General features: G+C 33.9%; 4 protein-coding genes across 5 annotated transcripts; 2 read left to right on the top strand and 2 right to left on the bottom strand.

Annotated features, from left to right (window-relative positions):
* Positions 1–6,774: 6,774 nt before the first annotated feature.
* Positions 6,775–80,460, bottom strand: LOC129003928 (uncharacterized). Its single transcript, XM_054432274.1, has 19 exons — positions 80,424–80,460; positions 79,747–79,908; positions 79,022–79,126; positions 76,492–76,662; positions 76,134–76,176; positions 73,242–73,282; positions 71,015–71,095; positions 60,586–60,679; positions 56,047–56,427; positions 53,423–53,534; positions 41,845–42,100; positions 41,333–41,439; positions 40,736–40,908; positions 39,848–39,961; positions 39,452–39,513; positions 38,904–38,963; positions 32,451–32,696; positions 31,600–31,668; positions 6,775–7,758 (listed from the first exon to the last, which is right to left on the bottom strand). The coding sequence occupies exons 1-19, from the start codon at positions 80,443–80,445 to the stop codon at positions 7,745–7,747; spliced, it is 2,313 nt and encodes a 770-aa protein (XP_054288249.1). The 5' UTR covers positions 80,446–80,460; the 3' UTR covers positions 6,775–7,744.
* LOC129003927 (DNA topoisomerase 2-like) lies at positions 45,976–50,389 on the bottom strand. Its single transcript, XM_054432273.1, has one exon. It carries the CDS (start codon positions 50,353–50,355, stop codon positions 46,813–46,815), a length of 3,543 nt encoding a protein of 1,180 aa, XP_054288248.1. The 5' UTR covers positions 50,356–50,389; the 3' UTR covers positions 45,976–46,812.
* LOC129002214 (dnaJ homolog subfamily A member 1-like) lies at positions 65,227–66,422 on the top strand. The gene has a single exon (XM_054429861.1). It carries the CDS (start codon positions 65,241–65,243, stop codon positions 66,420–66,422), a length of 1,182 nt encoding a protein of 393 aa, XP_054285836.1. The 5' UTR covers positions 65,227–65,240.
* Positions 80,461–99,866: 19,406 nt separating the features above from the next.
* LOC129003005 (renalase-like) lies at positions 99,867–107,731 on the top strand. Of its 2 annotated transcripts, none has more exons than XM_054431190.1 (2): positions 99,867–101,328; positions 107,677–107,731. In XM_054431190.1, the coding sequence occupies exons 1-2, from the start codon at positions 100,307–100,309 to the stop codon at positions 107,693–107,695; spliced, it is 1,041 nt and encodes a 346-aa protein (XP_054287165.1). In that variant the 5' UTR covers positions 99,867–100,306; the 3' UTR covers positions 107,696–107,731. The 2 variants fall into 2 exon arrangements, with proteins under 2 accessions (XP_054287165.1, XP_054287164.1); XM_054431189.1 differs by lacking the exon at positions 107,677–107,731 and adding an exon at positions 106,682–107,305.
* Positions 107,732–113,579: the final 5,848 nt, after the last annotated feature.

Here is a 113,579-nt window from a genome sequence, read left to right as displayed (position 1 = left end):
TAACAACAATGTGTCACAGTTCAGATGATGCACTGGGATCACCCCAAGGTTAATTCGTTGCTAAATATCCTTGGATGTAACGGAGATTGAGTGTTTATTGTGTGAATGCAATTGTAAGAAATTGATAATAGTGTTTTCTCCTTCCACACACTAGACACCCATTCCACGTGTGTAAGTGAGCAATTTGAATATCAATTATTTTTCTAACGATATATTTTACATATTCTGTTCCTCACAATTAGTCTCATCTTCTATTATCTGAGACGTTCACGTGTAATCAATTTTTACTTAGCTCATGTCCAGTAACTTAAACATAAGCTATTTTCCCTACATAATTTTCTTTGGAGTCACTTTTAGGTCCAAAAGATTTGCAAGACAAAATTAATCTCTATGTATACTTATCATCACACAATAGTTTATAAAATGTTATTTTGGAACTATTTTGACAGAATTCTAGCAAATTAATCAGTGTAGAACACAGTATTTTTTTCAAAATAAAAAAGGTTTGGTAAAGACATCCTCATAGTATATTTCAGTACTAGGGCCTAAAGTCACTTTTTGCCCGTGTGGTGAACTATATTTTTCGTCATATTGCATCATTAATTAACAAACAAAGCTATAACAAGAAATAATTGCTATGTAAAGATAACCTCTCAAAACGACTTCAAGTTTGTTTCTGCCAATGCAAATAAGCAGCTGTTTAGTAAGTGATTCAACCATTTCGTCTATTACGATTGTGTCTAATAATCGATTATACCATCGATAGGTCGAGCAATCGACAACAATAGGCTTAAACCTTATCTAATAAATCAATCTATAAATAATTTTGATCATACGTTTGTTAAAATCTAAATTTACAACTGTTTACAACAGCTAATCTTTACTCCCTAGAGACTAAAAATGTTACTTTAGATCCGCAACGCATGCATTAAAAACGTCTGTTTTTGCTGCAGTATGACAAAATAGTATATTTCATGACTAGGACCGAAAGTGGCATTTTCCGGCGCGCGCTCAAGTTTTTAAAGTCTCACACAGGGAACCCCAATTTCACGTGCGAGGCGAAGCCGAGGACGGGAATAGTGGACCAAGTGCCGGAAAATAACTTTTGGTACGAGTTATGAAGGATACTTTTCATCACAACGCAAAAATACACAAACACAGAATAACAGACCTATTTTATTTCTCAATTAATTTGTTTGAACATGAAAATAAAATAAAATCTTCTAAAAGGAAGCCTTAAAATAATTTTGATTAATTTTTAAAACATTAAAATAAAATAAAATATTCTAAAGGAAACCTACGCATATTTATCAATATTTTTTTTACATCAAAATAAAATAATAAAACAACTTTAACAATACATACATCTGATTCAAAACATTAAATTAAACTGTAACAAAACATTAGCGCGCGTAGTGAGTAAATAAATAACTAATCGAGAGCGAGGGAAAGTAAATTTAGAGTGAGGGAAAATCAGCTGATCGATTTTCCCTCACTAAATTAGAGCTTGGGAACTACACTGGTTTCATTGATGTCAGCTGTTATCGAAAATAGTTACTTTCATCACGGAGTGATGAAATAGTTATTTGTGTAACTAGTGGTGAAAGTGGCACTTTGCTGCACACGAGAGCAATGTTTACGCACGAGTGCAGCAAAGGCCTTTTTCACTCGTGTTACACATTATATTTTTCCTACAGTCACTATAAAGCATATAAATAATTAGTCTTTCAAACACTATGCAACACGTTTTTAGGTTCAGCTGGCAACACAAATGGTGCCCTAGAGAAAGTAGTACCCGCGGTCCATATCACTCCGCTATTTTTCCTCGGCAAGAAATGTGCTCCGCGTTTTGAGAATATAGTTCCATATGTTTTTGTAATTTGAAGTGGTTTCCGCGCCTAAAAAAAATGCTTAAAAGGTATTTTCTTGTTTATTAAGATCGTAGGAAGGTTTTAAAAACGTTTAAAAGAAAAGTCCAGAAAGTTCAGAAATACCGAAACTATAAACACGAAATGACAGGTTAAATCGTAGTTATAATAGTCAATCAGCTGCTCATAGTATAATTATCTTTAAGTGTTGCCAACCTATTTCCAAGCGTACACGGATTACGTGCATAATGGAATCAAGCTGTTTTGTGTTGTTTCGTTGGAATCCTGTTGTGCGGCAAAGTATAAACCGTACGGCAAAATATAAACCGTACGGCAAAGTATAAATATGCAGCAATTAGCAGCTTTCTGTACTATAAACAGTACAAGGAAGCCAACTTTGTCGGGTGACTGTAGGAAAAATTCATTTACCCACTTCTATGTATTATTACTGTCCCCCAAATTCTTTTAACAGGTCTTTTTCAGAATTTTTGTTATAATACAGTAATTGAATAAGAGTGGAAAATTTAAATAAATGTTAAGCAACACTGAATTTCCTGATTTCATGTTATGTGAACTGATAAATAGTATAATAACTAATTTATACAAAAGGCATTATTTTTTTATTCAAGCTCAACTAATTTCACTAAAAAACGCACTTCATTACCCGTAACTTCCTTGTAGCAGCAAACCTAAGTCATGTTATTTAAATAGGAAATAAGAAAATCTATCATTATAAGTGTATCTGAAATATCTTAGTGAAAATCCAATCGGGCAAATAGAAATTTGTTTATGCTGCAGGGGGTATTTTCTCTTTGCATCACATTTCATTTTAAACTGAGCCACAACCATATGCACCTTAATATGAGGATGCTTGATAAACTTAACTCATTATTTCTGTGTAGTCCTATATAGTGTAAAAAGAAGATGCTGCACCCCATGGTGAAAAATATTGAAGAATAGCATAGAATTTCTGCAATAACAAAGGCAACAAAAAAGGAACATAAAAATAAAATAGTTTTCATCACTCTTCGAAAATTGTCAATTTCCATACACCAAAAAACAAATAGTGATCAGCTGACTTTTCCTGACATAAACATTACTTTCGCTGTACAAACAATACTTTGCCTGACATTAACAAAGTTACAACTGAAGATTTAATTTTTTTAAGTTTGATGAAGTAGTTTGTTTCATTGTAATGAAAAGTATTGTTCAATACTCGTCACGAAAGTCCCATTTCGGGGCTCGTCTTCGACTCGCATGTAAAACGCTATCTCACTCCAAAATGCTTTTGTGACTAGTGGTGAATTATACTATTTCTTGTTCTTGCCCCTAGAAAAATAAATATACATAAAAAAAAAACTAGTTTCCTTACTTACGTTATAAGGCATATTGTAAAATGCCAATAATTACTCGTACAATTTTGTGGTATATTTCCTTGATGAACTGAGAGTAAGAGATGAAGCAGACTTACCAGGATTATTGCTGTTTTCCTCATTTGTTTCATGTAAGCACAATGCTCAATAAGAGCTCATATATTAAACGAACAGGAAACATGCTATTTCTTCCTAGCTATTTTCAGCAGCTCTATTAGTACGGTGCAACTAGCTAAAAAGACGTAAATCATCCAAAGTCATAGCTAAATTTTGACTCCAAACCGTTCAATGACTTTACTACCATGTAATGTATGGTAAAAAGTTACACCATTTTAAGCCAGGTTTGGTGGCGAGGGGGGGTGGGTTTGAAATTTAAAAGATGTTGGTTTTTTTTTTTTTTTGGGGGGGGGGGGTTCTGCGACATGAGCTTTGGGGGGGATGGACACCCCTGGCAAAAAGTACTTTTTAGCGAATTTCCCATATGGGGAATAAGCTATTACCCTCATGGTAACTCATGGTAAGACCTGGACCGGAGACAGATTTACTTTTTTTGTTTTGAGGTCCCTAGAGGCCAAAAACACCATACGTTCAAATTCATATATGTATGTGTGTCCGTTAGCACGATAACTTGAGCAAAAATGATCCGATTATGATGAAATTTGGTACAAACGAGTAAACCTACGTTTATTTGAACCAGCAGTTTGCGAACCAGCATGATCGGATAATGGGAACGGGGGTTTTAGGGGGGTTTTATAGGGTAAAAATATGTTTTTCTCATTTTTGACGCTAAAAAAAATTAAATTTTTCAATTTATTTCCAAACTATTTTGTAGAGCTTAAAAAAAACAAATAATTTAGTATATTTATCATGCGCCTAATGGTTACGGAGAAAATTTCAATTAAAAATTCCCACGTTATTCTTATGGAGAATAAGTTAACGTTTGTAATTTGCTTGTTTATGAACATATTTTGATAGAGTTTGGAAAATGTATTTATTTCACACTGAACTATTTACATTTCACCCACAAAAAAAACTTGTTTACCCTCCTTGTTGCAGCAAACCTAATTACTTGTTAAACCAATGCTATTTAAATAGGGAACAAATAAATGTGATATTTTTAAGGAGGTACTTTAGAGTAAATCCAATCAGGCAAATGGAAATTCGCTTAGTCTGCAGGTTTGCTGCGGCGGGGTATTTAAGAAATTAAGATATAGTTGAGATTGTTGTTAAAAGCGAGAAATGCAAATTATCTTAACAGTTAACTATGCTTAATGAGATTCAGTTGATGTATTTTTGTCCAATAACATCATTAGAGCTTGGCCAAGAATTCACAGCTGACCCCTCACAAATAGACCATCACACCAGCAGTTCCTTCTCTAATAGTTTGTTTACTAAACTAACGTTTCTCCTTCTTACACCTTCATTTTTTCTCCGAGCGCGGGATTTCAGTCTACTTAGAGAAATATTATTCTTAAGACTGAGATGTTTGTATTTCTTTTAATTTATTTTTCTTGAATAATGCGTAGACTATTTGAATTTAAGATTTTTGTGAAATTGAAGTGTTTCTTAACATATTCCTACCCTAATTCTTATCTCATTTTAAGTTTCCCAAATTATGATTTTACTAAAAAACATAGCTTTTGGCAAACCTATTTCTTTACTAAACTCAATAAAAGTGAAAATAAAAACTCTATTATTACAAAAATTAATTGATAGTACAAACAGTTTTTGACCTCCTACAAATCTTTGGGAGCTAAACTCTCTAAGTCCTTATATTATCAACTCTTATTCAACCCTGGCTCTTCCACTAAGTAGTAATTATTGGTAATGAGAACTAAATTTTAATAATCACACAAAAGCTGAACCATATTTTGATAATGAATGTGAAGAGTTTTCTTGTTTTGCCTTCATCCTTCTATTCCGCAACATGGAACGCTCTGAGAAAAAGCTAAATAACAAAATTAACTAAGCTATGATAAGTTTTAGAATTTCAATAAATAAGATTCTTATTGTCGCTCCTAAAATTTTCAAAATCTATGAGAGAGCCATTCACAAAACGCTATTGGAATATTTAGAAGCAAAGGGTTTGTTAGACGAATCTCAGCGTGGTTTCCGCAAAGGGAGATCAACTGAGACTGCAACAGCAGAATTTGTTGAAACCATTTAAAATTCAATAGATGAAGGTGAAATATGCATCGGCAAATTATGGACCTTGAATGGTTATTTGTGTAACTAGTGGGCGAAGTCGCACTCGTGTTACACATTGTATTTATTTTCCCTACAGTTACTATAAATCATATAAATAATTAGTAGTGATAAAAAACATTTGATAGTGTTTGCCACAGTAAGTTGTTGGAAATTCTAAAGAATGTGAGAATTAACAATTTTGCTTACTATTTGGTTTCAATCATATAAAAAAACAGAGCTCAATATGTAGAAATATCACTCTTATGAAAACATAACATAAAAAAATCAAAAATGGTCTAGCTAAAGGGTCAATTTTGGGTCGCCTAAGCCACGTTTACACGAGACCAGTTGGCGGGCAGGTTACTTGCCTCAGGTGACTTAAAAACATTAGAGGCAAGTAACCTGCCCCGTTACCTGCCTGCTCTACTGCCTCATATAATCACGACTTTGCTGTTCATAATCTACTTGGTTTGAACCTAACTCTAGTAAATCAAAAGGAGAGCAAAATAATTCTTTATGCAGATGATTAAAACTTAACAAACAGATACGAAACAAAAGTATCATTATCATTGACTGTGGAACAATTTTGCAAATTTCAATGATATTTGTAGTCTTGCTGGATTCACCACCATTCTTGGATATATTGCTAACTTTAATGATGTTCGCGACATCATTATTTGATTCTAGTAATTTGTGATAGCATCGCTAGCTTTGACGACCGCGGCAACAAAGTTGTACTAATATTGAAGAAATTAAATAATTCCTTTATTTAATTTTAAATAGACACATTTTTTAAATAGAGGGACCATACTTTACATGAAGCGAAGAAGAAGATTGAAGAACTTACAAAATGAAAATAATCATGATTCAATTTGCAATACTTACGACTAAAATAGTTTTTTTTTTCTATAATACTCTTTTTGTGGAGAACAGATATTTTTGTACGTATGTTATTTATTATAAGAGATTTGTTACAATTCCTAGTACAATTTTTTATTTCAAAAGCTTAACAATTATTCTAGAGACAAGTGACCCTACACTGTCAAATTTTCTGGAAGAAAATCATGGCAGTTAGACAGACCACAAATTACTTTAGAAGCATTTCATATTAACATTTTTTGTGGGGAAGAGCCTTTTCGCCCACCCTTGCTTGCCCCCTTTAAAACAAATTTCCTGCAGTTAACCTTTAACTGATTAGCCTTCAAAGAAGCCTTTAATTCATAGGCTAAAATGTTTAAACTTAATTAATAAAACAGCAATTGTGTTACAAAACTATTTATTTTAACTACTAAACTGTAACTGAAAGACATAATATGTAAAACTAAAAATATATTTACAGACCTACACAGAATATCACCATGCTCCCAGATTGAAGTATTTGAAGAGTACAAAATGTTTTGTGAGAGTTAAATGTTGATTTTTATACAAAAACTATAAAAATTGTCATAAATGAATAAATAATAAATGAAAGAAAATTCTTAAAAAAACAACAAATACAAATGGAAAGATGATAGACAGACAGGCATACAACAATGAACAGAATCTTATAAGGTAACAAGCAGAAAACAGGCTAGAAAGAACAATAACTTGAATGTTTTTTATATAGCCTATGCCTAAAATAAGTATGTGTTTAGACTGACTGGTTGCTTATGTAGTCTACATTCTTAGGCATTCATTGACATTTATTTACTCAACTAACACATGAGCCTCGTTAACTAAATTCTAAACAATTTATAATTATAAATTTACCAAATAAATTGCAACAAATTAAGTAAAAAATAAGAAAAAGACATTAAATGATAGACATTATAACAAAAATAAATATTTGAGAAAATGTTGAATTTTAACATGTTAAGGTTAAGTAGTAAGAATAAAAACTAATTATTGGTTTTTTTTAATACGTCAGAGTACAGTTTGAAATGTAATTCTGTATAATTTCTACTTCTGATGTTCATTGGCATGTCCAATCTTGATCTTCAAAAACAAAAAGTAATGTTAACTTTTACAAAATAGATCTTTATATACTCATCTTTAGGAAATTAACAGTTTCTATAGAGCAAGTAATAGTCAGGATGAAAACATTTTATTAACACAAAGAAGTACTACAGATGAATCTTTGTAAAATTGTTTACAAACCTATATTGTTTAGTATTTAAAAGGTTGGCAAAACGTGAATTACCTCTAAGGTAGAGTGTTTTTTTCCATTGAAAATTGCAATGATTTCCATTTTGGATTTGATTTACACAGTAACTTCAAGGCCTTCTCAGACTCAATATTGGATCATAGCATTGGGTTAGGAGTTTTCTCTTCTGGGTTTCATCTGTCGTGTCCTGAAAAAGGAAATATTACTTTAATGAAGAGAATTTGGACTTAAAATAACAAACATATACACCAACCATTGTGATGACTTAATGGTGAAATATTTTTTTGTCAAATACTCAGTAGTCATATTCTGGTTCTAAAAAAGGAAATATTACTTTAATGAAGAGAATTTGGACTTAAAATAACAAACATATACACCAACCATTGTGATGACTTAATGGTGAAATATTTTTTTGTCAAATACACAGTAGTCATATTCTGGTTCTAAATATCTAACAACCACTAAACAGCACTGTAGACTGTATATAATACCGATTAAAACAGGTCTTCACTAATCTTAAATACCCCCGCCGCAGCAAACCTGCAGACTAAGCGAATTTCCATTTGACTGATTTGATTTACACTGAAATGTCTACTTAAAAATATAACATTTATTCCCAATTTAAATAGAATTAGTTTAACAAGTACTTATGTTTGCTGCATCAGGGAGGGTAAAACTGTTTTTTTGTAAAATGTTAATAGTTAGTAAGAAATAAAAACGTTTTCCAAATTTGATCAAAATATGTTCATAAATAAGCAAACTTCAACAGTTTACTTATTCTCCATAAGAATAACATGGGAATTTTAAATTTACAATTTTTTTGAATTTTCTCCGTAATCATTAGGCGCATAATAACGCTTCAATATACTAAATGATTTGTTTTTTTAACAAATGGTTTGGAAAGAAATTGTTAAATTTTATGTTTTTTTGGTCAAAAATGGGAAAAACCTATTTTTACCCCATAAAACCCCCCGTAAACCCCCGTTCCCATGGTCCGATCATGCTGGATCGCGAACTCGTTCGAATAAACGTAGGTTTACACGTTTGTACCAAATTTCATCAAAATCGGATCATTTTTGCTCGAGTTATCGTGCTAACGGACACACATATATATATATATATATCCTACTAATATTATAAATGAGAAAGTTTGGATGTATGGATGTATGGATGTATGTTTGTGACAAGTGAACGCGAAAAATACTGGTCGGATTGGGCTGAAATTTGGCATGATGATAGCTCACATTCCCGATTAACATATAGGCATATTCTTATTTCAAAAATCCTTTCGGGCTCCACCCCAGTGGCTCTGGAGTTTCCCATGTTAACCTTATGAGAAATGAAATTATTGAATCTTAACAGCTGTTTCAATTAAACAAGTTGGTTCTGTTCTGTGATGTTCAATAGCATTAAAGTTACAAAAATTACCAACAGGGTGCAGCACTATTATTTCTTTTACATTTATGACAACGCTAATTTGCAACCAAAAGGTGAGTGAGCGTAGCGAACGAACTTCAACCTGGAGGCGAGTTAGCGTAGCGAACGAGCTAACCTGAAGGCAAGTGAGCGCAGCGAACGAGCTCCAACCTAAAGGTGAGTGAGCGTAGCGAACGAGCTCCAACCTAAAGGTGAGTGAGCGTAGCGAACGAGCTCCAACCTAAAGGTGAGTGAGCGTAGCGAACAAACTTCAACCAGGACGTGATTGAGCCATGCGAACGAGATAATCTTGAAAATTAAGAAGTTAAACGGGGCAAAGCCCGCGGGTTACAGCTAGTATAAATATATATATAAATATATATATATATATGAATTTGAACAGATGGTGTTTTTGGCCTCTAGGGACCTCAAAACGAAAAAAAAATCGGTCCCGCGTCCAGGTCTTACCATGAGTACTACGGTAATAGCTTATTCCCTATATGGGAAATTCGCTAAAACAAACTTGTCCACTGTAATTAAAAACATATATAATTTTTCAAAAATATTGAGGAAAACAGCGAATTTTCATACAAAATACAAATAAAAAGTTACAGGCCTGCATGTTGATTTATCTATCTATCTAATATATAAAATTCTCGTGTCACAGTGTTTGTCTGCAAACTCCTCCGGAACGACTTCACCGATCGTTATGAAATTTGGTGTGTAAATTCTGTAGGTATGCGAATCGGACGTAAACTATTTCCCGTTTCGAAATTCTTAAAAGGGCTCCGCCCCAGTGGCTCTGGAGTTTCCCATGTTAACCTTATGAGAAATGGAATTAATGAATCTTACCAGCTTGTGACCATTTTATATTTTATAAAACTATTTCAAAAAAAATTTCACATTTCAGCTCTTCAATATTTCAGTTTAAAAGGAAGTGAATTTCCGAGCATCTATTGTCTACAGTTGGACTGTGTACTCAACCATCCTTATCTCTACATTCCATTCCTGAATTCCTAAAATTTCCTGTCTGCCAACTTGAACTAACCATTACAGAGCGTCACTTGGGAATTGACTACTGCTGAAGCAGGATTTAATGTGTTCTATGTGGAGTTAAATAATTTTTGTAGCCTTTTGTTGGGATATTAAAACTCAAGAATACATACCTATTTCTCAAGTGAAAATGAAATGTTAACTACCTGTAAATATGTGCAAATAAGGAAATTTTGTCTATTTATGATTAATGTATTTAAGGAATTTTTATCTGTGAAAAACTTATCTTCAAAAGCCCATAGGGTGAGTACATTTGTCTATGCTTAATTTAATTTCATTTCAAACTGTATTACTATGAAGGAAACCTGATGAAAAAAATCCATTCTCTTGTAAATATTGGGAAAAATGTATTGTGTTTTAAATAATCAATTTTTATCCAGAAAGTAATACCATTCAACTCAGGATTTCACATGTGTTATCTCAAAACTTTTCCTGCAAGTCTTATGTAACTAAATATTGAATCTTATGGTAATTTTTTGAATATTTTATCCTCTCATTACAGGTAATAGTTGTTTGTATAAATTAATTGTTTCACCTTCTTTAATTTGTAAAGGTATTGACATGTTAGCTTTGTAGTAAAGAAATAATTTCTTAATTGCAATCGTTTACCGTTGCAGTAATGGTAATGCCAATGATTTATGGAAATTAAAGTTACATGATAAATTTGTTCAGTTTTGTGATTAATCAGTTATTATTATGTGAATCTCACTGTATAACCTTGCAAATAGAATTTTTATTTCATATACAAAGATTATTATTAATGTTGATTTATGAGTACAATAATTGAGATATTTTACTACAGTAGTATATGATTGCTGAAGGAAAGGTACTTATTGAATTTGTCATATTAACTCTTTTAATTTGTTCTACTTACAAATAATTAATATTATTAATGATGTTGCAATTTAATGTTTGATGAATTACCAAGGTAAATTTATATTGTTTCTGTTCCATACACATTGTATATGTAAATGAATATTTCAGGATTCACAGAACTATACTTTTATGACACTGTTTAATGCTAGGTATACTACATTTTCAGGCTTTTTTGAGTATACCCTGTTGAGATTATCACTTATTGAGGAAACTTCTAGAAGGTTGTAATTTGAGACCAACAATAATCTACCTGGACCTTAGGATATATTATTGATAACTTATGTGGTGACTACGCTTCAACACTTAAGGTCAGACACTTATGTTTTTCCAATTTTCTTGTGCTGTGATTCTCTGGGACAGTTTTTCCAGCTGAGTAACCGATCATCGAACCTACGAACTGTGTCGTGCTACTGCACAGTTATTTAATGGCTTTAAGCCTAAGTAATTCTTAACTTTTATTCTTAACTTGTTCTATATTGGTGTATTGTGTATATATAATAATTATTTGTTCTCTTATCTACTTAAAACAAAAAAAAGGGTTTCTTGTTTTCACCTTAACCTTTAAAAAAAACAAGTGGCGCTTTTTCCTGACCTAGTCTTAGAAATTCAACTCCTAACCTAACCCACTCACCCACTGAGTATAGCTGAGGTATAAATATAATTTTGGAAGGTAACAATAAAATGGCGCGGCCAACGTGGTAGGCCTAGGTTGGATTTCTACTCAAGGTTTTATGGACTTTATTTTTTTAAGAATTTGAAGAATTTTTATCGATACAGTCAACTTATACAAAACTCTTGATTGAACTTGGAGATTTTAGGGCACACATTATCGAAGTTTTGTTACAATTTGTTGTGTCTACACTTAGAAGAACATCAAACTTATATGAACCCTGATTATTATTGAACTTATTTGAATATTTTGGTCCAGTTTTTGTAGCTTGAAGAAATATTGTACAGTTCTTTGTAGAGGTTATTTGTTGTTTATCACCTCTAAAATTGTTGATTATTGATTGTTTCGTACATTGTACCTTGAATAATTTGTTGCTTTGAATTTATTCTGAATCTTTGGGTTTATCTTTGAATATTAGCCTTGAAACTTTGAATTTAGTTTGCGGGAAAATGATGTACAAGTCGTCACACATTAACCATCTGGACAGGAATGAACTTGAACATGAGTTAGATGTTCGGAGCTTTAAGGACTATTCCTCGATTAGGATGGAAGATTTAAGGAAGAAGTTGAGAAAGTTTTTGAGGCAAGAACAGTCTGGGTCAATACCAATACCTATTGCGTACGATGACGAAAATGAGGTTGACATCTGCAAAGATAAAATAAGTAAACTCTTGGAAATGTTTAATCTCGTCGTTTTACCTTTGGAAACCACTGACGTACCAAAATTGAAGCGGAGAGTGGAAGCATTGATCTTTCATACTTATCAGAGAATTGGAAGATTAGGTGGCCGTTATGAAGCTGATAGACAAAAACTTGGTCAAGAAATAAAAGATATCGTGAGACGCTATGAGAAACTGATTGGTCAATCACTCCGTGATATGAATGGTGACTCTGATAAGATGGATTCTCCCAGCGACAGTGAAGATAAGGAACTTAGGGACCAAAATAAATTAGATGAATCTACAAAAACAGTTAATGCTCGACCTTCTACTTCGTCTAGTGAAGAACATGGGGCAGGTCTCCCTAAGCAACTAGCATCAAAAGTAATAAGGCCAAATGAGAGAAGAAATAAAGACTTTCTGGATGACTTGAAGATGAGAAGAAAGAAGATGGACCAGCTGATTTTGTCAGATTCTGAGACCTGCGCTGAAGAGGATGTAGATGGGAAGCTGCGGAAGAAAAAAAATAAGAAGAGTAAGAAGAAGAAGAAGAAGACTCGTCATTTTAAAGAAGAATTGTCTATGTCATCATCTTCTACTCTATCTTCAGATGAAAACGATGGACGTAACTCCAGAAGGATTATGCTGAAGAGGACCCCGGTGAGATTATGGAACTTGAAATTTTCTGGAGATGACAACACAAGTGTTGGGGCATTCCTAGCCGACGTTGAAGATAGACGTGTCGCAAATCATATGACCTTCCGAGAGTTATTCCATGCTGCTGGTGAACTCTTTACTGGCTCCGCCTTAGTAGTTTACAGGTCCTGCCGTGGAAGAATAAAGGACTGGCAAGGACTCGAGACAAAATTGCTCTATGCTTTTCAAGATCCCGACTACGATCGAAGACTTATGAGAGAAATTGAGAACCGAAAACAAGGTGCTGAAGAAACCGTCACAGTGTATATTGCAAAAATGAGGAGTTTATTTAGTCGCTTGACTAGGCCAAAATCTGAAGAAGATATGCTCGATATCATTGAGGAAAATGTACTTCCGGAATACCAGTCAGCACTCTGCCTCCAAGATTTCAGGAATGTTGATGAGCTTGAAGTAATCTTACGTAGCCTAGAAAAAGGTCGTCTCAGAGCTCAACGTTATGACACAAAACCCCAAAGAAGCCTTCTCGAGCCTGATCTTGCTTATAAACCTCGTATTAAGAAGGACAACATTAAAATATCAACTGTAGAGTCTTCTAACCCATCGCTTAACAGAAGTAATCATCAAAGATCCAAAAATTCATTTACCTGTTGGAATTGTCACAAACCCGGTCATGTTTTCTCAGATTGTTTTAAGCCTAAGACAATGTTCTGCTATGGGTGTGGCAAGGAAAACACAACCAAGTTAAAATGTCCCTCGTGCAATTCCAAGACTACTAATAATTTGGGAAACTCTCCGGCGGAACGCCAGACATCCGGCTCCCGTTCCGCTCCAGTCAAAACCAAAATGGATTAAGTCCGGATAGCTTTGTTGTAAATAATTCTGTAAATATTACCTCTTTGTTAACCTTCAAGGAAGGAGATGTAAGGCCATATCTCAATGTAAATATTGGTGGCTCTGAAATTACAGGTTTATTGGATTCTGGAGCAAACAGAACAATAATAGGAGACAAGACTCGAAGAATGCTAGAACTTTTAGGACATCGAATCAGGTCTTCAAACATAACCCAAGCTACTACTGCAGATGGATCAAAATGTTCTATTGGAGGGGCGGTGGACGTTCCAATTGAAGTATCTGGGAGAACTATTGTAATGGAAGTTTTGTATTTACCTCACACTACAGTGTCATTGATTCTTGGTGCCGACTTTCAAAGACTTTTCGGCATTATGCTTGATTTATCTAGGGGTAGGTGGTATTTTTCTGACCAACTCCACTTCAAGGAACCAATTGATTGTACTATAGCTAGCTGTGCTACGGGTGGATTTCAAAGTAATTCCCGAGCAATATGTGCTAGAGAACACTTAACTACAGAGCAGAAGGAGCAATTAACTGAGCTAACTAACAAATATTACCCGCAAATGACAACAAAATATGGTTGTACTTCTCTTGTAGAGCATCGGATTGACACAGGTGATGCTGCACCAGTCAAGCAACGCTACTATCCTGTCTCGCCAAATGTTCAACGACACATAGACAAGGAATTGGATGAAATGCTACAGCATGACATAATAGAAACTAGTACCAGTGCGTGGTCGTCACCCGTGGTTTTAGTCAGAAAACCTGATAATACTTATCGCTTCTGCGTTGACTACCGGCGCTTGAACGCATTAACCAAAAAGGATGCATATCCCATCCCATATGTCAACCAAATATTAAATCAGCTGCGTGATGCAAGATATTTGAGCAGTATTGATATTAAATCAGCATACTGGCAAATTAAGATAGCTGAAGAATCAAGAGAGAAGACTGCATTCACCATACCAGGCCGTGGACTTTTTCAATTTAAACGGATGCCATTTGGTCTCACCAATGCTCCGGCTACCTGGCAAAGGTTAATCGATCAGATCTTAGGACCAAAATTAGAGCCTTCAGTTTTCGTCTTTCTGGATGATATCATCATTGTCACTTCAACTTTTCCTGAACATGTCAAAGTTCTTTCTGAAGTTTTTGAACGTCTCATCTCAGCTGGCTTAACCATAAACAAAGAGAAAACCCAACTATGTCGATCAGAATTAAAATATTTAGGATACAAGGTCAACTTCAGAGGTCTTCATGTTGACCCGGATAAAGTTTCAGCCTTAGAGAACATTCCGTCACCTACTTCAAAAAAGGCTGTTAGGAGTTTTATCGGAGCAACATCTTGGTATAGGAGATTTATACCTGATTATGCTACAAAGATAGCCCCATTGACTAAACTTTTACACAAGAATACTGTGTTCAAATGGAGTGAAGAAGCTGAACAATCGTTTCAGAAAATCAAGCAACTTCTTATTGATGCCCCAATTTTATCTTGTCCCAAATTTGACTTACCCTTTGAACTACACTGTGATGCCTCTGACGAAGGAATTGGTTGCGTACTTACACAGAACTATGAAGATGGCGAACATGTTATTTCTTATGCAAGTCGCACACTCAACCGAGCTGAAAAACATTACAGCACAACTGAAAAGGAATGCTTGGCTGTAATTTGGGGAATTGAGCATTACAGATCCTATCTTGAGGGAGCCAAATTCACCGTCTATACCGACCACCATAGCCTTATATGGTTAGCAAACCTTAAAGATCCTAGAGGACGTTTAGCAAGGTGGGCAGTTCGTCTCCAAGCCTTTAATTTCGAATTGAAGCACCGCAAAGGGAAGGATAATGCGGTAGCGGACCTACTTTCAAGAACAGCAACAAAAGAAGCACAGCAAGAAGAAATTGATTTGGCTTTGATTGAAGTGAAACAAGGTGTCAAAGATGGTTGGTTTCAGGCAGTGTATGATAATGTTCTAAACCATCCAGAGAATTATCCTTCGTGGCAGATTAAAGGAAATACTCTGTACAAATATATTACGCCAAGACAACCAGAAATTGACCACCGCTTTGAATGGAAACTTGTAGTTCCTAAAGATTATAGAGAGCAAGTTTATCGTGAATGTCATGATGATCCTAAGTCAGGCCATTTAGGATTTTACAAGACCTACCATAGAATTCTTCAACTGTATTATTGGCCCAAAATGAAATTTGATATCGCTAACTATGTTCGAAGATGTACCATTTGTCAAGCGGCAAAGCCAGAACAGAAGCGTCCCGCAGGAATGATGGGTGAAAATCGCTCTGTATCGCAACCTTTTGAAATAATAGCAGCTGATGTGATTGGTCCACTTCCTAGGACTCCTAGGGGATTCAAGTATATTCTGGTCGTCACTGACTTGTTTTCTAAATACACTTTGCTTTTTCCTCTTCGGTCTCTATCATCAAAGCTCATTGCTCAACACTTGGAAGAGAGAGTTTTCCTTATATACGGTTCACCACGTGCTCTTATTTCCGATAATGGACCAGAATTCATAGGAAAGGAAACAAGAAATCTGTGTGCCTCTTATGGAATCAAAATGTTTTTCAACGCTCGCAGACATGCGCAAGCTAATCCAACCGAGAGGTATAATCGTACAATAATAACTATGATTAGGTCTTATGTTGGTGATTATCATCATAAGTGGGATGAATGCCTTCCTAAACTTGGTTTTGCCTTGCGGACTGCAAAGAGTGAGGTGACTGGATACACCCCTGCAAGTCTAGTGTTTGGAAGAGAGATAACCCGGATGGAGAATATTGACGGAAACTGCAATTCAGGAATTGGTCAAGATGTCTCTCCTTACCGCTCTCACAATTCCAAGCTTAAGAAGATCTATGAAGATGTTGAAAAGCGTCTGGCTCTTGCTCACATCAGAAGCGCACGGCAATACAACCTCAGGAGAAGAAACATGGAATTCTATGAAGGAGATCATGTATGGAAGAGGAACTTCGTCCAGTCTAGCAAGGAGAAGAATGTGATCTCAAAATTTGCACCTGCTTTTGTTGGACCTTACACAATTTCAAGAAAGGTGTCACCCCTCATTTACGAACTTGAAGACAATGTTGGTCGAATGGTTGGAAGATGGCACATTGAGGACTTGAAACCATACACATCGTCAAACGCGGAACTGATTCCAGACTAAGAAGATTTCTGAAGATCACAAGCACTTCAAGTGAATGGATTTTTTTCTTTTGAAGAAAGGGTGGAGTGTGACCATTTTATATTTTATAAAACTATTTCAAAAAAAATTTCACATTTCAGCTCTTCAATATTTCAGTTTAAAAGGAAGTGAATTTCCGAGCATCTATTGTCTACAGTTGGACTGTGTACTCAACCATCCTTATCTCTACATTCCATTCCTGAATTCCTAAAATTTCCTGTCTGCCAACTTGAACTAACCATTACAGAGCGTCACTTGGGAATTGACTACTGCTGAAGCAGGATTTAATGTGTTCTATGTGGAGTTAAATAATTTTTGTAGCCTTTTGTTGGGATATTAAAACTCAAGAATACATACCTATTTCTCAAGTGAAAATGAAATGTTAACTACCTGTAAATATGTGCAAATAAGGAAATTTTGTCTATTTATGATTAATGTATTTAAGGAATTTTTATCTGTGAAAAACTTATCTTCAAAAGCCCATAGGGTGAGTACATTTGTCTATGCTTAATTTAATTTCATTTCAAACTGTATTACTATGAAGGAAACCTGATGAAAAAAATCCATTCTCTTGTAAATATTGGGAAAAATGTATTGTGTTTTAAATAATCAATTTTTATCCAGAAAGTAATACCATTCAACTCAGGATTTCACATGTGTTATCTCAAAACTTTTCCTGCAAGTCTTATGTAACTAAATATTGAATCTTATGGTAATTTTTTGAATATTTTATCCTCTCATTACAGGTAATAGTTGTTTGTATAAATTAATTGTTTCACCTTCTTTAATTTGTAAAGGTATTGACATGTTAGCTTTGTAGTAAAGAAATAATTTCTTAATTGCAATCGTTTACCGTTGCAGTAATGGTAATGCCAATGATTTATGGAAATTAAAGTTACATGATAAATTTGTTCAGTTTTGTGATTAATCAGTTATTATTATGTGAATCTCACTGTATAACCTTGCAAATAGAATTTTTATTTCATATACAAAGATTATTATTAATGTTGATTTATGAGTACAATAATTGAGATATTTTACTACAGTAGTATATGATTGCTGAAGGAAAGGTACTTATTGAATTTGTCATATTAACTCTTTTAATTTGTTCTACTTACAAATAATTAATATTATTAATGATGTTGCAATTTAATGTTTGATGAATTACCAAGGTAAATTTATATTGTTTCTGTTCCATACACATTGTATATGTAAATGAATATTTCAGGATTCACAGAACTATACTTTTATGACACTGTTTAATGCTAGGTATACTACATTTTCAGGCTTTTTTGAGTATACCCTGTTGAGATTATCACTTATTGAGGAAACTTCTAGAAGGTTGTAATTTGAGACCAACAATAATCTACCTGGACCTTAGGATATATTATTGATAACTTATGTGGTGACTACGCTTCAACACTTAAGGTCAGACACTTATGTTTTTCCAATTTTCTTGTGCTGTGATTCTCTGGGACAGTTTTTCCAGCTGAGTAACCGATCATCGAACCTACGAACTGTGTCGTGCTACTGCACAGTTATTTAATGGCTTTAAGCCTAAGTAATTCTTAACTTTTATTCTTAACTTGTTCTATATTGGTGTATTGTGTATATATAATAATTATTTGTTCTCTTATCTACTTAAAACAAAAAAAAGGGTTTCTTGTTTTCACCTTAACCTTTAAAAAAAACAAGTGGCGCTTTTTCCTGACCTAGTCTTAGAAATTCAACTCCTAACCTAACCCACTCACCCACTGAGTATAGCTGAGGTATAAATATAATTTTGGAAGGTAACAAGCTGTTTCAATTAAACAAGTTGGTTCTGTTCTATGATGTTCAATAGCATTAAAGTTACAAGGATTACCAACAGGGTGCAGCACTATTATTTCTTTTACATTTATGACAACAGCTAATTTGCAACCAAAAGGTGAGTGAGCGTAGCGAACGAACTTCAACCTGGAGGCGAGTTAGCGTAGCGAACGAGCTAACCTGAAGGCAAGTGAGCGCAGCGAACGAGCTCCAACCTGAACGAACTTCAACCCAAAGGTGAGTGAGCGTAGCAAACGAACTTCAACCAGGACGTGATTGAGCGATGCGAACGAGATCATCTTGAAAATTAAACGTAACGGTACTTTCTTTCCATCGGTCTGTCTTAGGGGAAACCTATGATAACTTAGGCGATACGAAGTTCGCCGGGTCAGCTAGTACTATTATAAAAAAGAGGTGGTTGCTGTATGTGTGTATGGGAAAAGTAAACTCGAAAAATACTGGTCGGATTGGGCTGAAATTTGGCATGATGATAGCTCACATTCCCGATTAACATATAGGCATATTCTTATTTCAAAAATCCTTTCGAGCTCCGCCCCAGTGGCTCTGGAGTTTCCCATGTTAAACTTATGAGAAATGGAATTATTGAATCTTAACAGCTGTTTCAATTAAACAAGTTGGTTCTGTTCTATGATGTTCAATAGCATTAAAGTTACAAGGATTACCAACAGGGTGCAGCACTATTATTTATTTTACATTTATGACAACAGCTAATTTGCAATCAAAAGGTGAGTGAGCGTAGCGAACGAACTTCAACCTGGAGGCGAGTTAGCGTAGCGAACGAGCTAACCTGAAGGCAAGTGAGCGCAGCGAACGAGCTCCAACCTAAAGGTGAGTGAGCGTAGCGAACCAGCTCCAACCTAAAGGTGAGTGAGCGTAGCGAACAAAGGGGACGCGGAAAGGTCGCCCCCGGAAACATCACCCCCCTACGTCATAATGACGTTAGAGACCGGGGGGTGATGTTTCCGGCCGCGGACACTCAATTTCAGTTGCAGCATGCACTCGTCGATATGACGAGTTATTTTTGAGTTTGCGTATTAATTAGATAATTATATTCACTTATCATATAAAATTACCAGATTTTCTAATTAGAATTGGTGTCAACCGGATACGTTAACCCCGATCGTTTTCAAAATGCACACCCCGGAAAGGTCCCCCCCTGCCATGATCTCCCCCGGTATACCTGCTGTAGGGCTTGGGCTCGTGACTCGAGCCAGCTATTGTTCACAAGGGTAGAGACTGTCCCATATTACCACCGCTCGACTGAACTCGCAAGAATGGGAAGGATTTGGTATTATTACGCAAATGTTGTGGATATTAAGATAAATACAAATTAACACTTTGATATTGTGCTTTCTCTAGACATTTCCCCTTAATTTTATACATCAAATGATGTATAAATTACATATAGTTTTTTCCGTCAACGTATAAAATGTATTTGAAACACGTGGAAATGAAATAAAATGTTTATAGTAATAGTGACAATTAAGTAAGGAATCAACTCGTATTAATATGAGCATGCTTCAACCACTCAACATCATAATACAGTACACACTTGACAAACATATTTTCACATTTACTAATTCTTAAATTGTAAACATTGAGCAATAAATGCTGTATATAATTTTTATACATTTAAATAATTGTCTGGATTTTATGGTAAAATAAATGCATTGAGAATATTCCTGATTTGATATTGGTGAAGGACTCTTTCCCGTAAAAAGAATTTAGAAAGTAAATATTGGTTAGTTTTTTCGGCAATAAACAGGAAAAAGCTCACACTGTTTACGTTTGCGTTGACAGAGAAGCAAGCAAAAGTGTCACATTCACTTTATTTCATGATTTCACTTCACACTGCTGATATTAAATAACTAAATTGACATTGAAGTAGTACAGTTATTCCATGAACGGTCGCCCATTGTTTTGAAAGTTACACATTTATATCTACCTGTAGTTCGCAGAATATTAATACGTATAACTTAAAAGTTTGCAAGAGAACATAATCCTAAGTATGGTATCCACTATTCTCAGAGTATTGATTTATGGAATTCGTCTGTAATTTGCAGACTATTAATTCGTAGAGTACAACTGTATTTATAGCGGGAAGTATTTTTTGTAAAATAGCTTAGACTTCCCCACTTCAGGTATCCCTCCCAAGAATACCTGAGCCAAATACGTTTGTTTAACATAGTCAAGGAAAAGTTTAGTTAGTTATTTACTAAAGTCAGTTTCATCTTTTTACCATAATTCGTACATTAACATAATTCATAATTATCAGTGTTATCTAGCCTATGTACTTAATTAATTTGGAAGGGGTTAATTTGTGAACAGAACGCCTCATTGAGTTTTAAACAGATTTTGAAAATGTTAATGTAATTTGTAAAAAGTATACTCTGAAGTTGCACTAACAATAAAATCAGCTCAAAATATGGTAGGGGATTTTCCCCAGTGTTTTCTAGAGACCTGCTACACCGGTTCACATTTTTATAACCCTCGAAATTTTGGTATATCGATATAGACTACACACATTCTACAAACATGACATAACTTTCATGGCATAAACTTATAGGCCTACTTACACAGATTTGATTTCAGACAAATCTTGATTTTACCCAAGGGTAGAAGTAATAGAGATGTATAGTTCAAATCTACAGATTTCCTGAATACGAAGATCCGTTACGGTAGGAAAAAACAACATTTAAAATTGAAACAGTATGCGGGCAAACACCGACGATCAATATTTAAGTAAACTACTTGTAACATAAAAACGTCAATGACAGTTTGAAACCAGCTGTTAGTTAAAACAGCACTGAAACGACTTTAAATTATTAGCGTCGGCTGCTAGACTAAAAAAATAAACCTAAAAAAATGAAATCATGGCATTGACATTCCCTTCCTTAGAAAATTATATTTATTTCAACACAAAAATCACGAAATCGCGAAAATGGTTGATTCAGAATCCTGAAATGAAAAAAAAAACTCTGTCACGTTTAAAAATATAATATATCACAATTAATTGCACACTCTAGTGGAAATCGATGAAACCCACCCATATGAATTCTTGCTTATCCGTTTACTTTTCCACTCTTTGCGTTTTTGTACATGCCAAGTCAAGTCTTAAAACATTACATTTAAAACAATTGTATTAAATCTTCCATAAATTACAAGAAACAGTGACTCATCCATTTTCCCCAATTCCGAATATTTGTGCGCAATCTTGGCGACTTATGTTCAGTCTCCAGCATTTTTGAAGGTGTTCGCAATTCAGACACACCCGTTCCTATAGTCCGATTATGCTGGTTCACGAACTTGTTCTAATAAACTTAGGTTTACACGTTTGTAACAAATCTCATCAAACTCGCAGCGTTGTAGCCCGAGTTACCGCGCTCACGGTCACATATACAGGGTGTATTTATAAAGTCCCGCATGGGCCTAATATTTTCAAAACGGCAATAGATAAATCAATAAGATTTGGTACATAAACACCACACCTAAAAACAACGTTTTAAAGACTGTCAGTTTTCTGTCATATAATGGGGACATCCCGCAAGGAGTCAGAAGGAAATCTTAAATAAGAGCATAGGTTGATATTTACAGATAACCGTAGGCATATTCTACAACTTAGTAAAACGTTATTTTTTGTATTAAAGCCATTTTTAATTTGGGACACAAATGATTTTTCTTTTTGCTTTCTTTATTTGTTGTGCTCTTGGTCTTTAATGTTTACCAGGTTTTTAATGATTTATTTGTTGCCAAAAACAATTTAAGAAAATATATTTAATTATTTACTTACATTATTTTTTACGTAGTTAAAATGACTAAGTATTTGATTTGATAATTTGAAATATTATCGACATATTTTTCAACCTTTTCCCATATAAGAAGGTGTCCAAACACTACCAAATGGGTAAAGGTACTACAGTAGCAAAATGTGTATTTATAAAAAGAAATAAAAATAAGAATAAGAAACGAAACACACAAATTTAAAGTGCGTAACACAAAAAATTTATCTTTATGCTTTTTTCTTCTTTTTGTGCTCTTGATTTTGATTTTGATATATTTTATTGTTTTAAATTATATTGTAAATTAAGTTTACTGTATAAATTCCTTGACACTTTGTAGAATATTAAATTGTTATTCAGTTATATTTTTGTATTTTCTTTCCATAATTAAAATGTATAGGACTAATAGACGATTTAGTACTCATTGTGTGTATTTATTTCTCAATTTAAGTACCTGTCTTCCAAACTTTGTTACAAAATCCTAAATTTGTGTTAGCGAATTTCCCCTATAGGGAATAAGCTATTACCGTAGTACTCATGGTAAGACCTGGACCCGGGACCGATTTACTTTTTCGTTTTGAGGTCCCTAGATGCCAAAAACACCATCCGTTCAAATTCATAAATTTGATGAAATTTGGTACAAGCGTGTAAACCTACGTTTATTCGAACGAGTTCGCGAACCAGCATGATCGAACCAAGGGAACGGGGGTTTATGGGGGGTTTTATGGGGTAAAAATTGGGTTTTCCCATTTTTGACACTAAAAACTTAAAATTTAGCAATTTCTTTATAAACCATTTTGTAGAGCTTAAAAAACAAATAATTTAGTATATTGAAGCGTTAATTATGCGCCTAATGGTTAGGGAGAAAATTCCAAAAATCTGTAAATTTAAAATTTCCATGTTATACTTAGAATAAGTAAACTGTTGTAGTTTGCTTGTTTATATACATATTTTAATCAAATTTGGAAAATGCATTCATTTCATACTAAACTATTATCATTTTACAAAAAAAAACACCTTTTTACCCTCCTTGTTGCAGCAAACCTAAGTACTCGTTAAACTTTGATGGTTCAAAACTGGACCCAGCTGTTCCTGATCATTGGGCTTTAAATAAATGGTCATGGCTAATGAAACAGCTGATCTTAGTCAGTAACAAAGCTACACAGATCATCTCACACCATTATACACTCATATTTGGGTTGAAATACGCACCTAGGTGGCGTCCCCATATCAATTGATATTGATATATATTGAACTAATGTTATTTAAATAGGGAATAAATGTGATATTTTTACAGAGACATTTTAGCGTAAATCCAATCAGGCAAGTGGAAATTCGCCTAGTCTGCAGGTTTGCTGTGTCGGGGGTATTTTTAATTATAATGGCACTTTGTGATACGTTATTGGAGTATATACGAATGATACTATCGTTTAAGCGATGTAATACAAGTTTACAGCTCAACATTTCAAATTTTGATTACATATTAAAAATTTGAACTCACGTATATTTTCCCCTTAGTAATTATGAAACATAATTTAGCAAACTTCAGTAGCAAAAAGGTTTTCTAAACATATACATCTTATAACAAAACTAATTTATTGGTATATCAACACTGATTGCAAGTCCTCTTCTCGATTTAAAGTGATTCTGATATTTTGATTATACTTTCATTATATTTTGACTCTATTCCAGTGATATGAAACTAGCCTAGGCTGTTTCTGAATTAAGGTACTTTTTGGCATAACCTTTAGAATAGTATCATTTACATATTTGTAATTACTAACAATTAATTATTTCGATAAGTTTAAGGGATTAATCCCCTAAAACATATTATTATGTTTATTCTTATTTAATAATCTGTTTCTAATTTTCAAATTATTAATTAAATCGGGGCCAAACCTAAAGCAATGCGATTCATTTTTAATACATTTAGAAATTATTCTATTTTTAACAAATGTATTGCTTAACAATTACCATAGGGTGTAAGGTAAGTTTACTGATGTTGATAAGTATAACTACCATTTAATGCAACAGAAAAAATGTATACTTTACGCATTATCGTTGGTTATGAATTAAGTATGAAAGAATCATTTTTTAAAGTCAATCTTTGCTCGCATTATTTAGTTGTCTCAGAAGTTCATACACATCTAAATCTACTGATTGATATTCCACCACAGCGTCTGCAATTTTCTTCTGTGGAAAAGCTGTTGTCCAAGCGACAACAATAATGAACGAGCGGTCGACCCTCAGAACAATGGACAGAGGAGGACGGGCAGCAGGTAGGCTGCCGAGCAGCCCAGCCCTACTAGGGGTAGCGTTTCAGGGGGGGACGATTCCGGGGTGTACATAGGGGATGCCTTGCCGGGGAAGACCTTTCCGTTTCTACTTGTTTGAATTAAAATTAATAACATAATTAGTTCATATCAACTAGATTTTGATAAATTACTTGTCAAGCCCTTGGGGGGGGGGGAACGATTCCGGTCGCGGACATAGATTTTATACCAGCTGGTTGTCTGGTTTCGTGACGTCACGTTTAGCCTGGGGGTGATGTTTCCGGGGGCGACCATTCCGGCGACCCCGAACAAACTTCAACCAGGACGTGATTGAGCCATGCAAACGAGATAATCTTGAAAATTAAGAAATTAAACGGGGAAAAGCCCGCGGGTTACAGCTAGTTTTTAATGTAAACAATATCTGTGTCAGAAACCAATCGGTATTGGGGAGTGAATATCATCCTCCCTATCACAGCAAACCTGGAGATTATATAATTATTTTTGCTGCTAGATTGTATTTTGATTAAAATATATGTATTTATAATTTAAAGATTTACGAGTTAAATAATGATGCAAATTACGAATGAAGATAGCATCAATTGCTCAGGTTTTCTAAAACACGGAACACTCAGAAGTGAAATGTTTAGATAACTAAAAGTATAGATGATATTTTGGTGCTTATGTATTTCTTAAATAAATTACAAATAAAAATGTTTGTCTATTGTCAAGATAATATAACGAATCTGAAAAATAAATGTCAAGTACTTTAGACTGAACTAGTTATTGACTACCATAAATGTTTTGTACATTTTATATGTTTTACAGATATGATTTATTGTTAAACTATATAAATCCTGTTATTTAGTTTTAAACTTGACATTATCTTTATTAAACTTTTCAGTTAGGCTATATATCTCTAATAATATATGTTTTTTTGTTATTATTAGTAAATACTTATAAGACTGTTATAAAAATATGATCTTTAAGAGTTCTCAGAAATTTGTAGAATAGCTTAGTTCAAATTTGTTCTGATTTACGAAGACATTAGCTTGCAATGTAAAGGCTAAGCAAATAGAAACCTAATTGCAACTAGAACCACCTATTTAAACCCCAAGGTATTCAGCAGAATTATTTTTAAACCCAAAAAAGCACCCAAAAGGGTAGATTTTGGGGGGTTGGGGTGGTTTTTGGGAAATTTTCAAATGTCTAAAGGGGGTCGAGGTATACCTAATTTTAGAGGTCTTTGAGTACTGAGTATTTTAGTGGTTTAAAATTATTTTAATCCCTATTTACGTACAAGTACGTTCAAAAACGTAAAAAATAGACCTTTGAACAACTTTTTACTGCGTAGAGGTGAAATTTCGTGGAGGTTGAAATTGTCATAACACTTAAATAGCTAAATGAGCTTTCAAAAACACTCTCGATTTCAACCAGTTTCCTAACCTTTTACTTATGTTACGCATTTTCAAACTTTTTGAAGTTTCAAAAGCTGTTATCTTAAAAAGTTTAAATGGCAACATAGGTTTCACCACATACCATATTGTAGCCCTTAAAATTAGCTACAATTTTTGCACTTAATGTTTTTTGATATCTTTATTGGTTAAAGAGCTATAGCGAAATCATACTAGGGGCCACGAGAGCCTGCAGTTGGCGGCAGCCAATAGCAAGACTGAACTAGCGCGACTTTGTAACTTCACCCGTTCTCTACTTTTCCACACTAATTAAAATAATCTAAACAGTATTTTCAAACCAACTGGTATTATTAGATTTGGCAACACCGCACTGTCCTCATTGGCTCCTTCAAAGTCACGTGGTAAATAGGCTCCTCCCTTGATTGTAAACTCTCGTGGACCGTACTGTAGTGTATTTTAACGGTCTATTAAATGGTATTCAAAGGGTTTGCGGTTGTAAATGTACACGTCTAGGTTTGATTAACACTATATGTCTAATAAAATAAAATAATACCCAGATTGTAAAACTTGGAAGATTTAATAAAGGAAAGAACACAACTGCAAATATTCTTAGTTATTTTACAATTTCTTAGCTCTAATAGTGCTTTAAATGAATAATTTGTTTAAATGCTCCTTCTAAATAAAATAATTTTCATCATGAAATCAATGAGCGTGTGCGTGAAACTAGTCACGTTCGATTAGATAAAACAAATTATACGGAACTTACTGGACGTGTACGAGAGAAGAATGCACCTGCGGTGTAAAATATCAAAAGCATATTTAAGTGGAGAAGAAGTATTTTATTCATTTACGAACAGAGTTGAGTTTTGCATGGAACAAAATGGAAGGCACTTTGAGAAGAGCCTAGCAGTATGTAGGCTATTAATACTGAGTCAAACAAATTATTCATTCAAAGCACTATTAGAGCTATGGCATTGTAAAATACTAAGAATATTTGCATTTTTTCCCCCTTTATTAAATCGTCCAAGTTTTACAATCTGGTTATTATTTTATTTTCTTAGACATAATTAGTTTTAATCAAACCTAGACATTTACAAATTTTATTTATAACAGCAAACACTTTGAGTACCATTTAACCATTAAAATACACTAATTTCACTATACAGTAGAACCTCTTTAATCCGAACCACCCTAATCCGAACGTCCACTAATCCGAACCCCTCATTGCTGTACTCTACACACAGTACAGTAGTTCTTTATTGTATACTGTATTTAATTTACAGTACTGTTTATTCACCATGTTTACTACTGTATTAAATAAACACTGTATTTTACTTTATAAAACATTTTTTTTCACTTTTCCCAAAATAATGTTGATCAATTTTAGCCATGTTTTAGCTATTGTTATGTAAAAACAACAATATGTTCTGTAATCCGAACTATTCAATAGTCCGAACTACCCCTGGTCCCAATTAGTTCGGATTAAAGAGGTTCTACTGTAGCTATGTAACCAATAAAGATACAAAAAAAAACAACATTAAATGCAAAAAGTGTAGCTAATTTTAAGGGCTACAACGTGGTATGTGATGAAATCCATATGACAATAGCTTTTGAAACTCCAAAAAGTTTGAAAATGCGTAAAACATAAGTAAAAAGTTGGTAAAATGGCTGAAACCAGAGTTTTTGAAAGCTCATTTAGCAATTAAAGTGTTTTGAAATTTCACTTCTACGCAGTGAATAGTTGTTCAAAGGTATATTTTTTTACGTTTTTGAACACCCTGTAAATAGGGATAGAAATAATTTTAAACTTTTCTCACCAAAATACTCAGGACTCAAAGACCTTTAAAATCAGGTATAACTGGACCCTGCTTTACATTTGAAAATTTCCCAAAAACCACCCCCACCCCCTAAAATCTACCCTATTTGGTGCTTTTTCGGGTTAAAAAATAATTTTTCACCACACTATGATGTTTTTATCAGTTTTACATACCGTACGTTAATTGGTGGCTGAAAGTTACAATTTGCTGGCCATGCCAGCTGTCATTGTTATTTGGGGACCGAGCAGGTTTTTACATCCCTAGGGCCACAAAATCAGCTGCCCGCTTACTTACTTATAGCATGAATGCATATTAAATACACAATCAGTATCCATAGCATTGCAATAGAATTGTTTTATTGTCCCCGTTGCCTAGCAACTATTTATTTATTTTTTGCTGATTCCTCAAATTATTTCTTCACATAGGTAACCTTAAAGTAGTAGTTGCGTTGACTATCAGTGTGCATTATCATAGTGGTGAATAGGGTATAGTGTTGTGAAAATAGCGTTCGTACCATGGACTGAAATGGTTTTGCAGCTCTCGATCGATCTAAGTTCTCGACGAATTTGAGCCGACAAAACCTCATTTTCGGCCCTAGGTACGAAATATACCATTACTGAATTCCTTGGGGTCGAAATAGGGGGTTCCAATTGCAATAAGGTTTCTATTTGCGTTCATATTGGAGCTATAGAAGCCGGTTGGGTGGTCTGGGACATCCTGTAAATTCATGTACTTTTATTTTATATAGTTGGTATTCGGGTTTTATGTGTTTGAAAAATAATGTACATGTTTGAATAACAACATGTTTTTCTAGAAAAATAAAAAGATTTATAAAAGTCATCAATACTTATTGTAATGATCATTTTCCATACACAACTCTTACTTCATGTGATCTCCAATGTTGTCTTTATAAAAATGTGTACTTTTACTACGTTTCTTGAGAACACATTTTTATTTGCTCTTTGTTTTTAAGTCATAACTTTCTACAACAAAATAGTAATTGAAATATTTTTACATTTTCATTTAGGGATATAAATTCTTATCATTTTGTATATCTTGAATTTCACATAAAGAATTTTTGGTTCACGCAGCAAAGTTTTATTTTCAAAACCCAATTTTTTTTACCTTATGTCAATACATACTGTAGTTTGTTATAAATATTTATTTTGTTTTTGAATTCTTCATTTCATTACAAAGAATTCAAGTATACAGTTCAATAGGTTTGCCCTGTTGGTTTGGTGTGTATAAATTTTCAAAAATATGACTGCCAAATCGCCAAAAATGCCTTGCCACTGGAGACTTTGCCCATTGCCAGTTGGAGGGTTAACAAATTAAGTGGTTTGTTAATTTGAAATTCTTGGTAATGCTATACTCTAATACGAGCAAAGTCTGTTTGTCTCTGTCTGTAACATGTATCTCAAAATCCAGCCAAAGGATTTTGACAAAATCTGGAATTGGGAACTTATTGCCTTAAAAACGTGATTGACGACAGCCACTACCTCGGGAAAATTTGTATTTCGCTACACAACTCATTTGATGAATTCAAAAATTTAACATTGGCCTTATGGGCTGTCAAGCACCTGTGTTGGTTGAACAAAATAACAAGTAAAAAGTAAACAAAATACTTGTACATGTGTTTATAACAAGCCATCCACAGTATACTAGCAAATTAAAAATACAGTACAAACAAAGTGACAAACATCAGTTGTAACTATTGAGAAAAGATTGCACTGAAGATTATTCGATACAGGGGAAAATAGAGCATGTCAGTGTTGATGAGTGATAAGTGTGTTGGTGCCGTTTGAGTGCAATGGCGTAAACTCAATGTTTCACTTATTTAAGGGTAGATTTTACAACTATGTTTATGCACTTTTAATTATTTTACATAATTTGGACAGCTGTATTCATAACGGATTTATAAAAACTTACTTGATTTATTTTTAACATTTGTTTTATGTTTTTATAACAAAAGAAATGTGTACGATTAAAATAAATTAATGTGTTGGGTTAACGGGTGAAAATGTCTATCATAATATTGAAATTCCACTGGAACTTAAATAGCCTAAAAAAGCCAAAATTAGTGGTAATAAACGTGATTTTCCTTTATATTGATTTTACAATCAAAATAAACTGTACCGAGCCATGGCTTGGTCCCCCGGTACTATGTTCTTATGTAGTTAGTACCTTTGACTATTGATACAACTAGACATTTCGTCCCCATTTTAAAGTTGTTGCCAGTTTTGAAATTAAAATTGTTGTAGTTGATGTGAGCCACTGACTGATTGTGGTGATCTAAATTACTAATTTCTGTCGAATACACAAACCTTTTTACCAATTCCAACTAATGGAATGACTTATTGCTGGCTTGCAACTGTTATGTTATGTATGACCCATCATCTTGGTCAGCAAAAAAAGTAAAAAATATAATTTCAGTCTTAATTTAATGCAGTGTCTCTAATAACTAAACAAAATATAAAATGGTTTTCAAGGGTTACTAGACACAAAGTTATTTTTCACATTTGTCAAAATTTTATTTACATCATTTTTTAAATAATTCAATACATCAGGATTCCAACTATCCAAATTAAATTAAGATAGTTAAATAAAATCTTGTTCATTGGATGTAAAATATATTTAATTAGAGGTAAAACAAATGGAAAAAGGTAACTTTACAAATCACCAAAGAAATATGAAATTTTACCCTCAAACAAGGAAATACAAATGATCACATTAAAATAAACGATCAAAATAACTGAATAATTACTTTTTCTGTACTAAACAACTGGTTTTTACAACAAAGACTTAAACTATTAATAAAATTCAGGAATTTGGATCATTGGAATTCTTTTGTATTTCGTATGGTACGTCTCAAATGTACAAAAACAAAACAAATTCAGTTAATTAACAATACAGTTGGCAGTTGATTTGACCAACAAGTTTATTGTTTTAGAGCATATCCATGATATCAGTAAAAATATGTAAATGCAAAGAAATAAATGCAATTTTAGTTAACTTTTAACAACGATAATTTCAAAATATAAATAATTGAAACTTAAATTTAGGAATCTTTAAAACATTCGCTACCAATTGTCTCAATATTAGATCACAGTAAAAAAGAACTATTATTGTGCGCCAAATCATTTGGCGCACAATAATAGTTCACAGATTCAAGATTTTATTTAAATGTTTACCTGTTTTGGAATCAACCGATAGTTTTGTCTCTTGAACCAAGTTACCAGGCCTAAATGCAAGTCTTTTAGTGTCACAGACCTAAAAAAGTCTCAAAAAAGTATATCAAATATGCTTGGTAAGCTATAGTTAAAAAATGTGAAGTTAGTCTAATAAACTCAGAAAATCAATCCACCCTCAACATCACAACACGTTACGTAAATGGTAGCAAATGTCTTTAACAGTTTATGGTTTTGAAAAATGTACATTAATTTACTTCACTGCCAACTGACTAAAGGAACAATAATTGTGTTTCCCTCCCATTATGGAGTTGGTTAACTTTTCAATAATCTCTAAATCTACCTCCAAAATTTCTCCTCCAAGGTTGTTTGTGTGACTGAGGGTATCTGTTGAAGGAACGGTTGTTAAAACCTGAAAAGAAAATTATTGGTTATAGCATGAAACAACTATAAAATAATGATGACCGCTTATTAGAAGAAAATTACAATACAATTTAAAAGTACAAATATGATTTCAAGACATCACATTTAAACAACAAGATGTTGAGACAAACATTTAGATACATTTATAAGTTATGCACTAGTTAGTAGGTTATTAACTCTGTGGATGCGATACTCTCTGGTGTGGATTAACGTCCGCACTAGTGAGTACTACGACTATCCGCAGTACTATCCTGATAATTAGACCAATTCGTAAACACCAAGGCAAAAATGTGGTTCAGATTCCACTATAAACTCTAGGTCCCTTAGTTGCCATTAGCTGTATGGGCTATTAATTAACAGCTGTGTATAAGGAATATGTCGGCCTTAGTCACTAACAAGACTACAAGATCGCGCCACTCATCCTACACTCATCTCCATTCATACTTGGCTTAAAATACCTACTTTGTATGGTCGCCATTTCATTGAAAAGTATTTGTATGAGACGAATGTGATAAATAATAGGGTTTCTACAATAAACAAAACATTATAATTATAAGCTAAAGAAGAAAATCTAATTTTGACAGCAGCACACTCCATATAGACATAGACATAGACATAGACATGTTTTATTCATGAATTGGGTACAGATTATCTAAGTGCAAATTATCAAATTACCGTAAGTGGCTTGTTCAACTTTAATCTATTTTAATTTAAAATTACAAAAATTTGGTCGGTATAAATCAAATGACTAAAGTCAATAATTCCACCTACCTCTCCACTTGTTGCCAGTTGCGTAGTTAGCTGTGACGGCCATCTCTGACAGTTGAGGGTCTACGTGTTGTTTGGCCTCCTGCAGTACGTCTATGAGGCCCTTTGCTTGCCGCTGGTTCAGAGAAGTGAAGAAAGCGTAAGAGTTGCCCAGCTGGTCGGATCTGCCTGTGCGGCCGATACGATGAACGTAGTCCTCTGAGTTCTGAGGGTAGTCATAGTTGATCACATTCCTCACGTCTTGCACATCTGTAAGAGGAATATGTTTAGTTTGGAGTGGTATCAGATTAAACATACAGTGCTACCATCCTTACGGATCAGCTGAAGGCAATTTTAAGGTTAGTTCTGTCCAGTTTATGAGGAGGCGTATGTTGTGTACTAAGTTTCTTGTTATTTATCCCATTTCAAAACTATTTTAACTTTTTAATCATATAAACCAGCCATTCTCAACCAGTGCTCCCCTTAGGATGGATTTTCTTTTCATTATGTGGAAGGATTTCAGTGGGCCCTCATCCTGTGTGAAAGGATTTCCGAGGAGCGTAAGCGTTTCTAGAAAGATGATTATTACAAAAATTAATTTTGGATTGTAGCCATATGAAAACTTTAAATTTAATAAAATTACCTTTTCGCAAATAGAGCATAGGGTAATTAGTTACAGAAGGATTTGAATGCTGCAATGCAATATCCTACTAATATTATAAATGAGAAAGTTTGGATGTATGTATGGATGTATGTTTGTGACAAGTGAACACGAAAAATACTGGTCGGATTGGGCTGAAATTTGGCATGATGATAGCTCACATTCCCGATTAACATATAGGCATATTCATATTTCAAAAATCCTTTCGGGCTCCGCCCCAGTGGCTCTGGAGTTTCCCATGTTAACCTTATGAGAAATGGAATTATTGAATCTTAACAGCTGTTTCAATTAAACAAGTTGGTTCTGTTCTATGATGTTCAATAGCATTAAAGTTACAAGGATTACCAACAGGGTGCAACACTATTATTTCTTTTACATTTATGACAACAGCTAATTTGCAACCAAAAGGTGAGTGAGCGTAGCGAACGAACTTCAACCTGGAGGCGAGTTAGCGTAGCGAACGAGCTAACCTGAAGGCAAGTGAGTGCAGCGAACGAGCTCCAACCTAAAGGTGAGTGAGCGTAGCGAACAAACTTCAACCAGGACGTGATTGAGCCATGCGAACGAGATAATCTTGAAAATTAAGAAGTTAAACGGGGCAAAGCCCGCGGGTTACAGCTAGTTACCTATATATGAGTATTAATAGTGGTTTATTTACCTTGTATTTTCGTCACAGCTCAAAAATGTTGTATAAAAGCTACAACCATGGTTTCGACGCCGTTTGCGTCATGGTCACGTAGGACATGTCGAGAATCAACAAAGCATAGTTGTTGTTGTCATAGTCGGTCGCTTGGACGTCGTCAAAAACACATTAACACAAACACGAACACATACGGACATATTAACACTTAAAAATGTTCTCGGGGACGGAATACAGGCCTGTGTTTATTTAACTGTACCGTCGCGGGAGCCGGCTGGAGAACACAGAGCGCGACGGCGACGATGATAAGACGACCCTTGTACCTTAGGACATGGACTCGTCCTTCTGTAGGGGGTGTGTGTTGAACTCGTCTGACGAACTAGAGAAGTCTTGATGATTTTATTAAAAATTAAGTGGGAACTGTAATTAAGTTTCTCATTTAATACATGGTCGCTTTCCTGTCTTAGGGCCTTATAAATATGAAATTCCTCAAGGGTGTCAAGAGTAAAACCTTTGTTGCATACTTCCATTATTTCAATATTATTTTCAAAATTTCCTGTGCTATATTCTTCATCTATAATGTGTTGAGCGTAGCTTGATTTTTGAGGATTTATTCGGGGATTGGGTTTGTGTTCCTTAGCTCTTTTTTGAGGTTTGAGCCAAGGAACACAAACAGCCAAGGCCCTAAAACAGGAAAGCGACCATGTATTAAATGAGAAACTTAATTACAGTTCCCACTTAATTTTTAATAAAATCATCAAGACTTCTCTAGTTCGTCAGACCAGGGGTGCCCATCCCCCCCAAAGCTCACGTCGCAGAATCCCCCCCAAATTCGTTGTTTAACCCATGCCGGAAGGTCTGGGGGCTAACCCATAGTTATGTTTATAATGCGGGGAGGGAAGGGGTGCCCCCGACACTTCTTTAAATTTATGGGAATTTAAGCATTTGAATAAAACTTTTAACCCAATTTAAATGGACAATTTTGCTTTAAAACTCTAGTAGCAAACTATTTTTTTGTTTAGTTTTCATTTAAATGAGTTGGATTTTTTACTTGCACTCAATTTGAATCAAAATTGGCCATGTAGTTTTTTTTAATCCGATTTTCCATGAATTAATAGGTTTTAAAAGGGAAAATCACAAAAGTTGCAATAACTTTTGAACCATAATTTTTACGGCATAGAGGGTTTATACAATTTTTGTCATAGTCAAAAAGTATAACATGTTAATTTTTAATCAAAATCGTTCGGGCCAATTCTGAGAAAATTTTATTCATCCTTCATTTTATAGGGTTTTATGGAATATCACTTTTAAAAATCCAAAATGAAAAAAAAAACATCTGGAGAGACCATGGATTGGTAGGTACCTAAAATACCAAATTTCATCAAAATCGGACTCGGACCATAGGCGTGGTCTGTAGCTCTGTACCATACATACACACATACACACATACACACATACAGACAGACAAACACAACACTTCGAAAACCACTTTTTTGGGATCAGGGTTTTTACATAAACAATTCTTTTACCATATTAAATTGTAGGGGAGAAAGTACTTAAAGTTATGTCAAAAAGTTTGAGATATTTTCTAAATTGCCCTTTAATCCACTTTTGAGTTTGGTCCTTTTTAAATAAGTGTAAAATTTTCAGTCTCAAAAATATTACTAGGCCTAAAATTAATAGTATATTTTGTGCCTAGGGCCAAAAATGAGGTTTTGCTGGTTCGAGATAGTTTTTAAGTTCGATACGAAGTCGAGGACTTAAAACGATCGGAAACTGCAAAACCATTTCAGTCCGTGGTACGAACGCTATTCACCACACTATACCCTATTACCACTAATTCACCTCAATGATAATGCACTGCACACTGATATAGTCAACACAACTACAACTTTAAGGTCATGTGGATAAATGATTTGAGGAATCAGCAAAAATAATAATAAATAGTTGCTAGGCAGCGGTGACAATAAAACAACTCTATTGCAATGCTATGGATACTGATTGTGTATTTAATATGCATTCATGTTTTAAGAAAGTAAGCGGGCAGCTGATTTTGCGGCCCTAGGGATGTAAAAACCTGCTCGATCCCCGAATAACGACGACAGCTGGCATGGACTGCAAAACGTAACTTTCAGCTACCAATTAATGTATCTATATGTAAAACAGTTAAAAACATCATAGTGTGGTAAAATAGTATATTACGTTACTAGTCCTGAATCCCGTGCGAGACGAAGTCGAGTAGTGGTTTTTTTTATACGAGTCCGGCCAACACATTTTGGACGAGTGACGTACGATAGTAACCACTCATTGCCACCCAAATACAGTATAATCAGCTGATTGGTGTCCGGCAAAACTCATTACAGTACAGTAGTACTGTATGAAACCCCATTTGATTAAGCTGCTGGCGACAAACAGCTGTTTTCTGGACTAAATCCTTGCATGGGAAGTTCGTCAAAATAGAGTAGTGTGGCGTAAAAAATAATTATATATCTATTCTAAGACTAGTAAAATTTGTTTGAAGCTCTTTCTAGATTCAAGAAAAGACAATAACAAATACAATTTAATTAATCCAGAATCATGTGTTTCGATTCTTGAAGTTAACGTAAACACATAGCCTATCAAAAGCCTTAATTAAATTGTCACAGTGCTGTATGTCAATTTCTTCCAATGAATAAATGACCCAGGCATAATTATTTGGGAGAGCGAAAATATTATCACAAGCTTTCATGTTGTTGTTCATGTTGTAAAAAAAGCAAAATGATTATCATTATCATAATACTGGTTTTTTATGAATCAAGTTATATATTATAATAAACAAACCTAAAAAACCATCAATAGGTCCTCAAGGCAATGAGACTATTTGAGAATGAGTTCATAATGAAAGCTAAAAACAAACTCAAATTGCATATACAATTTAATAAGCCAACCATAATCCTTTGACAGCAGTTGGCATGGAGTTGTTCTCACTGTCAAACATGATACGAGCCAGAAAGTGGAAATCCACATAAAAGTATCTATATATTTTATAGCAATTATAAAATGATTTATTAATCAAGATAAAATGTCAAACGGGATTTTGATTGCATAATCACCCCAGTAATAAATTGAGGTCGTAAAAATTATCTGATTAATCTTTTATGTGCTTTTAACCAACCACTGGCTTGAATCCCCCCCAAAATCATAAAATCCCCCCCAAATAAATTTCTGATGTCGCATTTTGCGACATCAAACCCCCCTGTGGGCACCCCTGCGTCAGACGAGTTCAACACACACCCCCTACAGAAGGAAGAGTCCATGTCCTAAGGTACAAGGGTCGTCTTATCATCGTCGCCGTCGCGCTCAGTGTTCTCCAGCCGGCTCCCCCGACGGTACAGTTAAATAAACACAGGCCTGTATTCCGTCCCCGAGAACATTTTTAAGTGTTAATATGTCCGTATGTGTTCGTGTTTGTGTTAATGTGTTTTTGACGACGTCCAAGCGACCGACTATGACAACAACAACTATGCTTTGTTGATTCTCGACATGTCCTACGTGACCATGACGCAAACGGCATCGAAACCATGGTTGTAGCTTTTATACAACATTTTTGAGCTGTGACGAAAATACAAGGTAAATAAACCACTATTAATACTCATATATAGGTAACTAGCTGTAACCCGCGGGCTTTGCCCCGTTTAACTTCTTAATTTTCAAGATTATCTCGTTCGCATGGCTCAATCACGTCCTGGTTGAAGTTTGTTCGCTACGCTCACTCACCTTTAGGTTGGAGCTCGTTCGCTGCGCTCACTTGCCTTCAGGTTAGCTCGTTCGCTACGCTAACTCGCCTCCAGGTTGAAGTTCGTTCGCTACGCTCACTCACCTTTTGGTTGCAAATTAGCTGTTGTCATAAATGTAAAAGAAATAATAGTGTTGCACCCTGTTGGTAATCCTTGTAACTTTAATGCTATTGAACATCATAGAACAGAACCAACTTGTTTAATTGAAACAGCTGTTAAGATTCAATAATTCCATTTCTCATAAGGTTAACATGGGAAACTCCAGAGCCACTGGGGCGGAGCCCGAAAGGATTTTTGAAATATGAATATGCCTATATGTTAATCGGGAATGTGAGCTATCATCATGCCAAATTTCAGCCCAATCCGACCAGTATTTTTCGCGTTCACTTGTCACAAACATACATCCATACATACATCCAAACTTTCTCATTTATAATATTAGTAGGACGTCAGACGAGTTCAACACACACCCCCTACAGAAGGACGAGTCCATGTCCTAAGGTACAAGGGTCGTCTTATCATCGTCGCCGTCGCGCTCTGTGTTCTCCAGCCGGCTCCCGCGACGGTACAGTTAAATAAACACAGGCCTGTATTCCGTCCCCGAGAACATTTTTAAGTGTTAATATGTCCGTATGTGTTCGTGTTTGTGTTAATGTGTTTTTGACGACGTCCAAGCGACCGACTATGACAACAACAACTATGCTTTGATTCTCGACATGTCCTACGTGACCATGACGCAAACGGCGTCGAAACCATGGTTGTAGCTTTTATACAACATTTTTGAGCTGTGACGAAAATACAAGGTAAATAAACCACTATTAATATTTGTCTTACCAGCTCAGGGGCAAACCACAACAATGAGTATACTATATATGAGCTTAATATGGTGTGTAGGGGGATGGGGGTCGGGACTTAAACAAATTCAGCATTAAAAAAAGGGAATAAAAGGATTTAAATAGATTTAAAAACCACTGTTTGTCTTTTAGCGTTATTACCAGAGTAAAGCACAAATAATATAATCCTCCATATTTTTTTCTGGCCAACCTTGCAGAGTAAATATTTGTTGGTAACAATTCTCCCTGAATCTAATTTGCTCTTCATTTATGACTGGAGCATACTCCGTAGCATATTATGACCAAAATATATAAAGGTCTCGATCACTGTTAGGCAATTCTAAGACATCATATTTGATTAGTGATTCACGCTTATAATGACAGTTGGGTGAAAAGAATATTACCAAAATCTTTCTCATCATACATTTTACAACTACAATAATCTGTTTATCTATCAGAGAATTTCAACATCTTTTTGGGGATAAATTCAATGAGATCTATAATAAAGTTGATGACTTAAAGTAAATGTTTGAATAAAGGTAAAACTAAGAAACACAAGGAACATACCCAAGCCCCTTGCTGCAACATCAGTTGCCACTAAAATAGAACTTCTTGAATGGCGGAACTCTGAAACATGATACGCAAAATTAGTTAAAACTGCAAAATATGAAATATTTTGTGTAGTTACTTTGCAAAGTTAAAATAACCCCACTGATCCTTTTGGTACTAGTAGCTAATAGATTGCTAATAAATTATATTTAATGAATTTTTTGCATGATTGACCTAAATATAAAAAGAAACTGTTGTGTCTAATACTTGTCTGCTGATTGGTTAAGATTTAAGAAGTAGCTCAAAGCCTCATGAAATGCTCAATTCACAAAAGAACCCAGCCTCCAATGTCATTTCAAGAGGACAAATCTGCCTGCTCTGAGACAGGTGAGCCCTTCATGAGTTGCATCAAATCTTGCGTTTGGACCTGACTTGTGGCTAGGTCAGGTAGGCGGAAAGGTTGGATAACAGAGAATAATAAAACAGTTGTGAAGATGTAAAATATATTTTTAAATTTAGAACAATTTATAGATTATGAGGTCATATGTTTGAGAGAGTCAACTCACCTCTTAATACGTAATTTCTCTCAGTTTGAGACTTGTCCCCATGAATCGCCATGGCTTTGTACCTACAACACAAAAGAAGTTGATCTTGAAACACGTTTTTAAACGTATATGTAATGAAATGTACGATAAGAGACCTCTCAAAACAGAAAATCAGTATTCAGAACAAAGGTGTTTAATACTTGGTGTAAATAATAAAAAAAGTTTAAGTGCAAACATTTTGTTTACATAACTATTTTTTTACCGGTTTTTTATACTTGTCTCTACTTTGAATGATTTTAAAAACCTACTTGACTTTTGAGTGGTACTATGTTGAGTACACCTAGAATTTGACAACACATTTTAAAAAAATATTTTTGTAAGTATAAACGTAAAACATGATTAACTTATATTACTCACCCCTGTCTTGAAATAAACCTCGCAACCTCATCAACCTTTTGTTTGGTTGCACAAAAAACAATTGTTTTTCCAACATCTTCTTCAGAAAATAGCTTTTTCAACAGGTTTCTGAGCCTGTAAAATATATACATTGGTAAGGATACGAATAAAAAATTCTTTACTGCTTAGGATCTCGTCTTGTAAAAATATCTTCACTACCTTGATTATTGGGATTTTAATCAACGGTCCAAGCTAAAAAAAGCTAATCTTAAATAAGTTAGTCAATTTATCTTGAGTAGAAGTAAGTCAGTAAATTTACATTCCATTTCACCTATCACACCTTCCAATTATACTGAGATTAAAACACAACCACCCATCTCCGACAGTGAGCTGTCTCTTCAGAGGACCAAACTGACATCACGGTTGAGACCAAAAACAAAAATGCATAATAGTTTTACATTTTGTTTAAATAACTTCTTTCAGCAATGTGTTATTAAATTTAAGGAAAGTAAATAAAAAAAATGTCTAATAACATTATTGAAACACAAATCTACACCTATAATGCAAACAAACAATACGGTAAAATATAAAATATGGCAAGTGGTAATTTCGATTGGACACTCCAATCATAATCATACCCAATAGGCAAATGACATTTTGTTTAAACATTTACATTACATTTTGAAATTAGGTTATCAAACATACATTCAACTTATGTGTTTGATACTTACTGTACTAACCAATTAATACTTCAAACAAACGTTGATGATATTTATTATTTTTAATGTATTTGTAAATACAGTTTGTACTCTTCTCAATCATTATTTCTTTGATACCTATCAAATACAGTCCACTGTTATATAAGGATTAAACATTATATAACATAACAGACACACTGTTTTGACCTACTTATTTTCTTTCTCGTGTTCCTCACAGACTTCCACATGTTGAGTGATGTTGTGATTGGCTGAAAGTTCCGTAGAGCCGATGTTGATCTGTACATAATCCTTGAGGAAGTCTTTGGCCAGCTGCCTCACCTCTTCAGGCCATGTCGCAGACCACATCAGCACCTGTCTATCTGGCTGTAACAGCAAAACACCCTATGTTTGATTGCATATCTTTTTGCTAGGAAAAAAATTATGAGAGCAGAAATTTCATCATTCATTACATTTTTGTGATCTGTCATGTATATAATGTACACGCCGAAGATATTGAAAAACAACTAAAGTATAACAAACAGTTGACTCTCAATAATCTGAAATTTCATAGTCTGACACACACGGCAGTAATCCTAAACAACACAATGTATAACTATCACAACTCATAATCCTCATGATCTTAGTGCATGAGGATCTTTTTTTGTTACGCTTAAAATTATAACAATGGATTTTTCATGTGATAAATCATAACCCTTTATTGCAAAGCACTGGTCCAAATCTTGTATTGTCTAACGCCACAATTCAATGGTTTAACCCGTTCATATTCCTAAAAATAAACAAAACTTACCCTGATCTGCTCCATGATAGCTCTGATCTGGGGTTCAAAACCCATGTCAAGCATTCTGTCAGCCTCGTCCATGACCACATACGTACAGCGCTTCAGATTGGTCACACCTACAAGCAAAAATACTGATAAATCGGGAGAAACATGATATTAGAAGAAAACGTAACACAAAGCAATACTCGTCCACTCTGCCAAAGGTCTCCAAGACACGAGAGGTAGCTAAGAGGTAAGCAGGTTTAAGAGTTGACAAACTGTGTGGTATTCAGCTTGCTAAATACAATCAACCAATTCAGACAAGTTAAGTTGCCTTTAACCTGCCCTATCTTCCAAGTACAAACTGGAGTGACAAAAGTAGTTGTACCATGGTACCTGCAGTGTTTGTGTGGTACCATCATACCACACAAAAATATCATGTGACTTGGTATTCAATGGTTCACAGAAAGTGTCAGATAACACTTTCTAAGGTCAGATAATCGAGACTCTAATGTAATTATGTACTACCACAGTCAACTAACCTCGCTCCAAGAAGTCCAGAAGGCGGCCAGGCGTGGCTATCACCAACTCCACACCACGTTCCAACATCTGCGCTTGAGGTCCGCGGCCCGCACCGCCGTACACACAACAAGACTTCAGTCCAGACGAGAAGTCACGTGCCACTTGTTGTATCTGCTGCGCCAGTTCTCTAGTCGGCGCCAACACTAGTCCGATGGGTCCGTCTCCGGGACGCAACGGTTCTTGATTGTTGATGTGCACTGTAGCTGGTAGGATGTACTGTGTGAACAACACATCAGTGAGGTTGCGTAAAATATAACTTTTAATAGGATCTAAAATACCAAGGCTTTCCATTTAAAAAAAAGTGTTAACTTTATTTAAACTGAGGGAAGTCGCATGAAAAAGAGAGTCGTTTGAGTATCATTAAGCTGTAATTCATCCTAACCGACCATTTTATATTGGAATTTAGGTCGTCAATAAATTTGGATGGTCAAATCAACATATAACTCTTGCTAGTATAGCGTTTATTGTTTTCTTACAAGAAACGTTAAAAAGCTGTGCAAACGTGACAAAATTTGAGCAATTACCAAGTGTGGAGACACAAACAATTTAATTCCTGGAAAACTTTCAGTTATAGTTGTTATCCTTTTTCACCTGAGTTCTTTAGTAAAATTGCTTACTAATCAAAGTTAATAATAACAAAATAAAAAATAAAATAAAAACAACACTAAACATTAGCACAAATAACTTAACCCTAGGAGTGCCCCATGCTTTAATAAAAGGGTATTTTGTATATTTTAACAGATGTTAATTCTGGTAGACACATAACACACTACAAAAAATAAATTTGCAAGCTACTTGATGATTTTTATGTTTGATGATAAATTAACTCATGATGTAAAATTGATTGTAGGCCTAGTTGAAAGCTTACATAAAACCTGCAGAATACAAAATGTATTTTTTGTTGAAGTAGTCCTTTATAACAGGTGTCTCCCACCTTTTTCCTTGACGCCTGCATTGTAAATTTTTGAAGGGAAGGTGTCATATTTTAATATTATTTTTTTAAAGTCATAATTCAGTGCAGAAAGTTAATCCCCTCCTTATAAACCTATAAAATTGTTAATTAATTAAGAGGTTATTGGTGTTTTTTGAGATTTTATTTTTTTCTGTTTTTCCTATATTACCTTACACATATAGGCTTTATATAGCTTGTCGGTTAGCTAAAATTCCAGGAAAAAATGGAAAGTGAGAGACATACTCTACTCATATTTAAACATGGTAGCCAGCTAACATGGAGACTCGGAATTGTACCAGAATTTTGTTTAATGGGAAAAAGACAGTGAATTGCACTTGAATCTTGTAAGGTCGGGAGTACCGTCAATTTCTATGACCAATCATCCACTCATTGATGGCGTAATATTCTCTTTTAACGTCACATGGAAATCACAATCACCGTTGACGAGTGTTGCCACAATCATGGTATTAATTGCCGAGACAAAGTGGTATGGTCACGAGTTTTGCCTTGATCTTAGGAGACGATCACGTTTTTGCAAGAGACAGCAAGAAAGAGCAATAAGTGTTATCGCATTCACGGGAAACGGTCATGGTATTGACAATACTACCAGAACACAGGTGGTCGTGGAAGAAAAAAAAGTGGCGGGTATTTTCCATCAAAAGGAATTTTTATCATAAGGCTGTGCTGGCTGTCTGCGGGCCAGAAGAAATGTGCTTGTGGGCCAGATGTGGCCTGCAGGCCGTAGGTTGGAGACCCCTGCTTTATAATATAAAATCATTGTTCTATGACAAAAACACAAAAAGTTAAGTATAACATTGTAAAAAAAAACACACACAATAGTAGTAAGAAATAAATTTGAGCAAAAAGAATTATTTTAGCCACCAGTGTCGACAATTTGAAAACCATTAATTGAATGCACATCCAATAACAATAAACCATTAATAATTGAACATTACTCAAAAAGTAACATTAAAGATAATTTCAAGTATAAAAACACAAGTTTAAAAAGGCTAACACTCTATAAAACAATGAATTGCCTAATTTTTTTACAAAAGTTAAGGGACATTTTTAGAGGCACTCCTAAAAGCAAGTTATAAGTGGTTTATTTTCTACAGTAAAAAAATCTTCAACACATTAAACAAAAACATATTTTTAGATTTATTAAAAATAAGGTAAAGACATAATGAGAGATACTAAGAAGTTATGTATTTAAGAACAGTTTTGTACACAATAGTATTGTTAAGAAGCAGAATACCTACAACACTACAATCAATAGAGAAAATAAAAAAATCTAATTACTCTGATGGTTAATAAGATAACAAAAGTTGTCTGAAAAGAGACATTGAAAAAAAAAACATGATTCAGAAAAAAATTTAAAATTTAAATTATAAAATTAGATACCATGAAAATATATTTGTTTCAATAAATTAGCTCCTTTTAAGGTACCTCCTGTTTCTTACCTAAAACCTTCTACAGTAGACCCCCTCTTAACCGACCCTAACGGGACCAGAGCTAGGTCAGATAGCTCAAAAGGTCGGTTAAAACGGGTAATCCCTAAAAACTTGAAAAAAATTAAGTGCTATGCATTTGGAATTATATAATCACTTTTCTGAAGTCATGAGTGTATTATTTACAAAATAAACTACACTTATCTCCCTTTTTCTTAAATTATTGACAATAGAAAACTAACCCAAAACACTGGAAAGCCAAATACTTTCAGTGGAATAAATTATAGTCATAGGCCTGAGTCAATAAAAACCCTGTTTTTAATACCTTACTGATGTTTTCCAAATCCATCGTAATACAATACAGAGCGTATTGACGAAATTAAAGATAAAAGCAACCATTTTGTTATGAGACAGGATGTTTATTTATATCCTGTAGAGTTTAGTGTATTGTTTTCATTGCTAGCGTGGGAGCGGAAATGCCGACATTTCAAGAGGCAGTTAAACCTAACTGCTCTCAAAACAAGATCAGTTAAAACAAACTGTAATATTTTACGACTGGGGGCGGATAATCCAATAATCAGTTGATGCGAGGTCGGTTAAGACGGAGTCTACTGTATACAAATTTCCAATTTATTAAGGCCTCCATGTAAAAATGAGAAAATACCAAACTCTAAAGATTTATCTTTGTTAACTTATGGTTTGGCTGTTACAAGCTATTACATCAAGATTTGTATTTTAAAAGCATTTGTTTCCTCCGATTGTTTGATACAATTATTGATAGAGTAATATCTATACCAAAATGAGTTTTTCAAACAAGTCAGCATGATCATTTTATTTTAATATGTTAGTAAGAAAACCAATTTGAATACACCAAAATCTGAAATATTTGTAGGCATCAAAACAAATTTTAGATTGTTTTGTAACAAAGAAAAAAGATACTCAAGGGTTACTGATTTTTAAATGTTATGCATTTAATTTTTTTTAATATCTCTTAAAACCTATATTTTCCTAATATTCTATTTTCATAACAAAATTAATCGAGTTTATCAATTATTCAAAAAAGCGTTTGCATAAGATTGTCATTGTTTAGTCTTTTTTGTTTGAAACTTTGTGTATTTTTAAGTAAACAAACAATAAATTTAAGTAAATGAATGGTTTACCTTAGGAGAAAGCCTTGAAAGAGATCCGCTCATCCCACTCCTTGCCTTTGACAGCGTCTTTCAACTTACCACTTCATTTTCCCGACTTCAATGTTCACATCAACTTCCAAATCAATTTGAGATGAAAGGACCTTTGAATTTAATCTTCATTGCTGGCATTTTTTTTTTACTTTGGTTCGTTATATATTGGTAGCATGTATTTAAAAAAAAAAAAAAAAAAAAAAAAAAAAACAGAGCTTTCAGCTGCATTACAATAAAAAAAAAATTTTACTAAGAAAAATGTGAAAACTTCTATTTTATGGAGAGAAAAAGCTCAATGTGTAAACAAAATTTTGTTAAAAGAAACGATTTATAGGTTTAAAACACTAGAATAACTTGATTTTACAATATTTACTTTTTTCTGTAAAATCTTAAAATCAATCTTAAAAGTTCATTATAGAAATTTAATTAATCTTAGGCTACAGAAAGCAATAATATTTATTTACATCAATTACAATAGCATTTGAGTATTTACATACTTATGAGAGGGACACTGTGTTCAAAATTATAGACCAGTTAAACAATAATATTTGGACTGAAATACTGTGTAAATAATTTTATTTAGACCAAGTAGTTCAAGGATGATTTTTAACTTCATTATATTCATTCCTATGGAGACCAGTAAACATAGTTTGATTGAATTGACAAGCCTCTTGAATAATATTTCAAATGGAAGGCTATATACTAATGGGGATTTTCTTGTAATGTGGGGGGATTTAAAACACTAACTATTTATTCGTACACTACAAAAGTACAAATTTTACTACTTTTACAAAACGTATGTACAATTTGACATGGAAATGTTCCATGAATACTGGTAACTTTGATTTGGTACAAATCTCAATGATAATTTCTCATATGTAACTGATTTTAATTTAAACGTTATTGACACTGTATTTTAAATGCTTAGTTTCACAAAAACATTTAATAAAGGCCTTAATAATAATTTACAGTAATAAGTACTTTTTCAATAAGCCTAGAGAGCATTTTAAGTACCATTATTTTATGGACCGAAGCTTCAGAATTGGCGATTTAAATCCATACAATAAATTAATTATGAACGAAAAAATACTAACGTGAAGGATCAAGTTTTAAACAGCTGATAAAAAACTATAATACTCATTTCAATCATTAGTTTGGCGTTGAGACGGCAAGCTATACTGACTTATTCAAATTTATTTATCGTTGTATCCATATTTAGGATTAGTGAGGAGCGTTTAAGTATCCTTCACCTCAATTAAGATTCATCTTAAACAGATAGGACCAAAAGTACTGATACCTAGTTTGCTTGTGTCTGGGGGCAGTTACATGTATGTTTTATTTTTTAATTTATGTGTGTTGTTTTGTTTGTTTGTCATTCGTTTTTCTACTGTTGCCTTCTATTTCGTCTAATTTGTTCCATATAGCATCAAGGTCTTCTTTCCAGATATCCTTTGCTGATTTTTCTTCAAGGGCTGCAAGTTCAACTTTCTTCTGGTCACAGTCCTTCAACAATTCATTGTTCCTTTCTTTTGATAATGACCATAAGCTCATGCCAAGGAGATATTCAAAGTTTGGTCCACTTTCCTCATTATCTGTCGAAATCGCCTTATTATCTTGCGATAATTTCCAAGACTTAACGGGATCTGAGTCGTATCCCCTCTCAATCAATTCATCAATTATTGCTTTCCTATTTTTATTTTCTATTGTAAGATTTCCATTGCATTTCTCAGTAACAAACCTCGCTTGATTAATAAGTTTTTTTGCTTCAGCATCCAATAGACTGGTCAGGTATGCTTTTCTTTTCTCATAGTATTCCAAACGAATTGCGAAAAACTCTTTTAAAATGGTTTTTACATTATCGTATCTCTTCAGAACACTGTTACGATCAAAAAGGCACATACTTGAGATGGTTATGTTGGACTGCAGCTTAAAGAATTTGTGTAGCCCTTCACTGTAGTTCAGTTCCTTGAGTTTTTCAGGTGATAGTTTGATTACAAACCGCACCGATGTGTCTGTGTTATATTCCTTGTAGCTATTGATAATGGATGGTTTCTTATCACCATCTCCGTTCAGCATTACTTCCAGCACTGACTCTTTATAAGCCTGAGTCCATGTACCAACAGGCAGTTCGGTGATCTCCACTGTATCAGGTTTTACTACAGATATATTACCCGTGCAGATATAACTATCTTTAGTAAAAACTTTGATATTTCCTTGAAAATCTTTGTACCAAGGTATTAGCTTAGTTGGCTCCTTTCCATCCATCATATTCCTAATAGCTGTGACGATATCTCTAGGATTATAGTTAGGTATTTTAGTCATCCAACCTGTTCCGATACCACTTGCACCATTCACCAACACTATCGGAATCACAGGGACATAAAACATTGGCTCAATGCTTTGATTGTCTTCTTTTAAATAAGTAAGGAGGGGATCATCATGTGGGTGAAAAATCAGTCTGGTTAAAGGACTCATCATTGTGAATATGTATCTAGGGCTAGCAGCATCTTTTCCTCCTTGTAGTCTTGTACCAAACTGACCTATAGGTTGAAGCAAGTTTATGTTATTACTCCCGACAAAGTTCTGGGCCAAGTTGACGATAGTTAGCATGAGAGACACTTCGCCGTGATGGTAAGCAGATTGTTCAGCAACAGAACCCGCCAGTTGTGCTACTTTGATTTCACGCTTGTCACTGCGTTTCAAACATGTGAAAAGAACCTTTCTGGACCCAGGCTTCAACCCATCGACTAAATTGGGAATAGACCTTTCATTGTCAAGATTGCTGAATAGTACAAGTTCTTTGTTGACAAAATCTTCATACGTAACATCCTTAACTGTTTTAGTATACAAATAGTCTTCTGGAATACCATCTTCTGTTCTCTTTTTGCTTCTTGCCATCCAGTCAGTGAGCCACTCTTTCCGAGCTTCCACCATTTTTTTGCTGAAAGCCATTTCAATTTGTTTATCATCATTGACACCTCCGTATCTGAACATTATTCGATGACGTCCCAAATCTGAGAAATATTCTTTGGCTTCTTTTGATGTAGATGTACCTAATCCTTTATAATACTTAACCTTATATAGGTGTAAATTTTTTACACCCTTTTTCCACTCATCGAATTCAGCTAATGAATAAAAAGACAAAGTTTGTGTTCCTTTTGAGGCCTTGAGGATTGGGGTGATGAATTCTTCGAGGAATTGAAGCTTTAATAATGATGGCCAATTGGAATGGATAAAATTGATTATCAATCCTTTAATGTGGGAACCATCTTGGTCTTGATCCGTCATTATCATTAATTTACCATACCTTAAACTCCTCAAATCATCGACTGTCTTGTAAACCTTTTTGTATTGCAAACCAGTAATTTTAATAATGTTGTTTATTTCTTCATTTTCCAGTATTTGCTTGTGAGTAGCTTCTCGTACATTGAGCAACTTGCCTCTGAGGGGAAATACACCGTATTTATCTCTTCCAATGACTCCAAGACCTGAAACAGCTAGGGATTTGGCTGAATCTCCTTCTGTCAATATCAAAGTGCAATCCAGTGACTTGCTTGTTCCTGCATCATTTGCATCTTCTAGTTTGGGTATTCCTTTCAGTTTGTTCTGTTTTTTACCACTCAAAGCCCTCTCAAGTTGACTTTCCTGCTCGAATTTAGCCCAAGATTGAACAGTTTCAATAATACCGGACTTGGTAATTTCTTTGATGAACTTTGAAGAAAGACTACACTTAGAGCCAAAACTTTTGGGTTGAAGTGTCATGGTTTCTTTTGTTTGGGAATCAAATGTCGGGTTAACAATAAGACAGTTGATAAACAGCCACATGTGGTTTTTGATTTGGTAAGGCTTCACATCTACTCCTCTTTTCTTCTGTTTGAAAACTTCCATGAGCTGTTTGGTGATCAGTTCAGCTACAAGATCTACGTGACGACCACCTTTGGTGGTTGCGATGCTGTTGACAAAACTCATGTGGCGAAATCCATCAGGAGACACAGCCATAGCAACCTCCCATCGATCATTGACTCTCTCATAAACTATCTTTGCTTGGTTGTCGTTTAAATCTTTTTTTGTCTTTACAAACAACTGAACGTAATCTTTAAAATTTGTCACAGGAATAAGATTTTTATTTAGATACACTTGAACTCCGTTAGTTGAAGCTGCAACATCGTAAGCTCTTCTCTTCATCAAATCTAGAATCCCTTCATCCAATTTGTTCATTTTGAATTTGCGAAGATCTGGATAAAATGTTACTTTGGTGTATTCTTCGTCTGCACTTGGCGTTATTATAGGTTCTGTTTCCACTGACATGTTATTTTTCCATGTTTGTTTAAAACACAGTTTATACTCAGAGCTGCAAGTTTCAACAGTAAACTCTGAGCTGAAAATATTGCACAGTTTTGCTCCAAAGCCATTCCTTCCACCCGTTACTTTCTGCTCCTCATCATTGTAGTTAGAGGATGTAAGGAGATGTCCAAAGATTAACGTTGGAACGTACATTTTCTCGCTTTTATGCACCACCACAGGGATCCCCCTACCGTTATTCCATATTGAAACCATATTTTTCTTAGCATCTATATCTATTTTGATACAATTTGTTTTAGGATCTCGCTGTTTGTTATCAGCAGCATTTACCAGAATCTCATCAAAGATTTTGTACAAGCCAGGGACATAAGTGATTTCTTTCTGTGTCATCGCTTTAGTTCCAGGGTCATACACCCACATTGTTTCTGTGACTGGTTCCACAGATCCTATATAAGAATCAGGTCTCAGTAAAATGTGTTCTTCTGGCGATTTCTTCTGATACATTTGTTCAATACTGATTTCCTTGTCTTTATCATCGCCACTTCCAGAGTTTCCACCATTTGAGTTTTTCCTTTTTTTACCAGCCATTTTTGAGAACTGCCTGATAAGTGGCTTTGACAGTGACGGCTGGAAGAAACAAATTGTCGGATACAATTCCACAAGGTAAATAAATCAGAGATAATGATCAATGAATCGTCTTGACACTTCTCCTCCCCCTTAGTGATATATAATATTGATCTTTTCTTCTATATTGAAAGTTTTTATTGGTGTTTGTAAATAAGTAGATTGATTGAGACATACTTTAGGCATTGAAGTTGGCTTAGCTCAACTGTTTCCTACAAAAAGATTTGCTTTGGACATCTCTTTTGAAAACTAATGTAAACACATGATCGTCTTATGACAAATTTCTTATTTCTTCTTTTTGTCGGTCTATCTTCGTCTTGCATTATGAGCTTCTTTTAAAAATGTTGGAGCGTTCTTTTTAACATTACTCTTGTTTCTTAATTTGTATATTGTTAAAAAAGTCACTGCCAAAGTTCAAACTACTTCCTGTGCTTTCTGAACCAACGATAGCACATGAAAAACATTCATACTAACTAATGGTAGCCTATTTATCCAATATTGGTTTTATAGTCTCTAGTTTGCCTGCTTAGCAGATTTCAAATACTTTGTAATCAATGGCTAAATGAGCTTCTAACCAAGCATGGGTTGCATTATAATTAAATTGTTCAGGCCTTTATTTTATTGTTTTTTTACCGTAAAAACACATTAACGTCATTAATTTATTTACTGCCTATCTATAAATTAATTTTATTTGGAAACAATTACTTCACACAGTGGGAACATTTAGTGTAATGAAAGCTATAGTTCACCTGATAGGATAGTTTGCCTGCTTAGCAGATTTCAATTACTTTGTAATCAATGGCTAAATGAGCTTCTAACCAAGCATGGGTTACATTATAATTGAATTGTTCAGGCCTTAATTTTATTGTTTTTTTTTTACCGTAAAAACACATTATTGTCATTAATTTATTTATTGCCTATCTATAAATTCATTTTATTTGGAAACAATTACTTCACACAGTGGGAACATTCAGTGTAATGAAAGCTATAGTTCACCTGATAGGCTACTGTATCTTTTCTTCCTGAAGAAGAAATGTTTTATAGAATAAAATATAACCATGGCCTGATTGGCCATGTACGTTGATTGCAATTTAAAAAAAAAATTATTGATTACACAATTTAGAAATGTTTATAACCCTTGTAACATATAAACACTATTATTTCCTATCCCAATTTAAAATGTCATTAATTTATAGTCCAAGTTATATTTTAATCTAAATTTTCATCAAATTTGATCTAAAATGGCTTATAAACTGAACACAGTCAGCCTTAAATTTAATTTAAAAGCCAAACCATTAAATATGCATTTTCTAATATGACATTTGCATATTTTTCGTGGTAATAAAATCACCAGTAGCTTCTCCAGAGAGTAATATTGTGTTGATTGTGATTTGTTGAGCTCTGATGCACAAGCTCTGAGTAGAAAACTCTTAATTGGGTCTCTTAGCCTTTTTATAATTTATACATGGATATAATGATTATTAGCCTATATCCTAATTATTAAAAGATCAAGTTTAAAAAACAATTTAATGGTCAAAACTATATTTTTTTACTAAATCATCTAGACGACAACAAAAACTATTCAATTCTCTTAAAAGTTTTAAAAGAAAGAAATTACGAATGGTATGGTCACTTAAAGTTCAACTAGCCCTATTTATCCATATAATCTTTTTATTATTTTATTTTGTATAGCCTAGTCAACTTTGCTTTCTGTAAAAAAATATTTAATTTGCGATTACAAAAGTGCCCTAGTAGTATTTTACACTTGAATTTGTAAACATATTTTTTTTTTTTTTGTAGAAGGAAAGCCATTTTTAACATAATGAGTATTTTTTAGTCGTGAAAAGAAATGGTTTTGAATCATGCGTATGTTGAGTTGAAAATTACACTACGTCCACAAACTATGTTAAAAATGTTAAACTAGTTTGCTAATGATTCGTTTTGTGATGATTGATATATAAAATATCCGTGACACTACTAATAGTGGCTCAAAATATGGTTGACAAATTAAATACATTTAATGAATTGATCCAGTTTAGTTATCTATATTACTCAACTCCATTTTTACAACAAATAAATTCCCCCTTGTTAAATCCCACAAAACAAAAAATAACACTGGCCAGAAAGGTTCTAGAACCACTTTGGATTGCTTAAAATTTAGCTGCATAGATTTGTTTTTAGAGATTTCACATGGGGGAGGAGAGCCCATGACTAGTTTAGTACAGCCAAACCATAAGAAATTATCAGCTAGCTTGAAACATGCACAGTCCTAGAATACTTAATGAATTCCAAAACATGCTTATTGACTTAAATCAACAAAATAAATACAAACGACCATGTCACAACAGTACGTTGTGTAGGCCTATAAATAATATTGAAATATTACTTCAAGTTGTTATTCTTTCCCAGTTTCCATTGAACTTGATTATTTTAGGTAACTAGAGTGGAATATTTGTTAAAAATAATTTAAATATTTTAGTCTGTATTAAAAATAATTTAAATATTTTAGTCTGTATGACTTGTAAAATGAAGATAAAAATGTCTTCCCTGGAAAAGAAGGGAAACTCTAAAAAAATTATACCTATGTAAAATTGGGGAGGGATAACAACTTGATGAGTTCCTTAATTGATAGAAGACTGTAAAAGGTTTCCAACACAAAACCACACACGATAAACAAAAGCAAGCTAATTGGCACATATCAATAAACAGGCGAATACACAAAAGTTTTTTCTGAAATTAAATCTTGAGTTTAGAAACTACACACAAAAATGATGTGCATTGCAATTTAACAAATGTTGTAGAAAATATAAAAGGTAAAAGTTTCAGGTTCATTGAAGGAAAAGTTCATTATTTAGTAAAAAATATAATGCATTCTAAACTTGCAACTGGTACTGTATTAACATTTTTAATATTTAAAACTGTAGGTGCAACACAGTATCAACTAATGCCACTTTACCATGGATGATTTTGCTGTTGGAAACCCTCTAAATCTATTAAGCTTAGTTTTTAAAATCTCTTGTCGACTACTCACCCCCAAAGTTTTCCCTGAACCTGTTTGTGCAACACCAACCATATTAAGGCCACTCATAGCTATTGGCCAACCAACCGCCTGGATTGGTGTCGGATTATCAAAGCCAATTTTACTGAAACAATCACCAAATATGAAATAAAACTAAAACTGTCAAAAATTTCATGATGGACAAAAGTGATTTCTCACCAATAAATCAAAACATTAAATGCAGGGTGTCCACAAAAAAATTGTCATTAATTTCCATGACTTTCCATGACTACCCATGACCATTTACCATTGATTTCCATGACTCACAAACTTTACACGCAAATTATAATATAACATACACACACAAATAATACTGCCTGGACATGTTATTTTGCAGAAAATACTGAAATATGTAATAACAGATAACAATGGAGTACAATAGGTACAACAATGAACTAAAACAAACCGAAAACTCATAAAATAATACAACCGTAATAAATTGAATTGTCAAACATTTGTGAAAAATCCTGAAAAATGGTACAACAGTCGGGGTTAAGGCCAACTACAGCATTGAATGGTCCCCTCAAATCCATCCATAATTGGAAATTTCCATGACTTTCCATGACTTCTTGCCTATTTCCCTGACTTTCAATGACCAAAATTTTTTTCCATGACTTTCCATGACTATCCCTGACTTTCCAGAATGTGGACACCCTGAAATGTCTTGTCTTATGTCCATCAAATTTTGAGCATCAGCAGAATGGGGTTGCCCCCCTTCCCCCCCAAGAAATAACTGAAATTTAAAAACTTAACAATGTTTTGGTTTAAATATTCTTTGCCAGACTACACAGTAAGCAGCTTCTTTCCAGAAAGTTGTTTACAGATAGGGATCGGTGAAGTCGGCCGAGTATGGTAAACTTACGGGTCACTTTTGGAATACGCTACAACAATGCTATAATGTTGACGGAGCTATCTCCCCCCCCCCTCCTCAGCACGTACAGACTTGTCTACCGCAACAATGCAAATATTGTGTAGGTGTGAATCACTTTGATTGGCAAGCAACATAGTGTCTACAGAGTGATCATTTACTTATTAACCTTTATTGGAAGTTGCATTAGAATGGACAATATTGTGAAATTCTATAAAATAATAGTGTAGTTAAGCAAGGCCACACTAAATAAACAGGCCGTAATGCTCGTCCAGCATGACGTCACGATAGAAGACGGCAATGACGTAATTTTGCCGTTTGTGATCAGCTGCTTGTTTTAATCTTTCATTGGAAAATAAATAAGTACTTAAACGTCATAGCCGGCTTCTATCGTGACGTCATGCTTGGCGAGCATTATCGCCTGTTTTTTTAGTGTGGCCTTGAGTTAAGTAAGAAAAAATAGGCTCAAATCTGCTGTCTGATAATATAAAAAAAAAAAAAAAAAACAGGTTAAGGGCATCAACTATTGGATATTGAAGTAAACATCCCATATATATGGACCAGCTGTCGCCAAGGTTTTATTAAAAAAGAAAATATGTAGTTGTGTGAGCCAGTCACAGAATGCGCTAATGTCTAAAATTCTATTTTACACCTTATATTTTGTTGCTGAAATAGTTGATGGGTTATAACAGTTGCTATAGCTCACAATAAGTCATTCTATCAGTTTGGCTTGGTAAAAAGTTCCTGTATTCAACAGAAATTAGTACCTAATTTAGTAGATCAGCATAATCTATCGACTAGGTACAAAGTTCTTCATAAAGAACACAGGCGACATCCTTAACATGGGGATGGAATGTCTTGTAGGTATTAATAGTCAAAGGTATGGGTTAGAGTATTAGATATTTTAAGTGGTGAAATAATATAACTATTAGTAAGGCTATGTTAGTCTACATGTCTAAACAACTAGACTGGGACTTAGACAGTGGCGTTGTCCTGTAATCCAGATACTAGGAGGTCCCGAATTGTGGATATTTATAGGCATGCACTGTGAATGCGATACTCCCTGGTGTGGATTAACGCCCGCACTAGTGAGTATTAAGACTATCCACAGTACTATCCTGATAATTAGACCAATTCGTTAATACCAAGGCAAAAATGTGGTTCGGATTCCATTATAAACTGTAGGTCCCTTAGTTTCCATTAGCTGTATGAGCTATTAATTAACAGCTGTGTCGGCCTTAGTCACTAACAAGACTATAAGGTCACCCAACTCATCCTTCACTCATATTTGGGTTAAAATATGCACATAGTGGCGTCCCCATCTTAAATAATCTATCCATCTATAACTAGCAAAAAACTTGTTACTAGTAGTGTGGCAAAAAGTATTGTATGCAACCAAAGATTTCTAACAAAACAAAACAATGTAGGATAAAACTGATAGGCCTACTAGGATAAAAATGAAAAAGGAACACATTTTTACTAGCCTAGGTGGACAAATAGGCTACATAGGGTCTGTTCTCTTCTAAGGAGATTAATTTGAATTAAAACCATAGGTAGTATGCAAACACATGTTTCCAAAAACTATAAAACTTCTATGATTTGGGTTATACCTAGAAAATTATGTTGAGAGCTCATTCCTTTAGGCTCATTTATTGGTAAATTTAATTTAAATAGGCCTGACATAAAACTAACTTATTGCATTAACCTTAAGTTAATTTGTCACACTTACTGTACTGTATCTGCAACATATTTTGGAAAGTTTGCCTCCTCAAAATGTAAAATTGGCTTTGGAGCATCACCATACACCTTTATTTTATGTGTATCATAAAACTTTTTCAGTTCTTCTACAGTCCGGTTCTCCGTATTCGGGTGAGGTTGATAAAAGTTTTTGCGAAAAGTGGTTAGTTTACTATTTTTCCAATCAGGTGGATTTATATTGTCCATAGGTGCGTAATTGTTGTTCCTCTGATTCCATGCTCTGGGACCCTCAAATTTACGAGTGTAAGAGCCTGAATATTCATCCCTTTCCCACCGGTCACCTGTGCCGTTGTCATTAAAATCATGGAAGTCCTCTCTTTTTCTGGCTGTATAACTGGGTCTGTTGAAGGACCTGAAAATAATTAAAAAATGGGTTACGGTATAGATTTTTGCAAAGCCCATTTATGTACTAAAGGCAAATCTCAACATGTACTTAGCTTTTCTTTGACTATTTTTGGAAAAAGACAGGTTTTTTCTTCTATTCCTATGCTATATTCCTAAAGTAGTTGAACAGTTTTAAAATTTAAATACTAGTAGTTTAGTTGAAAGTTTGTAATTTCACCCAGTTTCAAGAACTTTTAATGTAATTTACCTTTTGTCTTCTAAAGTCGCCTTTAGTTCTTGCCATTAGTGATATAAACTTAGAACATCTAGAACTAAAGGCACCTCTACAAAACAAAAGGCAAATTAGCCAGGTACAAACAACAACAAAATAAAACAAAAGGTAGTTGATTGAACGTTGATAAATACATTAAACTAATGTTCTATTAAATAATATATTTGATGACCCATGGCTTTGGCACATTAAGTTATCTTGTAAATAATTAATAAGAGTCCAGCAAAACAAGACAGACTAAAAATTTTGGTCCAAGAACAGTCTGTCATTTAAGTACCGTAACACATTTGTATGCATTAAGTTAAGTTAAAATCTTGTATCGTAAAGTAACTTAACATATGAGCTCCATGTGGCTTAGGCTGACAGAATGAAAAAGAATCTTAAATGCTTGAGTTAGTCATGGCAACTACAGGCCTACCTAGGTAGCCAAGTTACAGTACAGGGAAAACGTTAGACTAAGTGTATGAAAAGGAAGAAAAAGGTTAGACAACAATAACGAAAACACACACACACAGTAGCATGAAAGTCGAGGGGAAACCAGTGATTTCGTTGTGGGTCTTTTTCATGAATTGTTTCCTCTGACGACAGAGCCGGATTGCCAAATAGGCCCAGGCCTATGGGCGCAAGCTAGCCTAGGTTGGACACGGCCAAGGAAAAATATTTTTTTTAAATATTTAGAAATGAAAATAAATAACTTAATCATAGCTTAACATATTTTGCAAATTGATTCTGGCTAATGAAGCATTCTGATTTTGAAGTTGATGGTAACAAATACTTGCAGTAAATGTAAAACTATAACATTACACATCAACTACGTCACAACGTTAGTCTTAGGTTCAGGATGATTCTAATTCTATAAGGAAGTTGTCGAGCGGTACGCATAATAAAGCCGCTGCCAGAGCCACGATGCTGGCTCGATGCTACCGCTCAGAGTGGTTGGGGGTGCAATGTTAATGTTATAGTCCAGACACTCTTACCAACCTCACCTCGCAAAACAAAAGTTATCAACCAATCAATTATAAGAATATTTCATTTTACAAATCATGAAATTGCAGAGAGACGTTTGATGTCATCAATTTGAAGATTAAATACCCTTAACAAATTCCACGACTATGATAAAGTCTTCAAAGAATGGTTAGAAGAAGGGATTATAGAAAATGTTCCAGAATCAGCAGAGTCAACAAAGGTCCATTACCTGCCGCATCACCCAGTCATAAAAGAGAGTAGCTTAACTACTAAAATACGTCCAGTGTTTGATGCGTCTACAAAGGACAAAAGAGGGCATTCTTTGAATGAATGTTTGGCTACAGGTCCAAATTTAGTAGAGTTGATTCCATCTCTTGTAATGAAATTCAGGAAGCACCAGATTGGAGTAACAGCAGACAAAAAAAAGGCTTTTTTACAGATCAGTTTAGCTCCTCAAGACCGAGACTACCTTAGGTTCATTTGGTGGGAAGACTACAAGACTAGAAAATTGACAACTTTTAGACATTGCAGAGTTGTCTTTGGAATTACCTCCAGTCCCTTTCTGTTAGGAGCCACACTAAATCACCATTTGGATGACGCACCACTTCATCTACAAGAGACAGCTGCGAAATTGAAAGATGCCTTTTATGTTGATAATTGTATTGTTAGTGTTGACTCTACAGTAGAACTAAAAAAGTTTGTAAATGAATCCATGGAACTAATGAAGCTAGGACAGTTTGAATTAAGAGAATGGGCTAGCAACTATTCAGATGTCAGTAACCTTGAAAATGAATTTTCAACAGAAAATATTGTACCATTACTGGGCATGTTGTGGGACAGGAAAAAGGATGAGATTTTTTGTGACATACGATCCATTTCTATGCCAAACAAGAAGGTAACCAAACGAGATCTACTCTCAGTAGCCCAGCGAATTTTTGATGTGGTAGGTTTCACTTGTCCTGTGTCTTTATTACCTAAAGATGTCTCTTGCAGGAGACATGGCTGAAAAAATTGACATGGGATGAAGAACTGCCAAATGAAATATCATGCCAATTTTCAAAGTGGGTTGAAAATATTCATTGGTTGGAAAGCTGTCGAATACCAAGAAGACTATTTCTGTTAGGGAGTCAGTCCGTAAACGAGACTAGTTTTCATATATTTTGCGATGCTAGTAAACTGGCTTATGCAGCTTGTCTTTTTATCAGAACCAAGTCTCAAAACAAGGTAGCTGTGCAGCTTATATATGCAAAATCTAGGATTGCCCCAAAGAATGCAACAATACCAAGATTGGAGCTGTTGGCCGCACTGAGAATGGGAGCTCGGATCTACACACATGTTCAAAAGGCGTTGAAGATGTCATGTAAAACATATTTTTGGACAGACTCATCAATCGTACTGACATGGATCAAAGAGAAGGAAGATTGGGGAACTTTCAAGGAAACAGGATGCACATTTTGAAGTGGAAGATAAGTCATCAACACCAACAGAAACAAGAAGAGGGAGAAAGTTAAAAATCCCTAGGAAAATGGACTTGTGAACTTATAAAAGAAACATGTAAATAGTTTTGTTTGAAATTTTGATGACGTAAAGCAAAATTCCAAGGTGGGGAGGATGTTGGAAATTAAGTTGTTTTTTATATAATACAAATTTCAATATTAATCAACATCAAATATAATAATTTATTAGTCTTTGTTTTTATGAACAAATGGTTTATTTTAATTTATTTTAAACAATTGAGAAGAGTTGTGTTAAGAATTTAAGAAAGTGATGAAGAACAGAACAATACAGAGAAAATGTTTTAAATATTGTTATTTATCAGAATAAAATCAGTTCTTTATTAGATAATATTTTGTAAACGTTCTTTATTTCACACGAGTTCTAACAGTACCCGAACCAAGTAAACTTAAATTCTTTAAAAAGTTGCAATGATAAAATTGCATTGTGGATGAGAGGTGTTTAAGAAATTATCATATGGGCTAGGTTAGGCCTGATAGTTTTTTTAGTAAAGTAACATTATCCAGACTGGGGGCGGAAAGACTATAGGGCCCAGGTGCACTAAATTGCTGAATCTTTCTAAAGGTAGGCTACAACTGAGACCTAAAAAATTCTAAATTATTTCAAGATAAACTGAGGTCTGGGCTAAGCTCAAAATACCTACTTTGTATGGTCGCCATTTAATAAGAAAGTATTAAATATTAAAGTAAGCTTACCGGTAGGCCTACTTGGAAAAGGGAAAATCATTTTCATGTAGGCCTAAGTTAGCTTAAGCTTAACATTATGTTTTAAGAAAACGAGGCCTAAGTTAGGCCTATTTTAAAGTAAACTTAGTGGGATTTAATTAATAAGGGATAGGCCCTAACTTAAGTTAAACTTACTAAGGTCTAAATGAAACAATGGATTTCCATATAGCCTACCTGAGGAATAGTATACTGTAATATGTTACTAGTCCTGAAAATAAGTGTTTACCGGACGAGTGTGGTTGTTCCCGTGCAAGACGAAGTCGAGTACGGGATTACCATTAATAGCTGTTTGCTGCCAGCATAATCAAATGGGGTTTCATTGTATACTACTGTACTGCAATGAGTTTTACCGGACACCAATCAGCTCATTATACTGTATTTAGGTGACAGTGAGTGGTTTAGTGATTTTTAGTCCTTTAGTTGGTGGAAATATATAAGGATTTGTAGGGATTTAGTAGTATGGCGTAAACTATCGTACGCAACTCGTCCAAAATGTGTGTACCGGACTCGTATGGTAATCCCGTACTCGAATTCGTCTCGCACGGGAACGACCACTTTCGTCCGGTAAACACTTATTTTCAGGACTAGTAACGTAATATACTATTGAGCTACTTATGCTATTATGCAACTTGTCAACTAGGTACGCTTGATAAGTTAAATATTGTTCATTTATAAATAAGTTACTTACAAATTTCTTGCTGCTGAATAACCTGATATTTCATTTCTGACAGCTCTTCCACCATACCTAGCTTGGATTCTAGTGGCAACTTGAGATACAGCACCTGAAAATTTCAAGAAATGGTTTGAAGATCGCTAACTAGGTTACATGTTCACACATAAAATAATAACTTAGTCATAAATTGGACTATACTTACGAAACATTACTAGGCGGTGTTGGTAAATGATAAGTATTATCACCGGTCAGTATTTGAAGTTCGCGGACAGGACATGGGATTGCACGAAAAGTAAGTGGTAAGCGAATGGAATTTTATAGGTTAGAATTATCTCAGTATTCTCATTATTCGTTTGAGCTTTGAGCTGTGCCTGTGCCGCTGTGCGTGCGAGCGTGCGGTCTGCTGCTGATGAAATTTGATTCAGTCTCAGTCTCAGTCCGATTCAGTTCTCTTTTCAGGTCACTTCAGTCCTTCAGTCTTCAGTCACAGATAATGTAACCCCTACTAGGGGTTTAGGGGGTTATAATATAACCCCTAGTAGGGGTTATATTATCTGTGCTTCAGTGTACAGTGATTCAGAAAAGTTTTCCAACCATGTAATATCCAACAATGAAATAGTTATTTGTGTAACTAGTGGTGAAAGTGGCACTTTGCTGCACACGAGAGCAATGTTTACGCACGAGCCGCAGGCGAGTGTGGAATGATCTCGAGTGCAGCAAAGGCCTTTTTCACTCGTGTTACACATTATATTTTTCCTACAGTCACTATAAAGCATATAAATAATTAGTCTTTCAAACACTATACAACACGTTTTTAGGTTCTGCTGGCAACACAACTGGTGCCCTAAAGAAAGTAGTACCCGCGGTCCGTATCACTCCGCTATTTTTCCTCGGCAAGAAATTATCTCCGCGTTTTGAGAATATAGTTCCGTATGTTTTTGTAATTTGAAGTGGTTTCCGCGCCTAAAAAAAGTGCTTTAAAGGTATTTTCTTGTTTATTAAGATCGTAGGAATGTTTTAAAAACGTTTAAAAGAAAAGTCCAGTAAGTTCAGAAATACCGAAACTATAAACACGAAATGACAGGTTAAATCGTAGTTATAATAGTCAATCAGCTGCTCATAGTATTATTATCTTTAAGTGTTGCCAACCTATTTCCAAGCGTACACGGATTACGTGCATAATAGAACCACGCTGTTTTGTATTGTTTCGTTGGAATCCTGATGTGCGGCAAAGTATAAACCGTACGGAAAAGTATAAACCGTACGGCAAAGTATAAACCGTACGGCAAAGTATAAATATGCAGCAATTAGCAGCTTTCTGTACTATAAACAGTACAAGGAAGCCAACTTTGCCGGGTGACTGTAGGAAAAACAAATTATTAGGTTAGGGCCACACTTGGCGTCCTTGGCGACTTTGTCGCAGCGACTAGTCGCTGCGTCAATGAATAAAAGTGCGTAGCATTCAATTAAATGGAGGCGGCCACACTATAAGCGACTCGCGGCCAGCGACCACCCGCGACTGAAAAACAAACGCGACCGGGAGCGTTTTTCGGTCTCGGCGACAAATACGCTCCCCATGTTATCTTATGGCACCGGCCATACTAGGCGACAAGTCGCTCGCTCACACACCCTTTGCTGCTCTATTTTCATATCTATATTGTACAGTTATGGACTGGATTTGTTAAATTGTAAATATGCTTTTAAAATACCAATATTGTCATCGACAAAATAAGTATTGACATGTTAACATGTGTGCTGTAGAATATATGAGATTTAACTCTTCTGGTATAACAGGAATCCAAAACATCGTGTATTTTTCAAATGTTGTGCGTCATCTTCAATGTCAATAGCTCGCCAAAGTTCATCCAAAATATTACTAAAAATTTACAAAATTAAAATACGCCATCCATTAATGATAGTTTTAGGGAATTATTCACTCCATACCTGTGTTTTTTCGAGTTTTCGCTTTAGGGAATAAGCTATTACCTTAGGTTGCATGGTAAGACATAAACCCGGGACCGATTTGATTTTTCATTTTGAGGTCCCCAGATGCAAAAACGCCCACCGTTCAAATTCATATACGTATATATAAGTACATATGTATGTATTTACATATACAGTGTATAAATTTAGGTCTATGTGCCAATTAGCGCGATAACTTGAGCAAAAATGATGAGATTTTAGTGGAATTGGGTACAAATGTTAAAACCCAACGTTAATTCAAACGCGTGCTCGCATTTCAAAATGATCGGACCATGGGAATGGGAGGTTTAAGGGGCTTTAATGGGGTATCAAATTGTTTTTTTCTATTTTTGACCCTTAAACATAAATTTCACAATTTCCTTCCAAACTGTTTTGTTGAGCTAAAAAAAATGATTTTGTTAATTGAAGCGTTGTTATAAACCTAATGATTACGGAGATAATTTAAACAATTGTAAATTTAAAATGCCCATTTTGATTAAAAATAAACTGTTTTAGTTTGCTTGTTTATGGATATATTTTCATAAATTATAACAATATTTTAATAAATATTTTTAATTTCATACTAAGCCATCAAAATTTAAATTAACAAGCACGCCTCATTAGGTTACCTTATTTGTCACAGTAAACCTAAGCATTAATTTAAATTCATCTTATTTAAATAGGAAATAAATCCAACAAGTTTAAAGTGAATATTTTAGGGGAAATCTAGCCAAACAAATGTAAATTCGCTTAGTCTGCAGGTTTGTTGCGGCGGGGGTATTTAGATATATAATAAATAGCAATAGCAAGTATTAAACTGTGATTTGACGACTAGACGTCCACATTGGTTTTCAAAACATAGTTTTAACACATTAATTTAGTAAAAATGGTATTTCTTTTGTTGCAGGCAAATGGTTAAAAACTATTACGTGTGACCTAGTACGAAATATAAAGAGGCGCCGGTTCACGTATGAAAATACTATAACGATATGATTTAATTTGTAGAAGATTCACTTAAATCTTATGGTACTGCAATTAATAGTAAAAACATCGATTTATTCTAAGGTGGTCAAAAAACATACAAAAAAGGTCATAGATCCTAATTTATTTCCATAATCAATGACACGATTTTGAAAATACAATATAACATCTCGAAACTCTATTTTTACTGGTATGGTAAAAAATTAAACTGGAAGGTCGAAATTGTCGCCTATTGTGGCCACCCCCAGCGACTTTGTCGACGCGACAAAGTCGCGGGGGAAAAAGTCGCCGTGACAAAGTCGCCAAGTGTGGCCCTAGCCTTAGTCACGTAATTGGATATACTATAAAAATACAGTCAATGGTGAGTTAAAAAAATGTTCATTCGACTGGAATGGAACATATTAGTTGAAGAATATTTAAATATAAACATGTATAATAAGTCAGGATAAGGAAATCTCTAAGTTAATTGGAGATACATTTTTCATTTCGACCATCCTGCAATCCAAATAATAATTTAGACGCTTCTTCAGCTTCAGGTGTAAACCAATGGTGGAAGGGTGTGAACCGTTAATGAAGCTGATTGATACTAAAATACTTTATACCGGACTCGATGTCTCTTTATTTTTGACCGACATTATCGGATAGATTGCGTAAAAGTATAATATATACATTAGAACTAGAAGTAATATTTCCAAAAGCACAGCTACAAGAATGTAGTTTGGGTGGTTTAGGCATAGATTGAATTCTAGTTTGTATGCCATAAGGACATTCAGGGTGGAAAAAGTGGCTCGTGCCTTCAGGCCTTCAAGCTCGGACAACGACTACAATGAATTTTAACTACGTAGTGCCTTTAGACACAGAAAACATACTACTTTTTCATACTACTTTAGAAGATAATAATAATATCTAAGTTCTTACCGTCAACGCAATCAGGAGTAATATTCCACTACGGCCGTTTCGGAGATGACTCCATCGTCAGGTGCGTAGTGGTACACTAAACTATAGTCTTGTCACATTTAACACGAGTTCTCTTCATTTGCATTGCGTCATGGGGTGAACAAAAATACTAAGCAAAAATACTAACAAAAATACTCTTCTACTTTAGAAGAGTATTTTAGAATGGCTTTTGTAATAGACTACCCAAGTAGCACACATCGTTGGCCCAACGTTGGGAAATGGTCGGCACGGTTGGGAAATGGTTGGCAGAAATTTTAACGATTTAACTACAGAGCCACTGGGGCGGAGCCCGAAAGGATTTGTGAGATAAGAATATGCCTATATGTTAATCGGGAATGTGAGCTATCATCATGCCAAATTTCAGCCCAATCAATCCAGTAGTTAATGTGTGATTGAACTTCAAACAAACAAACAAACAAACAAATAAACAAACAAACACACAAACTTTCACATTTATAATATTAGTAAGATAAACTTGACCATTTAGCATAAATCCACATAGTTTAGTAATTACTTAATCAATGCATAAACGTAGTAGACAGTGTACACATTGGATTCTAACTTGCTGTAAAACCTAGACAGCTGATTTTACAAAATACCTAAACAATAAAAAATCATTACTTTCATTGGCATTTTTATTTGCAGTTACTTTACAAACGATTACTGTTAGAAGTTTTAGACGGTTTGAGACAGTAACTTGGAGTTTTTAAACAGTTTTTTTTTCGCTTATCTTCTTTAGCGTTACAACATTGACTAGTTGGATTCATAAAATGGTCAAAGAAACAGGATATTATGACATCCTTGGCGTCAAACCCGACTGTACTTTAGATGAGTTGAAGAAAGCATACAGAAAACTAGCTCTCAAATACCATCCGGACAAAAACCCAAGTGAAGGTGAGCGGTTCAAGCAAATTTCGCAGGCTTATGAAGTATTGTCAACCCCAGAGAAGAGAGCCATCTACGACAGGGGTGGCGAAGAAGCATTGAAGGGAGGAAGTGGAGGTGGAGGATTTTCCTCAAACCCAATGGATATATTTAACATCTTCTTTGGAGATGGCAGAAGAGGGCCGGGTGAACGGAAATGTCAAGACGTTGTACATCAGCTCTCAATATCCTTAGAGGATCTGTACAAGGGTTCCACGAGGAAACTGGCAATCGAGAAGAATGTTGTTTGTGAAGAGTGTGAAGGTCGTGGAGGAAAGAAAGGTGCCATTGAGAAATGCGGGACCTGCGGGGGCTCCGGAATGGAAATCCAGGTACGCCAGCTGGGACCTGGCATGATGCAGCAAATACAGCGAATGTGCAGCGACTGTAAGGGCCAAGGAGAGAAGATCCCCATCAGAGACCGCTGCAAGACGTGCAACGGGAAGAAGACAGTTAGAGATCGAAAAGTCCTCGAAGTCCACATCCTTTCTGGAATGGTTGACGGTCAAAAAATCACGTTCACAGAAGAAGGAGACCAAGAACCTGGGTATAAACCTGGTGATATTGTTATAGTACTGGATGAAAAGAGTCACCCCAGGTTTAAAAGAAAGGGAAGTGACTTGATCTTTCGAATGGAAATTGAGTTGGTAGAATCCTTATGTGGGTTCCAAAAGGTGATCCGAACTCTAGACGACAGGAATCTTCTGATCACTGTCATTCCAGGGGAAGTAGTAAAACATGGGGATATCAAGTGCATTATAGGGGAGGGGATGCCTCAATATCGTAATTCGTCCGAGAAAGGCAAACTTATTGTTCAGTTTAGTGTAAATTTTCCATCTGTGCTTCCACCTACTGTGATGGCGCAACTGGAGCAGTGTTTACCACCAAGGCCTCAGCAAGACGTCCCTGAAAATGCTGAAGAGTGTCTTCTGAGTGATATGGTCATGGCCTCCGAATCTAGAAGACGAGCACCCAGAGGACAAGAAAGTGAGTCAGAAATGCCTCAGGTCCAGTGTGCAGCTAGTTGATTGATTGGCTGAACCAGTTGTTATGATTTACTTGGAGTTTCTTGTTGTTACCGTTTTATCATTTTTAGTTCCTTAATAAAATGAGTTTAGTAATAATCTTCCAATAATATCTACTGGATCTTCTTTTTTAACATAACTCTACTTCTGGATAAAATTGCCCAACCAAGGGACATGAAATTTATGCAGGTTACGAGAAATCATATATCAAAAACAATTTCCAATCGTTTGAATAAAAACCCTACCAAATAATTTTAATCATACAAATAAATAGAAAAAAAAACATAACAAGAAGAAGGATCAGTAACAAATACAAATCAGCTGTCTAGGTTTTACAGCAAGTTAGAATCCAATGTGTACACTGTCTACTACGTTTATGCATTGGTTATAAGTAATTACCAAACTATGTGGATTTATGCTAAATGGTCAAGTTTATTTATAGTTAAGGATATTTAACATGCAAATAAAGATTAAAGAGATAATTGGTTTTTAATAATAAAAAATTTCTAGTTTTTTAATATATTGTACTTAGATTTTGCAACACCTTATATACTATAAAATCTTACAAATGCTCCTAGTTAATCATTAGAGTATGCACTGATTTATTCATTAATCAATTATGCTTTGCATTAGTAGGTTACCGTTAGATATTGGAAATACCGTACCATGAATTAAGTCAATCCCGCACGGATTAGATACGAAAAACTACCGAATAATGGCAAAGTTATTGAATTACCACTAGATATTCCAAGACAGTAAGCTATTAGTCACCTATGCGCTACGTATGCGTTGTTATCAATAAATTAAACAAGGAAAGTTTAAAAAGTTTGATTGTGAGGCAGCGTTGTTATCACATTAACGATACTTCTTTTATCATTTACAGGTTTAGGCTACTGCAACAGCCTAGGGATTAATGCTAATTTTTAATCGTTCTTATCCGGTTCTTAATCGCTTCTTATATTCCACATTTTTAATAAGGTTGAGTAGACCGGTGCCCCATGTTCAGAGGGATGGCGAAAGTTATTAAGTTGAATTTAGTTTTACAGTAGACCTATACTTAAAAAAAAATTGTATAACAGAAAACTAAATTCTCGTGATATTGTTACTTAGTGATTTTACGAACAACAAATCTTAATTCTGTACAATAAATGTTTTAGAGCAATTAATATTATTTAGTTGTACACAAAATTTCATCATCATTTTTGGTGGCGATAAGAACGAGCGGCCCCTCCACAAGTTTGTTCACTGGACTCAGGCCACAGAAAACGTACTACTATAACCTTATAACGGTTATAGTAGTACGTTTTCTGTGATCAGGCCCAACAAGCGTCTACCTATACGCTATACGCTTTAGGCACAGACAATATATTACTTTACCTAACCCGCCATGTTAAACTTCGCTATCCCAAGCGTGATGTATACAACTTCCTTACTTCTCGAGTGATGTAAAGTATCAAAAACTCACTCGGTGATGTAAAGAAACCCATTTAAATAACATTGAGTGCTTAACTTAAAAAATATAACTCTATGGAGCCAACGACGTTCAACGCTAAAAATCAGCTGTGCGCTTGAATGTTATTGTTTATGTTATGCTTTAAAGTATTTTCCTACCTGCTGAATTTTTATTTCAGGTTTAGTGTTGCCTACAGTATTATTTTGAGGCTTCTGATTGGCTGAGGGAACATCATTACCGCAACGATACGGATCGACGACAACGGCCTCGGTGGTGTAGTGGATAGAGTGCTGGGCTGATAATCCGAAGAATCTGGTTTCGAATCCCACCCGTAGCACTTTTTTTTGTATTGGACTTTTTCATTATCAACACGTTTGGTTGGTTTGGTTAGGTTATAATGGTTTAATTTTTTAATTAAAATTTATTATAAAATAGGATTTGAGGCATTTATAATTTTATTTTATGAACACAACTATTTTTTCGATTAATAAACCTTCATTAGATTTTTTCATTGTCAGCACGTTTGGTTGGTTTGGTTAGGTTATGACGATTTAATTTCACAATAAAAAAATATAAAATCGAATTTGAGGCATTTATAATTTTATTCTATGAACAAAACTAATTTTTCAATTAGTAAACCTTCATTATAGTCAATCAGAAGCCTCTAAATGACACTGTTGGCAAAATTAATCCTGAAAAACAAATTGTGCTTCCTACCTAACCTTAACCTAGCTTTTGTTAGTAAAAGAAAGTTACTGATAGAAGATGAGTGAAATGGATAATGAAAAATATTGTACGTTAAACCCATGTATATTGTCGGGTCAGGTAAAATCTTGTACGTTATACGTTACGCACGAGCGTGTTTACATCACTTAGGTGAATTATGCAACTCGCTTCCGCACGTTGCACAACATTCACCTGCGTGAAGTAAAAACGCTCTTACTACACTTGTAATGTAAATAGCTATTACTGTTAATAATACTAATATTCATGTTAAACTTCCCTATCCCAATATACAACTTCCTTACTTCTCGAGTGATGTTATATATTTCTGAATTCATGCAACCTTATATTATACAGAGGAGAGGGCGGACATACAGTACCTAAAGTGAAAACAGCGTATAGGACGGTCGTTAAAAGGTTAAATGTTTTCGGGGAGAGAAAATAAGGAGGAAGGTAACAATTCGCAAAAAAAATCTTTTGTCCTTAAGATGTCTATTTAAGAATGAATAAATGTATTACCGCCTGCAGTCACTGTGGTCCTAGTCCTATATGTAGCCTACTACGGTAGCGTTCGCTGGGTCTTATGTCTTGGTATATTATGTAGTTTGAATATATGTAGGCCTACCATTTTCTGTATATTGATAATTATGGTATTTTTATTGACTGTGTTCACATCCCTACCTATGTTATATCATTAACTTAAAACTTGAAAAATGTGATTTGGAGTTGGAGGTTCAGTGTTGTGCTCTCTTAAGAGCTATTTGGCAAATCGCTGAAAACTCAGTCTCTTCAAGAGTCCAAAGTACAGTATCCCAAATAGCATACCCCATAAGGATCCTTGTTATGTACATTCCCCAAAGGTTCGGCGTGATGATTAATAGCATTTTAATAGTATTTTTGGCTAAACACCTGCATTGTTGCTCTTGCGTTTTTTTCAAATACACCACCTTAATTGGAAGGTGTTCAGACACCACCTAATATATTCAGTTTTAATGACTAATAAAAATTGCTTCAGTAAAAAATCACGAAGAGAATTATACATAAGCTTACTTTTTTATCACTTATTAAGATTTTACATAAATTTGTTACTTTATTATGGGTTTGTGACGTTGTTTATTGAAAATTTTGTAATTTATCTGAATCTGAACTGCAAATAAATGTTTTATTTTTACTTATTTTTGTATGCATGCTAAGCCTACTATTATTAGGCATAAAAGAATAGGATATTATGTTAAAATGTTGGCTGTGTATTTTGTGATGAGTAACTCATGTTACTGCTGCTGCTGTTATTTCAAATTTTTTACTTCAATATGTTTAAAAAATAGTTTTGAAAATATTTTTCAGGCAATCTATGCCACACTAACTACATTTACTTACTGAACATTATCCCAAATCATAGATCGTGATAAATTTGAGCTCTATTAAAATAAATTATCAATTGATAAGAGTGTGAAATCCATTTAGATAACAAGTGACACGAAAACTGTGAGTTAGTATAAGGTTCATAGCATAATAGTGATTTTGCTAAATAAAAAAATATTAGCTCTTTTATAAAACACATTCAGTTGATAATACAAAATAATAATTTGTAATGAACATCAAAATCATTTTAAAATTTAAAAAAATACAAATGTAGGTATTCTATGTCAAATACTGTACTTATTATACTGTAGAATTATTCTACCCACAAAAACAGTATTAAGGAAACTAGCTGTTACCCACAGGCTTCGTATTAATAAAACTATTGATTGGTTAAGTTAAGCTGAAATAAACAAAACAGAATACAGCATTACAAACAAATAATTTACACCAAATTTTAATCATTAAGGCTATGATAGATGTGCTATACTACAGCATACCGTAAATTAAAAGAACCAAATTTTCTTAAACCAAGTCCTCTCCCATTGCAAACGCAAAGCCAAGTATAACTGCATTAAGCATTTTGTATATTTATACGCCAACCCCGTACGAAGGACGGGTACTCTGCTAGTAAGGTAATAAATCTAAAGAATAACATACAAATGAGAACAGCTGAGGTATTTCTAACATTAAGTATATGGAAAGTTCCCTTTGGAAAGCAATTATGACCTTAAAGGGAAATTTATGAAAATGGATACCGGTATACTCCGTTCAAACAGCCGTGGCACCTGAGGGATTAGGATGCCCCAAGGGTTTCCATGGGGTCTCCTAATCCGTCAGGTGCCACGGCTGTTTGAACGGAGTAGTTTTGCTCAAGGTTTCTCGTCATGACGAACATTTTAAGTATATGGTTTATCTATGGGGCTGTAACTTGTAGTTTTCTCAAAAGTTCATGGGTACTTTTGATATTATATATAGATGATCATATCAACTTTGCTAAATGATTAACCAAGTGATTGTATTAGGTAAATGTTTTTCCAAAGTAAATACAAAAGCTTACCTTCTTCTACACGTTGGTGTGATTGAGATATCCCAAACCCGTCATTGGAAGCTGATACCTCGTACTTTTGAGCCTGGTAAGCTGGTCATAAACAATTTAGGAACACATAATTAAGAGAAACAGTTAAAAGAAAAAACAAATAAATAAAAATCACATTTCTATTGAACTCTAATTGATATTCAGTTTAAATTATTTTTTATTTCACATTTTCAGAACTTTTCTTAGTGTTTGCCAATTTTTAAAGCTAAAAGTTAAGTTAAACCATAGACCAACATAAGTAGGTAGACTTTTTTTATTCCATTGTAAATTTTGAAGCTCGTTTTGGTCTAGTTCATGTCCGGTTACAGCCGCTAGTGTTGACACAATTTTATTTATATTATCTTAGGTTTAATTTCATGATTTGTGCTATAGGCTACTGTTTAGTCATATAACTAGAGGACGAGTTATTGCTTATGATTAGATTGTTTTATTTGGCTAAAAGAGTTTTAAAATTACTGAAAAGGAACAGATTGTAAACAAAACACAACCTCTACAGTGGACAACAGAACTAACAATAAAATTGGCTTCAGCTGTTCCATAAGGATGAGAAATCTATTTAAGGAGTATGTTTGATCTATGTTTAAACACAAGAAAACACAAATTATAGGCTACAAGAAAATCTATAGATATTAAATATTAATATAAACATTAATAAATTAAACATAACATTATTAAATATTAATATTAATATTAATATAAATATTAAAACGAAACAGGGTTTTTTATTTCACGATTCTGAATCAACCACTTGACCGATTTTCATGGTTTTTGTATTGAAAGAAAGATAATTTTGAGAACTAGGGAATGTCAAAGCCATAATTTTAATTTAGGGTTTCAGTTTTTTAGAAATTAAGTTTCAATTTTTAAAAATTCTAGCAGCCGACGCTAGCAATTCAAAGTATTTTCAGTGCTGGTTAAACTAACAGCTGGTTATAAACTGTCATTGAAATGTTTATATAACAAGTTGTTTGTATACAAAAATATTGTTCTTCGGTGTTGGCCTGCATAATATTTCACTTTAACATTTAGTTTTTTTTTCTACCGTGAAGGATCTGCTTTATCAGGAAATGTGTTATTTTGATCTATACATCTCAAACAGTTTAATCAAGTTTTGTCGTAAATGCAAACTGTGTAAGTAAGTTATTTAGTTTATGCCATAGAAATTTCATCTCATATTTGGGAAATCTTTTTTTTCAGAAATTTATTGCTTAATCGTTTAAGATATAAGTGGTTTACGTGTTGATACTTCTTTTCCTGTATGTCCGAATGTATGTGAGTCATACTATAATTTTGGTTAGTAATGAAAGCGTCAATTGGTGTAGTAGGTCTCTATAAAACTGTCCAATGAGCTGCAAGGTGCAGTAGAAATCAAAGTCGACTCATACCATACCATACTCTCCCCGTAGTATTGAAAAGTGCAGAAAAAATATACAGACCAGTTCAAGATAACGGAGGTCGAGATAAAAACAAACAGAGAGCTAAGAGAAATGTGTAAACACCCAGATATAGGGGTGCTTTCCAGAAGTAAAAGGCTTGGATGGGCAGGCTATGCGTGGTGGATAGGAGATAAATCAACTTTTAAAAGTATATTCCATAGTACCACAAGATAAAAGACCACTTAGAAGACCATGAATTAAGTGGAAAGACTAAGTTATGAAATACATCCTCAGACCGGGATCTAAATTAGAAGAGACAGGGGATGGAAGAGAATGGGTGGCCAGAATCCTCATAAGGTGTCAGTCTGTGGTCACGGAGGTAAAGGTGCGGTAAGTACATATATAAGTGGTATATGCAATGGTAGCAACTCTACTCAATACCAGTGTGTGTGAAACGGTCTCCAATCTCACTTTAATTCTTTTCAAATCGACGCAACTGCTATTTTATGGTAAAATTATCGAATTTAAAATGCATATCACTATATTTTAGGTCTATAATCGGACGGAAGAAATAGGTAGTCACGTGACATTTGTTAATAAGGTCAACAACTAAAAAATAACAATTAATTGTTAATTAGGTTGTTAAAAACAACTGGCATTAAAACTGCCAGAATTTGTCATTGTGCGTGTAAACTAGATGTTCTGAACTATTCCGTTTTAATTGACTAATGACTACTCGATTCCCGTACGTAGGACGGGCCAACAGCTCGTATATATTAAAAATAAATTTAACAAATTTTCTTAACACTTACCATAATTAGGTTTACTGGACGTAGCAAACTGTGAAGCTTTGCTGTAAAAAATAGTTCAAACAATGATGTTAAACACTTTTAAACAATCTGTGTTATAACCAGTAAAAAATACAATTTGGGGATTCAAACATTTGTTTATACTTTTATGCGAAAAGTTAATAGTTATACATAGTTAATATCAGCATTGACTTTTGTAGTAGTTACGTTGAACCATTGTGTTGATAAAAAAAATATATATAATTATTTAAGTTTTTATGTATTGATATATATTATGATTCATTTTAACAATGTTGTTTTTATTGTATTGGATTCAAGATTTTCTGAAGAAGGTATACATATAACTCTGAGAGAAGCATATACAGGGTGATTGATATAAGTGTGCCAGCTGTTTTATTCGGAAACTATAAGAGATATTAAAAAAAGTTAAGTGGTAAGTGCCAGGGATTTTTTATTTAAAAATTGTAGTTAAGTCTAAATAGTTATTTGTGTAACTAGCAGGCAAAGTGGCACTTTGCTGCACACGGGAGCAATCACCCTGTATATGAAAATATTCCTTCAAGAAATCAGTAGGCTCAATTCATAACTTTTGACATGTCAATAATGTTATGGTTTATCTAAACTAAGTTAATGCAGAATCACAATAGATCTATGCTTTAATATTTATTTATGTATGACAACCTCATCTTCAGAAATAAGTGTAATATTTCACTGTGAGTAAAAAGGTTGTTCATAAAAAACATAGTCTTTTATGATAGATAAACTATTAGTTCATCTATGGTTTTGCACCCAAATACATTTTTTTATGGAAAAGGTGAAAAAGTTTAAATTGGGCTGTGTGACTAAGAACACAGTTCACTAAACTATTATTTTAATGGTCCTTTAATAATATGTCAATTATTTATTAATCAGTTAGCAAAATAAATTCCCTGCTGTATATTAATTACTCATATGCTTAGTTCATTCATTGGTTGATAAATTATTAAAACTAGTAGGTGCTGCATGAATTTTAAGATGCAAAAATATAGTAGTCTGTTGTACATTTATTATTTTGTTTGTTTATCAGGCAATTTTCCAACAGTTGAAGTTTTCTGTTTCTCATCGAACACATCAATTTTCCCTTCCAACTTCTTATGACCCTCTTCCATTAGAGAATACAGTTCGTCAGTCCATCCCAGCTTATCTGCCATAAGTTTAGTTGCCTCATCACACTCACTAATCCACAGAACATCTTTGGAGTTCTTAACCGGATCAAAATCTACTTTCCTCGTACGTTGGGCATTTCCAAAATATTGCATGTAGACATACTCTTTGTCTATGTTTTCCCGGTTGATCACCAGCCGGGGGCAGTTTTCGAAGTAGTTGTAGAAATGAGCGAAAGGTAGAACATTCAGAGGAGTTCCCATGATGATAAGGAGGTCAGCTACACGGTAATCAGCCTCAATTTTGGCGAAGAAGTGTGATGGCAGCAGTTCTCCCAAGAAGACAACGTCTGGCAGCACGTACCACATGCACTGTTTACACCTGGGGATTGTGTTAGCGAGGATGAGCTCCCTCCACCAGCTGTAGTAGTACCTCACTCGACACAGCATACAGTGTTGTATTCTAAAGGATCCGTTAGCCTCTACCAATTTCTCCTGAGAGACTCCAGCCATCATGTCTAAGCTGTCAACGTTCTGTGTGTAATGCCGCAGCAACATTCCCTTGGTCTCCAGGAGTTTAATAAAATAATGAGACAAAGTCGGTTTGTACTGCTCAGGGAGAAGGTCTTTAAACAGGTCTATAAATCTATGAGGAACCAGTTCGTAGTTTTCTTTATGAAACAAATCTTCTGGTCTGTACACATTTCTGTTGAAAAGCCTGTGATAAAGATGAGACTGTGGAGATCGGTAGTTGGGTATCCCGGCACTGGCGGAGAAAGCAGTTCCGACCACCGTCACTATCTTTTTAAAACGTCCCTCCTTGATCATAGCAATGATGTCATCAAAGCTTAAATGGGTTTCTTCTCCAACACTGGTGAAAGCACACAACCAGTCAAGGAAGTAAACCCTTGTTCTTGAGATATTTAACTACGTAACTTAAATGTGCTTGTGATTATGTTATTTATAGTATTTATTTAGTCAATATTATTTATTTACAAAAAAAAAAAAAATGCAATCAAGTGAGTCAAGTGTCTCTTGAGAATAGCTAACTGAATGGAAACAGAAAACTATTTTGCTCTGGGGTTGTTGATATTTTATAGCCTATCTTATTAACCATACACAAGTATTCAAAAAACATCAAACAAAAATAGGTAGCCTACTTTTATCAGAATCTTAGATACACAATAAAAAGTCGCATAAATGCTATCTTTTCTCACAATTCTACTCTCTGGACTTAAAACAGTGTTATTTGATCTTTTATGTATCAATTATAAGCCCTTGGACTATTAAATTTTCTCAGACAAGCTAGAAGAACTCTACCCAAAAAAACTCTTCAATCTAAGTGGTAACAAGTCAGTCCAACATTCGAAAGGGGCTGCCTTTTTGCATCATCATTAAATCATTATATCATTATCAGATTTTTTGAGATTCATTCCACTTTCCCACAAATCAATCAGTTAGCACTACCATAAAAAATATTCAATAGTTCAAAAATGTTTTTAATTTACTACATCAATAGTTCAAATCAGGGCCGTCCCTAGGGTTGGTGGCGCCCGGAGCAAACGTTTTCTTGGCGCCCCCTCCCCCCCCCAGTAATAGTCACATTCACATATTATTTTAATACTATGTTAATAGAAATAGCCGCTGTCCGGTGCCCCCTAAGCCACGGCGCCCAGGGCAGCTTGCCCTGTTGCCCCCCCCCCCTTCGGACGGCCCTGGTTCAAATAGCTGGTGGTAACAACATTTTACTCACATTGGTTCTTTCCTTTCTTCACTCCAGCTGACACTGACAGATTCTGGAATCATATGCAAATGTGTTGTTACTGTCAATTTAGTTTTACACTTAAATCAAAATAATTCACCATTGAATGATTTTGAAACAATTAACATTTCCCGATTTTTGTAAGTTTGGATTTCAAGCCAGTAGATCGACTGTATATAGAGAGAGTGCTTATCTTTTCCAGATGAACTTTGAAAGTTGTATATGTAGTACTGTACCTTTTTTTCATTAAGCTGTTAAAAGTGTACATTTTTTAGGTGTATTCAACTAACATTTAAAACTTACTTAATTTATAAGCTTTAGTTTCTTTGGATAATAAGGTTGATAGTACCTTGAGCTGCCTTCACTGATGTGTCAGAATTGGTCTTAGCTTGTACCACTCTGGCGCTTTGTCTGCGATATTGTTCATTATCTTTCCATTCCTTCATATACTGCTTGTAGGATACTCTTGAAACTCCCTCTTGTTCATTATCTCGCTCTGTTACCCCTGATTCATCATTACCTGGAAAAGAGAAATCAGTACAACAACAAACACATTCAACACATAAATTAGGCCCACTTGTTCAATTTATCAAATACTTTGTGTACCTACATTTTAATATGAATGTGTATGCATGGTGAGTGTGTAATGGAGTGAGGTGACCTGTGTATAGCTTTGTAAGTAACCAATTTTGCTATGATCAGCTGTTGTTCATCCAGGACCATTTATTAAAAGCCCAATGATCAAGGACAGCTGGGTCCAGTTTGGAATCTATATATATAATACGCTAAGCCGATTTTTGTGAACAGAACTCCTCCCACATTTTTGGACCGATTTTAATTCTTAAGGCGTCAAAAAAATGGCCCTGATCTGTAGTTTTGCAAAGTGTTTTTCGTATTTTGATATCTTTATTAGTTTGGGCAGGATCTTCCATCAAAGTTGGGTTTTCTCCCATAAGGTTAACATGGGGGAATCTAAATATTTAATTGGAATCTTTGTCTCCACTAATTTGAGAGAACGGCTGGGCGTAGAAACTTGGTAGAGGTATCCAAAGAAAGGTCTTGGTCTGTAGATGAGTTATCAAAAGAAAAATGAAGTGAATTCGCTTAGTGCTCTGCCCCAGAAGCCTTTAAAGATCCCTCCACAGATTTGTTTACATTTTGGTCACGTGGATAATACTTTTTAATAAAACAGCTGTTCATTTTAAAATTGTATTTTTTATTGGTAGTTACTGAATTGTCCAAAAGAAGTATTTGCAATGTTGTTTTCTGATTTTAAATAATTTTATCACAGTAACTCTTACAGTTATTTCTTATTGAACTATCTTATATCTATTTTACGGGCTGGTGTCTGCCTTTTCACCAATTTTGCCTATATTTTATCATATTTTTCTAGACAGATCAGGTTATTATTATTATTTATGAGTATTATATTTAATTAGGTTCATGAGATTATTGTCATACATGTTTTCAATCATTGGATAAATCTTAGATTGTGTAGTACAATACAAAATAATACGATTATTGCAGAAGGGCATGATGCCCATTTGAGCCGTGTACATATTTTGTTAGATTAAAAGTAGTTTTAAACAGTTGCTTTTAAACAGTTTTAAGCAGCAACTGGATAAAACATTTTACAATATTTATGTAGAAATATGTGCATGATTTAGAAAGCCATTAAGCTGGAAAACTGCAATATACTGTAGACTTTAAAAAAAAGTTACTTCGATGTATTCATTCAGCTTAGTGAAAACGTGATATAGATATGTATGTACAAATAAGAACTTGAACTCTTAGAGAGCCTTTGAATGTTATTAGACTAACGAATAGGGTTCTGCATGTTTACTAGCCCTACTCAGTAACAAAAACCATTTAATTTATATCTTAAAAAATATATTATTAAAGTGCACTAAGCAGCTTAAAAAAAACAAAATGCTCAAACTCGCATTGTGACATTTATAATTCGGCTTATATTTCTCCAACAACTAATTCATCTGCAGAAGAATTTTTTTGTGCTCTTACCGTGTCTAATAGCATCCAAACACAGAAACCTTGCCTAAAATGGTACATATCTTAACATATAATTTGCAGTGACCTATATTAAGGACCGTGGCCCACTGGGTTGGTAACATTATTGAGAATAACACGACATTTTGGCTGTAAAAAATGGCCCAATGAGAAAATACTATATAAGCAGCTACTGTCATTACGGAAAGGGCATATTCCTTTTAAACTAGATCACATCATATTTTATAGGATACGGTGTTTAACCATGAATGTAAACGTCAATATTTACGTAACAGCCAATTTACAGTATGTCTTTTTCTCTTTGGATATGCCACATTGCTATTTCATTTGCATTATTTGTTGCCAATGAAGTCACACGACTGTATGAACGAGGGGCCCAAACCGTCGATTTCGACGGGTTTCACCTAGTTTTATTAAAAATCTCATGACTTTTTCTCTAAATCGAATCAGTGATGGTGATTGTCTGATTGATTGTTAAGCGAAGATAGAATCACCCCGCACCCAGCCATTGGCTCTACAGGTTGTATTATGCTTCATATGAAAACTGTATCTTTGAACTACATTTAAAAACAAGTTCCATAAGCATAATGACACTTGTAACACTGTCAAATTCGAACACACAAAAGGAAGAAGAATTTTTTTGTAATATCCTGGTTGCCGTCATTGAACTCGTAACAAACAGTCCTAGTAAGTATTCTAACCTTTTGTTTGAAATTATTTTACTTTGTTAACATGTTTTCAATTTGTGATATATGCTACCTAACTTAAAATTAGATTGGTAATAACTAAAACAGTAAAAATTAAATATTGTTATGTAACATAGGGTAGAGGAAAATTAACTCCAAGTTACCTACCTTTTGAAACTGTTGGACCCTCAGATGATGATTTGAAAGGTTCAGCAAAGGAAAATTCACTTCTTTGGGTAGCTGGCTTAAATGGCTCATCAATTTTTACATTTTCTGAAAATATTGTTTAATTACAATAGTTAACAAAAAATATTTTATTTTTATTTGTACACCAGTTATACTTTTAGTCAAGGGTACCACGGAAAATATTTTCATGGGGGCAAACCGATATCTTGTTCCAAGATCCGAAAAAACCCTTATGTGCAGAAAATGTTTAACTTGTATGAAATGCTTCAAAATGCATTTTTAGACAGTCTAAAAGCCAGGATTTTACAATACTTGTTTGTTTCTACAATCTTTGTGAACAATTTTAATTAATCAAGACGAATAATATGGATAAAGAGATGAAACCTTTTATTAATTTAATAATGAATAGCAAAAATATCTGTCCTCGGTTTGTGTATTGTTATGAACATTATATCACAAAAATATTGCTACACAAATTTCTTTAATTTTTAAAGATTTTAATTCGCTTGTTTAATTTCTCCCATTCTTTTCTTTATTATTTTCTTTCATAATCAGTGTAATTTTCACAATCAGCTCATAAACATGAGCATATCTAGAAAACATTTTTAAGGAGGTTTTTTCTTCTTTTTGATTAATTTTCAGTTCACACAATTGGTGTCTTTTTGTCTCCATCCCCTCACACCTTTGCACATATGTTAGTCCATTACCTCCTATCTCATTTTGATAGTAGTTGTTTCCAAAGGCATCACTTGGTTTAGAAACTTCTTGTTTCTGGAAGTCTAAGGGGTTGATCACTGGATCCACAACCGATTGCGAGGCACCGGCACTTTCTGGCATGCAGTAGTAGGTCACCGGAAGATTTTTATGACCTTAAAAAATATAAAATGATTTGAAACAAATCAGTAATCCAATAGGCATTTATCCTAGTGAAGTTATTTTACTAGAAAGTTAGTGAGTTTAATAATTTTGCAATTTTGTAGAATCAACATTAAACAGTTCAAACCCTCCGCTTTCTTTTAAATAAATAATCACTGCAATTAAATGTATTCATAAGGCTGATTATGCATGAACAATACTTTTTGGTACCGGTAGCTCTTATTATGTTTTTATCCTGTAAGAAAATGTTTCTTTTTTGGTGGTTGGTAGGTCCTACTTCTATTTTTGTTATTGATCAAATAAAAATAAGGTTTTGATTACCGATAATGTTTAAATAGGATATAAGAATGCCATTTTTTTAAGTATTGAAATCATGGTTGTAGGCATATTTTGCTTCTTTTTTACAAATAATTGACGAATATACCTGAACAAACAATATTTTTATTTTAACTAAGGTTATAATGATTAGTTTATCAAATTTTAAGATTCTTTTATAAAATTAGCATACCTGATATTGGAATATTCCCCATGATGATGAACCAGGGGCAAACACTTCAGAACAAATGGACGACCAATTGTTATCAAAATGCTAACTTATATCTATAATTACAATTTAATTGATCATCATCACAAGAGTTCAAAAATTATTGGAAATTCCAAAGATAAAATTTTTATTTAACATGGTCTCTTTTTTGTAAATTACAAGTTGTTTAAAGTTACTTAACACAAAATATTCATAAATCTGTGTTATCTTAATAAGATATCAAATTGAGTAAATCATGTGTAGAACTTAATCTTTAATAATGTATTAATATTTGTTGAAATATGTTTCCGTAAGGTTTCACAAAGTATAATTTTGGCAACAAAGTATAAATGTGAATGAAGTCAACTTAACAACAATTAAGCCATTTCAAAAATGGACTTAAATAAGGCAATTAGAAAGTAATCATACTAAAAATATTTTAAATCGATACAAGTTTGTTTATGATATTGAATTTTTTATTTTTGGATGATTAAAATCATTACTAAAACAAAAGTTTAATCAAATCTCCTGACAATTTAACAAAATCTCTTGGTAAGTAGATCCATTTGTTACCACTCAACCAATAATCGAAGATTTTCCTTTTACATATCACAGGAACACCATTAGATTACATTTTTCCGATACAGCTGCCATACTTGGGTGCATCAGGATATGAGTAAAGTTCCTCGCTGAACTTTACTTTGGTTCTTTAACTCAAGGTTGGTTTTTTAATCAAGGACATTGGCAATTTGGGTAGAATCCAGTGACACATTGCATAACACATGTATACAAGCATAAATTAAAGAGAGTAAAGACAGATTAAAAAAGAGTAAACCACTCCCTTTAATCTTTGATACTATCATTGTACTACCTACATGAACGTGACAGTATGAGCACCAAAACTGATAGCTGATCTTTACATATATGTGACAAGTATATGTCCATTTAATATACCCTACCCCCTACCCCTGCCGCAGCAAACCTGCAGACTAATATTCCCAAGGAGCACTTACACTAATTGACAATAATATTGAGAGGAAAGGTAATACCATTGACTAAACACAGATGCGAACTGGGAGCGTTTCATAATCTCCAAATTTCACAAACTGCCTCACCCATGCGAACTTCTGTGTATAGTCAATGGTACTGATTTATTATGACCTGTACTGAAAAATTCTTCAGATTCTTTAAATTCTTTGAAATCACAAACCAGTATTGTCAATAGATATATATTTTTTGTCTTAGGACACTAAGCACGAGCCTGGAATTGTTTTTCTCATTAGTTCAGGCTAGACCTAGGGGTTGCAGCATGGCCCCACGCTATCGCATGCGCCCAGCGTTTTTCGTTTTAAATCTTACAAGTATTTATTCTCTCTGCATATTTATAAATTATTTTCTACTTTTTTGCAAATTTCTCATACGGGGTTACCATCAATAACCATACGAGTCCAGTAAACACATTTTGGACGAGTGACGCACGATATTTTACGCCATACTACTAAATCTGTACAAATCCTTATATATTACCACCGACTAAAGTACTAACAATCACTAGTCATAACCTTTATGTTTTTGTTTATAACCACTCATTCCCATAACATGCAGTACAACCAGCTGTTTTGGTGTCCGGTATATTACCATAGATAAAACATATTCCCTTACGTTACTAGTCCGTTACTAGTGTTTACCGGATGAGTGTGGTCGTTCCCGTGCGAGAAATTCAATACAGTATTTGACTATATTTACTGTTCATTCTTACAATATGTAAACGTTGAAAATTTGGAAGCCAATAGGGCATAGCCCAAGGATAATATGAAAATAAAATGATTTTATATTGCATTGTCATCCATTTGTGAGCTATGTTTCACGTTTTAAGTCTCTAGCTCATCGGAAGTTAGTTTAAAATCAATTGCAAAATTTGTACCGAACAAGAAAGTGATATAGCAAATAAAAACGTGTTAAAGAGTATTCGTCCCGGGCCTAGGTCACCCATTCAACATGCCACCTCCTTCCACCATGATGCCACCTCCCTCCACCATGATGCCACCTACGGTTCTTCCTTTATACAGGGTGTCCCGGAACTATCTACCAATATTTTAGGGCATTGCTCCTGGGTAAGAAACATACCTAAATATCATATTTAAATTGTCAGGAAGTCCTTGGTTACTCACACAGCCGCCATTTTGTTTTTTCAGTTATTAATTTTTTTCTAAAGAATGGTTAAACATACGAAATGGAAACTTTGCACAAACATTTATGACAACTAGACAAAGCTACCAAAAAATTATCACGATTTTTCAAATTCATAAAACAAAATGGCGTCCATTTAATATTTCTGTAAAATCAATGGTTTTTGAGTTATTTAAGAAACAAAATTTTAAATGGTCGCCATTTTGTTTTATGAATTTGAATAATTGTGATAATTTTTTGGTAGCTTTGTCTAGTTGTCATAAATGTTTTATGCAAAGTTTCCATTTCGTATGTTTAACCATTCTTTAGAAATAAATTAATAACTGAAAAAACAAAATGGTGGCTGTGTGAGTAACTAAGGGCTTCCGGGCAGTTTAAATATGATATTTAGTTATGTTTCTTACCCAGGAGCAATGCCCTAAAATATTGGTAGAGAGTTCCGGGACACCCTGTATATAGGCCTAGATAGATAGATAGATAGGAAAATTTGCTAAAAAGAAGCATGGAAAGAAAAAGGAATAGCCTTAATTCCTTCATCCCTCGATTTAGAATTTTGATTAATATTGTACAGAATTCAAAATTTTATCATTTAATTTTGTATTTTTGTGTCTACACCTGCTTTGGCCTTTTTACTTGCTTTTTTACAACTTTTTTTTAAGGAAACGGTCCAAAGCAAGATTCTTATCTCACATCTTATGGTTAGGGTTCACTTACTCTACGAATCATTGACACAATGAGCCTCCAAATATGTAATTCTTAAAACACATGGCTCACTTACTCTACAAATCATAGTCTATACGAGCTTCGTAAATAATATTGAAGGTTCACTTGCACTACAGGCTCGTATACTATACGAGCCTATCAAAAATATCAAATAAATGAAGAGGGTTCACTTACTCTACAGATCATAGTGCCTATGAGCCAAGCGTATGAATTCTTGAATAATTCAGGAATAAGCTCGTATAGTATACGAGCCAAAATACTGAATTTAAATAAATTACAGGAGTAGGCTCGTATACTATACGAGCCTATTTCATGATAACTATTACACAAATAGAAGACGGCTCACTTACTCTACAGTTCATTGGCACAATGATCTGTAGAGTAAGTGAACCCTCTACAAATATTAGAAGGCTCACTTACTCTACGGTTCATTTAGCTACTCGTCGCGCGGTTTGCAGCGCATCGTTGCAGGCGTGTATGGTAAACCAATACCGCAGTTCTGCCGTTCTGCCTTACTTCTGCCGTTTACTAGTCTTGCAGCGTGAAAGAGAGCTTGTTATGTTAATGCATTGTTGAATTTTTAACTTGTGTACTCGTTGCTAGAAATCAAGCAATTATCAAGTACCGGTATTACAGGAGCTATTTTAGGAGTTACTAGCTGTGTACCCGTTCTACGCACGGGGATCTTATAATATTCAGTTGAAACCTTCTTATATAACGAACAGCAGTTGGTTTGCATATTTTAAGATATGCTGGCCAAACTATTATACATAGCTTCATTTTATGTTGTTTTTTGTTGTTCCGGATCGGTATGACAATCAATAAAAGGTTAAATTACCTCTGTGTCTGCCGGTCGATCCTATAACGGTAGGCTTACTTTTATTTTTACTATCTGATCTCGTTTGCATGGCTCAATCACGTCCTGGTTGAAGTTCGTTCGCTACGCTCACATCTGTCTACAATACAAATACACATCTCTTTAATGTTTCAAACTTCTTTAAATTGAAAAGCTAAACAATTGAATTAAAATCCTTCGAAATTAAATTAGGTTACATTAATTTCTTCCTGAATGAAATAAAATTTACAATTGCTAAACTTTTCTAGAAACTTTAAAAACTTTACTTTAATTAGCATTTATTATTTTTAGATCCAAATTTAACTCTATTAAATAAATTCTAAAAGAATAAAAAAGGTGCATTTTATATTTACATCTTTTACTAATTGAAAGAAAAGTTAAATATCTAATAAGAAAACATCCATGGTCTTTCTTGTTATTACAATAATTAGCAGAGAGGGAGGGATAAAAGTGAATGAATTAAAATAACATAAAAAAATAAAATAAACTTACTACTCATTGAGTAGGCTGCAGAAAATTCACCCCAGGTCTGGACACTGTACATCTACACTCTTGAACTAACAACCCCACATGGAAGCAGCTCCCTTATATAAGATATCTCAGTTCTGGAACCTTCTACCCCTACTCTGGGCAGCACATGCACTGGACCAGGTGATAAGGAAGCTTCCAGAGCTTTCTTATCAAGAAGTCTTGCTACTGCAGGCTACTCTTGACTATTGTAAATGTAAAACTTTAATTTCAAATCATTACAACAAAAAATAAAATAAAAATTATTTTCTCAAATTTCTATACGAAGCTAAACCATGTTACAACTTAAACACATAGCCGCAATAATGTTAATGTGCATGAGCATTTTCGCCAATGATAATGTACCAATGTCGACCGTACCAATGTCTAAACTTTACTTTCAAATGGATTTGTTGTTAAATTTTTTTATATTTATACATCATACATAATTTAAATGTTTTTACGTGACAAAATAACGAAATATAACAAGCTAGATTACATACAATATAATTTAGGCTTGAGCTAATGGAAAACTGTAGTTTTCGCATACTTGTCTTAACTTACAGATTCAATTACATCCTTTGTTTACCAAACAAGATATTTACATTTATTGAAAAAATAACACTTAGACAGATCAATAATTGTAAATTACGATGACAACTGCATTTACATAACAATCATTATACAAAGAAGTATGTTTTTGTGACAAAGAGGTCAAATAGAAATTTCTTTTAGAACTATATAATTTATAAAGACCGGCCTTTTACAGTAATATGGTTTACAGTACTTATTAATTGCGCAGTTGTTAAATGCCCTTATAAACATATGAAAATTAAAAATTTAAATTATTAAATCATTTTCTTTACAAACTCATGAACAATACAAAACGTTCGCTGACCCCTCATAAAAATGAAAAGTAAAGATGATCGCAAGATCTCAAGTTCAAGTCACGTTCTCATGAGCAAAGACCTGGCTGAGAACAAGCCAGGCATAGATTGAATTTCGATTTTAATGAATAAAGTGTAAAAAAATGGCCTGATCTGTAGTTTTGCAAAGTGTTTTTAAATTTTTGAAATCTTTATTAGTTTGGGCAGGATTATTCATCAAAGTTAGGTTTTCTCCCATAAGATTAACATGGAGGAATCTAAATATTTAATTGGAAACTTTGTGTCCACTAATTCGAGAGAACGGCTGGGCGTAGAAACTTGGTAGAGGTGTCCAAATAAAGGTTTTGGTCTGTAGATGAGTTATCAAAAGAAAAACTAAGTAAATTCCCTTAGGGCTCTGCCCCAGAAGCCTTTAAAGATCCCTCCACAGATTTGTTTACATTTTGGTCATGTGGATAATACTTTTTAATGAAACAGCTGTTAATTTTTAAACTGTATTTTAAACAACACACATTTATTAGGAGTTACTGAACTGTCCAAAAGAAGTATTTGCAATGTTATTTTCTGTTTGTAATCTATTATATTATTAAAGTGATACAATCAAATTTTATGTAAACGGTTAAGGTCATTTACCAAATGAAAATATAGGCATATGGCACATCAAAATGAAGCTTAGAGTGTGTAGATTTGCCGAAAAGTATTGAAATGGACGAATTCCCTGAGGGCGCTGCCCCACAGGCTGATTTCCAAAGGGCTACGCCTGGCATGCTTTCAATGTTTAAATGATTTAATTTAATTTAGTTAATGAAACAGCTGGTCTGTACAATGAACTGGTGTTTGTTTATTTACTCGAAAAAGACGTTGGTGTTGTGAATGTAGATTGAGGATGGTTAGTGAGGTTGTATACGTTTTGTAAAGTATTGCTCAAAGTTTCATTTTTTAATTTAAGAGTAAGCTACATGTCAAGAGGCTTGACTAAAATTGAAGGATTATGGTTAAACATGTTATTCATGAAGGGTATTGCTAAAGTATGCTAAGGTATGTTGCCATATTCTTAGGGATCTATTAACATCAAAAGTAGGGGTTTGAAAGTAAGTAGGTTTACGCTGTTTGCGCTTTTAAATCAGTTTATATTTTCAAACTAAATCATAGAGTTGCTGTATTTTAAAACACACATCAGCACCACTTTAATAGCTCTCTAGGTCACATTTTCTTCCCGTTGCAAAGCACGGGTATAGCAGCTTGTAGCTATTTACTTTACAAGTGTAGTAAGAGCGTTTTTACATCACGCAGGTGAAGGTTGTGCAACGAGCGGAAGCGAGTTGCATAATTTACCTAAGTGATGTATAAACACGCTAACGTACAAGATTTTACCTGACCCGACAATATACAGGAGGTTACGAACAATATTAATCATTATCCATTTCACTCATCTTCTAACAGTAACGTTCATTTACAAACAAAAGCTAGGTTAGGAAAATTCTTCAAAACATAACAATAAAATTCAAGAGCACAGCTGATTTCTAGCGTTGAACGTCGTTGGTTGGCTCCATAGATGTATATTTTTTAAGTTAATCACTAAATGTTATTTAAATGGGTTTCATTACATCACCGAGTGAGTTTTTGATACTTTACATCACTCGAGAAGTAAGGAAGTTGTATACATCACGCTTGGGATAGGGAAGTTTAACATGGCGGGTTAGGTAAAATTAATTTTCTTCTGTATCATGTCATGTTTTTCAATATAACGTTTCATTACGAAATCAGTTAAAAATCCTTTTATCACAGTAACTCTTTCAATCATTTCTTATTGAACTATCTTATATCTATTGTACGGGTTGCTGTCTGCCTTTTTCACCACTTTTGTCTATATTTTATCATATTATCTTTGACTAATGATATTATTCTAGACAGATCATCATAGGTTCATGAAATTATTGTCATACATGTTTTCAAACGTTGGACAAATCTTCGATTGTGTTATACAATACACATAATACAAGTGCAAAAGGACACGTTGCCCATATGAGCCGTGTCCATATTTTGTTAAATTAATAATAGTTTAGAGCAACTGGATAAAACATTTTACAATATTTATGTAGAAATATGTGTATGATTTAGAAAGTCATTAAGCTGGAAAACTTCAATTTACTGCAGACTTTTCAGAGAGGTTACTTTGATTTATTCATTCAACACAGAAACCTTGCCTAAAATGGTATACCTATCTTGAATTATTTGCAGTGGCCTATATTACGGACCGTGGCCCACTGGGTTGGTAACAAAATTGAAAATAACACGACATTTTGGCTGTAAACAATAGCATAAAGAGTAAGTACTATTTAAACAGCTACTGTCGTGACGTAAAGGTCATATTCCTTTTAATTTAGATCACATCATCCTTTATAAGATACGTTGATTAACAATGCATGTAAACGTCGATATTAACGTAACAGCCAATTTACAGTACTTATTTTTATTTTTGGAAATGTTAAATTGCTATGTTATTTGCATTATTTCTTGCCAATGAATTTGCGCAACCATTTAAACAAGGAGGTCCCTAAAAGTTCAAGAATAAAAGCCAACTCCACTTCAAGTACATTCCACTACACCTAACATTCTGTAGAGAGATTATATTGACAACTTTATGAAAATGATAAGGCTGAGACAGCTAACTGCCATCCCCCATGTCACGCAATTCCAGCTTTAACAGTAACCCCACAACCAATTTTTCAAAACTATGCTGGAGGGTTATTTGTTGAACAGAAGTACGATAAGAACTGACGCGTTGTGACGAAGGAAAACTCCCTTTGAAGTTTCAGGCATTTGACATGTCTCACATATCTAAGTTTTCGACCAATCTAGTGTAAACTAACTTTTTTTACTTCATTAATACTATCAATCCTTATTGCCTTGATATTTAATCGGATATCTTCTAATCTGCAGTACAGCAATCATTTGCAAATTGAATTTCCATCCCGTAATCATTTTCATCTTGATTTGTATTAATTTATGTTATCACTTTAATTGTTATTTTACTGTATTATTGGCCTAACCTACGTGAAAAAGTGTACTTCATCTATCTATAACTAGTGTACATGTTGCTCGAAATCGAGCAATTGCAAAGAAGTAAAGTAGTAATTGAAACCAAATAACTTAATTAAAAACTAATATAAACCATAATTTCCTATGAATTAAGACTCAACTAATAGATTACGTGCATAACATTTCCATATAATGAACATTTCTTGTAAATATTTTATCATTTTTGAAAAGCTGATCTGGTTTTTTAGTGTATTCTACAAATGTTTCACACTTATAGACGCGTTAGGTTGTCCATGTTGATCTTAATCAATGATAATGTAGTCGGCATGGTACCACCCATTGTCGCCAGTACGTTTCCAAATTTCAGTCATTTTTTTATAGCGATAACATTTTGTTTACATTACTTACGAACTGCCTGACGCCTTATTCTCTGCATAACCTCTCTGACACAATTTTATTTTCTTCAGTTGGAATTAATTTGGCTAGTTATTGTTATAACGTAAATTATATTTACCTGGCAAATGCAGAATTGAAAGGCCTAATGTTGTTCTAATGGTTTGTTGTTTCCCTTAAATGTGAATAATGCGAATCCTTCAATTAAAGTTATATTAAGGTTTCTTGGATGTAGTCATACTCTTTCTAAAATCACTTGACCTTTATGAAAATATATTTAATGTACTTGCATTACCAGTTTAAATCAGCCTTAGAGGGTTTTCCTTTGCCAATTATCATAATCTTAAGTCCATGTTTCCTACAAAATAGTAGTACTATGGCTAACATCCTTGTTCATTGATTGTGGGAATCTTCATATTGTATGTTTTCTTCATTATATAGGTTAATAACGATAGTACTTACCTAAATTGTGTTTTCTCTATTTCTTCTACTTCGTGGTGTTCAATAACTTTCCTATGTTTTCGTGGTAAACAAATCGGTTCTTTCAATGATTGCTCAAGTATTACAGTACAATGTCAATTGTTCAGGTTTCTCGAATTTTTACATTGTAATATGTACGAATCTATATAAATAAAATTAGAGTTTTGTCTGTACATTGCTTAGAATAATGAACTTTTTGGTTATTTTTACATTTCATAGGTCAGAGAAACCGAATCAAACCTTATCTCAATTTCTGTCTGTCTGTCTGTCTGTCTGTCTGTCTGTCTATCTGTCATTCTCTTGGTAACGCTAAAATACGCACTTTATTACAACTACTCCTCAATAACTATAGCACTGTCCCGCCTGAAACTTATTTTCCAAATACTATACATATATGAGATGGTTTTAGACGTATTTCATCGAATATGAGACAGTTAGATATTTAACAGTAAACCCTTGAAAATCAAGTTTTTGTCGATTTTTGACGTGGAATTTCTGGAAGCCCATGTTAACCTTATGAGAAATGAAATTATTGAATCTTAACAGCTGTTTCAATTAAACAAGTTGGTTCTGTTCTGTGATGTTCAATAGCATTAAAGTTACAAGGATTACCAACAGGGTGCAGCACTAGCACTATTATTTCTTTTACATTTATGACAACAGCTAATTTGCAACCTGGAGGCGAGTGAGCGTAGCGAACGAGCTAACCTGAAGGCAAGTGAGCGTAGCGAACGAGCTAACCTGAAGGAAAGTGAGCGCAGCGAACGAGCTCCAACATACAGGTGAGTGAGCGTAGCGAACGAACTTCAACCAGGACGTGATTGAGCCATGCAAACGAGATCAGATAGTAAAAATAAAAGTAAGCCTACCGTTATAGGATCGACCGGCAGACACAGAGGTAATTTAACCTTTTATTGATTGTCATACCGATCCGGAACAACAAAAAACAACATAAAATGAAGCTATGTATAATAGTTTGGCCAGCATATCTTAAAATATGCAAACCAACTGCTGTTCGTTATATAAGAAGGTTTCAACTGAATATTATAAGATCCCCGTGCGTAGAACGGGTACACAGCTAGTTTAAATTAAAGTAGTAAATTTAGTTTCAACAAAATCAGTAAATGTACCCAATGCGTTTAATTGAATTGAAAAATAAATAACAGCAATTAAATTATACAGCTGATCAAAATGTAAACAATTATGTTCTTCATCAGGATAACATGGAAACTTTCAAAGCCACTGGGGCAGAACCCAAGGGACTTTAAAAAAAATGTAAGGCCAGTTTGCAAATCTACGCGACACGCTCTTTCCAATGAGACGTCAATGGATAAAATCGGTTAAGAAATGGCGGAGGAGTTCAACCGACAAAGTTTCATGTAGCGTATTAACTATATAGATATTAAAACGAAACAGTGTTTTTTTTACGATTCTGAATCAACCACTCTATGGATTTTCATGATTTTTGTGTTGAAAGAAATATTATTTTGAGAACTAGGGAATGTCGAAGCCATAATTTTAGTTTAGGATCCCAGTTTTTTATAAATTAAGTTTTAATTTTTAAAAAGTCTAGCAGCCGACGCTAAGATTCTAAACTAGCTTTTGGCATAAAATAATTTTCTTAACATAACAGCTGTAAACATTCAGCTTTTGTGTCACAAATTCAGCATTTGGATAAAAATATAAAGACATACTTAGGGTTGACTTATTTATACTATGTGTAATGCTAATCATTGAAACGTTCAATTCTTCTGTAAGAGGATGACAGATTAATTAAATTACACATAGTAAAATACTAGGATGTTCAAATTATTTTTTAAAGCAATCTTTGTAGTCTTCGATTTGTTTTGGAGCAATATAATTTGTTTTAACTAACAGCTGGTAAAATATAAACTATGGAACTATGAAGTTATTTTATTTACTCTTATTTTGTCATTGATTATAGGAAACTAGGGGAAACCCGTCGAAATCGACGGTTACTTTCAAGGCTTACGTTAATTCATCTAACTGCGATGAATTGGGTGAAATATACATATTTTAAACATTTAACATTGTTCAAAGAGTAATAAGTGTAAAAAATAACAATATTGCGTTAGTTGCCAAATTTGGTTGTTCATTCAATGATTAAAATATTTCCTATCCTGTACGTCATCGGAGTTATTATTAGTATGTTATATGGTATCTCTTCCTTTGGTAGAACCTTTTAATAGTATTTAAATCGTATTGGTGGATCTTATAGTTAAACACTTCGGCGACTTCATCAGTGTTTGAGAAAAAATATATGTTTGTTGAGAAGACACGTTCTAACTTCAAAGGGAGTTATATCCGTTACAGTGTAAGTTTGATTTTCCTTCGTCACGTCGCGTCAGCTCATATCGTACTTCTGTGCCAATGAATGAACCCTCTAGCATAGTTTTGAGAAATTGACTATGGGGTTACTGATAAAGCTGGAATTCCTTGACATGGGGGATGTCAGTTAGTTGTCTCGGCCTTATCAATAACATAAAGTTGTCAATATAATCTCTCTACGGAATGTTAGGTGTAGTGGAATACATGAAGTAAAGTTGGCTATTATTCTTGAACTGTTAGGGACCTACTAGTTCATATTATGATCTTGGCGGCTTCATTGGCGATAAATAATGCAAATGACATAGCAGCAATGGAACATTTCCAAAAAGCAAAAATACTGTAAAATGGCTGTTACGTATATAATGAAGTTTACATATTGTTAATCAACGTATATGATAAATACTTTAATCCTTTAATACGTTTTTTTTATGGCGACCATTCATAGTAGGTAAGCCAATCGAATGGAAGAATGTATGAAGAAAGTATGAATGGAGATGAGTGTAGGATGAGTGGCACGATCTTGAAGTCTTACATTCCTTGGATACAGCTGTTAATTAATAGCCCATACAGCGAATGGCAACCAAGGGACCTACAGTTTATAGTTGAATTGGAACCAATTTTTTTTTGCATTGGTATTTATGAATATTGGTATAATTATCAGGATAGCACTGCGGGTAGTCGTAGTACTCACTCGTGCGGACGTTAATCCACACCAGGGAGTATCGCATCCACAGTGCATTCCTATAAATATCCACAATTCGTGACCTCCTAGTAGTTGGATTACAGGACGACGCCACCCGTCCCAGTCAAAGGATTATGTGATCTAGTTTAAAAGGAATATGACATTTCTGTCATGACAGTAGCTGCTTAAATTGTATTTTCTCTTTGTACCATATTTTACAGCCAAAATGTTGTGTTATTTTCAATAATGTTACAAATTCAGTGCGCCAAAGTCCGTAATATAGGCAGGTGCAAATAATTTGTCAAGATAGGTACCATTTTAGGCAACGTTTCTAAGTTTGGATTCTATTAGACACAATAAGAGCAGACATTTCTACATAAATATTTGATATTTTGTAGAATAATATGATAAAATGTAGGCAAAAGTGGCGAAAAATGCACACACCAACCCGTACAATAGATATAAGATAGTTCAATAAGAAATAATTTAAGAATTACTGTGATAAAAGGATTTTCCACTGATTTCGTAATGGAACGTTATATTGCAAAACATGGCATGATAAAGAAGAAAATCAATTTTAAAATCAGAAAATAACATTGCAAATACTTATTGGGTAGAATTCAACTCCCAATAAATATGTGTTGTTTGAAATACAATTTAAAAATGAACAGCTGTTTCATTAAAAAGTATTATTCTCATGGCCAAAATGTAAACAACTCTGTGGAGGGATCTTTTAAGGCTTCTGGGACAAAAGTCTATAAATTTCCTGGGAAACGGAAGCTATATGCGTTCCCACGCATGATGCCTTTTAATGCTAGTGGGACGATTTTTGCAGATGACTCTTATATAATAATTATATTGAAACTGAATTTACACTACACATAGGTTGTAAACTGAAAGGAATTGTTCAAAATATGCTATTTTACTAACTTCAATGCATTTTTCAAAGCGGGTTTTTACAATTGTAACTATATATTTGCATAGATTTTAATTGTTGTTTCAAACTTCAAATTCTCTTGCAAATTGATTGGCCCTCAAGGTCCTGCGATCTTACACCGTTATATTTTTCTGTTTGGGGGATCATTAAAAATAAAGTTTTTGCCGAACAACCCCTAGATAATGTCGACATTAATTTTGCAAGAAGACTCAATATTTTAAACTAGTGTCCCTGTTGCTCGAATTCGAGCAAATGCTAAGTATTAAAGGCGTTATTTTAAAACGAATAACAGTCATAATTTCTGACGAATGTAAAAAAGATTCGACTCAAAGATTTTGGAAATACTCATGATGTAGCTACATAACATATCGATATAATCTCTGTAAATATCTTATCATTTGTCAAAAGCTAATCTTTTTTTAGTGTTTTCTACAAATAGCCTTACTCATAGCCTCATTAGATTGCCATAATAACAATTATAAATTCTAAAAAAAATCTATTTTTTCTCCTTGGTGGTGTTATAAATGACTTTCCTATATTTCCATAGTTTAAATCAGCTCTTTCAATGCTTACTAAGAAATGCAGCACAGTGTTAATTCAGTTTTCTTTTGAAGACATCAATTTATCCAGGCTCTCTCGCTTTTTTCTATTGTAATATTGACGCCAACCCAAATTCAAATAGTAAACATTTCATTTCAACCAAGTCAGTAAATGTTTGTAGCAAACTGTTAAATTAGCAAACTTATTGACTGTTTACAATTAACATTGTGTTCTTCTTCTCACTTTTAATTTCTGACAACAGCACAGCTGGAGGCTCATAACAATTTTTGTTTCCCATGTTAATCTATGGAGAAATACGAAACTTTAAAGGGCCCCAGGGCCTCACTCTCTAATTATTTCCCTAAAATGAAAGTCTCCTGCACAACTTCACGTTACGCTCTTTCCAATGAGACCAAAAACATGTCAATCGGTTCAGTAGTTTCGGAGGAGTAATCGTCACAAAAATCCTGCTTGCGTGTATTAAATAAGTACTAGTGTACATGTTGCTCGAATTCGAGCAATTGTAAAGTATTACAGGATTGGCAGACCAATAACAATCATACTTAGCTATCAACATTACAACAAAAACACACCTATCTTCCCTGTAGCAGCAAACCTAAGTACTCATATTAAAATTAACTTAATGTTATTTTAATAGGAAAAATGACCATTTTAAGGGAATATTTAATCTTTGTATTAATTAAGCCAGGTAAATGGAAATTCGCTTAGTCTGAAGGTTTGCTGCAGATAGATATGGATTTGCTTATGTTAAATTTATTATTTTAAAAGCAACCATCACTTAATTTGAAGACGATAATTAAATAATAAATAATAATTAGTTGATTTGGAATTAGGAATCACATCCCTATTTCACAGTAGATATTCTATAATGACCGAGTGGTTTTATTAAAGTAAGTATATTTAACTACTAGCAGGTGCCCGTTCTACGTACGGGAATCTTGTGAGTAAGTAGAAATTTCTTAAATTCAGAACAGGAGTTGGTTTCCATATTTAGTGTGCACTTTTCCAGATATACTGGAAAAACTATTACTGTATAGGAATACATAATAACCTTCGCAAATACAATATCTGACAGTTTCAAGCCGAAACGAATGCTTCGCAATTAAATGTTGCCCAATCTTGTTAGTCCATATTTTATATCTAATGAAGGAAGCAAAGGAATTGCTTTATAGATCTACTAGCAACAGTCTGTTCTCAATCCAATGTTGTGTGTTGTGTTTGTGATGTAGAAGTGATTATTAAGTTGTTTAAATATAGACCCTGTAGTTTTGTACAAGTTAATGACAGAACCCCAGTTATTTAAACAACACATACAATTTACAGTTGGAATTGGGTCAACCCTCTTAAAAATGTCATTACATAATATAATGATGTAATTTATATTACAAATAAAGAGTAAAGAACTCATTTATATACTAACTAGCAACAGTACCCGTTGTGGTTAAACACAACGGTCTCTAGTAAAATAATGGTTATGAAATCCATACACCACTTTACTCACTAATATTAATGGTACAGTTTAAGCACATAACATTAGAATCACATACTAAACCTAATGAACACACTTTAATTACAAATGCAAATTGTTAACAACAACATTTATAAAGAAAAATTAATTAGATAACAATAAGCTGTTGTTAACACACTAGCAGAGTACCCGTCCTTCGTACGGGGTTGGAATATAAGTATAAAATGCTTATTGCAGTTATACTCAAGCTTTGCGTTTGCAATAAGGGAGGACACAGTTTGATAAAATTTGCTTTTTTAAATTTACAGTATTCTATAGTATTACACATCTACCATAGCCATAATGTTCTACCACTTCACCTAAACAATAGAGAAAAATAAATTATCAACAATTCGCAAAATATCACAAATTATTCATGAAATGAAAAACATAAACATAACTGTAAACGATCCTACTTTGACAGTTATCATTGCGAATCACAGTTTTTTTGCTGCTTAGTTAAAATTAGCTGTTTTCATAAATGCAAAGAAAAAAATGCTGCACCCTGTTGGTAAATCTTATAACTTTTGAATGCTTTTCCGTATCATAGAACCAACTTTTTTAGTTGAAACAGCTGACTAAATTCTTTAATTCCCTTTAAATATGAATACTCATAAGGTAAACATGGCGAATCACAGAGCCACTGGGGCGGAGCCCGAAAGAATTTTGAGATAAGAATATGCCTATATGTTAATCGGGAATGTAAGCTATCATCATGCCAAATTTCAGCCCAATCCGTCCAGTGGTTTAAGCGTGATCGAACTTCAAACGAACAAACAAACACACAAACTTTCACATTTATAATATTAGTAAGATAAGATGTTTCGTATGATTAGATTATACATACTGGTAAACCAATTATTACCATCTATAAAAATAGTTGGTTTTTCTTTTCCGAGTCGGGTTAGCTCTTCTACCCGACCGATTTTCATAATTTTGGCCAACTAAGGACGTACCGCAGATTTATTTGAGCTATTGTTTATTGAGATCGGACAACCTAAAGCACACTGCTGAATCACGAATCAACGATAATTACCTATCTGCAATGAATGATACGTAACTCTATATTTATTTAAGTTATTTTATATGTCTTGGTCTTAAAATACTTCAAAAGCTTTAACTTGAGATATTGATAGTTTTCATCAGTTAAGTTCAAGATACTGTATCGCTCAATCATAAAGTATAAACTTGTATTATATCTTGGATATGGAATTTAGTTTTAAATATATTTACTTAATTCTAACTACGTTATTCTATTTGTTTTGACCTAAGAACCTTCATTGAAATACCACTCCCATTTCATTAAAGCACACAGCTAAATCACGACCAACACAAATTGTTCAAAAAATTGAGTTCTTTATCATCGATTTATATCCAAACGATCTTGCTTGCAACCTCAACAGTACTTTCATAATTATTTGCAAATACAGTATTCACAAATTATGCTATCCAATGACCTATTAATTAATAAAATCGGTTCAGTAGAACTGTAGATTTAATTGTACAAAGCTTATAAACAACATCTTTAATTCAGTATTTTCTCACTACTATACATTTGGAGGTTGCTTAACGTTATTGCAAATAACTTTGAAATGGCGAGGAAATCGACCAAAGTGGAGCGTGATATTCTGAAAGAGAATAAAATTTCCTACAAATTACCATTATGTATTGCTTGAAATTACAAGAAATACATACTGTTTCATTAAAAATTAGTGTAAAATTATACATATTGTAATATTTGATAGATATATTGGCATTAATTTGGCTAGTTACTGTTATAACGTAAGTTATATTTACCTGAAAATATGCAGAATTGTAAGGCCCTAATGTTGTTCAGATGGGTTTTTGTTTCCCTTGAATGTGAATAATGCGAATCCTTCAATGCAAGTTTTGTTAAGGTTTCTTGGATGTAGTCATGTTATTTTAATATCACTTGACTTTTATGAAAACATATATAATGTCCTTGCCGTACCGGTTTAATTCGGCATTAGAGGGTTTCCTTTGCAAATCATCCTAAAGTTAAGTCCGTTTTTCCTACAAAATAGTAGCACTTTCGATAACATCCTTGTTCATTGTTTGTGGGAATCTTCATATTGTAGGTGTTCTTCTTTTATATAGGATGATAACGATAATATTTTTAAAAAATCTCGATTTCTGCTACTTGGTGGCGTTCTATGACTTTCCTATGTTTCCTTGGAAAGCAATTACGACCTTTAAGGGCAGTTTATGAAATAATGGATAGTTTTGCGCTAGTTTTCTCGTCATGACGAACATTTTAAGTATATGGTTTATGGGGGTATGACTTGTAGTTTTCACAAAAGTTCATGTGTACTTTGGGCTTTATATTGATCAACTAGTGGCTTGTAGGGACATAAGTCCCTAAAAAGCTCAAATGTAAAACAAACTATTGTAATATTTAAACAAACTAAGAATAACATTATCTATGTGTCAGAATCGATACAGTGCTACAATAATACATGTACTCATATTAGTACCCTGGCCCAGTTATTATTTCTAATATTATAGCTCTACTCCTTTTGTAAAGACACAACTGAATTAGTGTAAAGGCTGCCCTAGTTTCGTTTCTGATCAACATAAAATATAAACTACTCTCTGTGTCAGCTTATGTGGTGGGATTCCTCCTAAAGCTGTGGTTGACTTTATACTCTCTTTAAAATTGGCCAATTTAAACGTTCAGTGGGTTCATAGTTTGTTAAGACCATAGTAAAGTATTTATTTGCTAATCCGTTATAATTTTTAAGTTAATAACATAGCGCTGTCTGCTGTTATGACGCAATGTACAGATAGCCGACAGCTAAGCCATATCAGCTATAGTCATGTTAATAGTATATTATTTTTCATTCAATGGATGTAAATTTTGTTTGAAAACATTTTACCGTTTATATTATTTATTTAGCCTACAGTTAAAAAAGCTAATCATCGACTGATTACTAACTCTTTTGCCATTGGTTAGGGTTCCATTATCATGTTAATGAAACCAATCAAGAAAACAAATTCATCAGCAATTAATATAGGTACATATTTTTGGTTAGTGAAACATGAAGAATCGAAAACTACCTCCAGGGTTTACTGTTATAGATTCTCTCTTCACTATCTATATAGATTGTATATATATATACAATGCATGTTGGGCTATATTATTTTAACCTTTTTTCCTTGGAGCAACAGACAGTAGATACCTGGTTAAAATCTACTCCAAACAATTTTATTTTTCCGCCCATTGGAATTTGTTATAGTAATTAATGAAAGGAATATATGTATTGCCTGTACAAACCTATTTCAAATTTTATTCCCAGGTTATTCTCTAGAGTAACTGTTAAGGTTATTCCACTCGATACAAAGTATAGATTAAACACTACAATTACGTGTCAAATTAAATGTTATGAAATTTAAAACAAAAGTTTTGAATAAATTGTCAATATATGTTTTGAAATAAAAACAAAACAGAAGTTTTCTAACTAATCTTGCATCGTTGATTATTTAGTCAATGGGGCTATTTCATGTTAAACATTCCTTCAGCACAACAATAACCTACTAATGTGAAGAAATGTAATCAAAGTAAAATAATTTTGTAAACTTCGTGAACATATGTTTAAAAAAAACCAAAGCTTAAATATTTCAGCCATTCGAAGCCGGGCATAGCGCCTAGAGTTTCACGAACGCAAACCGCGCAACGAGTAGCTAAATGAGCCGTAGAGTAAGTGAGCCATCTAATATTTTGAAGAGGGTTCACTTACTCTACGGATCATTGTGCCAATGATCTGTAGTGTAAGTGAGCCATCTAATATTTTTCTGCAGGCTCGTATAGTATACGAGCCTATTCCTATAATTTATATTATTCATTATTTTGGCTCGTATACTATACGAGCCGATTCCTGAATTATCAAATAATTCGTAAGCTTGGCTCATAGTCACTATGATCTGTAGAGTAAGCGAACCTTCCTACTGTATTTTTAAATATAATACACGAGGCTCATAGGCACAATGATTTGTAGAGTAAGTGAACCCTCTTCATTTACTTTTTATTTTCGATAGGCTCGTATAGTATACGAGCCTGTAGTGCAAGTGAACCTTCAATATTATTTAAAAAGCTCGTATAGTCTATGATCTGTAGAGTAAGTGAGCTGTCCCCACATCGTATACTGCAAAGAGTGAAAGAGTGCAATGTTATCAATACTCTTTGGAATGGCCATCAGCTGTTTGTGCATTAATCAGCTGTGTCAAATGTCAACGTCGTGTCGTCCGTCAACGGTATCAAAATAAAACAGAACCAACAGAAGCAGAACTAGAACACCATCACGTCATACTCAACAGCAACAATAACAACGTAAAGATACTCCTAATTTCATTCCATTAGTGAACCCATTTCATAAACAAATTTTCAGTTTGTCTTTTTTTTGTGGATTTTGCATTGGAGGAATGTTCTCATTCCTTAGTACCTACTCAATAACAGTTATAATTTAAATTGGAAATCAAGTTGAAAAATCTCTGTCGTCACCTGCTCTTTGAGGTTAGTCTAGCCAATGATCGGTAGATTTATCATTTTATGCGATCATAATATTGTAAAGCAGATGTATAGATTTCCTAGGTTGAAATTTTAAGAAAATATTGAAGCTTTTTCTTTGAACTGCACAAATTCTCATGATGTCTTCATAGGCCTTAGTTAAAGCAGTATCTAGGCCTACATTTAAGTACTTAAACACGTCACTTTTCAAAAACCAGATTAAGTAAAAATGAAAATTCTACTTGTTGGAGGTGGAATTACAAGTGCTTTAACTGGAATGTGTCTTAGAAAATTATTGCCGGATTGTAATATCAGCCTGTGGGACAAGGCAAGAGGTGCGGGAGGCAGGATGGCCACAACTCGATGCTCTTTAAACCCGAGCTGTACAGCTGATTTAGGCGCCCAGTACATCACAACAACAGAAGAGTACATGAAAGCAAATGGAGATGTATACAACCATTTAATATCTGAGGGAATATTGGAACCACTTAAATGCCACGTTATTGGAATGAGGCATCAAGACAACACAAAAAACTTTGTTGTTCCTAATGGCACAAGTTTTCTTGTAAAGAACATACTACAACAAGCTAAGATAAATGAAACAAAATTTTCTCACCATGTCTCATCAATAGATCTTGAAGATGGAAGGTGGATAGTTGAAACAAAAACAGGTGAAAAGGATTACTTTGATGTCGTTGTCTTAACTATGCCAGTACCACAACTGTTTCTACTCGAAGGGTCAGTTAAAAGAAGCATTCAAAGTCTTGCAGAACCCTTGAACACAGTTACCTATAGCGCTAGATATGTGTTGGTTCTATTTTACCTGGAAAATATCAATGAAAACTGGGGTGCACAATACATCGATAACAATCCCATATTTAGATACGTTTCCATAGACAACATAAGGAGAAATCAGCCAGAAAATCTCTGTGCTGTAGTTTTACATTCTACGGTCAGCTTTGGAGCAAAACACATTGAAGACTCAATTCCAGATATGGAAAAAGTGTTGGTTTCTCAGGCAAAAGTTCTATTTCCCAACTGGCCTGAGCCTAAAGCAGTCAAGTGTCACAAGTGGAGATACTCGCAAGTGACAAATACTTATCCAGACGCTCCTGGTTGTGTGTTGGTATCTTCTTCCGCCCCATTGGTCATAGGAGGAGATGCATTTGCAGGTTCAAAATTTGACAATTGTATCCAATCTTCAAAATCGATATGTCAGAAAGTTGTGGAAGCTCTGGAAGTTGGTAAACTGTGAGTAATTTGTTTGATTTTGTAAATCTTAAGGGAAAATAATGTAGGCTATGACAATTTGTTAATACAGTAGAGTCCCGCAAACTCGGCACTCGATAACCCGGCATTCTGGATAACTCGGCCATCACCTGGCTCAGAAAATTAGTGATTTCTTGAGTCCAAGTTAATCATGGACTCAAGCCACCTTAATTCAAATTATTCGCAACTGGTACTAAGGATTTGTTGTACTATATCTGATGACTTAATTCTGACTTCTAATATAAATATAAATAAAAAAGGCGGTTAAAAAGCTTAAAAACTGAATTTTTCTTATTTTTAACCCTAGTTCCCGATAACCCGTCACCCTTCCAGTCCACATTACGCCGAGTTTGCGGGACTCTACTGTACCACCCTGCAATATTTATAGTCATACGGTAGTAATAAGTTTGTTTTCATTCCATTTCATAGGGCTTGTGCACTTTTTTTTAAACACTCAATTATTTCCAACTACCTTTACAATATAGCCTTCTAGCTTTTACCCGCCGCTTCGCCTGCAATGGTATTACCATAAATATTATACAGCATAGGAAATAAACAGAGTAGGCCCTATTACAATCATTCCAATGCTTATCTGTAGTGGTTTCGCCAAATATCACAAAAAAAGATATTATCATTACCGTATTCATTGTGTCACGCACCGTTTAAAAATTTGTTAAACAAATAGGCCTAAACATTTTGAATCTCCTCTCTACACAATAAACCATTTGTTTAATCTCCAACTAAAAAATCTTACAACATCTTGAAACTGAAAATGCCCTGACTCTTCAGCTTCTCCAAGTATGGTTCTTTCATAGCTGTATCGGCTCTTATAATAAAGGTAAAACTTTTCCACCAGAATAACACCTTCCAGCAGGCTCATCTTTCCATTTTAATGCTCTGCAGTATATACACTCTCTCTGTCCATTCAATATATTTTTAATAATTTGTACCGGTATTGTCTATAGGCTAGTCTATTGTTGCGTGGTATTCCATTTATCATTTTCAAACACACACCAAGTATCGAAGTACTGTACTGTATCACTGTTGAACGCTTGTCAAAAAAGCTCAAAAATTAATAGTGCTGCACCCTGTTGGTAAACCTTGGGAATATGAACTATCATAATACCAAATATTTAGCCCAATCCAACCAGTAGATAATGCGTGATTGAACTTCAAACAAACAATAAACTAACACACAAACTTTCACATTTATAATATTAGTATAAAGTATGATTAGTAGGCCTATCCTTATATATAGGAAGGTGATTTCTACGAAACACTACTCCTCCGTTAATAATGGACGGATTTTTACAAACGATGTGTCAAAATTAAGTATTTATTGTGTAGGCACCCCCTTTCACCAATTCCTGTAATAAACGTCCTCGGGCTTTGCGCCACGGGCCGTCAAAATACCAATGTGTTTCTTATGAAGAAAAGATTTTGTTTACTTAAACAGACGAATAATTTGTATTAATTACAGCTGTTCATAGTAAACACATGATACACAAAGAGTGTTCGTTTTCAGTTTCAATAACTGGAGTGGAGTGATTGATTACATTATCTTTGAGTTTACCCTTTTAAGTTATCGGAAATTTATGACTGTTATTCATTTTGAAATAACACCTGTATTGCTGGAATTCAAGCAACAGGTGCACTAGTTAAATATTATCAGTTGTTGTTGTAATTAGTGATCCTCAACTTATTTAACTTATTTCTTTTATTTTAATAATTTAAAAACCCTATTAGGATGTATAAAACTTGACTTTAAATTTTGCAAAAAAAATCCTAATGATTTCACCTATACTTCCCTATAAAGTGAATTTACTGTTACCGGTATATTTGTTAAACTTTCATATCACTAATATAAGTTACTGTAATGTTTTATATTTTGGAAGCAGACCCAAATCTCCTAAAATTGGAAACTTGATAGGCCTATCTTTACAAAAATAGATATTTATTTTTCTTAATTGCCAGTGGATAAACAATGTTTTTTTTTGTTTTTTCATTAGGCTAGGTGTATAAAAATATAAGTTTTTAGGAGTACCTACCACCACGTGAGCGCACAACATACAGCTGTCTGTGTGAAAAGTATGCATTTTGTAAATTTAAACCGGCAATAGTCAGGGATTGACCTTGTGCCTTATAATGGTGATTGCGAAAGCTAGACGCAAAGGAAATTGTCAGGCCCGGTCTGGCTCCATTGGAGGCCCTCGGCTTGATGTTGATTTGAGGCCCCCAGCCAGAAATAAAACAAGGACCATGGGGTGCTCTCACGGCAACAATTAGCTAGCATATATGTTGGCTGCATGCCGCAGGTGCATAAAAGGGGCCTAATGTGGTTTTAAATGATTAAAAGTTTTTGATAATTTTGATTAAATTAATAATTGCTAAATTTCCATAAATTAAAATCGTTGTATTTATAAATTTAATTCCAAGGTATCAATCAATTTAAATTTGATATAAAATTTGCTCGTATTTCTATTTACCTCTACAGTAGCCATAAAATTTAAAGGCCTATTCTTAAAATTGTTTTAAGTCTTCAATTTAAAAATAAGACCAAAACCTAGTTCTTGGAGTTTTTGCCATACATGGTAAAAAAGCATATCACGTACCACTTTTGAATTTTGAATACATCTATGAATGGACCACATTTACTGTTTATCACACACTTTACTCCATAGTTGTACTTCAGCAACAAAGACAAACAGAAATAATCAAAAGTATTTTAATTTAAACGTTGTAAGGCTTACAAAAAATTTCTGATGATTTCCGCCTGTCTGTTTGCGACTTCTCATTGTTAGCAGAATCGGAACTGAAACCAGCTAACCTGCTAACCATAAGTTCAAACAGTTTGACTTTAATTTGTTTTTATTTTGAAATATTTCCTATCTCCATTTTTATTTTACTTGCGCCACTTGGGTGCACACATTTCATTTTATAAACTGAACGATTCACGTGTTAGTAATCTTTCAAACAATACGTCATAACCATTGACTAAGGAAACCCACTACGTAGGAATGACTGGAAACAGTCGTCGGTGATTAAACTAGTCGTAACACCATACTCGACCTTTTGGTGTTGAGTTGAGGCTGACTGGTCGAATAGAATCAGTTGTAGATAAACTGACGGATAGGAATTGGGAACAGTTTTTAGGGATGATACATAAAATGTAATTGCATTTATTTTTGTTGTTTAAAAAAAATATAAAATTGCCAAGACCCTGTGTTTTATATACTGATGATTTAGATTTTAATGCCTGTAGTAAAATCTGTTTTAAAAACCAGGTAACAAATAAATAGGAATATTTGTTATACTGAGTTAGAGACATTAGGCCTACTGAATAATTTAAATCTTGCAGTCATGTAATAAACTAAAATTTTTTAATTAATTGTAAATGTTGTCATTCTATTACGTTTTATACCAAAGTAACAAAATATTAATGCAAATGACAATAAACAATAGGAATCAAGCGGGAAAACTCCAATGTTTAAAGTAAAATTATATTCGATAATTTTCTTTACAATGACTGAAACCACTGCACCGATTGAATGCCACCAGTTGTTGTTGTAGTGGAATTCTTTCGGTTTTTCATTTGACTGAAAAAAAACCACTGGTTTTAAAAACAACCGATTGCCAAATTGACTAGTCGGTTTTTTCAAGTCGGTTGTCACTATACTAGTACAAGCGCTAAGGCTTGTCGCACACTACGGCAGACCAGCTCAGGCAGACCAGCTCAGGCAGATCAGGTCAGACCGTTCCGGCAAAATTCGGAAGCCATGTATTCAAATGTAGAGCCGCACACTACGACAGGTCAGACCGCTCAGTTCAGTCCGGTCAGACCGTCTCCGGCACTTTTCGGTCAGCGAGCGATTTTTGCCGGAGCTGCCGGAGCGAGACGCCGGCCCGCGGCCAGTGAACCAGTGTTGTGCAATAGCTCGTGCAATCTTACGTTGTCGTTTTTTAATCTTTGGAAAAGAGTATGATACTCTCCCTCACTATCCCGTGCGACATTAATACTGTGCACCCAAAATTTCCTCCTTTTTCTCCTGGTTTTTTGGGCCTTCTCGTCCTCTTCCGCAGCAAGTTCTAATGCTACTATAGCAGTTTCTTCATCACTACTACTAGAACCCATCGCACAATCGCATCGCACTGAACAAGAAGACACAAAGCATACATGCAGACAATGCCGCTGTCTGTCGACTACTGACTGAGGTTGGCGCTCAAAAAACGCCTGAGCTGAGCGGACTGACCGGACGTAGTGTGTGGGAAAACTGCCGGACCTGAGCGGTCTGACCTGATCTGCCTGAGCTGGTCTGCCGCAGTGTGCGACAAGCCTAAGCTATCTGCTTGAGTTCAGACACCAGACATATCGCAGACGCGCCGGCACGGCAATGTCTCGTCACTACCGCGGAGTGCTGGGCGCTGAGCTGATTCGAACGGTGCGTTGCAGTGAGATCGGTGACTATCCTCTAGTACCGAGTGACTATCACTGTACTTAGGGGCTACCCCTAACTGTAATTCAATTAAAAAAAGAGTATTGTTTATTAAAAATTGTTTTTGAAAGACTACGTCGCTGTGAAACGGTTAAACAAAATATTTTTTTTATTATAACTAAATTTTTTTAATTGATTTTTTGGCTTTTGGAGGCCCCCTTGAGCCCTGGAGGCCCTCGGGGATCGCCGACCAGCCGCCCTGGCCAGACCGGGCCTGGAAATTGTAGTCACTTGAATTCAAAGGGTAATTCGAATGAAATCATTGGTATTTTTGACATTAAGACTAATTCTCCTTTAAACTTACCACTGATGATTGTTGCTTTGATCAAGTTTGGTGTCATTTTTTTAACCGTCAGTCTAGTTCCGTTGCACGGCTTGGGTGGATTTAAGTTTCGCATTAGTATTATTGGAATTCCTTCTTTTAACGACAGTAATCTGGTGGGTTAATGACAAATATGGGAGGCATTTGAATACCTGAAATATCACGCACAATTATTATTCACTTAATAATTTATCTTAGATTGAGTGGATACAGAAAAAAAAGAAAAAATATTAAGGCATTGCCATCCCTTTTATTGTTTATATAATACTTTGATAAAGGTTTTTACTTTATATGATTACATATTTAATAGTGGAGAATTTAAACGTTGTTGAATGCACTGGTGTGCTGCGATTGGGGTTTAATATATTTCGAGTATTTGGACTTAAACTAAAGTTAAATAGTTTTCTGTGCTATATAATGTTAATTGTTGTATAGAGAATGAAATACATGCATGATACATATTTTATTACGAAATACATGCATGATACATCTTATTGTTAGTGTAATTTTCTTATTTTAGTTTTCAAGACATCACAGACCGAAGTGTTAAGCCCACTTTAGACATGCGCCATTCGCCAAGCACCAAACAGCGACTCGCCGAATCGCGAGTAGTGAATAGGTGTTTGTCTATTTGGCAAGCAGCAAACATTCATGCTTGTGTTTTCCTGTTCATTGCACACATCAAAGTGAACGAATATTTATGCTATTCCCAATATGAACAGTTGCTCGGAAAACAACACATGTGTGAAGACGTCTACTTGTTAATTGGCGAATTAGTAAGACAACTAGATCACCGAATGTAAAATATTTCATGCTTCGAGAATGGGGCATGTCTGGAGCCAGCTTAAGTGAATGTCAATGAGTCACTTATGGAGTACTTACTTCAATGAGTTTATGGACATATATAAAAATGCCTACTCCATATAAGCCAGATATATTTTCATCCTACTGATCATAAATTAGATACAAAAAAGTGTTTGTACGTTCAATAATACGTTTACAATTGTTGTTGCTGTATTTGTAATGCTAATTCATGTACTTATTTGTCTCAAACAAACCGTTGTATGTTTTTTATACTCAATGTTTCATGTATTTTTATATCACTTTTGTACAAAACACTATATTTTGGCAATAAAATGCTTTTACAGTACTTTTATTTTGTTCAGTTCCTAGTTCCTTTTTGTGTAAAATCAAAAGAAAGATAAGCCTTATCATGTTTAGAAAACACAAATAATAATAAAAAATTACTCTGTGGGGACAATATTCTTGACATGATGATACTACATATAGAAATTATACAAGTGTATAATGATAGAGAGAATTAGAGTGTATAAGATTGTTGAGTTGCTTAAAGTCAACAAACACTTTCACAAATGTCAGCAGTTCTTTCTAAAATAAAACGGAGACGGGAGCTTCTTAATTGTCAATATCCATGAACAGCCGGCTCTTTGTGAAATACTGTATTTATTCTTGTTTTTTGGCGAGAGTTGTAAAACTTTTGTAATTTTTTTACAGCTCTAAAAAAAATAAATGACTTGTGCAAAATCCATGCTGCTAAGTTTATTCAGGGACAAAGAGAAAACTCTTGTTTGCCAAATCAGCAATGGTTAAATGCAAACCATGCTTGGTTCAAATTTGCCTTGGTAAAAGGTTGACGGGTAGAAATTTGGTATGCTCATTCTGATTAAATATTTTTTTCAAGTTCTATATTCAAACTTCTTTTGATAGGTAGTGTGGACATTTTTATTACCACCACATGTTTAATTACTTTTTAAAAACTTTATTTGTTATTTGTTAGCAAAACATACAATCTGTTGTTGAAATGAAATAAATTTGTTTATATTCTTATTATGGTTCTTTTATAAGATTTGACCTAATTGTATAGCTTGAAACTTGAAATACAAGCAATGATGGAAGGTTTTATGAACTACTTTGAAGAGCCATATCTCTCAAACTGTTTGGTCTATAATCACCATTTTGGTCTTAAATTATTAAATTATTTAATGTACTTTTAAAATGATAATAGTTGTTTTCTATGAAAAAGTTATGCTTCAGGGTCAAAATTGGACAAATGTAAAAAAGGTGCGAAATTCCACGGATTTCTAAGCTTTTTGGGGGTAATCCGGAAGGCTGCCGAGGTCGAAAATTTTGATTTAGCATCTTGGTACTATCCCATACAACACACAAAAAAATAAACCTACTACCCCTTTTCATGCTAGGTAAAATGCATTACAAAAGGCTGCTGGATTATCTCCACTAAAAATAAAAATTTACAAAAATCCAAAAATAATTGCCTGGAGATTCCATGAGTTCTTTGGGTTGGTATCGTCATACCAACTATCATCAAAATTGGTGTATTCTGTAGCTATATGTACACATATACATATGCACACATATTTCACTTCAAACCCCACTTTTATGGGCTCCCCTGAACTCAAAACAAATATTTTCACCCTAAACTAAAAAAAATCTTTTTTAATACTTTTTCATACAATTTTTTTTTGTGGGAGAAAGTAAAAATCTGGAGCTTTTACTGTATATTTTTCATTTCTTTGTTATCACACATTAGCTATTTTCTTCATCAATCCTCGTTCGCCTACTTACTTTTAATCTGAACATAAACTTAATTTCTTAAAACACACAAACGTAAAATGAACTCTTCTACGTATCAATTTTAAGGGGATATCATCTCACCAAAAACTAAATTACTTGATTTGTTAACTCTAATTAAAACTTGATTTGCTTTTTACCAATTAAGTTTGCAAAACGTAATAGGATTGCTTCATTTCAGCTAGTTATCATTTCCTCAATTGACCCTTTTCTTATGCTGAAACAGTTCAAAGTTTTTATTATACATGTTTAATTTCATTCTTCTCCCGGTTATAGAGTTTGGCAGTGGCAATTTTCAAAATGATATTGTCCAATTTTCATATTTTCTTTAATGGAAAGCTTCCAACAAACCTACATATTGCACCATATAAGTTTAACTATTGATGGACCTACTGTACACGTTTTAATATTTTAAAACCACATATATTTTGAACAAAAATTATGATGGCTATATTAGAATATTGGCAATGTTGATTATATTAATAATATGAGTTGGGAGTACAATGAAGAAATGGCAACTGATATTTTAATTAATTACAATATTGTGGGTCTCATGAGGCTAAAAAACGTTCTGTGGCTTATTCATGATGACTTTGTGGGTAGTTTTAACTACGGTAGTTAAATCCCTATTCAAAAATACCCTATAAAAGTATCAAAATAACATTAAAATATAAACAGATTTATGAATGGGATTTTAATTAAGGGTTTGTTGTACAAAAGTAATAGTTTAATAACCATGTAATAATAAAATAATACAGCTGTATATATTTACAATTTTCTAGAAACTAAAATACTATACATTTAAACATGGACACTTAAACAAATTCTTGAGCTTAAAAAGTGAACCTAATGACGCTTAAAGCACAGATGTAAATGATAAATTTAAAGATAAATATTTAACTTGTAATTGAACTAATTGAATTTGTTATAACTGTTAGAATTTCCACTAAAATATTCCCTTAACATTGTCAGATTTATTTCCTACTAGCAGAGTACCCGTCCTTCGTATGGGGTTGGCGTATATAAATAAAATGCTTATTGCAGTTATACTTGTGTTTGCAATGGGAGAGGACACGATTTAAGAAAATTTGGTTCTTTTAATTTACGGTATGATATAGTATAGCACATCTACCATAGCCTTAATGTTCTACCATAGCACCTAAACAATAAAAAAAAACTTAAATTTTAATTTAATAGTGTTGCACCCTTGTTGGTAAACCTTATAACTTTTTAATGTTATTTAATATCATAGAACCAACTTGTGTAGTTGAAACAGCTGACAAAATTATTTTATTCCTTTTAAATATGAATAAAAAGTTAACATGAGAAACTCCAGAGCCACTGGGGTGGAGCCCAAAAGGATTTTTGAGATAAGAATGCATCTATATGTTAATCACTGGGAATGTGAGCTATCATCACACCAAATTTCAGCCCAATCAGACCAGTATTTTGCACGTTTACTTGTCACAAACATCCATCCATACATCCAAACTTTCTCACAACTTATAATATTAGTAGGATTTAAATAACATTATTTTAACGAGTACTTAGGTTTGCTACTACAGGAAAGGTAATGAGGTGTATTCATTAATGAAATGTCGATAGCTTAGTATGAAATATACAAAATTCCATTAAAATATATCCACAAACAAGCAAACTACAACAGGTTTAATACTGCCGTTATTCATCTTGTAGAGGCACGTGCCAAACAATGACAGAGGATGGAAGAGGGATGGGTGGGGGTTTCATTTTGAAACAAGTTTCGTTTTGTTTTGAAAACTACGTAGGTACTATGGAGAAAAAAAATCAGATTTACCGAGGTTCTTTCTAACAAGGTTTGACTGTACAATTTTTTCTTTTTCAAGCACTATAAAATGGTTTAGAAAGAAATTGGGAAATGAAATGTTATGTTTTTAGGGTCAAAAATGGGAAAAACAAATTTTTACCCTATAAAACCCCCTTTCCCATAGTCAGATCAAGCTGGTTCGCGAACTTGTTGGAATACATTTAGTTTTACACGCCTGTGTGCCAAATTCCGTAAAAATTTAATTTTTGCTCAAGTTATCGCGATAACAGACATACATATGATTTTGAACCGAGGGATTTTTGGCCTCTGCGCACCTCAAAATGAAAAAGTTAATTGTTCCCGGGTCCAGTTCTTACCGTGAGACCTACGGTAATAAAAAGCTTATTCCCTATATTGGAAATTCGTTAATGCTATATGTTATTTATCTTTATTAGTTAGTTACACCAAAACTAATTCAGTATCGATTCACTGTCAAAACAAACAGGTGTTACTGATGATGTATTAACTACTTGGCCTGCTTTGATCGTTTGAATTTTTATATTTTAATTAATTAGTCCAAATATCAGTAGAGGGGTATTTATTATAATATAATATTTACAATATTTAAAAAGCAAATCCTGGTCAGCCCCCATATAAGGAAATGTGCAATTTAGCATAATATGCATGATTATAACCATATTTTTGATCAGAACTATTTTCTTCTCTAATATCTGCAGACAAAGTTTGTAAAGGGGGAATGAACAGCTTTTTACGACTTATTTATCCCTGAAAATCGTATTTTAAAAACAGTTACAGTTCCTGTAATATGGCAAAAAAATTTTGTTTCAAGCTTTGTAATATGTTGACTCGGAAATGTTCAATAAAAAGAGGCTTGATTGACCTGCCCTCCATAAAATATTGTCGTTTGTTTACTCCCAATGACATGCTATTTTTTTCATCAATCAATAATTTACAAATCAGTCATAAATTGATGGTGTAGTTCAATTACAAGGTATTGTTATAATAACATGTATTTGTATAGCTATAATTTTAACAATTTCAACTAAACTCATAAATATTTGTAACAATACTATTAAACTATAATTGATACAAACTAAGTTTTAAAGTCTTATTACAACATAACTGATATGTACATAACAACTTAACATTATTTTTATAAGTACCTAATTATATTATGGTGTGTAATATCATAAGTTATGGCATTTTATGATTTCAAATAATAATTACTACACAAAAACACAAACAGTTATTTGAAGAGCTATTTACAGTAGACCCTCTCTTAACCGACCCTAATGGCTCCGAACCTAGGTCGGATAACTCAAAAGTTGGTTAAAACGGTTAAATCCCTTAAAACATAACAAAATGAAGTGCTATTCATTTGGAATTATATAATCATTATTTTGTATAATCATTTTTAGGAAAAATAGGCTCCCTTTTCCTTTTCCTGATTTAGAGTAACCCTAATCCTATGCTCAAACAATTGTTATGCGCTCGGTCAGACGTAATTAAGGACAAGAACTAAACCTAAACTGTTATCATTATCCTGCTAGTAGCCTATAAAAAGAAAATCATTATTTTGATGTTATCTTTATTATGTCTCGTTCTTGTGACTCTTTTTCCCTCAAGTTTTTTTTTACTACTTCAAATGTACCTAACTGGGGAGTTAACAAACATAAAATCTTGAACTTTCCTGAAAAAATTAAAAAATTCCCTTTCCTTTTAAAAATTTCTGAAAAAAAAACATAATTTTTTGGGGTGGATACAAACTTAGCCCTATTTTTAGTTACATCCTGTGGAGATACCCGTATGGTTCCCATCGCTGAGAGTGAAAGCGGAAATGCCGAGATTCCTAAAAGCGGCCGTTAAAGGGAACTGTTCTCAAAGCAAGGTCGGTTAAAAGAAACTGTAATATTTTACGATCGAGGACGGATGATCTACTGTATTTACTCTAAGTTGAAATAAATCATATAATTTACTTAATTAGAAATTCATATTTAACGTTTTTTGGTAATAGTTTTTACTGAATCTATAAATTGTTGTATAATTTATTTTATTTCTGCTAGTCAGTTTTACTAAGGATTAGAGTTTGTTATAAAATATATTTGTCTACAAATATATATTTTTTTTTAGTAGAATGATTTTTTACCATATAATATAGAAGAAAATAATTTAGAATAATTGTTGACATGTTTTAATGTTAGAAATATTGAAGCCAAAAGCACATGTTTTAGAAAAAAAAACCATTAATAACAACTCCATTCCAGCTAGGCAGTATGCACAATTTTTATTTCAGCTGCAGTTTTTTAATACGGACAAAATGAGAGTTTTAAAATTAGAAATTAAAAAAAAATTATTATTGGCCTAAAACTAAAAAAATATAAAACTAATTTTTTAATTATAAAATTAAACTGTCATAACCTAACCTAACTAACCAAACTTGCTGATAATGAAAAAATTGAATGAAGGTTTACTAATAGAAAAAATAGTTCTGTTCATAAAATAAAACTATAAATGCCTCAAATTAAATTTTATATATTTTTAATTATAAAATTAAACTGTCATAACCTAACCAAACTAACCAAACTTGTTGATAATGAAAAAATTGAATGAACGTTTACTGATCGAAAAAATAGTTCTGTTCATAAAATAAAACTATAAATAGCTCAAATTCAATTTTATAAGGTTTTAATTATAAAATTTAACTGTTATAACCTAACAAAACTAACCAAACTTCCTGATAATGCAAAAATCTAAGACAAAAAGTTTGTACCCCCGAAGGGTTTCGAACCTGGTACCATAAGTTTAGCAGCCCGGCACGCAATCATAGATTAAACATACTCCCTGAGTATGTTTAACCTATGACGCAATCCACTAGACCACCGAGGCCGATGTCACCAATCCGTATCGTTGTGCTAATGGTGTTCCCTCAGCCAATAGAATGCTCTCATTTTGTCCGTATTAAAAAACTGCAGCTGAAATAAAAATTGTGCAGCCAGCACCC

Source organism: Macrosteles quadrilineatus, unplaced genomic scaffold (assembly GCF_028750875.1).
Source record: "Macrosteles quadrilineatus isolate MER2022 unplaced genomic scaffold, UCM_ALF_1.0 Scaffold_9__3_contigs__length_116548681, whole genome shotgun sequence".
Classification (NCBI taxonomy): domain Eukaryota; kingdom Metazoa; phylum Arthropoda; class Insecta; order Hemiptera; family Cicadellidae; genus Macrosteles; species Macrosteles quadrilineatus.
The sequence above is the reverse complement of the archived record's forward strand: the minus strand, read 5'-3'. Positions and strand labels throughout refer to the sequence as shown.

What these genes read in the sequence shown, in the direction of transcription:
- LOC129003927 (XM_054432273.1), bottom strand. Translation starts at nt 50,355, where the DNA reads ATGGCTGGTAAAAAAAGGAAAAACTCAAATGGTGGAAACTCTGGAAGT.
- LOC129002214 (XM_054429861.1), top strand. Translation starts at nt 65,241, where the DNA reads ATGGTCAAAGAAACAGGATATTATGACATCCTTGGCGTCAAACCCGAC.
- LOC129003928 (XM_054432274.1), bottom strand. Translation starts at nt 80,445, where the DNA reads ATGGGGAATATTCCAATATCAG. An exon ending in GGGGAATATTCCAATATCAG is followed by an intron (nt 79,909 to 80,423) that starts GTATGCTAATTT and finishes ATATTTTTTAAG; the next exon opens with GTCATAAAAATCTTCCGGTG. An exon ending in GTCCAGTAAACCTAATTATG is followed by an intron (nt 71,096 to 73,241) that starts GTAAGTGTTAAG and finishes GTTTATGACCAG; the next exon opens with CTTACCAGGCTCAAAAGTAC.
- LOC129003005 (XM_054431189.1), top strand. Translation starts at nt 100,307, where the DNA reads ATGAAAATTCTACTTGTTGGAGGTGGAATTACAAGTGCTTTAACTGGA. An exon ending in GCTCTGGAAGTTGGTAAACT is followed by an intron (nt 101,329 to 106,681) that starts GTGAGTAATTTG and finishes TTCTTATTTTAG; the next exon opens with TTTTCAAGACATCACAGACC.